The sequence below is a fragment of the Aythya marila genome (assembly GCF_965140915.1).
Source record: "Aythya marila genome assembly, chromosome: 2".
NCBI lineage: Eukaryota > Metazoa > Chordata > Aves > Anseriformes > Anatidae > Aythya > Aythya marila.
Window position 1 is genome coordinate 25,575,808 of NC_139043.1, and position 144,179 is coordinate 25,719,986.

At 40.2% G+C, this 144,179-nt stretch overlaps 4 protein-coding genes across 5 annotated transcripts; 2 read left to right on the plus strand and 2 right to left on the minus strand.

The window, feature by feature from the left end:
- Positions 1 to 5,671: 5,671 nt before the first annotated feature.
- TFPI2 (tissue factor pathway inhibitor 2) lies at positions 5,672 to 11,039 on the minus strand. 2 transcript variants are annotated; one of them, XM_082754846.1, is made up of 5 exons: positions 10,822 to 11,039; positions 10,550 to 10,729; positions 9,956 to 10,135; positions 8,548 to 8,721; positions 5,672 to 6,765 (listed from the first exon to the last, which is right to left on the minus strand). In XM_082754846.1, exons 1-5 carry the CDS (start codon positions 10,901 to 10,903, stop codon positions 6,665 to 6,667), a joined length of 717 nt encoding a protein of 238 aa, XP_082610972.1. In that variant the 5' UTR covers positions 10,904 to 11,039; the 3' UTR covers positions 5,672 to 6,664. The 2 variants fall into 2 exon arrangements, with proteins under 2 accessions (XP_082610972.1, XP_082610973.1); XM_082754847.1 differs by having other exon boundaries at positions 5,672 to 6,768; positions 10,822 to 11,031.
- Positions 11,040 to 14,046: 3,007 nt separating this feature from the next.
- On the plus strand, positions 14,047 to 16,973 carry LOC309874991 (guanine nucleotide-binding protein G(I)/G(S)/G(O) subunit gamma-11). The gene is made up of 3 exons (XM_082753888.1): positions 14,047 to 14,212; positions 14,375 to 14,478; positions 16,730 to 16,973. Exons 2-3 carry the CDS (start codon positions 14,383 to 14,385, stop codon positions 16,853 to 16,855), a joined length of 222 nt encoding a protein of 73 aa, XP_082610014.1. The 5' UTR covers positions 14,047 to 14,212; positions 14,375 to 14,382; the 3' UTR covers positions 16,856 to 16,973.
- Positions 16,974 to 17,188: 215 nt separating this feature from the next.
- On the plus strand, positions 17,189 to 103,768 carry LOC309874989 (putative acyl-CoA dehydrogenase 6). The gene is made up of 9 exons (XM_082753886.1): positions 17,189 to 17,346; positions 33,131 to 33,251; positions 70,161 to 70,290; positions 78,386 to 78,492; positions 83,506 to 83,673; positions 88,759 to 88,932; positions 95,306 to 95,467; positions 95,613 to 95,763; positions 102,772 to 103,768. Exons 1-9 carry the CDS (start codon positions 17,215 to 17,217, stop codon positions 102,860 to 102,862), a joined length of 1,236 nt encoding a protein of 411 aa, XP_082610012.1. The 5' UTR covers positions 17,189 to 17,214; the 3' UTR covers positions 102,863 to 103,768.
- A 1,195-nt stretch (positions 103,769 to 104,963) lies between these two features.
- On the minus strand, positions 104,964 to 111,358 carry BET1 (Bet1 golgi vesicular membrane trafficking protein). Its single transcript, XM_082753887.1, has 4 exons — positions 111,197 to 111,358; positions 108,329 to 108,444; positions 107,312 to 107,368; positions 104,964 to 106,753 (listed from the first exon to the last, which is right to left on the minus strand). Exons 1-4 carry the CDS (start codon positions 111,213 to 111,215, stop codon positions 106,598 to 106,600), a joined length of 348 nt encoding a protein of 115 aa, XP_082610013.1. The 5' UTR covers positions 111,216 to 111,358; the 3' UTR covers positions 104,964 to 106,597.
- Positions 111,359 to 144,179: the final 32,821 nt, after the last annotated feature.

Genomic DNA, 144,179 nt, shown 5'->3' on the forward strand with positions numbered 1-144,179 from the left:
CAAGGATTTCCTAGCAAAGGAACAAGAATCACCACACAGCTTGAAAAAATACCTCTTGTGGCCTCTCGAGCCTGCAGGAGATATGACTTTTATTTTCCAACAATTTACCTTTCCCAAGTGTTGAAAACACGCCTTTCCTATTTTTGGAACCCTCTGAGCTATTTCATGGAAGTTTCTTCACAGGGCCAAGGGTTTCAGTGACACACTCTCCCAGGGTGTTTTCCTGCCCCAGGGTCCAGAGACAACCTCTGCAGTGGCAGCAGGTGAAATGAGAAAGCCTTCAGCATGCTTTGGTGAGGAAAATAGAACAAAAAGAGCTTCTTGAAAGAGAAAACTTCAATCCTAAATGCCATTAAGTGCTTGCTATCACATTCAAAGGTGTAATTCTGTCTGCTGGAGATAGGAGTATTAACTACAGGTGTCTGCTCAAAATCGAGGCAGTAAGAGTTTGATGATTCTCTGTCAGCTCCATTTCAGCAGGTTTGGATAGATCTCTTTTGTTGTATGTCTGGAGATCAAGAGAAGCTTTCCACCAGCATAACTACAAAGTGCAGTCTATAATCTTTTTTCAGTATCAGTTTTAAAAAGAAAATACAAAATTGAAAAAAAAAAAAAAAAAAAAAGTGAGTTTTACTTCACCAATGCACTTACCTTTTTCTGGCTGTTTGCAGCTTTAAACAGTTCTGTGAAAATCAGAATTTATTAAGATTCAAACTGTACAATTTTCTCGTATCACAGCTTAGATTAATTCACAATAAAAGGATGCAAAATGCTGTTAGGAGATCAGCTAAGGAACCCATTTCAATTGCCAGTAGAAGACACTTAACTGAGGAGTCCAATAACATTTAATATATCAGAAGGAAGAACATCCAAGCTATCTAATGACTTTAAACCAAACTAAAGAGATTTAAAAATTCCTCCTTTAATATATATTTACCAGTTTATCTCAATATTACTTTATATTTTAATAGAAGATTGTGTTGAAAATGATGTAAAAGCTACAGTTCTTTTTACAGTTGCAAGGAACAATTCCTGATAAAACCTAATCAAGTAAATGCCTTTAATACTAAGACAGATATTTTCCAATGTTTTTCTATAATAGGCTTCATAGTATTTTTGGTACTGATCCTATATGTAGACGTATCAGTGTAAAGAAATGAATTAGTGGATCATTTCCCAGCTGAGAAGAACCTATTGCTCCACCAGAAAACACCCAGTGGTTGTGTGGACACTCAAATAAAAGTAGGGAATAATTTCACTGAGATTTTTGTTCATTGGCTTGCACCCAGGGATAGGAATTGACAACACAGGAAAGCCAGATATATGTGCTGCTGCAGAAGAACACTGCTCTGTGCAAGACACTTTCCTTTGGTTAGAGGCAGTTGTTGGAGTGTTTGGACTTGCTCCAGGTTTTGTTGAAATCATGGGAGAGTCCCTCTGGCTGGCACAGCGGGAGCTGCACTGACTCCTTGTACTCCAGCGTAGCAGCCCGTGTCCCTGGGAGAGCAGTAAATACCATTTGTCATCACTGTTTTTCTCATCTAACTTCCCTCCCACTTTTACAGAGCAAAAACAGGGGGAAAAAAAAAGTCTTGCTGGCCTTGTGGGAAAAAAAAAAAAAAAAAAAAAAAAAAAAAAAAAAAAAAGGAAAAAAGGAAAGAAAAAGAAAAAGAAATAATGAAAAAGGAAGAAAAAGAAAGGAAAAGAAAGAAAAAGGAAAAAGCCTTGCTAGACTTTCTCCTGGAGGCATTTTTTATAGAATATTCTTTTTTAACATCAATAAAAATCAAGATTTCTCTTTGTTGAAAACTACTGTGATGATGGAATGCTTGATCCTTGCTTGATAATGAGGTGTATTTTTCACACTTTACTCTCTTGACTCTTTAAGTAGCTTTTATTAGTATAATTTATCCATTTTTTTCTGGCTTCCCACACACAGAGAACAATATTCCATAGAGAATATTGTTCATATGCATTTATTAGTTACTGTGAATTCTAGTACTGCATTTCATACTAACCTTCAAAAAAATTCATCTTGCATTGCCCTCTTAGAAAAGATCCTGCACATTTGCTAAGTGAGCATTAACTCACCTCCAAGAAAGTTCACAGAGAAAAAAAGCTGCAATTCAGCCAGCAGATATATAAGAGAATTTAACCTGTAGTTAATATAATAAGGCCTTTGTTGAGGATCTAGCATGAGCAAAAATAAGGCTTAATATTGCTCACCAGCTTGAAGTTGGGCCCCACCAAGGGAGATGATCTGATGTGCTTTGAGTTCAAACTGTCTTTGAAACCCTGCACAAAAAAGTGAACCAGCCATGCCTGGAAGAGTGTCCTGTCACCTGAAATTACAGCCAGTCCTGTTAGTACAAAAGCAATCTTCATTAGAAGGGATGTATTTTGTCCCACACAATAGACACAATGTTTTATATTTCATAAACTGGTCTTTAACTTTTCTGAACCACCCCTCTTTTTTTCAAATATAGTTCAGACTTAACAAGGATGGTGACTTCTCTGGCATCGGAGTGGAAATCACAGCTCATGACCACATCAGTTGCCTAATACCTCAAACAACATGCTTTTGTATTTCTTGTTTACATTGAATTTTTAACATCATTGCTGTTCATTAGTCTTCATAGATTATGATTAATACTCCCTCTCTTCCAAAATTAAGTAATTTACCAGATGATAGACATTACAGGACCACCATACACTGAAAAATTGGGCTTGCTTCAACAGAAGTGAGTATCTCTTTGCTAATTATCAACAGTGATAGTTATGCACAATAATATAAAGCTTTCTAGATAAATAATGAGGTAGATTTTGCTTTCAATAATATCAATGTAAATGCTTATTAATTCTGGCACATCCACATTGCAGTTCTTCCAGGTGTTCACAGCCATAGCTGGAGTAAATTTATGTTGTACAAGATGATGAAGAGTTGCCCTCAGCATATAGCTGACTTTTAGGTCTATCACCTGTGACTGAGACACAAATTCACTGGTTTTTGTGGGTTTTTGTTTTTTTTTTGTTTGTTTGTTTTGTGGTCCATTGTGTCCAATGGGTCGTCGTTCATTAAAACATTACATGTTTTCCACCACCTCATCAGCTGATGAGAACCAATACAGAAATGGAAACATTCCTGGCACTTGGAAGTGAGACTCCAGGAATTCCACCCAAACTGATTGTCATTTTGCTCCTGAAGCATGTAATTGTGAAAAGGTCATTTATTAGGGCTAGTCACTGTTAAAATGAGACTTGGTGAAATCTTCCTTGCCATTATTTAACCTATCATTAAAAGAATTGTGTTTCCACATGGATTATTTTCTTTTCTCTTTTTGACATTTGAAATTCCAGTGAAATACAAAGATGAAGGCACTCTCCTCCTCCTGGAATACTTTGCAAAGCCTTTCCCTGAGTGTTGCAAAAGGGTAAGGATAAAGAATTGGTGCAAATTTTCATTTTTATAGTCTCTGCTATAGTTCTTCACAAGATATCACTAAGAGAAGAACTGGAATCCTGGGTTGCAATGGAAAGTTAAAGATCAGTGACCTTATTTGCCATGGCATTTAGTCAAATCTGCTTATTTCAGCAGCTGCTGCTGAGTGGCAGGTATGATGCAAATCACTAGTCATGAGTTTCAGTGGAAGTTTGCCTATGCAAGACAAGATGAACCCAACTGATTGTAATCACTGCTTCCCTCCTCTGCAGTAGAAATTTGCGTTGTGACACACTGTAGCTGCTGGACACTGGCTACTATAATAAAAGTTAATTTGCAGGATGGTTTGGGCTGCATTAATTTTCAACGTGGCAAAATGTTAACAGTTGACCCAACCTTGGGCTATTGTTGTTTCATCAGGAAGCTGAAAAAGGAAGTAAGTCATGAGTCACATAAAAGGCCATAGATAATAGAGAATTATTTAGGTTAGTCAAAGCAGACTCAGAAGTCTGGCGGGATATCAGAGTAACCTAAGAACATTAAGCAAAGCAGCAAAGTGGCAGCTGAAATTCTCTGTGGCTGGGGAAAAAAAAAAAAAAGAGAGAGAGAGAGAAAGATTAAGGCAGTTATCTCGAAAGAAGATGCAATTTATACAAGGTGCAATAGCATCCCTAAGAGACTGAAAGGAGCTTCCATGGCCTCTGCCCTGGTCTTCTCCCCAAGTCCTCCAGAATGCTCTACAGCCTGCCCATCAGGAAACCCTGCAAGAATAAAACTTTAGGTTTTAGGTTAAATTTCTGTCTGATACTGGTTGGATAAGGGATTCAAACCCAAGCTTCTGATATGTCACTGAGTATCCTAATAGGGCGTTGGACTTTGAATTATGTTTTTATGCAAGAAAACAAAGAGCATGTGCAGCAGCTGCTCTACAGAAGACCGTAGCAGGCTCTGCTGCCATGGGAAAGGAGCCCAGCCTGTCAAGTCAGCTCTTGCTGAGCCCTTTATTTGGCCATGAGCAGAAAAATATCAGCCTCTTGGATCCCTGCCAGGACGAGACACTACCTGGGTGTCACCTTGTCCAGGACATGTTGTATGTGACCAAGCACCGAGATCAAGAAGTAAGGTGAGATGGAGCAGTTCTCAACTTGGGGGCTTCAGTTACCACATTTTCCTCAACAACTTCTTTATATCCCAGGTCCATTTTTGCATCTGACCTTAAGATATTTCCAAGTGATAAAGAGGATTAGTCCATTTCTTAAACACGTATCCCAGAGTCATGCTGTTAAAGGACAATCATCCTCTTCAGCTAAAAAGTTTATAACAGAACTGCAACTCCTGAAAAGGGCTTCTGCTTCTAATCCAGTCCACAACCTGCAATAAATGCAGCCAGTGTCTCCCAAATGACAGTGCCAGGCATCTAAAAATATTCAGAGGGACACTCTGGGTTGCTGCTCTAATCAGCACTGCTGAAATTCACAGCCCAAGGGAAGGAACAGGGGCAGCATCTGCAGGTGGCATGCCTTGTGTTCCCCAGGGAGGTTTAATCAGCACCAAAGCCAAAACAGTCTCCTGGGGCTCAGCAAGCAGCCCTAGCCCTAGTCAAAATCCTGACGGTGTTAGGCCAGCATTCCCCTGGCCTTGCCTCTGCTCAGGGCTGAGTCACAGGACAGGGTTAAGCTGAGGGATTCATTGAAATAAGGTGGGGTTTGCTTCTGAGGTCAAGAACCAGAAACAGAGGGATAGGAGCACTACAGCAAACTGCTTCCATCACAAGTCCAGGGTGGAGAGAAAAATCATCGAGAAAACCAAATCTTGACTAATTTTGCCAGCATGTTCCCTCACTGAAATGGGGATAAACACACAACTGAGACTTTCTAACTGAATGCTGATGTAATTTCAGGCAAATAGCCCACTACCCTCACAAAAGCTGTTCAGGTAGCACAACGCCTTAAAGGACACCCAGCAGCAAATTGTCTCAGCTAGACACGCTTTTGACAGTGACTCCTTATGCAGCCAACCGAGCCATAAAAACTGCTGCGGATCAATGACATCAGTGCAACTTGCAGGCTTCCTTCAGATGAAAACCTCGGCATAAGGAAATGATTTCAGAGACAACTAAACTCTGCCAATCATAATTAGTAATTAGTAGGTTCCATTACACTTATTGGTGTATGCAACTAATTCACAGTAATTAAAAGAATTATGCAACAGAACAAGCTCTTCTTTTTCAAAAAAAAAAAAAAAAAAGATTTTATTAACAATACTTATGTATTCATATTAGAAAAACACTGTAGGTGAAATTAATCAAAATTCAGACATGGCTCAAATATAAAACATACAAGAAGGTGCAATAATATCACCACAGGCATAACCTAACAAAATAAATGCAATAGTGCCTCAAAATAGGGATTGTGTGAGATTTGCAGAAGCTTCTGTTTTTCTGTTTTAACAGCCACCACATAAACACAAATAATAAGACCCTCATAACATAGGCAATGTAGCTCCATTTAAAAAAATCAATATAAATATGCTGATTTATTCCCTAAGAGGATCTGGAGCACAACATAGTTGAAATTTCATATGTCATGAAAAGCAATGGCTACTTTTTCATTTTAATAACCGAGTAGCTTATTCATTGCCTTTGTCAGAATTTTTTTCATAGGATGAACCAGACTTAAAGTTTATACTTCCACCGTTATGAAAGCTCCTGAAAGCTTTGACTACCAAAGTGACTGCAAAGGGTAGTTTACTGAAATGATAGTGCCAAAGTATGTAAAATGGCAGGGCTACGAGCCTCTGAATACTCTTGTGAAAAAATCCTTTTCTTTAGCATGCAGAATATGCCAAAAAAATCCACTACAGAGATTTAGCTTTGCATTCTCCTTAGTTATACTAAGAGACAATCGATTTTTTTCAAATCTTAATTACTTTGTAACTGCTGAAATATTCTCCCAAGGCAGTAGTAACATTCCCCCATAAAAACATGGAAATCTAAATACGTGGCTTTACCAAAGTATTACTGTGAATACAACAGAGTAGAAGAACCAAACCTAGGTTCATTCTGCTTCTATTAAATGCAGTCCTTTATAAAAAGTAAGTTGGAAAAAAATGCAGTTCTGAAAGACAGAACTACATGTCAACATATAAAACTGCATGGAAACTATGTTACAAAAGAGGAAAGTGGAGTCAAGAAAGTGTTTCAAACATTCAAGTGCACATTTAGGTTTAAGACTTCAGGTTACGCATCTGAGGCTTTTTAATCAGTTTTCTCATCATCTTTCTGCGGAATACATCTGTTGGCTTTTTCATGGCTGGTTTCTGACTCCCTGCTAAGAAAATAAAGAAAGTAGTTAGTGAAGCAGTGTGACAAAATTGTTACTACTGTTCATTGTTTTGATATATATATATATATATTTTGTATTGTGCTGTTAAACCTGTTCACCTGATAATAACAGCCATGTCAGAAACTGTGAACTATAGGAGAGGCAGAGAAGTGGATAAAGTTGCCTGAAAGATTTGGTTAATGTTGCTGTACACTCCCAAGCTATAAAAATTAATATGTATAGCTCAGCATTAATTAGTACTAATTATGCCCTCAACTATGACCTTTGGGTGACCACGCCTTCCTCAATTTTGAAATACACAAGTTAGTGAAAAAGCTTATAACCGATCCTCTGGGCTTTGCAATCTGTTGCACCAGGAATGAGGTGGATAGTATTTTTTTAATGTCTTTCCTCCATAAGGAGAGGGAGCGAGGGAGAACCCCCAGAGCAGACCTGGCTGGGTGTGTGCAGGATGCTGAAGAGGCAGTTTCCTGCCTCCTCTCTCTTTGCACGCTTAAGCTGGAGCCTGGCCCTGCCATTCCCCAGGTAGTAATAGGTGCAAATTAGGTAATCGCTGGCATCTCTGATAGACCTAGCACGCTATTAAAGCCTGCCTTGTAACGCCAGAATGGCAGAGACACACTCAGACTTGTCAACCACAGAAATACTACTGCCATGAGTAACTGGCAGGCAGTCTTTTCAGTTCTGAGGACTGTTCTCAGGGTAAAACCCCTGCCCTGCTGGAGCTCCTTGGCCACCAGCTTCAACACCCATGGAGTTCAAAGCCCAAACCAGAGAACATTCTCCTGACTTAAGCCTTCTACACACCTTAAATACGGCAATACTTGGACACTGTAAATATATCATCTTTAAAAAAGAGCTGGGTTTGGTGTTTTATTTTTTTTTTCTAAGGCTAGATATGTGCTAGATACAGCCTTATTTTTTTTCCCCACTTATATAATTTTTTTAATGTTGCACTCTGTCTGCTTCTTGACTGCTCTGGGAAGCAACATATAATTATGCTTTTCTCTCTGTTGTTGATTTACATATCAAATTAATTAAACTAGTGTATTAAGACTTGTAATAGCTGGTATGAACATATTACTGCAGGTAAAAGCACAACTGTTTTGACTTATAAGCACAACCAGTAGCTAATCTGAATAAAACCATTATGAAAAAAAAAAAAAAAAAATCAATCATCTTTCCCAACCCTTCCCCCCACAGCCACAGGAACAGTTGATTCAGCAAAAGCGATGAAGCAGAAATCTTTAGTAATGGGAATGGGAAATGGGAACAGGCAGCAGGGAATCAAGAGAGGATGGGAACTGATGAAAATGCTAAGGAATAAAAAAAAAAAAAAAAGGAAATTGATTTCACATCTCACTTTAATCCTACTTTAAAATATCCAGAAGAAAGTGAGACCTTAATTAGTTTTCTCACTGGTACTGACCAGTTTAAAGACTGGTTCCTTGTGTGCTCTAGTAAATTAATTAGTCTATTTGAGTGCCTTTCTCCATATTTCATTCAACAACGGTGTAACAACCTCACATGACACTTTTCTTGTCAGAATGATTTAGTGTTGCATCCCACTTTTCCCTTCCTTTGAAAATACTCCAAAAAAATATTCCAAAAAGCATAGATTTATTAAAAAAAAAAAAAAAAAAAAAAAAAAAAAAAAAAAAAGTGATTAAAAGAACACTCTGTACACCTATTACTGATATCTGGATTGGTTTATCTGCTTTCATCTGATAAAATACAAAATAATAATAACAACAATAATCTTACCTTTTCCACAGACATTGTAGCAATCTGTTTCAGTAACAAAGTTATTGTTATTTCCACCACAGCCAGTGTATTTGAACTCCTTACATGATTTACTCTTGGTGTCATAGTAATAGCGAGGCACAGAAGAAGAACACAATCCTTCATCCTTGGGGCTATAGCATAGCAAGGGACCAGCTTGAAAAAGGGGAAAAAAAAAATAAATAAAATTATGTATTTTTATGACTGGCATATTCAAATTTACCCTACAATGAATTTGTTGGCTAAACACCTATTACTCCCATTGAAGTGACACAAGCATTACCAATGACTTCAGAGACTTACTGCATCTTATTCCTGTGAGTTGTGAGTTTGAGAAAGCACCAGACAATCCCAGAAAATAGGTTTACTAATCCACAAGTGAAATTCATCAGCTTTCCCCACATGCAGTGCTACACATGGGAGAGTTGTGATGTTCACATAGTCTAGACAGCAGGCTGATTCCACATCTACATACAGGAAAATAACGATTCCAGTGGAATTACCTCTGTAGATGAGATAGGCACTATTTTGTCTACCCTTGCTATGCTTTTGCCAGCAAATCCTGCCCACTTGCTGCAAAAAGTACAAAAACACACCATCTTTCTCACAAGAATTATGTTTCATAACGCCTCAGCAAAGTCTTCCTTCTGTTGCTGGAGTCCTTTTACCAATTTATTATATGCTGAACAGAGAAATTAAAAATAAGTCAGCATTCACCTAAGAAAATGGTGACAATCTGTCACCAGCCAAAAATAACTTTCTCATCAAGCACTAATGAAGCACAGGCAGCAACAGTTTTGATCCGTTCTGGTAGCTCTCTCTTCTTCAAAGATACTGTCAAAGATAGACCAGATGTTAACCTGGTGATTAGGAAAACACTTGCCTATAGTCACCTGCTGCTAATTACAGAGAGACGGTGGTCAGACGAGGCAAAAAACTTCTGGAGCTGGCAAGTGCCAAAAATTGCAAGCCACCTAACAGCATCTCTCAGGCTTGAATATATAAAGGCACTGCTCCCTTACATTGGGATATCAATTCCCGGCCCGTGGCAGCCGCAGTGTCCCAGACACCTGCCCAACACTGATCTCCGACCTTGCTGCCCTTCAGGTTACACAGGCACAGCTCTCTGGAAGGCAAGAGACCCGCTGGGTGTTGCTGTGGGCAAATTTAAGGTCACAAGACTAAACTAACACAGCATTTTTGTTCTCTCAGTAGCAGGCAGCCGAGACCAGTGACACACAAAAGCCTGCAGAAAATTATAAGCATCTGTTTCCCAGAAGTCTTCAAAAATACTGCTGTACGGGTATCCAGAGGAAAATACCAAATAAAGTATCATCTTCGTATCGCTTTCAAAGCATCTAGTTTATTAAAAACTTGGAACAACCATTACTTTTCTCTGGCAGACAGTGGTCCACACATGACTGCAAATCTTTGAAGTTGTTGTCGTTCCCGTAACAGCCACCATAGATGAACTCCTCACACCTCATCGAGCTCAAGTTAAAGGCGTATCTTTTTATATGACCTCTGCAAGGTCCTCCGTCAGCCTCCATCCGGCACCATTTGGGCACTTCTGCAACGAAAACAGTTTCACCTTCAGTGAAAGCCGACCCTTTGCACTCCCCATCCCGAGCAGCCGTGGGTGGAGGTTGACACGAGATGAGACGCTGCTATCCTGGTTGTGGGCAAGTCCCCAAACCTCAGACTTTAATAAAGCGGGACCAGCTTTGTAGGAGGAATCGGCCGCGTTCATCAGTGGCTAGTTATAAAACCAAATTATATTAAAAAATAATAATATGCAAATCCCTCGTGCCTCCTCTGACACAACTCCCTCCAGCCCCTCAGCAGCAGCAGCAGCCCCTCGGCTCGGGAGGGGAGGATGTGTGGGGAGGAAGGCTCCACTCCCTCCGGCCCCCGACCACCCCGGCGCTGCCCCGGAGCCCCCCGCCGCCCCCCGGGGTGCCGTCGGGCCGTCCCCGGGACTCACTCTTGATGGTCCAGCAGCTCTTCTCGCAGTCGTCGAGGGTGAGGAAGTTGTTGGCGTTGCCGTGGCAGCCCCCGTAGGTGAACTCCTGGCAGCTCTGCGTGTGCCTGTCGTAGTACCAGCGCGGCACCAGGGCGCGGCAGGGGCCGTCGTCGGGGGGCAGCAGGCAGGCTCGCTGCTTCTCTGCGGGAGACACGAGCACCCGGGGCTGAGGCCACTTCGGAGGCGACCCCGACCCCTCGGCAGCCGCCCCCGGGGCCCGCTCCTAGCCCTACCTGTGAGGCTGCGAGGCGCCAGGGCGGCGCAGGCCAGCGGCAGCAGCAGCGCGGGCAGCGGGAGGCGGCGGCCGGCGGCCATGTCGCGACAGCGGGCGGCGGAGAGAGACGGACAGACAGACACAGAGAGAGACAGGCGGACGGAGGGACGGACAGACAGAGACAGACAGACACAGGGCGGCGGGGTTCCCCGAGCGGTCGGCACTGCCCGGCCCGACGGCAGCGCTTTATATGCGCCCAGACGGCTTCCCCGGGCCGCCTCCTCCCTCCTTGCGCGTGTGGTGGGAGGGGAAGGGCTGATTCAGCGGGGCAGCGGGGCCCCGATCACCCGGCCGTCACCGGGCGCGGCGGGATGCGCCCCTGCCCCGGCCCCAGCGCCCAGGGACGCCCCCCGACCCGCCGTCGGGGAAGGCTCGGGTGGGGAGCAAGGGGGCAGCGGGGGGGGACCCGTCCCCGGGCTGCTCCAGCCGCCGTCGGGGGGCTGTGGGGAGCTGGCCGGGGTCCACGGCTGTGACCCGATTTCCCCCCCCTGCCCTGCCCCGCACGTTACGGGATGATGCGGGAAGAGGATTTCCTGTTAATCACGGAATCCGGGACGGGGCTCGCAGCCAAAGTCCGGCCGTGGAGGCTCCCGGTGGAGGGCGGCAGGACCCCGGGGGTGCCACCGGACACAGCACCCACGGGTGCCACTCTTTTAACACTGCGTTAACTCGTGGACCCCCAAAAAACGAGGCACTGTCCTGGAAAACCTGCGGTGCTAAGCGGGTGAAACCCCTGGGTAGGTCAGAGAGAGCTGGATTTCAGGAAATATCGCAGCTGGGGTTATCTGAAGATTTTTAACCCCAGCAGGCAACCCAGAGTGATGTGGCAGAGGAAGGGGTGAGCAGCGAGCAGCATGCGTTCCTTCACTAATCTATGAGAGCCATTACATTAATTAGTGCTTACTCCAGATTTAATACAGTATCAGAGATAAGAGTGCCTGCAAATTAGTCACCGTGCTCTCCGTGGATAGCGAGAAGCTAATCTGATCTCCTGTTATTCTCCTCTCCCTGCACAGCCACAGTGCTGGACCTCCAGGCAGGCTCTGCCGTGGCCAAGGTTGCAATATGGGGCCCTCGAAATCTGTGGCCTGCGGGGACAAAGGCACAGTCCTTTGGAGTGTGAGGAGGAGGGCTTCACCACACCTGGCTTATCTCAGGAATTCACTTTCTCTCAGTGTTTTCCTTATATCATGCAGGATTACTGCCTAGTTTTTGGACAAGGTTTTATTTTCCATAAAGGCAAGAAAGAGGAGCAAACTCAACCCCCCAAACCTAAGGGGAAGGTATGAATGGCACCTCTCTCAGTACTCTTTCAGAAACATTCCTTTTCTCAAAAATCTCCAATTGCCAAAGGATAAGTGCTTGTTTTAGCTCAAAAACAAAAAGAAACACAAAGAAGCACAACAAACAAACAAACAAAACTCTAGTGTGCTTGGAGGCATCACCATGGGACACATCTGCCATATTTTATGTATATAGCATACATATATATGTTATAACATGTCCTCTTTTTTTTTTTTTTGTATGTGTGTGTTAAGCTTATTATGCACAGTGACTATAATAAAGCTTAGGTGCCTCCAGTAGGAAATTAAATAAATAAATAATCAAAGTACGTGTTTCCTATTTCCAGAGAAATTCAAAAGGGCATCTTTCTAATATTAGGGAACTCTCAAGTGATTTTAATATGACTAGACTAACGTCCTTTGGCTTTCATCGGATTTTGTTGGAATTTCAAAAGAAGCCATTAAAATACCACTTTAAACAATAGCAGCAAAATGAATGCTGTCATGCTAATACCATTTTCCATTTCCTCAGTGAATGCACACACACAAATCAAAGTTTGAACTAAACCCACCTATCCATCAACACCACAGCACAGTGTAGCATTTACTCAGCTGCTCCTTTGCTGTAGCAGCAATCAGGTTCTTTTAGATTAGGAAAATATTTGTAAAAATATATGAACTAGAGAAACAGTTTATGTAGCGAGTGGCAAAAAAGCCCTTTACTAACTGTAGTTAGCAGTTAGTAGACAGAGCCAGCAGACAGCTCGCTGTAGTCTTTCCACCACAGGGTTATTGATGCCAAGCTGCAACTGTTCCCAGTGACAGCCCCTGTTCCCCTCAGCCCCCCACAGCCCACCACCCTGTACAGCCACCCCACAGCGTGGGCAAAGGCTGTGCTGTGTAAGGCCAGCCTGCTCCTTCCAGCTGTTTTGGCTTGCACGAGGACCAGCAGCTGGTGGGCTTTGGGGATGCAGCTGCCAGTGCAGGTTGTAGGGGTGTGGAAGTTGCATACCAGCAGCTGGAGATAACAGCCAGAGGGATGGATGGGCAGAGGAGCTGATTTAATAGACTGGATAAAATAAAACAGATACAAACCCCAGGAGCACTATAGGAGCAGCAATGGAGGAGGAGGAGGTAAATGTTGCACTGCTGGCAGCTGCTTACCCCTGGTGGGTGGGGAGAGGACAAAGGAGCGTCTCTATGGCTATAGTCAGAGGTGGAAAGAAAGAGGAAGAACTACCTGCAGGGGTCTTGTAGTGCCCCAAACCCAGAAGGATTCATACAGGCCCATTTTAAGGGCTGCATCCAGGCCTGCAGCTTTGTTCAGTGTGAAGGGCTGTGGCTGTGTGGATTCAGCCTCTGCTGGTTTCATAGGAAAGAGGCTGCTAGGATCCGAGATGCCAGGTCCTGTACAAACAGGGTGGAAGGACCAGCCTGTTTGGGGTGTTTTGTGCTTTCTGAACCCATCAGTTCTCACACAGAGCATCCCCAGTCCTCAGCATCCATCACAGCTGCACGACCTGAAATATGCAGTGCAGGCCAGGCATGGCAGCCCTCTCACTGCAGCCCTGCCTTGCAGACAAACCTACCAGCCTGGACACTTGACCCGAGAGCGGTTCCTTCCCTTCTCAGCCTTTTAGTCCCCTCCACTTTCAGTTTTAATGCGCGAATAGTGGGGAATGCACCCGAGCTAAACACCTGCTGCTGCCTCACCTCCCGGACCAGGAGATGCAGGAGCCCAGGGATGCGGGTGGCATCACCCTGCGGGACGGCAGGAGCGGAGGGAAGGCAGCTCAGCGCTGGGACTGGGCATCCAGCCGCATGAGCCCCCGGCCGGGGGGGGACACCCTTCCCGGAGCCCTCCCTGTGCACGCAGCCCCGGTGTGAACGCCCCGGCGCCCCGGGAGCGGGGCCGGGCCGGACGGCTGGCCCTAATCCGGTTATAGGGGGATTAGCCCGGCGGTTTAAAGGCCGGAGCGGCTCGGGGAAGGGGTGCGAGGAGCGGCTCGGGGAGGAAGCGGCGGCCGCGGAGCAGCGGGACGGGCCGGGACAGCCCGGCGGCACCCTGTGAGTGAGCCCGGGGGCGGGCCGGGGGCGGCCGCCCCATAGCCCCGCCGCCCCACAGCCTCGCCGCCCCGCAGCCCGCCCGGGGGCTCCGGCCCCGGCCGGCCTCGCTGCCCAGCGGTAACCTTTTGTCCTCCCTCTTTGCCTCCCTCCGGGCTTCGGCAGCGTAAACCATGCCGGCCATCAACATCGAGGACCTGAGCGAGAAGGACAAACTGAAAATGGAAGTGGAGCAGCTGCGGAAAGAAGTCAAGCTGGAGAGGCAGCCGGTGAGGCAGCGGCCGCGGGGCGCCCCGGGACCGGGGGGACGAGGAGCCCGGCACTCCCCGGGAGCGGTGCCCGGGGCAGGATCGGGCGAAGCCGGGCGGGGCGGAGCGGGACAGCCCGGTCCTGCGAGGGGCAAGGGCGCTGGGGGCCGCTCTGCCCCCGTGTCGCCCTCAGGGACCCCCGGCCGTCGGCAGGCGGCCGCCGCCCCGACGTGAGGCTGGCACCGGGCTCCCGCCGCCCCCAGTCCGCAGGGGGAGGCTGCGGGGAGAGGGGGAGGCCCCGAGGGACCGGCACCCGCCGTTCCCGTGGCCTTGGGTGCGGCACGGCACGGCCCGGCACGGCCCCCAGCTGTGTGGGGGGAGAGGGAGAAGCTGAGCCCGTCCTCGCCCTGCCCGAGCGAGGGGCAGAGGCCAGAGGGGTGCTGCTGCAGGGCCGTGCCCGGCGGAAAACACTGCACTCTTCTCCGTCATCGATGCTTCTTCCCACGGGTGAAGTGGTTTTCCAGTGATCTTGGTGGTTATTGCTGTATTTCTGCACAGTTTCTATAAGTGGAAGAGCAGAACTGATCTCGCTCCATGATAAAACTTTTTTTTTTTTTCTTCTTATTTTGCATTCCAGCAGAAGCAAACTCATCAAAGTAAACACTTCTATTTAGGACTAAAGCGCATTTATGTTAGGGGACCAGTGGAATTATTCATGCGAATTAGCTCTAGGTACTTAGCCCAGAAAACAAGAAAGCCACAAATACATTTTAGGTGCCAGTTAGCTATCAGTGGGTGTACGCGTTAGGTGTGGTATGGGCGCCAGCTCCAGCAGTGCTGCGGGCCACACGTGCAAGTACTACAGACACCTAGATTGTCCCTCAGAGAGTTCCCAAGCAACTGAAATGGATGTATAGATTACGATTTTCATAACAAAAACGTAAAACCCTATCTAAATATTCCAAATAACCCAAAAGACTTTAGGGAAATAGGTATTTTCAAACCATCTGTAGTAAAGGACAGGCGATGTCCTCAATTTTACCAATGCGCTATACAAAGTTTCACTGTGAGAATGCAATTTGTGTTGTAGTTGTCTCTGTCTCCTGGTAGCTCCATTACAGGTGTTACAGGGACATGGAAGTGCAGAACCCACGATTGCCAAAAGTACAGATGTTTACCAAAATTCTTCTTGACCCCTTCCTCTACCTTTACAGCTACGCCATGGCGTAAGGTGCCCCGACTCGAAGGAATGGGTTTGCAAGGCACGGCAGAGCAAGGCACAAGTGTAATGGGATTTGCAGGTCCACATTCTTCTCTGCCCTAAAACAGCTAGAGATAGTTAGGTCTTATTCCATGCACGGTTTGGTGTGGAATTAACCGTGAGTTATTTCTGATGGCTTAGAGCCAGTGATACTGCAAGTAAATTCACTGTTTCTCTTGCCATCATTTTGCCTTTGCAGTAATATACAATTTACAAGGAAGGCGACAAACGGGCCTTAAATTAGAATTTAATGAATTCTAATTAAATTAAGTGCTGACTGACTGCTGTCTGCACAGGGACTGTGGGCAGAAGCAGGGCACAGCTGGGAGCGTGTCCTTAGAAGTGTCCCATATTCAGGCACCTGAGGACAGTTTCTGCTGCCACAGGGAAGGGAAACAACAGGAGCTTGTGGTCAGGGATCCTCTGGAGCTGGTGGGACTTGCTTGCGTGCCCTCAGGCTCCACACCTGCTGTGGCTGCACCTGCCGCATGCACTGCCTTCAGAGAGCAAAAATAAACCCGTTCCTTCTTCACGGGCAGGCGTCTGTGCAGGCCTGCCCCAATGGGTGCTGCCTTGCTGTGAATGGCATGCAAGCTGTCACGTGTGTGACAGTAGTGAGTATTCTCCCTTTCTTAATGCGGTAGGGTATTTTATGAACCGCTGTTTCAATTAACCCCAGGTCACCTGTAAGTACATGCTTTCCTAGTTAGTTCTTGACCATGATTTAAGATGTGTGGTTGCTCCTGTAGAGCTGCAGGGTGGGGGCTTGTGTTGCCACCGAAAAATCTTTGTGGGATGTTTGATTTGGGAAAAGCATGTAAAGTTACGTATGCTTGGAAAACAGATCCCACCACGTTGTGGATCTGAGATTTTGCTGTTCCTGAACACATTGGCTATCAGACAGTTTAGTGGGCAGGTGAACAGGGAAAGATGCAAATTCACCGCGGCGCGGCTGAGATGCGCCCTGCCAGCTCTGGCCGTAGCACTGCCATGTGTTTGTTCCCTCTCCAGGTGTCCAAGTGCTCTGAGGAGATCAAGAACTACATCGAGGAGAGGTCGGGTGAGGACCCGCTGGTGAAGGGCGTCCCGGAGGACAAGAACCCCTTCAAGGAGAAGGGAGGCTGTGTCATCGCCTGAGGCTGCCGGTCCCCAGCTCCGCCGCTCCTTGTCCTACACGCTCAGGAGCAGATCATCTTCTCCTTTATTTTTTTTTTCCTTTTTCGTACAAAAAATAAATAAATCCCAAAGCAGCCTAGCCCGCCTCGCTCCCTCCGCACGGCCGGGTCCCTTCGCTTTCACCACCTGTTTAGGGGGGGCACGCTGGTTGGCACTCAAAAAACCTCCCTGCCCCTCGACGGCCTGCCTCGGCCGGGCAGGGGAACCTGCTGGGAGCCGAGCCGAGCCGTGCCGGGCCCTGCCAAGCCGTGCCGGGGCGGTGCAGGGCCCCCAAAGCAGGCCCCGGCCCCCGGCGGGGCGGAGCGGGGCAGGCGGCGGCCATGGCGCTGCGGGGCTGCGGGCGCTGGGCGCTGCGAGGCTCGGCCCTGAGCGGCGGCGGCTGCGGGCGGCGGCACCGCGGGCACGGCCCCGACAAGCCGCAGCACGGCGCCTTGCGGGCGGCCCTCAGGAAGGTACCGGGGGCGGCGGGGGGACGGCAGGGGCCGAGGCCACCTCCGGACAGAGCTTCCCCCTTCCCCGGGGCGGGCGGAGGCTTCCCCGGCTGAGCGGCCGAGGGCTCGGCTGCCGCCCGCCGGAGGGACGGGGGGAAGGGAGGAGGGAAGGGAGAAGGGACGGGAAGGGAAGGGAAGGGCGACCGGGGCACGGAGCAGCAGCCCGGGACGGGACATGGGGGCTCCGTGCCCCCGCTGCTGTGTTTGGGAATGCCGAGCGCCAGGGCGGTGTTTTTAGAAGGGTGCTAAGGGGAGTGAAAGTTAGTTTTGTTGTGGGACTGAGGCATGGATCGAGGGGACAGGAGGCACATCGGGTAAGGGGGAGTGCGAGTTGAACGCCAAATGCCGCTCTGCAAGTGGTGGTGAAACTGGTGAACTCTGTGCCCAACAGTGAGGTCACTGGCACCTGCAGGAAGGCTGAAGTATAATGAAACATGCCAGTCAAAGTTAGATAATTAGGTGCATTTATTTATTCATTCATTCAGTCAGTTGGTAAAAAGTCCTGCGTTGGGGCACGCTGGGGGCGCCTGCCAGGTGGAAGTCAGATGGCATGGGACGGGATGAGACAGGATGGGATGGGATGAGCTGCATGTATGTGAGAAACCTCCCTGTGGACTATAGTGAGTGAAGTGCTGAAGTTCAGTACCGAGCACAAGGAGTAAGCAGCATTATCCTAACGGCAGCCATACACAAGCAAGCCTGATGTGCACTCAGAGGTGGGCGTGATGAAGTGTAAGGGGTTGTCCCTGATGTCCCTAGAGATAAACTTTCCGCTCCTGCCGGGTCCCGCACCGTAGCTTTTTAAAAACAGGGCACCCTGGATTGCCCGATGTTAGCTCCCTGTGACTTGGGAGCTGTGCTGTTATGCATTTGATGGAAGCTTTTAAAAATGACATGAAGAATCTTACACTCTTAGGATAAATTCATCCTTTTTCAACTTTCTCCTCTTTCCCAGTGCACTGTGGAGAAAAGACAGTGCGGCTACTTCTGATTCATGCAATTCTTAACTTCAGATTTCTCTTTTTTTTTGAACTGACTTTCATACTTCCAGTGTCGAAACAGGATATTGCAAAGGCCATTTAATTCATAAAGCTTTCTATGACTAAAAGTAGGCCTCTTGGCCTTGAACTTTTGCAGTTGTGTGTTCATTTTCTGTATAATACAAAGAAACCTGGTGCACAACCAGTCCGCTTCCTAACAAATTAGTTTCATTAATCTAAATTCCTGGACCTGGTTCAAAGCAGGAATAAGCTGGCAGAGAAAGGATCGGTAAAAATGCTGCAAGTGAATCCTCTTCTCTCACCTGGATGCCAAGTACAGGATTGTGTTGCAAATACTGCAGTGTCAGGCTTGTGCTGAGGCCATCTGTCTGTCTGTCTGTCAGCAGTCACCTGCCTTCCTCTGCCCAGTGTCACTCAGCTGTAGCTCTTCTTTTGCAGCAGTCTTCCTGCACGTGCAGGGAGGACAGCAAATACTGCTCATCGTTGCACTTTGCCTTATCTCAGATCCGTGGCATTCTGAAATAGAATGAGGCCAAGGCTTTAGTGAAGGCAGTCGTATGAATCTGGGGGGTTTGGAAGACCTGTTTTGGCAGGGAAGGATTGCTGCATGCGTGCCCGTGATGAATGTATTGGAAAAAAAATTACACTAAGCACCACAAAACCTGTTTCATCCTTGTCATGTATTTTACAAAGTGGTTATATAACCCTTATTTTAGTTTTTGTCTGATCATATAGGGAAAAAAAAACACACGCTAGTTTATGTCAAATCCAGTCTGATGTTGTTTACCCCAAAGCTTCTAGCAATCGGTGTTTATTTTGGCTTAAGTTAAACCTGTCCCCAGTGAATTTAAGATAAACTGAAAAGTAAAGTCTTTGGGAGAGGATGACCACTCAGGATCTGTAACGCATTTTAAATTTAATGGTTATTTAATTTGGGCCACTCTTTCCACTAGACAAATCCAGATGCAACTACCTGAGAAATTAAAGAAATGAGCAGTGCAATTCCATTAGTGAAAACTGTTATTTTTTTGTCTCAATTTATTTTATTTTATTTTTTAATCTGTTGAATTAATGTATTTTAAATGATCTGTACTTTTCCAATTGTTCTGAGCAGGATGAGGAAGAGACTCCTGTAATTCCAGGGAGCTGTTTTTAGCAAGGGTATTGAAATAACCTTGTGAGTGGTTTCCTTTACTACTTTATAGGTCACCACCCTTCCTCTTGGAAATTGAAAACATAACTTTTCCTTACCTTGTTGAACAATGCTTACAATGCACTGGTATCCTACAGTTTAGTGCAGTAATTATAGTGTAACTGGCTTGAAGTAAAAAGGTTTAAGCTATTTTAGGTGTATGCATAACTGTGCGTATATGTATATGATATGTGCATGCACATATCCATTTTTGTTTTCCTCTGGCATTAGTAGTAAGAAGCTTTGGGAAATAGGTTTGAAAAGGATTGGCATATACTTCAAATGCATCTAATATAAATGAGATTTCATTTTGCATCTGGTGCTGGCTGGGTCTATTTACGCTGTGTTACATCTCTGTAGGATAAGAGGGATTCATGTGAAAGTGAGACTTCACCAAAGGACACCACTGGCCTTATTTGCCACACTTGGATTGTATGTCTGGCCCAAGTTATTAACAGTGTCAAGAGTTTCTCTCCATTACAATAGATATTTTTTCAAGAATTAAAGCCTCTTCATATTAGAGCATGCAAAAGCTGAATTAGATATTGATTTTCACTCTAACTTTCTAGTAAAAATGCTGTAAACTTTGTAATTTTTGTAAAATTATATGTCTATTTCTGACATTCTACAAAATAGTGAAAGGTATTGGATAGAGTTGGCTTGTTCATCTTTTATAGCAAATCGCAAAAATACAGCAACAGAACAGCCAAGTAGTTGACTGCTGGTATTACAAATAAATCACTTAAAATTACTTTCTCACTAAGTTGAGAGAGAGAAAAGGAGAGAGGGAGGACACAAAAGAAGCCGCAAAATACCCGACTGGGACCTCTAATTTTAAAACACTATTTATCATGCATTTGAGGTAGAAGTTTAGGCAAGGAGACAGTTAATAATGTGACATTTGTAAGCCTCACAGCTTTTGCACTGAGTGCCCTTCTATCCAAGGCAAACAACATGGTGACCCCAGTTCTGGGGTATTTGCAGTAGCCTGTGTCATCTTGTGCCTGACAGAAACATGTTGTAAACATTTGGGGGATAGATCCCTTGCTGGTATGAATAAATACAGAAATGCCACTCGCTCCTGCCAAGAATTTCTGGCTGAAATTTAACAGAGAGGAAATTTTCGTAATTGATTTTTGTTGTTATCGGAAAGGGCAGCTGGGATATACCAGTGCGATAAGAGGTACCACCGACACATTCAGGAGTGCCATGCCAAAGAGTTGCTTTTAAATCAGAGTTTGGGAGAATAAGAGAAGGAAAACATGAGCTTCAGCACAGTCGAGCAGATCCTGAAGAAAGCTTTTTCCGATCACCAGAAGAATGTCATTTAATACACAACTACTTTGCTGTGTAGCAAAAATGCAGTAAAGGCAGTATAATAAGCAGCATGTTTACTTGTTGCACAGTGCCAGAGCAGTGCGTGCATGTGAGACTGCAGTTGCATTGCCCCCCTCAACATTATTCATGTGAGAACAAGTTTCCACTGCATATCCTTAGTCCTCAGTGAGTATCTTCTAGCAGGAGAACTGTGCCTGAGGGATATTTTTGTGGTTCAACTCCAGCTGCTATTTTCCTGTGTTGTTGTCATACCAGAATGGAGTAGGCAATGCAGGTATGCACTTCAGACAACTAAAACCCTGCCCAAATAAGCAGTTTATGACTGAGCAAATGTCTGTGTTTTACATAGGTTATGCCATGACGGTTCAGAAAATGTAACCTTGTTTAAATCATTTTGGGTCCCATTTGTATGGAAATGTGTGATTAAATCTCTCCCCCTGGCCAGTGGGCACACTGATGAACATAGCAGCTCCCAGCCAGGTGTCCTAGTGCTCTGATAGCTGTTCTTTCAGCTTGCGTTGTTCTGGACTTTGACTTTCTGGCAGATTTTTTTTTTTCCTGTTAAGGCTGTAAGGGAGCATGAAAACCGACCTCTGGCTCCAGTCCCTGAAGATCAAGTTTGATAGGTGAGCACTGATGGATTATGCAAGGACACTTCCAAGATACTTGGTGTGCTGCTTAAAACTATTTTCTGTCCTACAGCCAGGCTTGTGCATCTAGTCAAGAATTGTTGTATTACCAACCTACTTTAAGAACAAAAGATCCTGGGTCACTTGGTGATGCCATCACCTGAGGTTTGTGTTTCCTCAAATGGGTTTCAATGTTTAATTTCCAACTTCTCATAAAAAAATAGAGCCTTAGTTTCTCTGTAAGAGTAAGTCAGGACAAGCTTAATGATTTTAGGTACTTCCAGAAATACCATTTTATCTGCAGTCTGCCACTTTATGTACTGCAGGCTTCAAAATATGCCCTGTAAACTTGAGGTTGGGCAAACTAGTATGGGTGGCAAGCTGTATTCCTGAAAGTGCCAGAAACATTTGATACGGCAAGGTGCAGACAGTTGTGCTGGGCTTTGAGGAGAAGGGATCAATGGGGAAGCCAAACTGTTCAACTTGAAGCTGTGCTTGTTGGTGTCGGGTCCTGAGAACCTGGGGAGCATGAGCTTAATGAAAGCTAAAGGACTGAAAGGCTGGAGTGTGGGAGGAGAGGTGACTTGATGTGCCTGTGACCACACCTGCTGGTCCTTGGCCTCCGTCACACTCCAGAACCAGCAGGATTTTGTCAGGAGTCCTCTTCCTCCTCTGCCAGCATCTCCAAAACTGGCTGTGGGCAGGAGGCTGGATTGGAGCACTGCTACTGTGTTTGAGAGGGGAGCTTCTCCTCAGGCAGATCTGGTGAGGTCACAAGTGTTGCTGGTAGAAGTTTACAGTGGGATAAGAACGAGGATGTACGTCATGATTGAATTTTCAAAGACAGAAGTGGAAATTAGGAACATCTCCCTTATTCTTGAGAAGAAACCAGACTTTCCAAGGGTAAGCTGTAGATCACCTCATATGGAGAGAAATGTGGAATGTTTTATTTCAATTTAGCTTTATCCTAGCCACAAAGAAAACGATAAATGGAAAGTAGATGGAACAGGCACATGCTGAGTAAAAATGTTTCCCATGATGCTGGAGCAATGTGGTAAGTAGATTCTGTGTAAGCTTCTTGTGGTTGAGACGACAGTCCAAATCTCTTGTTGATGAATCAGTTTTAAGAACTAGCAGTCCTTCAGTGGGGTCAGCTGTTTTAATCTGTGAGGATACCCCAGATCAGCTGATACAGTAACGAACATCGTTTAAGTGCCAGCGCATTTATAAAATGGTGTAAGTTGTGAGTCTCTGGTGGGTTTCCATTATTTCTGTCTGCAATTTGGCATGTGCAGAGCCATGCTTTGAGTAGCTCCACAGAACACTTTTCTTCTTTGATGCAAGATTAAGAAAAGGTAAAGGCAAAAGGGGAGTTAGTATCAGTTCTGAATATATTTTGTTTTATCTAAGGATTCATGATGTGAGTCACCTGGATGCAGTCAGTAAACCTTGTGTTATGCCCAGGACTGTTTCTCTGGGTGCAGGTGTAACAGCACAGATACTCTTGCCTGAACGTGGCCCAGTGATGCGCTAGGAAGTCGTAGAAGGAGATGTTGCTTGCCACTTCTGGTCCTAATTGGTGAAAAAGCACAGTGAACACCTGGAAGGTCTACTAATGGAGGTCTCCTGAAGAAGGAAGTCTGTCAGTCTGGACAAACTGTATAGCCCAGCCAGCACTTCATGTAATGTTGCTCAAAACAACCAATCTCACCAAGAGTTACCCAGTTTTCACATTGCATTTCTACTTAGGTACAGGGTTAAGTGCTGAGCCCTGAGCAGTGTGTGGGTGGCACAGATGGATAAAATCCAGGGGTACATGCCTTTCAGGTTGGAACCCATTGTATATTTTCATGATGTCCTAATGCTTTTCAGCAGAGAGGTGGCCTGATAATATGTTTTGTTCATGTAGGGGTGTAATCCAGAGCCAAATACGAATAATCACGGTTCTTAGGAATAGCATTTGTGGTCACTGTGGCTGAGTCTGAATCTAGTCAAGTGCTGGCTGTTTGGAGGTGGAAAAGGGAGTTTCTTTGATCTAGTTTTTCCCCATAATGATACCACATGTGCACAAAAAGTCCCTCTGACCAAAATAGAGGGAAAGAATATGAGCTTTACGCATTCACATTAATAACTATGTAAGTCACAGGGATAGCACAGCAGTGGGTTTGGAACAAGTAGCTGTATGGATGAAAGTTCTGATATTTTAAGTATTCTTCTCGAATCTTTTTGTTTCATAACCAAGAAACTCTGTTTCTGCTAAGAAGAGTTCCATTTTCAAAACTCAGAGATTTAGAGAAGCCTGACTTGTCTCTGGCTGTAGATGGACATGAGGGAAATACTGTGGCAGCAATGAGGAAAAAGCATTATTCTCTGCCCAGGTAGAAATTATATTTTTATATGCCTCTCCTTGGATGCTATACATGATTATGTTTATACAGGGTATATACATGTATATATACATATATACATATGTATATTATACATATACAATGTATATTATACATTGTATACAATGTATATTATACATATACAATGTACATGTATATTTTCTAGATCCCTGGGAGAATTTATAGTTTTTGCAAAAAGGTCATGGTAAAAGGAACAGAATTTATTGTCCAAGAACACAGAGCTCCTCGTGGCTTAAACCCCATGATGCTGAGAATCAGAGTTAAGAAATGCTCTTTTTGCTGGCATATTACATTGCTCATTCTGGTGTGGTTGAATGGAGGATATGCCAGATGCTACAAATGAGACAGAGGAATAAATAAAATAAAACCTGAATGGGTTCAAAAGAAAAAAGTTGAGAAATTTCCCTGGAACATACAAACATAGTCAATTTCCTGATCTCAGGAGGCTTTGCAGCTGTATTCCTTTCCTGATTTTGCTGGAGGGTAGGATTCAGCATGGTAGTTGCAGTTCTTGGAGTCCAGAAAGGGAGGCAATTTTGAGAACCACCCATTTTCTACCATGTTCCTGAATAGGGTTGTTGAAGGTGTTGTGGTTGGGACTGTGCAAGGGACTGCAGAAACTCCCAGGTGTATGCAGGAGGGGTTTGTCCTTATGTGTATCCCTGTTTAGCACTGCATTCCCTGGAGGACTTGTAGGCTTTTAAGTTTTAGGTAAGCAGTGGCAAAAGCTTTGTGGTTGATTCAGGGTTGATTTCCATTGTTGATTTATTTATTTATTTATTTATTTGCCTCCTGAACTAAAAACTAGCCAGCTGTGTGGAACCAAAAGATCTGCAGTATTCGAATTTTTGAAACAATAATCAGCTTTACTTTATGTATTATGTATGCTGCAGGGAATTGTATCACAGTGAAAGCGAAGAAATGCAATGATTTAAACAGAAGTGTGTCCAATTACAGCCAAATGAATAGAGCAGAAGAAATTGCATTATACTCATAATGTGCATGCTTTTCTTGCTGGAAATAAAATAGATGGGGACAGGTATGTTTTATTATATAATGAGATGTTGCCAAGTCTTACATTATAGGGCTTTTCCCTCTGCTGATTTTTTTCCCTTTGGGAAAGGGAAAATTTAATTTAGTAGCAATTTGTTCCTATATTGGCTGATCTCTGCAGTCTTTAGTACCCAGTGCTGTAGCAGATTGTATGATTCCTTGTTGCCTGTGGCATGGCTTAATTGAAGGTACAAAAAGGAATTACGGTGCTATAATTAATCAAGTTTAAACATGTCTTCCCATTTCTGTCTTATATTTTCGAGCACTCGGGAAATTTTTCTGCTTTCCTTTTCTCTGAGTCTACTGAGTATTGGTTTTGAACCCACTGGGAAGCTGAGCTCTGGCCACAGCTATGTCTAAAGGCAGAGGAGAAAGGAGGACGTGAGCCAGGCCTGTTCACCCTCACTGTGCTGTAACGGACCAAAAATAAAAGTTTCCTAACATACCCAAGGTGCTAGCAATGACTTGTTATATGCCCTTTTCAACCACCTTCACAGCAATGCATTGGAGTGACTTTTTCTCCTTAACTTTTAATGTCTCGTGCTCAAATGCTGCCCATTGGAGAAGGGAAAAGAGGAAAGCTGAATGATCTGAAATGTGTGTACTTATGTTTAAATGAACCCACGTGCACAGGAGGGGGTATATATAATGTGCCTGATGAGCATGATTGATGTGCTGTTTTATTCTGTCAAGCACTTGGTACATTGTCAGGCAGAATACAAACTAAGCCACACAGGCTGCAGACAGCACGATGAGCAGAAGCGCAGGCCCAGTGCAGGGGCTGCGGTGTGGGCCTAACCATGGCTCTGTGCACTGACACCAAGTCGGGTGGTTTCACTAGCAGGGGTCAAACCAGTGAAGTGTTTAAACATCTGTGGAAGGCTTTTTAGATATGGAATTAAATATATATATGCACACAGTCTATATGTCTTGGCTTTCTTTATCCTTCTCGATGGTATCTTCTGGCTGGTTTCAAGTGTCGTTTTCATCCAGCTTTTTTTTTCTCGCCTGGCTGATCACATCTTGTCCTGCAGGGTGGCTGGTTCTGCATATGAAACACGCAGAAGGCTGGGTAGACCAAACTGAACTGAAAGGCCAAGGCATCACAATATGGTCCTTTAGACCCTCCCAGGTCTGGATGTTTTCAGGGGGTGGCTGTTGGCGGACGTCCTGCCTAGTGTATGAATATCTGGCACGTTCTTCAAAGTTCGCGGATAAAGTACAAAGTTTTGAGAGCAACTTTCCTGCCTTCCCTTTCAAAGGAGTCCTTCAGCCACTCATTCCTTGCTCAGAAGTGTTCATTTAGTGTTCAAAAAGCTGCTGATAAGGACAGCCCATCCTGCCGTTTAATAGTTTATTTTTTTAGGGTTTCTGTTTGATTACTTTTTAGTCCATGAATTTCAGTCTATGCATCTCTCCTTTATTGAATGTGCTTGTTGTTATAGCAGTGAGCTTGTTTACAAGGGCTAATTTATTTTTTAAATAAATGATTAAAGCAGTCACATTTCATATTAGACCTGTAAGTCCTCGACTATAATGGGGGAGAAGATGTAACAAAAAGAAATGGAAAATAAAACAATGATAAAACTTGGGGGAATTTCTTAATTTCTTTCCTTTAAACTCAATAAAGGCTTTTTTAAAAGGATTTGGAGATGTTTGGTAATTCCTCATTTATTTTTCGTTTTGACAAGGGGAAAACAAGATTGAAAATTCTAAGTAAAAAATTAAATGTCCTGAAAAAATGTTTTTAGGAATTACAGAGAAAAATACGGAAAGAAATCAAAGCATTCTTTTTTAAACATTTATGTGAATGTTTAAACCACTCCCTCTAGATTCATTGCTAGTGCTTGTAAGGTTTTGAGTTAGATGGATACTTAATTACAGTGTTTTTTCCTGCTCTTTCTCCTATACTCTGTGCTACACTTATGTCATGATTTAATATCTTGATGATGGCTTGGAAGTGTTCTGAAAGACTTTAAAAGTAACTGCCTTCTAAATTATAATTTTAGAACTTGTTGGTTTGAGGTTTGTAAAATGAGTCATGCTGCTTAAAAAAGCTGAAGTCAGAATTGCTTCATTTTTGTTCTTTATTTTAATTATCTAGATATTCTGCTTCTAGGACTTTTTTTTTTTTTTTTTTTTTTTTTTTAATCCAAATGTTTTTCGCAGGGTCATGATACAGATGGAAGCATTTAAATTGAACTTTTCCAGTTCAACCCTGTATCATTGTGGAAAACATTTTCTTGGTTTGTTCCGAGCAAGAGTCTGATGACAACTCCGAGTACAGAAATTTCCATATTGCTGTTGAGGACCTGTCTCAAATCCCATACTGGAATAGGGCAAATTCATCAGTGACAACTCTATAGGCAGTCATTCGCTTGGATGTTAAATTGTACATTTAGCTGAATAGCCCAGTGTGAATACAGAGTGAGATCTGCAAATTGTATTTGAATGCCAGGTCTCCCATGATGTGAGCACAAGGGAGCCTGGCCTTCTTCCACATGCAAGGAGGGGGAAGTATTTTGGCAGCCTCTAGGACAAGTACCACCTTGACAGGACCACTTATATCGTGGTAGGTTACTTTTTAGATAGGTCTCTTAGGTGAGTACTGAGATACACCAAGAAAAAACATGTATATTTTTAAAAGACAGGGAGTGTGGGCCAGAGGCTGAGAGAGAAATCCCATAGTTTTGGGTGGCTAGCCCCATTATTTCAAGTAGTGGTTTAAAAATAAATAAATAAAAATTCCCCAGATAAAGGTCCTGCAAAACTTCCTGGAAATCTTCAGTGAATCAGCCTGTGCTGGTTGTGTATCCCGAAAGAGGAAGCGGTAGGTTGCAGCCTTGCTGTTGAGATTACTTCAGACCTCAGACAGACTCGTAGTATTGGATTTTGTTTGCCAAAAGAAAGTGCGCTAAATAGGTTGGTGTGAGCAGGCAAGGTTCACATCACAGGGAATGATTTCTGCCCGCTGTGCGGTTCAATCATCTGTTGTGTGATGGGGTTATTTGTAATCTCCTGTGGTCTGCTACATCCCATCCTGCCTCTGCTTCTGCATCTGATCTCATCGGAGACCAAGTGATGGCCTCTTCCTTCTGGGCACCGACCGCCACAGACCCAGGCCCATCACGTCCAGGTTGGGTGATCCAGGCCCCCTGGCAGCTCATAGCTCCTGCTGTGTTCAGGAAGAAGACAAACGAGATACTAAGCTGGAAAGCACATTCTGGTGCTGCTGTTGCATCCTGTGGTTGATTTATGTGGGCTTGCCCTGGTAGCACATATGGGCACTGCAGTGGATTTGGCTGCCTCAACTCTTTGAGTTCTTTGTTCTGGGAAGACACTGCCTGTCCTCAGCACCGGTTTCTGTACTGTGCTGCGTTGTCTCGCAGTGCAGTCATTGCTGCCAGAGGTTATGAATAAAATTACCAGGAGAAATGTTGTATCGTGTGCTGTTCATTATTTTCATTAATTATTGCTGGTGTCAAAGGCAAAGGTCTCTCTAGTCTGTTACCTCCTTTCTTTCAAATCAGTGTTTTGCTAATTGTCCTGATATAATCAAGGAAGAAACATCATTAGTGGTTTCTTGTTTATTTGTTTTTTTTTGTTGTTGTTTTTGTTGCTTTAAAGATCCTATTAATAGTGTTATCTTTAGTTGTTATATTAATAGAGCACAGTTCAATTACTATAGCTTGATTTAAAAGGAAAAACCTTAACGTGGTATGATATGGCACCCTTACATCCATTTAATTTTTGTGATAGAAAAGTATTTTTTCTCAAATTTGTGCTTTGCTAGTAAGACAGTCTAATTTCAGCTTAGGTATGAATCACATGAAGCTTTAGTAAAAATTTCTGTCCCTTTGTAAGAATTCAGATAAATGTTTGTTGGTGATTTTTTTTTTTTTTTTTTTTTTCAAGATTAAGGCCATATATCATCCTGTTTACTGTGTGCTGAAATATTGTACTAGCACTGTACAGTATTGTAAGAGACAGATATGAGAAACTATGTATTGAAATATTATAGTCTTTAATTACTAATTTGAATTGCTTGATAGAAGGTAAACTCGCTGGTGAATAATGGAAAGAAATCTTCAGTTGCTGTAAAGGACATCTGTATACACTCTTAGTATCCAAATTAATTAAACTACAGTTTCCACCTTTGTAGAAATAGCATGTTCTAGAACACATTGAGAATTACGTGACAATCGCTAATGTTTCTGCTGGTACAGTATCGGCACAAAATACCGAGTACTACATGAAGGAAAATCCCCAGATGTGTAGTTTTGTTTCGTTTCTCATTTAAATAGGACAGTAACTTCCAGGGGTAAATAATGAAAGCATGCAACTATCTGGCAGTATTCTGGAAAGGTATTTTCATTACTCTGTTTTAAACAGAGCAGAATAATCCAGAACAGAAAATGAGAATTTCTGTTTCTTCCCCCTCAGCTCTCCCAGCTCCATTTCCCTTTTCCTGAGCAGAAAGCTACAGGTGTTGTTTTCACAAAGCTTTGTAAAGGCTACATTAAATAAAAAACACTTTTATTTTTCTTACTGTCATTCAACATGAAATGAACCTGTTGTCTTGATCAGTTTCCAACTGGGCAATTATCCAGTGTTTTTTTTTTTTAATAAGTCATGGTTGATTCCACCCACAGTAGTGATCATAGTAGTGATGTAAACTAAACCAAGTCTGAATTCTTTAGTTTTACGTCTTTATGGGTGGGATGAAGCAGCCTGAAAAAACACCAGTCCTGTACATGAGACTTACCATGTCTTTACTGTCAGGAAAAGAACAAAATTTCTGTTGAGTTTACTCTACTTTATCAGCAGGCTAAAAAAAATACATGGCTCCTAAATAGATGTTAAATCCCAAATGCCACTAAGATTTGGCCAGCTAGATTAAGTAAAAAGATTTCCTTTGTGGTTGGTAATATCTGGTGGATAACATTTAAGGCATACAGTGTTAAGATATTTCTACGGAGAGGAGTTTTAGATCTTACTGTAGTCAGTATCCAAGTGATGCATGTCTGAATGTTACCACCCATGGTTTCCACATTTCTCCTGATAAAGCATATAAAATTAAACAGAACTGCTGCTTGGCTTCTGCTGAAAGTTTGTTTCTATGTATTTGTCAAACATGCCATGTATAACTTATGATTTAGTTCAAGGTGCCTGCAGCAGTTACTGCTTGCTTCTGAAGGCTGTCTGCACTTAAAAAATGTAAGTTAATTCAAAATTAATTGCTTAACATTTAAATCGATTAAAGCCTGAAATATTTCTCTGAGGGCATAGCTATGACATTTTGGCAAAATCCAAAGGAAGGGGCAAGTCAAATGGCTAGGTATGCAGCGTGTTTGACCTGCATCCAAATACAGCCATTTGTAACAATGTTTTTAGCACGTTCTGTGAGTGCATGCGTTCCTCCGGTCATTGCTGACTTGGCCCTTTGAAAACCTCTCTCTGTTTCAGTATATGAAGGGGCACTAATATCCAATAATCAGTACTAAATCATCAACCAGCTGACCGGCACTGCAGTTCTCCAGCGATGTGGCTTATGTTCGTATGTGGTAGCACAACGGGAGAGGTTCCCCAAATCCCATCCACACTGTCTGCCCTCTGATTGCCCAATAGCCTCCTCTTTCCCTCAGATTCAGTGTAAATCATCTGAGGATGTGTGTTTTCTGAAGCCTTATTTTAATAAATAATACTTTTAAAGGAATGAGTTTTCTTGCCTGAAAATAGGTTAGTTTGTTTAAAGTCTTATTTGTGATTGTAAATAGCACGTGTGATTTTTGCAAGCAATTTGTGTCCTAAGTATAAAAGCTTTTGACAGAACCTGATTAACTGCTTTTCAGAAATGCAATTAAAGTGGATGGTCGAATGGCTAAGAAATGACTGTGAATATTGGTATTTGGACTGTGATGTTCATTTTTTCTTGAACTAGGGGACCCAAACCATTTACAATTTGTGCAGCAAGGCTGTCTTCATCTTTGTGTTGTGTCATGCGAGGTAGATCTTGTTTTACTAGATGTGGCAAACTTACCTGGTAATAATTAAACTCTGGCTCTGTCAGACAACTTGAGTTCTGCTCAAAGGCACAGAAGCGAGCAGTTTATAATCTGCAGGAATGATGTAAAAGAACTTCTTTAATGCCTTAGTCATTCTTCTGACTCCATTGAACTTCAAAGGTAGCTTTGTATGCAGGCTGTGAAACGCTTGGCCCAGTACCAGCCATAACAAATACAAAATGATGTTAGTATATTCACTGCAGACTTTTGCCAAGTTCCATCAAAACACGGGGATAACTTTCTGTACAGGCTTCATAACCACTTTCAGGGACTTCCCTGGACGTTATCAAATCAGTGTTACTGGGATGTTATTACAAACAGAGTACAGCCAAAAGCTGCTTCACAGCCTGTGACTCAATGTGAAGGGTCCACACACTAAAATCTGAGCATTTAGGATATGGCAATACAGAAGGCTAAACGTGGGCTGTCCTAGGTAGTGTCCTGCTGAGTATTTTGTTAGTGTTGGTCATGAGGCCTATGTTATTCAATGTAAAAGAGGGAGAGAGAGGTTGTAATTACTGAATGAGTTGTACATTCAGTGTATGTGTTTCTCAGAATTTGGTAAGAAAAGTGAAAAAGTAATTTCATGTTACCAACAGTGAAGTATCCTTATTTCTGCGGCCAACTGGGAAGCAGAAAGCAGCCATATAAGGGCTGAAATTCTCTGAAGAATGTGCAATAAATAGGCAGCTGAGAAGAACACTCCACAGGGTCTCATAAGCACAGCACTTCAACAGGGAGAGGGATCTATTTCCAGCTTAAGGAATAGTTAGCACCACAGGACTTGTTTATTTAGTGTGGGGAAAAGACAAAAAATTCTTAAAATAATAAATTCTCTCTTTGTAAAACAGCATAGCAGTAAAATTGTGTTCATGGACTAGAGACATCGTATTGGGGATTGGTGTTTGTTTGGGTATGGTTTGGTTTGGGGAATAGGGTTGACTGGTTTTGCTTTTGGACACCCTTGTGCATGCTGACCCAGGTGTGTGGAGCACTTGGAGGCCCAGCAGAAGCACGTGCCAACCCCCAGCTTGGCCTTGGCAGAGGTGGGCCCCATGCCTCTAACACTTTTTGAGAATTATTGGAAACACATCTGCCTGGTGACTGGTTGAAGGACAAGGGGAGCCATGCTGTGCCGTAGGGGGCTATGAGGCACAGAGCTCTTTGGAACAGTTCTTCAGGCCTTAGAGCTCAGCTGCAAAAGTGCAGGTTGCACATTTGTCTCCCTTTTCAAGACCATGAAAATCCATGTCTTTATGGGACAAGACATCCAACCCTTGTGCTCTGAAACCTCCAAAGTGAACGTCCTGGCCATGCTCAAGATGTGTTTTGTTGGCAACAGCTGGAAGGAAAGAGCGGCCTGAGTAGAGAAAGCGCAGTCACCCAACAGCTTAGAGTATTGACATATGGAAGGTGTGCAGCAGTAGCCCAGCTGAGAGTTGCTAGTCTTGATGTTGAGAGTTGTCCAATTTCCAGTCTTGAGAATGCCATAAAATTTGGAAGAAGGCCAGATTTTTCCAGTGTATGTGTTGTCAGACACTTTCAGATTGGACACAAGTGCTTTGAAGAACTCCAGTGTCCTTGAGAGTATTTCAGGCAAAGGGAAAGGAGCTGAAGCCCTTTGTACTTGCTTGTCTTGTGTGCCCTGTGTGGCCATCATGAACAGGCTATCAACCCTCTTTGTCAGGGACTCTCTGAGGACAATCAAGGTTTCTATTCCTGTCACATTCTAGAAGCAGTACCGAAAGAGGTAACGAATGTTGAGAGGGAATTGTCATTTTCATAGGGCTTGGATAGGCTTAAACCAGCCCTGATGACTTCCTGTTGTAATAGTTCCAATTGCTAAAAGAACTACTTATATTTACCCCATTGCATCTGTGGTAATTGTTGTGAGTGGGTGGAGAACAAGGGCATCCAACGGAAAGTAAACAAATTGATGTGCTTTCAAAATGTTCTCTGTACATTTTTTTGCTTTTTAAATTATTTAGACAAAAGTAGTCAAAGGTGTCTCAACAGGAATGTTTGTGTTAATAACTTTTAATTTATTTTTCAAATCTAGATCATCGACAGGGAGATCAATCCCTTTGTGGACAAATGGGAAGAAGAAGGACAGTTCCCAGCACACAAAGTGTTTAAAACCCTGGGACAGGCTGGATTCCTTGGTGTGGATAAGCCAACAGGTAGGAGAGTGTACAGCTCCTGAGTATTGATGAAGACAGCGATAGACTCATTACACCATCTCAGATAGCTTTTGCCCCAGAATTTACTTTTATTCCCAAGTCACAGGAATGCTGCTTACCAGCTACGCAGATACAGAAAATGATGTTGCTAAGTGCTCAAGTTGATATTCTCCTAAATATAAGTGTTTAAAAAAATGAGTAATTGTTATTTAAAGCCAGTGAAATAAATGTCACTTCAATTCTCAACGTACAAGCTGTCTAGTGACTTTACTTTCTTCTGGATCAGAATACATGGAATAATCTCAGTCTTCATGAAACAAATCAGTCTGGAAGTGCTGTAAGATTTGGCCTATTACATAAATTTTACTTGTAACATCTAAATCATTGTAATGTATTATGTCTCACCATGAAGATGAGTTTTGTTTGGGTTTTAGACTATTATATCCTAAACTGTCCTTGAAGTGCACTATTCCAGACAGCAGCATGTACAGAACAAGAAGCTGATGATAATCTGTCAAAGAACAAGGTTCACATTGCTGTTCCTATAATTGTGACAAAAAAGTCAAGAAGTCCAGAGGCATAGTAGCTATTTCAACTCCTCAGCTAAAATACATGTTGCAAGGTTGCAAGTTTTTTCATTTGCAAGCAATGCAATATATATTTTTTTCAAGTACTACTGATAAATGTTCCTGTCAGAATTCTCTGTTCCCCCCCCCCCCCCTTTTTTTTTATTCATGGTTTAGAAGTCTAAAACAAAAACAAGTTTGCATCCTGAAGTGGCACTGTTTGAACAGTTAACTGCAAATAATCATAGAATGGCTTGGGTTGGAAGGGTCCTTAAAGACCATCTAGTTCCAACCCCCCTGCAGGGATGTCAACCACTAGATCAGGTTGGCCAAGGCCCCGTCCAACTTGGCCTTGATCTTCTATACAGAGCAGCTCACACAACCTTAGCTATGCCACACCACATCATTATGTTGCTAAGGGACAGGGTTTGAACTGTGGAACATATTATGCCTTTTTACCAGTTACTTTCAGAGGAAATTTTTCTTCTTGAAATGAACTTTCATATTTTTATATGTTCCAACTTGGAAGATTTTTCTCTAGCTGTTCAGCCGCTGGAGCTCACAGAACTGGTTAACTGTGATTGTCTGACAAATCCAATTAGGTCTGAGCTGGTACTTCTTTACAAAAATGCTGACAGTTTGAGATTACATTTAAGATTTATTTAAAGGACAAATAGGATTATTGGAGGAAGGAGAAAAATAACACCTCCACCTTCTGCTATAATTGTTTGATAGGCAGATCTGAAATATATCTCAGTGGGGTCTGCTTCAGACTGCTAATATCCATGTTGATTGCAATAGTGCTGCCTTGCACTGCTGACAGATCATAGCTCTGTCTTTGTTCTTACATGCATCTCAGGACATGCACAGGCCTCCTCTGGGGTAAGGAACCTCAGCTGCCAAGCATGCTGTGCATAAAACATTGTAGAGGTAGGAACTTTGTATAATACTCACAAAATAACTAGAACAAGGAATAAATTGAATAAAATCTAGTGAAGAAAGGGTGTGCAAATGCAAAGATGGGCACAGAAGGCTGACTGCACTGACTACACTTGTTATACTTGTGGTTTGGAATATTTTATCCTTGGTTTTGACAGTAGGTGTTAATTGAATTTGTTGGGTCTCTGCAGCTGCATTTTAACAAAACTTTTGAAAAACCGGATACATTTCTCAGCGACATTTGGTCCATCTCAGTTCATCTTCTGGAGCAAGATACTGTTATGTACAAAAAATGCACCAGCTCCTGCGAGTTGCTGCCTTTGCAGTGTTCAGCTGTGCAACAGGATGACCCCAGATCCAGCTTTGCTCTGTAATAGTACAATAACATTGGGCACATCCTGAAAGTCCTGAAGCTCTTGGGAAGATAAGTGAAACAGTCAGATGGGTAACAACACAGTCTCAGTGTAACTTACTGTGGCAAAGCATGAAATTCTTCATTGTTTTTTGAAGTGCTTACGCTTGCTGTATGACTGGTGTGTACTAGTAGCAGTAATTTAAAAAAGGAAAAAAAAGAAAAAAGTAAGAAAAAGATCTTTTATACCCTTCCCAGCCACTTCTGTCATTTAAGAGATCTTAAGAGATTTGAGGAAGCAAAGCATAGCTGAGAGTTTGGGTGGGATGTCAGGTGAGATCTGGAGAAGGGGGATTAATTGGTTGGAGGAGAGCATTTGAGCCATGTGAGCATTTGAGCCAACCTGCCCTCTTCCCTTTCCAGCACAACCAAAATTACCATTTTCCTGCTGCATCCCTCCAAACCCAGATCATAATGCACTGGTGACGAAGGCTAACTTTTTCAAATGAATAAATTTAGTAGCAGCTGCACTTTTGAAATAACATTTTTTCTGAATTTATTTCCCAAGGTTCTTCTGTCAAGTAAATTTTTTATTTTTATTTTCTGTAGAACGAATTTTGAAGCTTTCTGATTGGGCAGGAACGGTTCACAAACTTGTTTTGCTTAGATAGAAGGAAACATCTGCGGGACTTCCGGATTGCTGAAACTGGACTGGTTCCTGTGTAAACACCATTCCATTCGCAAACAATGAGCTGCTGAGCGGGAGGCAGGTTTTTAAAAGAACATGCCTTACATGTGTCCCTTATCGTTGGAAACTTTCTCTGTGTGGAGAACTGATTTGGGGCACGGTTTGCATTGCAAGGGCTGCATCAGTTCCCACCAGATGCGGTTGTGGGCTACAAACTTGTCAGTGTTTTTCCTGTATGCCTCTTCGCAGTTGTTAATACTTGGAGTAATATTTGCTGTAGTACAATAGTTCAAGATGTTAGTTGCAGGGGTTATGTAAACACCAGGCAAGGCCAAACTGTACATATATAATTGGAGAGCCCTGAGGATGAACAGTGCATTTAACTTTCTGTCTGGTCAGTCCTCTGCCAGAGGAAGATTATTTTATTTGAATCATTTCTCTGCTCCGCTATTATTTACATGACTCAAAAATAGGGCATACAACTTTTCTTTTTCCCTTGGAAAATGTGTGTTATTCTGCTACATTAGGAAATTCTTCCTACTTGTGAAATAAATGGCAAAAAAGTGAATGTTATTTTTAATAAAAAGTGTCTTTTTCATCTGTGCAAAAATCATTTTACAGAATTGCTCAGTTCAGCCTGAAGCATTTAGTTTGAGGGGGAAAAAAAAACACCATCTCCATATACTTTTTACTGTTCATTTATGCTTACTGTGTGTTTCTCCTCAAGTTATAAAGTGTCTGGGCTATCGAGGTACTGACAGTCCCAAAACTCAAGACAGAAAATATTAGGGTAAGGAGCAAAAATATTTTAAACAGTCTTGGTAATTGGCCATTGGTGACTGTGCTAAGGGAAGCGGGCAAGACATATTTTTGGAGTATTTTGTGTGCAGATCAGATGAAATGTTGGAGTAAAAGCTGAAAACATCCACACAGTCCTTTGTAATCTTATGGTTTATGAATCAACGCCTTGGCTGTTACTAAATTTTAGGATGCATTGCCAAAGACAGGCTCAAAATTTGCTGTTATGTGCTTGCATAACTCTACATGTCCATGCAGATGACTGAAAGTGTTTTTTTTTATCAGCTGATGCAAAAGTGCAGGAATCCTCCTGTGAAGGCTCAGTGAAAGCAAAGAGGAAGGAGAAAGGTTTGCAACAGGGCAGTGTCCTTCTGTCCTGCTTCTACATATAGCATCACATTGAGATGTGAGCAATCATGATGCCTGTTGTGGGTATTTCACCAGCAGTCCTGTAGGAATATTGAGTAGAATGTGTTTGTATGCACAAATGGTTATGACAGTATGTCCAAATAGTAGTTTTCATTTATTCCTGTCAAACAATTAGCAGTGCGCTTGCAGAAATGCATGCTTAAACATATCAGGAAAATCAGGAGAGAACGGTGTAAGACTTCACACAGAGGGGAGAGTTTTACACTGTCTCCTCTTCATACTGCTGGGATATATGCCAGATCTGGGACTGGATAAAGTAATAAGCAGTATGTTCTTGTCACCTGAGACAGATAAGAATCTGATGGAACAAACCACATTTCGAATGACTGATAGCTTTGCAGCTGGAAAATGATGCAATATCTTGCTGTACGAAAGCCTGTTTATTGCACGTTTGTGTGTTAAATGGAGGAAATATAGATCTATGCTATCCTCTGAATTTAATTCTGTTCTTTTCTTCACAAGTTTACATTTCTCTTGTAAGAGGAGACCTTACGAGAGTTTGGTAGTGGAAAGTCACCTTCAAAGCACGTGGGGGAGTTCACTCTTTCTTTCTCCTGCCTATAACACTAAGCCTTATTATTATTCGGAATTAGCAAAAGAAGGACCTTGGAGGAACAGTGAATTCTGTCACTGGAAAGGGATTTAGCAGTTCTGATTAAATGGGGTTTTATGATTTCACAGAGAGTAAATGTAAGAAACTTCTGAGGTGTATCGATGGATAGAAGCTAAAAGGGGACAGAGATGCCAGAAGAGAAGTCTTTGCCTGCCCCCCTGCAAGTTATGTTTGTCAGGAGTGGAGCAGCTACAGTGCTTGTGGGTTTCTGCATAGCCGGCTGAACTCACTAATCTTTTTCGTACCTACAAACAAATGCAGCTGGATGTTAATAATAGTCGTGCTGTGGAGGTTTGGGAGCATGAGGGCATTGTGCTACGTGTTAAGATGCCCGTGAACCAGTAAATGAGAGCTCTGAAATACTTATCAGTTACAAGGTACACCTGTTTTGCAATCAGAAAAGAGCCTTGAAATAGCCTTTGAAAAACAATAGTTTAAAATGAGTCACTGCTTTATTTGAATTGAATTGCTGACAAAATTAGTGATGGATGGAAGTGGTGTGGAGACCTTTCAGATAAGTGTAAGAAATCTCAGGTGCTTATCTGGCCTTCCTTATTTTAAGGAAAACATCGTTATATGTATACATACACATTCTACATGGGTGATCCTTTTATTTATTTTCCCTTTCTTGTGAAATGGAAAAGTGTAGGAAAATGGTAGCAGGGAGACAGTTTGTTTGCTGCACATCATGGACCAGCATCTACCTGAGCTCTGTTCCTGGTCAGACAAGGGAATGGGTACCTGAACTCCTTTTTTTTTCTTCTTTTTTTTTTTTTTTTTTCTTTATCTGTTGTTTTTGTGGTGGTTAGAGGTGCTGATTCTCCACATGATTTGGAAGCCTGAGTGCCTCATTCTTTGTGGCTGGTTAGGGAGTACACCAGAACCTCTGGGAATAGCTTGTTCAGCTATTAAGAGCAGTTTTGCAGAAACACCCAGCAGAGAACAGATTTACTGAAGGACAGCAAGTCTTTCTGGAAGAGATAATCTTCCTTTAAATGTGTTGTTGATAGAGAGATCAGATTAGTTCCTGGGCTTCTACTTTTGTACTTGAGATAAAGCAAATCCTCACACTTATGGCTTGAATGCAGGACAAAGCAGTACCTTGTCCAATTCAGGTACGAACGTGCCTTAGGGGCAGACTAGGATTTTTTGAAATCTGGTACATGTACCCAAGGGGTTACAGGCTATGTCAAAATGGTATCGGGGGACACAAAAAATGTCTCTTTCCTGGAAGAAGCCAGAAGTGTCTAACTGTGATCAAATGCTCAGCTATGCCCTTGCAATTAAGTGCTTGAACTCTCAGTGCTCCATTCCCCCATGGCAAGCCAGATTTGCTTCTGAGTCTCACAGGCTTCACACAAGCTGACAGATCCCCGTGGTGTCTGGAAGCTGACTCACAGCACTTAGTCTCCGTTTGTGTGAGAAGCAGCCCTCCCTGTGGGTACGCTTCTCCACCTCCCAGCCGAGAAGGGGCCATCAGCACGCAGCCCCCGCTCTGCATAACATGCCGGGCTGTGCTCCAGGGTGTGCCAGGCTGTACCTGCAGCAGAATCTGTCCTTCTCCCTTCTAATTAACTTTACATTAAGTGTGCACCAGCTCGAGTGCATTGTATGAAAATGAGGCTTGTTAATGAGGTTTCAAGGTTGCACGGAACTATAAATACTAAAATACCAAGTATGTGTATTTGGGGGAGTGTGGTCCAGAAACACAGATTTAAAAGCTAAAGCTGTGACATTGTTGGAAGGTCACAATGAAAAGGAAGTGGGAACCTTGATTTCCAGCATCTATGAAGAATTTATTTCCAGAAGCTGTGGCCTTACTTACTACCTAACAGGTTTTGTCCTTTTTTTACATGCTGATGTTTCAAGCTTCAGCAGAGAGGATTCTTCTCTATCTAATTCTCTACTCCCTAATGCAAAAGTTGTAGCAATAACAGTTTTCTTATTTCAATGAAGAAGTAAGAAGACCTGTGTACTGCTCCATGGTCTAGGTGCTAAATCAGGAACCCAGTCTAACCTGTGGAACATAATTAATTGGTCTAATTGGCACTGAATGGAACCAAAAGCCAGATGGCATTTCTCAGCCTAGCATCATGACAAAACAGTGGAAGAAGCAATTGAGATTCCTGGTAGTAACTTGTGATCGTTTATTTGGAGATGGACCTGTTTCAGAAGCTGTGGGCCAAACACACTCTAAATTATGTTCAGCGCTTCAGTTAAATTTTGTAACTTTTTTTATCTTTGTGAGCTATTTCCTCCTGTTGCTGTGCTTCTCAAGGCCTCTGTATATAACTTTGGTTTGAATTTGTAGAGTTCTGTAGAGAATTGCTGTGCTCGGGTGTTTTTGAGCAGGCAGGCAAATCTGCTAAAAATCTGTTGTTCTTGATTTTATGATTGTGAATAGCAAAAGAGTGTACATCAAGGAGAGAAGCTGAATAGATTAAAGACATATGAAATACTACAAAATCTGAAAAGAATATAAGGATTGAGACAATATCAAGTAAGAGATGCTGTTTGGGAGTTTCCATTAAAATAATTAAGTTTATCCTTGTATTTCTGTGGATCAAATGGTAAGACTGTCAAAGCTTAACAAAGCTTAACAAACAGTGAATGTGCTTACATTAAAATAACCTTCATCTTGGAAGTTTCTTTAATTTACATGTAACTGTCTTTTCCCAGTCTCAGAAGTTTGACACTAGATTCTTGGCATCTGTTCATGTACCGAGATGGAATAACCAGAATGCTTTCTGAAAGGTTTGAATATACCCTTAATGCATCAAGACACATCACTACACTGAGTGGGGAAAATTATCATTGTGAAATGTAGGCTTGATTCACTTTTATCCACTTGCTTTTGCATTATTAACTGCTGGAAGCGAAGGTTGGTTTCTTTCCTGGGACTGAAAGGGGGGAAAATATTGTGAATATTTTGAATGAAGTCATTCGGAGGTTGACATGGAAAATCTCTGAAGAACTGTTGACTTGTCAATGCTTTCAGATCCCATAGGTCAATAAACAGATGACAAACTTTGAATGACAGCTGGCTTGAGAACATTAACAAGACTGTGGAAAGATTGCATTGTTCCGAGGTAGGTGCTTTTTATGCTCAATATTTGAGCAAGATTAGCTGGTGTCCAGCCTGCACAAACCAGAACACGTGTAGCTGAATAGAAGAAAAAATAAGAAAAAAAACAACAACACATACCACCAACAAAAAGCCCAGATATCTCTTTAGTTCTAGTTCTATTCTGATCTAGTTTTTCTAATCCATAGTGACCCGGGTGATGCAAAATCATCATTACATTATTACAGAGGCATCATTAATAATCTAATCCATGGAGATATTGCATAAGCTCTTAGTCACTCCTGACATTGGTAAGGAAGTTTAGAGGTCCCCAAGCCAGTAAACTTTATTTTCCTATAAGTGAAAAACGGGACTTGGCATTATCTTTCTCCCTTTCTGACAGATGGCTAACATTGCATCCACCTTTGTGAATTTTGTCCTTACCCTTGCAAGACAGCTGTTGGGCTTCCCTGCTGTAAACTGGACTGCTGGGGACAGTGCTAATCCTTTTTGACATTCATCCCAGCAAGGAGGATGGACCAAGATGCAGACACAGTCTATCTGAATCTGCGTGTGACTACCAATCTGCATACAGGAGAAGTAATGCACACAGCACTTCATAATGCCATATGCTACACGGTAATCAAAAGATTTCAGAAAAGGATACTGATATAAAGAATTCATTTCCTTTGTGCTTACTACATGGATAAGGTTAAAGCTGTTTGTTTGCAGCTTCCTAATTTGATGGAATGGAACAAGCAAATTTTGAGGTAAAGATGCAGAGAACTGAGACTGCAGTAGTTTGTAATCATGTGATGTTGTGTGGAATAGATATCACCATTTCACAGTGAACCTGGAAGTTAACCATACCTAGTTATGTGACATGGGGCTCATGTTTGTTCTGCTGTGAGGTCTGTTTTGATTTCACTGTTTACCCTCATGTAACACTGTTTGGATTTCATTGTTTGCCCTCACGTAGTACTGACAGGCACATCAGAGGGTGCATGATACCCTCTAGCAAGTGAAGTGGGAAATGAAAAATGTTTGTTTGTTTGTTTTTCTGAAGTACTTCTAAAATCTATTACATTGGCCTGAAAAATATTTGTAACCTATGCCCTGGTGTATTGGCACAACCATGTTGAAGTTCTTTTATAAGCTTAGCCTTAGTAATACACTGATATGTAGATTTGTGGTTGGTCCAAAGAACCAATCCATTTAACTTCATATTCTCAATTGATTTATTACATTATAAAAAATATACGAATTGTTTTTGAAGTGGAGATACATTGGCAACGGGAATGAGTGAAACTTTAAAACCAGTTCTTTTGACTGGACAGTCTGACCAGTGCAAGACAACTGCTTGGTTCATTTATGGAGAGGCAAGCAGGGATTTCATGCCATCGGAACTTGCGTCTCATTATCTCCTGTGTGCTTCTCAATTTGAGGATTGTTTGAGTTGATAAGTAGGGTGGGGAAACAGCAGGAGGCTCAGGCATGTGTGAGTGAATGCTCTGTTTGGCTATAACCTGTACCTGGTACGGAAAAGTAATACTCCATCCTGAATTGTACTTTGTAGTGACAAGCATGATTGTGTATCTGTTATACATTTATATTATTTGTTGCGGTAAAGTTTGTTACATTTTATACATTGATTTTTTATCTAGAGAGAAGAATCTTTTTACCTTTTCTGTTGTTTTAAACCCTCTAAAAACTTCAAAGAAAGAAATATTAATTAAGTCGGTTCAGGCAGTTTGGTTTTATCTGGGACTGTTGCTGTTTCATTCAGGGCTATAAACAAAGTGATCAATGTGGTGTTTTAAGTGCTCAGGAGTGTGTGGGCTTAGTAGTGAGTTCTCACCAGTTCTGGTTGACTTTTCTGCCCTAGATTATTTTTTTTTTAATCATTTTTTATCCTCTCCAGAGGAATTGTGCCACATTATACCTCTGTTGAATGAAGAATGAGATGCAGATGAGCGTTCAAAACCACCCCGGTGTGATTGTTACCCTCACCATCTCCCTGTAGCACCTGAGAGCAGTGTGTAGATGTTGTCTGTGGCTTTGGGACTGCATAGGTACAGCAGATGGGTAGCATGGACTCTGCTTCTCCTGCATCACCCCTGCAAGAAGTGGTGTCCCATTCCCTAGCATTGTGCTGAAATTTGCTGTAAGTGCCAGAATTTAACTCAGTAACATTTCCCAGGAACTGAGGGGTTGGCAGTGCCTCAGGGCTGACCATGTCCTTGGCCTGCCAGCTACTTCTCAAACCTTTGATCGTGCAGCACAAGAGCTATCTTGTTTAAGTACGTGCTTAAATGCATTGTCTGGTCTCACTGCTTGGGTTCCTGAGGGACACGTTTGTGAACTAGTTGCACTTGGTGTAAGGTATTCACACTTTAGCTGTTTTTCCTACTATAATCTATAACGTCCAAGGAAAACAATAACAAATGTTTCCTGCAAACTGTAATCCAATATAAAGAGGACAGTGATAAGATATGATAAGCTGATAGCTATTCTTCTCAGAAGCCTGAATAACGGCAAAAGGAAATGATTTGATTTGTTGTTGAGTTTGTCACATTTTATTTTTGGTGCACATCACAGGACAAAAAACAAATATAAGCAAATGTGCTTTTTTGAAACTTTTTTCTTGTTTCTGTTTGTCTGTTTGATAGTTTAAGTCCTGATTAGGACAGATGCTGTATATATGTTAAGCCAGAAGCTCAGTGTAATAGTATTAGCAGGTTGTGTTTATCTGGTCTCCTACTTATTTTACAAGAGAGTGATCTCTAAATGGAAATGCACACAGCAAACTTTCAGGGCAAACTGGATCAAGTGTCATTGCAACCCCCGCCCCCCCAGGAGACTGGTGCACAATAAAAACTAAAGATGGGAAAATATCATAATCCCAGGACTCGGCGGAACAATATAAATGTTTAAGGGGTGAAAGGAACACTGAGCAGGACTTCTGGGTTATGTGTGCAGGGCAGGACAGAGTTTATTACAGCCTTGCCCCTGCCTCGTGGTGCCTGTGAAATCTGAGTAGCTATTTCAGTTATTTTGCAGCTGACTTCATTGGAGACCTTGGGAGGAGACTCATCAGAAGTTTATTGGGGCAGAGGTTGAGGAGTGGGCAGAGATAAATGGTTGTTAGGACAAAACAAAGGGAAGAGGCCACAAGAGGGTGCGAAGATTTGTTTAACATTTTTTTTTTATTATTTTTATTCTAGGCTCATTTGGTTTTATGTTGCTGTTTCAAAGCCACAGTCATCTGGAGGCAATGCAGCTTCACCCTGTTTGAAAAACAGAAAAGTGTTTATTGATTTAAAAAATGAAAAATAAGGCTGAATTAAAACTTTTATTTTAAATTTTCCAGCTGTCCACTCAAGAAACCCTTGAGATATCTTCATCTTCTTTTTTTTTTTTTTTTTTCTTTTTTTTTTTTCAGTAACATAAAAGAACAGTTTTCAAATGAGTAGAATTGCTAAAAAGTGTCTGCTTAAGTGCTGGAGTTGTTGGCCAACTGGGAAGGACACAGGGACTAGGGAAACGTTCTTATAAACACCGGGATTGTTTCTGCCCTTCCCTGGGGTTAGCTGTTTTGCAGAGGTTATTATCTTGCAATGTTTTCTGCTTTTGTTGCTAATGTCTCTTCTGTGTTGTCTCTCCAGCAGATACATGGGAGCCTAGTTAGGAAAGACAGTACTTCTTGCTGGACAGAAATACTGGCTGGAGGCTGTGCTTGGCTGGTACCTTTCTGCCTTTCTTCCAGCCTGGAAGAGCTGCTTCTGAAGAAGTCTCATTAGAGACTTCTCTTATTAGAGAAGTCTCTAATGAGACTTCTTCAGAGAAGATTGATTAGAGACTTTAGAAGTCTCTAAACAATAACTATTGTTTCCTGTAAGACCATAAAGCTGCTCTGTGGTCTTGTCTGAGCTGGGAAATGTCTCTAGAGCTGGGAAGCAGCAGCCGTGATGATGAAGGAGAAGGACAGGGGTTTTCCCTGGGACGCTGCCGTGAGCACAGCCGTGCACTGCCCGGCACATCTTTTGCATGGCTCTGCTAGGTGGAGGTCAAGTAGAAAACCTTCCTGGTAGGGTGACAGCTGGTAGGGTGGTGGGACAGCAGGGAACTGAAGCAACAAGGTACGAGGGCTTTCTGGTTTCAGTGACTGTTAAAGGGCTTTTTCTCCTTAGTGTTCCTAACCACTACTTCTGTTTGTGTCAGAGCCCGTGTTACACGTTGTCCAATGGAAACAAACCCAGAACTGTAGGAAAACACCTTGGGCAGCATACAAGAAAATTGTTTCAGAGCCTATTGCAGATGTCTTTCAGGTTCCTTCATGGTGGACTAGATGAACTCTGTTGTCAGCTGACAGTGCATCAATATTCATTTCAGTGCCAGTGGTGGAAGACATGTTTTTGGTAGAACTTTTTTGGCATGGGACCTTTGAAACACTATGACCTGTCTATGTGCACTTTCCTTTGGCATGTGAAGCCAGCAGAAAATGTGCACTCCCCCAAAACCTCCGGCTTTTACAAATTCACTTTGCTTGCTTCATCTGAATAGGGAAACAAAGGGCAGAATTAATGGAAAATTTCCTTGAGTGAGTATAACAGGGGCAGATAATTGATTTTTTTTTATAGCATCATTAAATGGTTTAAAAATCTCTGAAGGTGACTTTAGTCAGAATTTTTTCTGCTCCCTAGTCAGAGGAAATGAATGAGCCTGTTACTTTCACCCTCTCTTTATCATTCAAGAGCTGGGGTCCTTTGGTGGAGTGGAAGTTCCGTGAGTAATAAGACTACTGGAAAGAATTAGTGTTTTTTTCTTCTTTTTTTTCCCCCTTTTTATATGATGAATAACCAGTGAAACTCATCCCACAGAATCGCAGAGAGCAAAGTTTAATAGGAATCCAGAAGCTATTACGCACTTTATAGGTGGTGAGACCATCCATGGCTACCTTATTGTATTTCAATTGTATTTCTGATCATCGGCTCCTCACTCAGCTGGTGCCAGCGCTGTTTCATAGCTTCCTACACTCTCTGTCTACTGGGCAGACCAGAGCTTTGGTCCCAGCAGCAATATTGTAGTCTTATGCCAGAGATCTGGACTTTATCTCACGACGTTACTTGGCTGAGATGCAAGGTGCATCCCTGATGCTTTGCTTGGACAGCATGGGTATCGCTGTGTGGCTGGGGAGGAAGGTGCATGGGGGAAGGTGAAGGGCATGTTGGCACCAAGCTGGTCCAGAACCTCTGGGGAGTCAGGTCATCCACCAGATTGTGGTGTGGTCAGGGCTCTTGTGGAAAGAGAAATAGCTTCTGGGGAACTGCTAGAAGGATGAGATCCATTCCAGCCTCAGTTTTGCCAGGAATGAAAAGTTCAGGTACTTAAAGTACTACCAATAATCAGTGGATGTTCCAGCTTCTCAGAATCATCCCTCAGCCCAAGATTAATTTTTGTGCTTCCCTCCTTTTTCTTATATTTGGATTACTATGATCATATTTTTGACAGGTCATTGTCATTCATGTGTTTTCTAAATCCTACCAGCAGTTTTCAGTCATCTCTGTCTATTTGTGTTTTTCCATTGAGTCTCTCCTCTCTTTCTTGCTGTGTTTTCCCCTCTTAAGAGGACTCAGGTGGGTTCACATGTTACTTCTCTAACAATTGCAATTTGCTATTTCTCCTTTTTTAACTTCCTTTGGTAGGAGTAAGGGTAATTTTCTTTTTTGTTCATGATAAACTGATGAATTTCTGGGCATAAGTGGAGGAAAAAAGTTTTTTTTTTTTGTTTTTTTTTTTTTTTATGATCAGATATTCTTGGCATTGCTAAAAATGTTAAGGTCCTGAAGGCTGAGGAAATTGAATCTTTTTTTTGTCGTCTACTTGGTATGGATTTACTCTGCAAAGCCAGTGCCATTTCAGAGAAATTTAGACAGATGGACTTTGCTTCATCAGGAAAGCTTATTAAAGATTAAATTGCATATTTTCTCCTCAAGCTAGTAACGCGCTGTGTTTCTTTTACCTGTTCTTTTGTTTGTTCTTGCTCAGTAACCTTTTCAGAAGTTTTATTTTGGAAGATAAATAGAATATCTTACTCATTCAGCATTCTAATAGCGATTTGCTTTCCAGGTCTCTCTTCTCATAGCCGAGCAGTTCAGGCTAAATCCTGCCATCATGGAAGTCCATGTTTACAACAGAAAACAAAAAGCCTCTGATTCCATTTTATTTGATTCTTGTTTGTTTGTTTTAGGTAGAATACTGACTTTTTTCCCCTTTTATTTTAAAGGAAGGCAGATGAAGGCAGCATGGGAGCAGTTTGCTCTTCTGTGGCGGACAGCAAGAAGCCATTAGCTGAGCTGTTGCCCGTGGCAAGTCAGGAAATTCTTTCCAGTGTGTCCAGATGCTTCCTGCACACAGCGCTAGTGTCATACTTGGCACGTGGTTAAAAATAAATAAAGTCACACTCAGACTGCTTTTTATTTTGTGTATATATAACCCAGTCCTGGCACTGTGGAGGCCTTGCTGGTTGGCCAGTGTTGCTGTGCATGGGGTTGTTTTGAAGAACGGAAAGGAGCTACATAAAATGTGATCATGTCTAGTTGTTGATAGCCTTTTTTTTTTTTTTTAATCTCCTTTTCTGTATGTCTCCTGCATTGCAAAAAAGATAGATAAAGCAGCTGAGGCTTATAGCAGTGCAGCATTCAAGGGGGGGGAGTAAATATTGGTATCTTCACATTCTCAGTTGGATTTGAGCTGACCCTGGTACATCCTCTGAGCACTTTGTGGATTGCATTTTGTAGTTGTATGAACTGGACATCCTGTTTTGTGCTTGTAAAACCTCGTGCTTGTGGACACTTGGACCTGTAAAAGAAACCAGGATGCATTCGCTACATTTCGGCAGGTCTCTCCTGGGCTTCCAGTCACCACGCTGATGAGATGTCAGGATAAACCAGATAAACTCTCAAAAGGAAAAGCAGTTGTCTGTGCCCTTTCCTTATCTTCTTCCAAACACAGTTTTGAGAATCCTGTCCCATGTCTCTGTCCAAGTTGTAGTTGGATATCATCAGGTTGCATAATCCCAGCAGAGGATGTGAAACAAGAAGAATGCAGGATGAAACAAATACCAGGAGGAAAATACCTTTAAGAAGTCATCTCAACAGGAAATGTCCTGTTCCGTCCAGCAAGCTTACTTTGGAACTATACTCATGATGCTAATATCTTTGTTTCTGACTTTATTCCTTGCTACTGAGAATCCAGTTTCTTCTTTCCCAGAATACTGTCAGAGAGGTATATATTTTGGTCTTTGAAAACTTTGTATGCAATTACAAATCGCCTGCATGTTTTGTGTTTTGAGTTCTGCAGGCTGCTTCTTTTAAAACTGAAGAAACCCTCAGTGTTAGAGATGCCCACTGAACATGTCCATGCAAACTGATGTGCAGGAGAACTGACTTGACCCGTAGGCTCGCTGCACTGTGTAACCTCCAAGCAACTCCAGGGATTTCAGAGCGGCACCTGTCTGTGATAAGCCAGAATTTGGGCCTTTGTGTGGTTTGTATGGTGCTGCCCTCTCAATTAGGGAGAGGAGGGAAAATCTTTCAGTTAGAGGAGAGGATGGCACAGAATGGAATGGTGTGAATCAGACTTCCTCCAGGGATAATTTTGAAGCAGGTGTCTGCCGTGTAGTACATATAAATTTATAGAATTCCAGAATCTTTTGTGTCTGATCTTGTGATCTGATCAAGTGACTTGAAAACAATCTAAGATTCCAAAACTAAACCCATGAGATGATTAAACTTGGATATTTTTACCTTTGCAGTGACTACTGCCTAGCTCTATGCTATGTGGTTACTGCACGATGTGGCATCAGAAGACAGCATCCCATCTTTTGTCCTGAATGCAGCTGCCCTGCATGGCTTTAAAATGTCTTGCCTGGATTTGGGGTAGATTTTTGTTGCTTGTTTTAGTATGGATCTTCTTCCACACTTGGATTTATTGAGGAGAAGCTAGATAGAGAGTGGGTATATTGACATAGCTGGTCATTCTGGAGAGCAACCACTGCCCTTTTGCCTGCTACTCCATCAAGCATCCCTGAGGCCAGATGGAGAAAACCAAAGGTGGAAACTTGCTGGGTCCTGGTTTGTAGCTGGAGCAGCACACATGAAGGTGGTCTCTGACACTCTCAAACATCATCCCCTTTGCTGTCTTTTGAATGAAAATGCTAATAGTGCTTAAAGGAGAAAATGAGTTCATATTTAAATAAAATTCCCCCTTCCTTTCAGTATTTTATGGATTCAATGGGTTGTAGTGAGCTATGTTCTGTAAATGCCTCCACATGCTGAATGATCTCATTTTCCATGTGGGAGTACAGAATAAACTTCAGAACACAAAAGATTACAAGGAAAGGTGGCATTAATTATACAAAATTACCATCAGAAGGCAGATTATTATACAGAACATTCTTTTTGACATTGTGAAACAGTTTTTAATTTAATATTAAGTTTAATCTGACAACACTCAAAAATAACCACAAATCTCTGCAGTTTAATTTCTGACAAGGGAATATCCTTAAAGTTAGTTATTAAAGCATACTAATGTTTTTTTTGGGAAAGGATTTAAAGTCTAAGGTCTAGTGAATAATAATAATGAAGGGCTTAATTGAAATCAGTAATTTTTAGTCATAACATAGCTCAGTAAGAAAAGGTGAAATGGAATAATACCTGGATTCTTCTCAGTCCCAAGTATCTACTAGCTGTGAAGTAGTTAATGTTTTGGACATGTGAATGCAAACATAAAAGTTTGAAAAAGACAGGTTGACATTTAGTTGGTACAGTGTTTAAAAAGAAAGAAGAAAAATTAATATAGAAAATAAGAGAAATCAAAACTTAATGTAGATAGCAGACACCAATTTCTCAGAGGCCGTGGTTGCAAAACACATGCAGTAAATCAAGCACTGGTGGGGTAAGGCTCGTGTTTTGCAATTATCACTGACTTTTGAGATGTACAAACCCTTACAGGGTTCCTTTTTTATCACAAATCAATGCCAGGGAAATACTGGCTTATTTTAAAAGGAAATAAATAAATAAATAAAAACAATCCAAGAACTACACTTAGAGAGTTATTAAAGTGGGATGGAAACTTTCATATGGTCATGATTATTTTTGCGTATGTCTGGAGGCTGCCACTAAGAGCACAGCTTGTGGTGCTGGCAGGCAGGAGATTCCCCCCTGCAGCTGGTTGTTGGCCCAAGCCAGCCGTGGGAGGAGGCAGGGAGATGGGGAGCTGAAATGCAGAGGTGGCAAAGGCAGCTGGACCCTGGTATTAGGAGTCTGCGGAGCTGTGATGAATGGAGGGGAGAGAAAAAATTCCTGATCGGGATGGTTTGTGATCAGAACAACTTGGGGGAATTACTGTAGTCCAAGATGTGAAAGATGTCAGCAGACAAACCATGCAGAGAAGTGCTTACCCCCAGTATCCCACTGTGTGCCTCCTCAGCTTCTCCTCTCCCTCCCCATTTTTGTCTGTGGTGCTTTTCAGTCACATTTTGTTGTTGGGAGAGGGGTTGATTTCAGTGAGATGGGGCATGTTCTCAAAACATATTAACAAATGTTCTTACTGCTGAGGCATCAGGCTGTGAAATCACTTGGCAGTGGTGTTTTTATTTCATCTGACCCTGGGGAATCTGAAGGAGACCACAAATGCATTTTTAATGATTAGCTGCAATTTTATTTTTAAGTAATGAATTGTAACTGATCGGAGCTTCATTTGGGGTAGAAAACAACTCAACAATATGAAGTCATTCTGAAGTGCAGGGCTAGATGAAAATATCCATGTTCAACATAGGAAAGCAGAATCAAAGTGTTGAGTTTTCATGGGTGAGACGTGTGTACAACCTGCTCTACAAAGTACACGGACTCGAGGGATTGTTGCTAAGCTTGTTTTCAATACGGTACTCTGGGAAGACCTTATGTCAGCATCATATCTTGTCCTTACAGCAGTGCTTTAAGTGCTCAGGCTGCTGGCTGAGACTCTGATAATGGAAGATAGCTTCCCTATTGCTTGCCTGTACCTTTTTATCTGCTTAGGGGTTAATATCACCTTTGTTTAAATAATCTCTGGGCAAGATAAACTCTCAGAGGCCTACATGCAGGGTATTGTCATTTTCCTGTTAAACATTAATGAGAGTTGGGCATGTATTTTCAATTTTAATTTCTTGAAAATTGACTTTGTGATTGCAAGAAGGAAGCAATGTGATAAACATTGTGCTTCCTCTGTGGTGACTTCCTTAGCACATCTTTCTTTGCTGGTGGCTACCAAAGGCTTCAGCTACTTCAAAAGGCCTTAAAGCAAGTAACTAAATTAGTTGGACTGCCCTAAGTGCTTAGCTGCTGGGGGTCTTTCTCCCTGAACAGTCACACTGGCTGCAATGCAGAGTAAGGGAAGGACAAGACAGGTGGCAAATCCTACTCACTGTGGTTTTAAAGGCAGCATCCTCATTGGCTTCAAGGAGCCCTGGGTTAAAAAGCAGGAAGCATGTCTTGTGTAGCTGAGGGAGCTGTCTCTGCATGTGCCGTCTCTGGAGAAGGTCTTTGGAAGGGTCACCAAAAAATGCTGTTGGGAAGCTGTGATGTGTTTTAGCTTGGTTTCCTAAGAAACGCTCTTATGTTATTAAGTGCTCAGTTTCCTTTAATACTTTTGGATGTTATCAAGCTTAACCAGATTAATTCAAGGTCCTAGGGATAACCATATCCTGAATGTCCGAAGAAGTCCTTAATGATTGAAAGGAGCAAGACAAGAACAAATGCCCCAGTAAGAGAAACATGATGTTGTGAGCTGAAGTTGCCTGCTGCCTTGGCCAGATACCTGTCTTAGCTGCTTCCTCAAGCATATTGGTGTGCATCTGAGTGTATGTGGATGGATACCCACAGGCTGGTGGGAACACAGCACCTGGATCTCTGCATTTTGGACAGGGTTTCCCTTGTCATGATGGCAGGAGATGCTGCAATCTAATTCTTTCTCTTTTGCTGTGTTGCCAGGCATAGTAATAATCATCACCGATGCCATAAATATTTATGGAAAAAATTTTCATCCCCTCTTCCACTTTCAGTGATAGTGTTTATCCTCATTGTTTCACTGCTCACTGTCAAATCACCCGTTTGATTCATTTTTCATCATATATACTCACCACTCTGTGCTTGTGGGCTACTCTAATATTGCATATATTCAGGTTATTGGGAGAGGAATTATTGTGTTATTTTTGGAGGAGTGCTTTTTACTGTATATTGTGCACATTGTTAATACAGTGTTTCTATATTACTTTGGGATGGTATGTTATTATCGTCAAATGTGCTTTTTCTGTGTTGGTTCCACAGCAGCAATGCTTTTTTGATATTTTAGAAAAGGTTTCACTGGTTAGTGTTTTTTTTTGTTTGTTTGTTTTTTCCCCTAAGGAAATCTTTATGAAGATATTTTCAGTAGTTGTGCTTTACATATTATTCATACATTTATACATATTTTATACAGCCCAAATATGTTAAAATAAAATTAAGGGTCAAGCAGGAGCCCTCAGATCTAATTAATGTGTTCCAGTAAGTGCCCTTAAACCCTCTGTGCAGTGGGAACAGGGCACAGAAAACCTCTCCTGATACTTATTTCCACTTATTGCTTCAATATTTAATTATCACGGCTTAGTTGCTGTAATTCTCAGTGAGTTTTTGAAAGCCTTAATTTGAAACTAATTGGACTAATGCACCGACCATTAATTACGCAGGCCTGCAGATGGAGGAACGGTGGGAAGCCAGTCTTTGTGGAGACATTGCAGGTCAGGGCCGAAGCTGAATTGTGGCTGAGTAAAGTCAGGCAAATCTCTCCACCTTCCTATGAACCCCTTTGCTGGCATCTGCAACAGGGGAAGTGGTGGGTGCCATGACAGCCTCGGTGCTGGGCTTGGCGCTTGTCCTGCCTGAGTTAGGCCTCAGTGGTGGTGCTCAGTCATGTTCTCTGTAATGTGAGCCATGGTGGCAAGATGGGTTTATGTATGTGTGTATATATATATATATATATCAATGTTATGTTAAGATACATGTACGTATGTTTTCCAAGCTTTAAATAAGCGTTATTGGACGTTTTTAATTTTAATGTAAATTTGAAATGGGAAGACAATCACGTTGCATGTGGAACATCAGCTTTTTTACCCAGTGCCCTTTCCTGATAGGTTTTACATGTGGGGGTGATCTGTGGGGGAGGCCTTATTTCTTGCAGGAGCAGGGTACTTTTTCTTGGAGTAGTGAAGATACTGCTGGTTGGAGAAGTTTGTCTTCAAGAAGTTAATCAGCTCATGAAATTGCAGTGAAGCATTACAGACTCTTGAATTTTGCATTCTCTCTGCTGGGCAGCTGGACATTATGGTAAATTTTCAATAAATGTGTCATATTGAAAATTGAGAACTTGCCAGCTTGGTTACAGTGAGGAAGTTTACTCGTGCTCCGTCATTCGTGCAGTTTTGTGCAAGCATTTCCTATGCAGTCTCAAAGAGCATTATATTAAGAGCATACACCTGAGTCTCTTTGTGGGCTCAGGAAAAGATGTGAAGGGGAGGCTCAGATCTCTCACTTTTAGAAGAATAAAAAGTAAAATCATGATTTTTTAAAAATGTTTTCCAAAATAATGCTGTGGTTTTTTTTTTTGTTTGTTTGTTTGTTTGTTTTTTTCCCTACATAGTTGTTTCTCACATGTGGTGTTAGTCTGAAGTCTTACTCTTTAGTGAGCAGTCAGAGGTCATTTGTCAATGTGGGATTTGTGGGCATGGGAGGTGCTGCTGCAGCATGGTATGCAACTCCCACCTGGCTCCCCGTTTCCCCCCTCTTCCCTGGGGCATTGCTGGAGAGCAAAACGTTTTCCCCACCTCAAGAAGGAACAGAGGAAGCAGAACTGTCTCCAGAAATAAGTACGAGAGCAAGGGTGGCTATTGTCATTTTTCTTGCAGGAGCTGGAGGCTGAAGGACTTGAGTCTTCAAGAAGAAGAAACAGCAAGATTGTTTATTTGCAGTAAAATCAGTTATTGAATCTTCGTGCATCAGCTGCTCCAATTGCTAAGTAGCAATTGAGGATACTCCTAAGTGAGGTGTCTGGTAGTTTATTATCTGTAGTTAATATAATATAAATTACTGACTAAGAAGGCTGTGTTTCATGTGATTAAGAGCACAGAAACAAAAGAGTGCTTTTCCTGGCACGTGCTACGTTCTAGTGGCAAAAAAAAAAAAAAAAAAAAAAAAAAGAACCTAGGTCTGATTTCAATTTAACTTAGTCAGCTTAATTTCTTATGCTTTAGTTGTTCACAAAAAAAAATAAAATTTTTTTTTACACATTGCCAGAGCCAAGTTCATTTTTCAATACTCTTGTGTACCTTGTGACCTTGATTTCAAACTTTTTTTTGTTTTTATAAACCATCTTTCCATCAGAAAAAGATACATTTTCAAAAGCTGTTCTTCTTTGACCGTTGGGATAACTTTGCTGTGGTGCTGAACTGTTTCTGCCAGCAAAAGACCTCTAAGTTCAATAAGTAGCATCAGCTTTTATGCAAGTGAGAGCAGTATTTCATCCCTTCTTTATTTTCATTTTTCTCTATGCTATAAGGCTGCTGTCTGCAGCTCTTTACTACTCATACTGCAAGAGTCATCACCATAATTAGTAGTGAAAATTCAAAAAAGAGGAAATCGACCTTTCGTGAGTTTCAGAGAATTTTCATCTGCAGCTCTGGACACAAATCCAAAATCAACTGTATTAACTGGATCCTATTTTACCAACACTGAGAGGGATTTGGGATAGCAGCTCTTGTTTGGGCATGTCTTGGCCTGAAAGTTTATGGCAAACTATAATTGAGTTCAGGGAAGAAAGGAAGAAAGATCAAAGGGCTGATTTGTAGGAGCAATTACAGAGCTGAGGTAGGGAGTGATAAGAGGCTTGTGATTACTATGTGTGTGTCAGGCATAAACAGGGGAAGGGGGAGCCATTTAGGACAGAGGAAGAAAAACTGCCAGCAGTGTAAGCTGTGAGATTGTCACTTACTGGCCAAAAATTGTAACTGCTGGTGACATACCAGCTGTATTAAATGGCAGGAGATTAAATAGGCAGTTGGGACTCACTCTTCTAGAGCTTATGGGATTCTTTAATTTCTTAGATTCTTTAATTCAAATTTAGTGGCAACTAGGGAGTTGCTTAAGTGTGTCATCCAACTTCATGTTAATATGGGTAATTAAGTTCCGTGCAGTAATCCAATAATCAAATCCCATACTTGTGAATAAATTAGAGAAGTAGATTTGTCCTGTGACCTTTGGATCTCTGTAGGTCACTTCCAAGATGAATGCAAAAAGTTGGTGAGGACAGGAAATTTTTCTGTATGCTTGGATAGTCATTGGAAAACGTTACATCCCTGAAGGAAGGAGTAAAAAGCAATGGAAGACAGTTGAGATGTAGTATATATTTGCATATGCTTTAGAAGACACCAGATTGGAGTTTATATAGTTAGAATGGTTGGCATGCTATGTGGCAAGATTGTTGTAATGGTTAATTACTCTCACTGAGGAAAATCTGGGTCTTATTTCAAGGTGTAGTTTTTCTGTTTTCAGGATCATGTATTATCTACCTTCTTCAGAATCATTTTTATTGGTCATTGGGTTAGATAGGAATGACCAAGGACTACCGTACTGATACCAGAAAGTAACATACTGATATGCATTTGTTGGCAAGTGTTCAAGGAAGTGACACCACCAGCAAGTATCAGGCCAGTTCAGGTAGGTAGCACCATTCATTTTTGGGGCTGGTCTGGAGCACTAACTTCCCAATGTGTGCTCTGGCTAGGGTGACAGAAATGTGTGTGTTCATGCCTGATACGGGCTGAATTTGTGACTGCGGAGTCCTGGCTTCTGCTAGGACTGCTTGTCCTCAGTAGTGCTACTATCTGCGATGCTTTCTAGATTATGATGCTCTATAATCTTTTATAATTTTTTCTTTCCTTTTGTTTTTTTAGATGACATTTAATTTAATGCTCTACATATTTTTTCCATGAAGCTCAGAAATTACTGTAAAAGTTCTGCCTTTGTTATAACAACGAAATAACAATGCAATGAGTCATTTCAAATACAGTTTTCATAACTTAGTGTAGGAAAGGCAGGGAGAAACTTTAAAAGCAGTCAGTTCTATAGTTAATACTTACATATGAAGTATTAACTATAACTATATTGATATAACTATTGATATATGAAGTATAACTATAAGTATGTAAGTAAAAATTCAATAAATGAATGTTCTTAAATATATACTAACTACTTTTGCATTTAATATATCTGTAGAGTTCCTTGGCTTTATTTGCACATCCTCAACTCTGTTTTTGTTTAATCATCAGCAAAACCATCTTTTTTATTGGTACATACAGATGCAAATAAAATTCTTTTTTCAGTGAACAGTGTCACAGTGTAAGTAATGAAAAGTGAATGTTAGGTTGTTATTAATAACAGACAGTTTACCTTCAGAATCTCCATAAATTTGTTCAGAGAAGGTGTTTATTAAACAATTTCAAATACATATTTAGAAGTCTGTTCTCAATTAGCATGCAGGCAGAAAGTCAATTTATGACTGAATTATTTGTGATAAGTATTTCAATCACATATATAACTTCATATAAGTTTATATAACTTCAGGTGTAAATACTCAGTTAAATCTCTTGTGAATTTCTTTAAAATATTTTTCTCTTTTTCTCTGTCCTCTTTTTTTTCCTCTTTTTTTCTTTCATTTTTTCCTTTTTTCTTTTTTTTCTTTCCTTTTTTTTTTTTTTTTTTTTTTAATTTAATTTGTTCTGTTTCTGTGTAAGAGAAACCCGTCTCTGGGTATTGTTGAAAATAGCGGAAAATATGAAGTCATTTATCACAACATTAGTGAGAAAGTAATCTCAACTGTAAGCAAAAAAACATAAAGAAGGAAACATCAGTCTTCTCGTAACTCCTCTATGACAGCTTGTTCAGACACAATTAAGTTAGACAGTATATGGGATGGGAAGACTTTAAAAGTACTCTTTATGGAACAAACACCAAAAGTTCTAAACATTGGTATGATTTTGCTCATGCCTTTTGCTATTCTCTCATCTAAAAGACCCGAGTAGGGTCATTTGCCACTTTTTAGTAGCAGTTATTTCCTAACTTGTCCAGTTGCATCTGGGGAGTTGTGATTCTGTGAGGGATGTGGAAATAACGGGGGTTAAGTTATGCTTAGGCTGAAGTAGCGGCAGCACTGCTGAAAGCAGAATGGTGTGACAGGCACCATTGCTCCAGGAGCCTGAACCTGTCTGCCTGCTGTCTTCTGCTTGCAGGCTTATACATGCCTTAAGGTTTTATTTACCAAGAAGGATCTCCAGTTAGAGCATATATCAAATCAGCCATGAGGATTCATATTTCCTTCCACCCCTTGCTTCTTTGAATTAGGTTTAAAAATAAAATACAACAAGCAGAACACTTCCTTCTCTGTTGTTTTTTGTGATGGTGAGCATCACTCCACCCATCTGTCTGCTTTCCTTCCACATGCACTTCCCTGAAATGAATCCTCCATTGTTTTCCTTAATTAATGACATTCTTCCCAGGCTCAGGTCAGAGTTTATTTGTTTTTTTTTTTTTAGTTAGTTGTGGTTTTTTTTGAGCATGCGACTTTTTCAATATTGTGGCAAAATGCTGTCATTTTTATACCGAGAGACTTACCTATTACACTCCTGTTGGATTTGCATCATCTACTTTGCCACTGAGACCATAACCTGCACAAAAATTTAAATGGCAGGGAAAAGTACCTTTTTCTAAATTACTTTCTCCTTCCTTGCCATCCACTTCCATGCCTTTTATCAGTTTTGTGGATCATGCTATCATCACTAAGGGCTTTTTTTTGTGTGTTTATTTCCCCCCCCCCCTTTTTTTTTTCCTAAGTAGTAAGATGTTTTAAAAGAAAGTCAATGGTATATTACCTTTCAAAGGCTTTATTGCCTCACGGGCCATTTATTTAAAAGGCACGCAAAATGCTGCTCTTCTTATGCAAGGAGATGAAAAAATGAAGGTAGATGATTGTGTAAATGAGGGAAAAGAGCTATGGGTGTTTGGTCCCTTTTGTTCAAACGTGGTTTTCTCAGCAGGAGTGACCTGATAACAGGTAGCACCCTGCATTTCCAAGGTGGAGCCTGACCGTCAGCAGCAAGGCAGAGTGGGGAGCCAAGGGCTTCTTGCTCAGCAGAGCATGGTGCTGGGCTCTTGTTGGCCTCAGCTGAGAAACTGCTAGAGACAAGATTAAAAGAAAAAATAAATTTAAAAAAAAAAAAAAAAAAGTCAACAGGGAAACATTAGGGATAACAAAATTCCAGTATGATTAGTTTTTATATAACCTTGTTGTTGCACATTCTTCATTGCTGGCAGGATGAAGAGAGGGGGCTCATGATCCAGCTGTAAAATCTGGATGAATTTGTTTGGTGTGGTTTTGTTCCCCCATCTTTTCTGTGTTGATAATCAAAACAATGAGATCAGCAATGTCCATTCATCTTGGTAGGGCATTCAAAAAGCATCCCAAGTGTGATTAAAAATAAAATAAAGAGAAATGTTCACTTGCGTAAGGAACAGGGTTGGTGGTACACAGTGCCCCGAGCTGAGTTTACACTGAGGGGAACCTGTTGACAAGGGAAAAATTAGGGAGAGGTTCCATTCCAGGTCAGTATGGGGAACACAATCCAGAGGCTAGGATTTGTCTGAAGATTGATCCTACCTCTGGAAAGTCAGCGTAGAAGGACACACTGAGAGATGGAAAACAACTGGAAGAAAAATAAAAATTATGTCAAAATGTGATGTTGGATTTATCCATACTTGATCTCTAATATGATTAACCAGCTTCTTAAAGCTCTTAATTCCTATATAATACAGTTTTTAGTGATTATTTACTCTAAGTTATTATGCCTTAAGACTATTTTTTCTGGAAGCTTGAGAGGCTGCACACAGCCTTTCAAGTTGCAGGGCTGGATTAAGCAGGACCCCAACTGTACCAACCACTCCAACACAAAATCAGAGCAAACCAAACCTCGCAGAGTGAATTGCAAATTAAATTACAAATGGGAGACATTTTCTAGGGGTAAAACATTAGACAGGGTACCCTCAGTCTGCAGCAGCAGAGCTCCAAAACATAGGAATTTCCCTAAAATGGTAACAGTTTAGGATTTATTTATTTTATTGGTTTTGTTTTGCTTTGCTAGTTTTTCTCTTTATGGCAATATTCCTAACACATAAGAAGAATCTGCACAATAAGGAAGTGGATCTAATTCTTTTGTGTAAACCTCCCTAAAACACAGAGGATAGTGGCTTTGTTTGGTTTGAAAGTGTAATTGCTAAGGTCTGTGTTTTCGCCTGCTCTTTAGGTAAGTTTGTATTTGGTGCATTTTTCATGTCTTGCTTTAATTACTTCTCGGTTTAGTCCATCCTTTATCAACAGTACGCTGAAATTTAGAGCTACTCTAAAATTAGATACAGACACAATGTGAGAGGGATTTCAAACAAGAAGTAAAAGACTCTTCCCTGATACTTGATGTTGTAAGAAAAGCTGAGCAAATCTGTAGCTTAGTCATTACAGTTACCATGTTTGCATAAACGTGAACAAAATAAATGAGCCACTTTTTTTTTTTTTTTAATCTTGATTTTCTGAAGTAAGAAGATAGGCGTTAATTCTTGTGTGACTTGTTTTATGTCCCCTGTCTTGAAGTGCTGAGGCTGTAGCCTAGGGGTTACTTTGATCTTTTTGAGAAAGGAAAAAAAAAATCTTTTTATTTTATTTTATTTTATTTTATTTTATTTTATTTTATTTTATTTTATTTTATTTTATTATTTTATTTTATTTTATTTTATTTTATTTTTGAATGGAAAGAGAGTTTAGGCTTTACATTTGAGGAATAGTTTGTGTAACTTTTTTATTGTTTCACTGAAGTATAGCATGGTCTCAAACCTAACTGCTAATTTTGAGGCTATTCAGTATTCAAAGAGCAGTGTTTTTGTTCTTTCCTCAACTATTTTAAATGTGGAGTGAGAGCTGAGTGTAAATTGATGGTTTTGGTGTGGGCTTTCTCATTCTTCGTGGTTTGGTGTAACGATGTAGTTGTGAGGAAGGAGGCACAACCACTGCTTCTTTGCTCCCTGTTTAACTTAGAGTTGCTCAATTTGAGAGTACCTAATGCTGAGAAAAGCTGTAAACTGGCTTTTTGTTAAGCATAATGAATTAACAAATAGCTGGAGTCTGTAAAAGGAGAGAAAACACCATACTGGTGCAGTTTGCTCAATATTGTGAAGGTTCATCAGTTCAGCCCAGCACATAACTACAGCATCTCTGAAATATGTGAAAGCTTATCACCAACTTTTTGGAGATCTGGCTTACGAGGAAAATACTTTTTTTTTTTTTTTTTTTAATTTTTTTTTGGACAGAAATAGTGGCTAGGAGGCCATGGGCATGGAAAGCAAAGGCTTCACCAGCAACCTCAGTGGCTACACAGTGAGCTGTGCAACCGTGCTAAAATGTGGCAATAAAAATGGGGTAATAAAATCCCGTTTGGCTCACTCTGTTGCAACCCTGTTCTGCTCAGTGGGGTCTCCAGGCTACAGAAGCCTGTTGTGTTACAGCTGGCTGGCTGGAGACATCTGAAAAATCTGATAAATATTTGTGAGACCATTGGATATGTTTCTAAAATAGCACCTCCAAAAGTTTTGGCATGGAGAGCTTCCAAGATGGAAAGAGATGTACATTAATAAAAGACGTATGTTAATATATTAACATAATTTTATGATTGCATGTTCTGTTTCTGGAGATGCTTACACCTATGTACTGATAAATTGAGTGGAGTTTTTGATTTCAGATATTTCACTGACTCATTTAGAAACAGTGCAAACAACACTGTAATCAATTCTTGGTATCTGATGGATGGTTGCCAAACCTATCATGTTTTTAAAATTGTTTGCAATTAGATGGATCTAATGGAAAGTGCATGGTACAACACAAACTTTAAATAATAATAATAATTTGTAGTCTTGACAAGTGCATTTTCCTTCATGAAAAGCTACCTTTCCCTGCTCCATCCACCCCAGTTTCCATCTGCTTGTGGATGTGTGGGAGAGCTGAGGGATGGCTCTGGAGCATTTGTCTCCTCAGGAGGAGAAGAAGGCTGCAGCCTCAGTGGTAATTGTCTTCTGATGTGAAAGGAAAGCATGTTGTTGCCAAGATCATTGAGCCATGAAGATAACTGAGTTATTTGACATCACTTCTGAGACTGTTTTTCAAATATCTCTTGCAATAATTTCCTAATTTCTGTGAAAAAGGACTTTTTTCATGCTTGTAAACTCTTTGCTGCTTTTATTTTAGAATGTGAATACTTTAAATCTCAGTTTTAGTCATCCTATGAGTATATACAATGAAATATAAGTTTTGATTTTAATATATTTCAGCAGAATCATTCAGCATATGCAATAAAATAAAATTGCAAATTTCTTTGCAAGTTTACCATGTGACCACATATTTAAGGTATTATTTTCCTGAAGAAAACATTTATTGCTTTGCTACTCTACTGTGATATTTTAAGAATGCGGATTTAAGATATGATTTGTTGTGTAGCTACTTCTTAAAAAAGAAAACGATAGAGATGAATAGCCATCCTCTGACATTCTTGGAGCTCCTGAGTGGCAGCTGAGTGCATGAACATCCCTGTTCAAGTTCCTGAGTGATGTGTAAGCTTAAAGATTGTATTGATGATTAGGAGAGGTTTGACTTTCACTGTAAGAGTTTATACATTCAGCAGCATAAATGCACTTTCCTATAGTCTTTAATTACCTCAGGCTAAACCTGTTTTCTATTCGCATTGTAAAAAATAAAAAATAAAAGAAGAGATCAATAATCTGAATAAATGTTATTTTTTGGAGCATAGCACAGAGGACTATGGAATACTCATAGAAATAATAAAATATTTTGAGTAGAAAGTTCTGAAGAAAACAGTCTTGGATGGAGACCTTGATTTCTGGCATGCTCTGCACTATACTGGCAGTCCTTGCACTCATGCCCAGTATCCCATAAAATACACACCCTCCAATTTCAAGGTAAATAATAGGAAATTGTGCTGTAGCATTTTTCATGTTGGAGATTGCAGTTCAGGTTAGAATCCTCTTGTGTTAGCATTTTTACAGAGAGGGATGATCCATGTTATGATATAACATGTCTGACATTGTAAGAGAAAAGATGTACACAAAGTCAGATGCAGAAATGAGAACTAAACTGGGGGGTGGGAATAAGAATGCAACATCATATTATTAAAAAAACAAACAAAAAACAAACAAAAAAAAACCTCTGAACTTTGTTATTTTTCTTTGAGCTTTTTTTTTTTTTTTTGCTTTTTTTTTTTTTTCCAGTTTGAGGTCAAACTCATGATGTTTCCTCATAAAATGAAGACAGGCTTTTTGTCTTAGACAGCAAACCATAGCCTATTGCCCAGAAATAGGGATGGTCTTGTGTTGTTTTGTTTTTGCTAGCTCAAAGCAATTTTAAATGCAATCAGATTTCACAAACTCAACAAAACAGGGAACAGGTTCTCCATTGCTCTCTGCCGCATTTGTGTCGCCCCTGTGGATGCAGATGTTGCCAACTGAAGAGAATTTTGGCTGTTAATACTCGCAAATGAGGAAATTACTTGATGACAGTGAAGCACACTTATACCTGTCGCAATAGTTTGTAGATGGCTCTTTAATAATTTGTTCACAGTGACAGTGCTAGAAGTATGTTGATCTACAATGTGACATGTTTTGGGATGGCAGGGGACTTTTTTTTTTTTTCAGTAATGGGCCGAGCTTCTTGAGGACTTTAGGGGACAGCCACTGGAAAACCACTTGGTGCTGATTGGAGTCCTGTGGCAGTCTCTGCAGTGTACTTCTGTTTTGAGACCTGAGCTTCTGAACTTTTGCTTACTAGTCTGGCTCCAGAGGATGTCTGAACTTCATTGTATTAGCACACACATTTCTAAAGCCTTGTTTTGCTAAAGATTTTTTTTTTTTTTTTAAAAAAAAAAAAAAAAAAAGCATTTATTAAATTTTTCTCCGCCCTCCTTGTAATTCTCAGTTTATAACCCCCTGTGGAGACTGCAAGTTTTGGAACTTGTGATCTAGTAAAATCTTTGGATGTGACATTGTGAGGTAGCTGGCTAAAGTTTTCCAATGCAGCTTTCCAACAAGCTGTTTATCAGCTTGAACTTGAATAAAAGCTTTTGTAGGAAGGAACGTTAAACACAGTTTTCAGCTGCTAAATAGTCAACCTTGGTATTAAGTCTTGGCATAGAAATTTTAATAAGAAGTAAATTTAGTAAATCCATTTAATCCCTGGCTCATATATTATTGCTTTTTATTTTAATTATTTATGTAGAATACAGAATGAGCTCTGGATCTTTAGAATATTGGCTGTGTGTCCTGCTGCCTTGAAGAGGTGAAAGTAAATTAGTCTGCTTTTCTGGTCAGACGTTTGCTATGAAACTGAGTACAATTTCTTCTGATTTCAGATCTTGACAGCTTTTCATCAAGCACCTAAAAACTCCTTACAAACATATGTATTCACTCCTGTCACTCCCCTTGTCTCTCCTTTGGGTTTGAACTGGAGTTCTTTGGGGTCTGTGTGCTGTCTGTTGTTAAATCTGTTCCCATTTCTTTGACCCATTCACCTACAGGATGTTGAATTTCTGTACGTTGCTGTATGTTGCCGAGTCTGAAGGCACATCGCAGTGACTCTGAGGGCTGATTCATGGTGGCGTCAGTCAGCCTGGAGTGGACGCACACCGTGTCAAAGGATGTTGATGCAACATCTGCCTGTTTGTCAGAAGGGTGGCAACCTTCAAGTTGGAGAGGAGCAATATTCCTTGCTGGATGAGCCTGACTCAGAGAATTAAACTTCGCATCCACAAGCACAGCTTAAACTAGGTGAACACACAGCATGTCACAGCAGTGTATGTGCTCAGCATGTGCAAGGAGCTTGGCAGCTCTTGCTGATTGTCTGACCCAAGCAGCAGGTGATATATTCTTGAAACCAAGGCTATGGTTTGTTTATGAGCTTGCCAAAATAGAAACCCAATGAGAAGTAGCATGACTTTGCCATCAAAGCTTAGGAAGTGTGGTATTCAACCGATACCCTCTTGATTTCATTCCTCCATGTATTTATTTCTTATTTTCTTCATGCTATGGTGTTTAGTTGGACTAACATTTTCAAACACATAATAGCTGAGATCTGTACTTTTTAATCTTAAAAAAAAATGTAGGATGGTTTAAATAGGCTTTTGAGAAATTGGTGTTGGGTCGGAGCTGAGAGGGAAAAATAATCAGTTTATAAATCGGCAGAGGAAGACTGCAGAATCTATGAGCAGTGATTGCATCAAGTTTATCTCCGAGTTAGAGTTGGTGCAACAGCTGTTGTTTAGGAAAGTATGCAATCCTGGATTTTCTTTTTTTGTCTCTCTCTGTTGGTGTTCTTGTGTTGCCATGTTTTATATCATCAGTATTTTGCAGCTTAGCCTTCCCTTCCTCGTAATGTTGTTTATATACAATTTGGGGTGGATTTTTGTGATTTCTGGAGAACTCTGGTATCCTTCTGAGTTTAAAGATGCAGGCAGATGTGATTGCTGGCTCACAGAGCAGTTAGTCTTGCTGCATGTCCATTTAGAAAATAAACCAAGCTTATAAATTTGTGAGAGAGATCCTTGTTAGCTAGTGCAGCAGCTGTCAAGTAGTGATTTAAAATCTATTGCTCTGGCTTTCCAAAGCAATGTCCTAGACAGCTTTGTACCCTCTTTAAATGTGTTCACACCCCCCAGCTAGGCACACACCTGCTCAGTGGCTTGTTCTTTGTTTGCTTGTTTATATAAGTGGTTCCTTATCTTTACACTCTGAGAAATTCTTCTACTGTATTTTCCAGTGTAGCTTTGTCTTATCTAAAACAGCAGTAGACAGATATGATCACCTTATCCATCTCAGTAAATTTGGTTTCTAAAGTGGCAGCAAGGATGACTTGCACATTAATGAGTGTTGTGGGAATACACAATTTGCATTGTCAGTGACACAGGGGTTGTTCTGATGCTGCTAACCATGTGTGTTTGAAAAGGAATGAGCAGCCAGTCCATATCTTTTTTTTTTTTCTTTTTTCTTTTTTCTTTTTTTCTTTTTTCTTTTCCAAGCAATACTGGATCATAAGACTAGCATTACCAACTAAAACTTTAGCTCCCAGGTCCTTATCTGCCTTGGATTTTTTGGATAAACTAGTGAGCATCTGTGAAAGGTCAAGTACTCTTTGTGGTAGATCACCAAACAAAATTGTAAACCACCATAATCTGTCTTCCTTTAGGACAATTTTTTGGTCAAACTGAGGGAGTTTGACCCATATGACTAAGCTACTCTGACAAGGGGAACTTTGCCTCTGATACAAGGCTTTTTATTTGTTTCTTTCTCTTTACTTTTTATTTTTTCCCCATGGATTAATCCAGCTGAAATATCCAAAAGATATGTGTGTTGATCTCAACAAAGCTGAAATGCATTCACAGTGTTTCTGTTACATGAAATAGGAGGTTTTATTCACTACACCCAGCAGAAGCAAATAAGGATCAAAAAGTATCTTCCAATTTTATCAGCCTAGACTTTTCAGCACGGGTTGGTGGGAAATTGAACACCACTGAGAGCACACCTTTGGCAATTCTTTAAATTACTTTTATGTAAAGAAGAGGAAGGGAATTACGGTAGGATTTATATACTGACCTGTCTGATTATATTTGCACTTGTGTAACCTCAGGGCTCTTTGTAGTATTCTGGAGCTGAAATTTTTGAATGATATTTGTGACGTGTGAGTAAGGTTTGAACACTTACATTTTTCTTCTGTTGATTCAAAATCATAGGCTATGATGAAAACTGGCAATTAACTCTGTCGCCTTGGTGTCAGATGTAGGATTCTCTCAGACCTGTCTCCAAGATGGGAGGTGATTCACGTTTTGTTTGTCTTTCTAGTCACTAGAAATAAGGGCATATGTTGTGGTTTTTTTGTTGGTGGTGGTTGTTTACACTGAGGTAGGTGGCAATAGTAGAAATAATACTGCATGATCTACTTTGATATAGGTACACCCTGTGTGAACTTTGGAAGCTGTGTAAGCAAGCAAATTATATTGGCTTTGAAGATCCAGCTACTCATATGACTGTATTGTGTTTTCATCCTTGCTTTTTCAGGCTTGTGAACATTCTTAAAACACTCTGAAGATTTCCCCCCCCCCCCCCATTTCCTTGCTTCAACTCACTTATAGATCCTTTTCACCTCAGATAGAATCTAACTGATAGCTACTAGGTAGTGTTCAGAAGCAATTTCTGAATAAAAGCACTAGTAAGCTCTTAAAAATTTGGACTAGAGGCTTCAAGTCTGTTTCATCATTGCATGGAGTCATATATGAACAGGGAGCTTGTAGCTGAACGAGGGACAAGAAACCTTTTGGTCTTCACAAAAATAAAATGATCATGTGGAAGTTCTCAGCATCTCCTTTTCTTTTGTAAGTCCTTTTTCTTAGACACCTTAGACACCTGTCTTCACCTTTTACTATTTTCCCCACTGATTTTCTCATCAGTGTTTCTGTTTTCATGTGGTGCAGCCAAAGATCAGGTACTGCTTTTTTATTTGTAGTTTTGGACATTATCTTTGTTGTCTGCCTACATTCATACATAAAGGTCCTGATAGTCTAAATTATCAGATTTACTGGAAGAATATATATCTATATCATTTAAAAAACAGATTTATTTAAACTCACTATTTTGGGGGCTCCCGCTGTGACACAGTAAGTGTCAAAATCTTCACGGTGTAGAAATAAATTGCTTGATATAAAATAAGGAGCTTTTTTCCTCAGGTTAAAGTAACACGTGGTGATGGTTAGCAGAAGAGCACAAGGTAATAATACACAGAACACTTTGGCCAGCAGCCAGACCCCCACCCAGCCACTGGCTCCTTTTCCCTCCTCAACAGGACAGGGGAGGAAACCCAAAGGAAAGGCTCACGTGTTGACAGAAGGACAGGGAGATCGCTCGCCACTTGCCATCATGGGTGAAGCAGACCTGGCTTGGGGAAGATTAATCCAATTAATTGCTGACTAACAAAGATTTTGTCTCATGAGGAAAAAGAACACCTTCCCCCTGCCCCCCATCACTCCCTTTTTCCCTAGCTCAGCTTCACTCCTTCATCCCAGCTCCTCTATGTCCTCTCCAGTCCCAGTCTGCTGCTCCTTCCTCACTATACTTCTCCCCTGCTCCAATGCGGCTCCCTCCCACGGGCTGCAGTGCAGAATTTTTATTTATTTGTGTGTTCACATGCATTGGGTTTTATAATTCAATTTCTTTGCATTAGAACCTGAAATCAACAATGGACAAGATAGCAGATGAATCCGTTCAATAGCTGGAAGTTGCACTATTGTCAGCAGAACAGCAACAATTTGAATGTAGCAGAGATGCCTTTTTCTACCTGTTTTGAATTATAAATATGTCAGTGCCATTAGACTTTGTGCTTGGTTTTGCTTTGCTTTGTTCTTTCAATATTTCTCACAAAATAAAAATGGAAATGTAACCAAACAATTCGCTCAATGTCAATCATCTCAATTTAAAGCTAAATAAAATATTTACCATAGAAATATTTTACCTGTGAATATTTGCATATAACAAAAACAATCACATCTGAAATTGGCTTGGTTCCTTTAATTGTTTTTTCACCAAAAATTATGTTGGGCATGCTGTTTGCTTTTCCGAATGAAAGTTAGATCAGCCTAGTAGCATTACACCATTGGGCAGGTATTTGCAGGAGGTGTTGTTTTGTTGATGGAAGTGGCGAACACAACCTTCATGCCCACCAACAGTACAAATTATGCTTACAGAATGAAGCACTCTTTCTGTGATATGTTCACTGGCATTGCTTCAGGAGGTGGAAATGAGAACCGTCTGTTGGTTTTGTCTTGGTGAATTTGTGCTGGAGGAAGCTGGGTGCTGCTGGGCATCTCAGGGCTGGTGATTATGGCACGGTTATGATATATGCCAGTGCTCAGGGAATAACCTTCCTTCCATGGCACCTTCAAAAGTAGGGTTCCCCATAATCATCCATCAAACCACTTGCATTTCTCCATGAAACCTTTTTCTGCTTGGCTTCTGGAGCAGAACTGATGCAAAGTTCGGTGTTGCCTCCTGCACAGGGTTCCTACAGTTTGCTTCTGCTTTCCTGCCTGTCTGCAGCTGTGGTTGTCTCTTATGTTATCTATCCCCAGGTTAAAAAGTATTTGGAGCATACACCATCTCTTTGCTAGGGCTTCCCCCTTCAGCTTCTCAGCATCTGAGGCTTTGTTCTGTTTCTTCTCTCTGGTAGGAAATTTCCTTGGATATCGTGACTTTGAGAACTGCTTTTTTACAGCATTTTGTTTTGAAAACATACCATTTAGTAACTGCTCTTAAATGAGAACAATGTCAGTCTATTATATCATTATTTATAATGAATTATGGTACAAACAAGGAATGTATGTAGGGTGCACATTTGCACAAAATGGTCCTCCTTAGGGTCGGTCGTGTGTGTAACACAGGTGAAGCTGTTCTGGGTAAACCATGAAACTAAAGTTTTGGTTTGTGAATGTAACTAACAGACAGGAATGCAAATGTTTGGTAGGCAAAACAAAAGACAAAATTAATAACAGCTGCAGTTTGGCAATAAAGAGATAGACAAGTGGAAAGCATTTATGCAGTAACAAAACCAAGGTTATCTGTTATTACTCTGATGCTTTTCCTGTTTGCTGAATGTTTTCATATCTAAAATGTACTTTATAACACCAAGTTTTCCAGTCCACCCCTCATTTCCCGGTGCTGAGGGTTATGCACAGCTACAAATTTTCATGTAGTTTCAGGAGGAAACTATATTGGGATTATATATTTTGCTAAGGATGTTCCCAGATTACTGTCGTTTCACTGTACTGCTTCAGCTCCCAGTACAAATTTAGATGTTGTCTATGTCTCTAAGTAACGTGTTTTATTTTCAAGTAAAATTGTTGAAAAGTAGCCATTTTGTAATTCTGACAATCCAGACCATTTGGACAGACCTAAGGAGAAATGTTACTTAAAAACTAGATTTCATGCTTAGTCTATTCTAATTGTGCTTTCCCTTCTCTCTGTAGAAAAAAAAAAAAAAAAAAAAAAAAAGCACAAAGACAGTATCTGTGAGTTTAGGAAAAAGATGATGGAATACAAAACCCTGTTTTTATGCACTGTGGTGTTTTGATTTATAATTAATGGTGTTTTTGGAAAATGTCAAAGGTCACCAGAGGGGTGAGCTCAGATAGTGCTTGATGTCAGAAAGCGAGGACGGAAGATGGTCATCTTCCCCGTATTGGGTGTGGGGGTAGAGAGATTATATCTATTTATTTGACATTTTCTTAGCTGGTCTTCAAATGAGTAAAAAGATGAAAACGCTTCCTTATCTAACGTTATCTAATCACAACTACTCAGCCAACTAACGATGTCAAGCAGGAGGCTATTTCTTACCATATTTCCTCTGGAATAAAAACTATTTAATAGAGTTAGAAATTACCTCATCCATCATAGAAACACAGCGCTTTTCTGTGTTTCACTGTGTGGGGGTTTATCAGTGCTGGGCTTAGGAAGGAGGTGAAGAATAATATCCTCTTTAATTGAATTTGTGGAATGGAATGTAGGGAGGAAGAACGCCCAGGGCCCTGGGCCATCAACTTTGTGTTAATGAAAAATGCGTTAATGACTGCGACGACCAGGTGCCAGGATATGAAGTATGCATATTTGGTATTGTGCTTCTGCCTAACGTTGATTTTTGAGCTACAGGGGCAACTTCACATATGGACACCATGTGCATGCGGTCTTGTTTGGCACTGCTCAGTGTGAGAAAGATGAGTTCCACTTGAGTGCAGTGAAGGATGGGAACACACAGAGAGGGGTTATCATGGAGAAACAGAAGCACATCGTACTTTGTGATTTGTTCATGTGTCCTTGCTGTTAGAAAGAGTGACGTTTCCTACTGATGCCATTTTGAGCAGCACTTTGCTTTTCTTGCTGTTTCTGGTAAAAGTAATGATGCTGCTTAACGTATCCAGGGGTGACCTGATGTGCACATGGGTAATTAGAGCAAATGTAATTTTAAATTCAGGTTTTGTAAAGAGTAGCATGACATCACTTTTCTGAAATGAAAGCTGATAAAATCAAATATTTAAAAGTTAGCAGTAAAATTGCAATTGGCAAATCCTTGCAGTAGCAATCCTTTTTTTTTTTTTTTCTTCTCATTTATACCAGCTTATAACATTAGTGTGCTCATGTGTTTTATCCACTGAATATATAATATCCAAGTGATAGACGTGTTTTTTTCCAGAATATGGCGGCATGGGCTTGGACTTCTCGTATAACATTGCAGTGGCAGAAGAGCTGGGAAGTATCCGCTGTGGAGGTATTCCTATGGCTATCGGTGTGCAAGCTGGCATGGCTACTCCTGCTCTAACAAGGTAATTTCCAGATTGTTTAGTTTAGCCTAAAACCCACACTGTGTGTGTCTAAGTCTAAAACTTGTCCTGCCACGTGTTTTAGAGTAGGAAAAATGTTACTAGACAGATTTACATTCTAGTTGCTAATCAGTAGTGCTTGAGAAAGAGATGTACTATCTACCAGTTTCAAACAGCTTGATTTAAGGGAGAGAATGCACATTTTTAATATTAGAACATTATGTAATAAAAAAAAAAGCCGTGCTTAATATTAAGTCATTTCCAAACATAGAACTGCAATGCCAGAACCAATTAAAAAACAATCTTAATTCCAGAATCCCACTGTTCATGTTTTTTTTTTTTTTTTTTTTCTAAGACAGATATCCCAGTGCAGTCATCCTCTAAGGCTGCATTTAGTTGTAATAATTAGGATGAGTCTAATTCTGTTTTGTAATTTATTGGCTTTTTTGCAGCTTCTCAAGGTGCTCCTTGCTGACTCTGCCTTTTCAGAAATAATGATCAGGATTGGTGTAAGACCTGCTAAAATTTTGTCACATGTATCATGCTGCTTAAGTGCTCACATTCCAAGCAATTACTCATCTTTCTTTTTCTCATTTGCTTGCGTCAGTGTTCACCTTTTATGACTTGCTATCACTCAGGCTCCTACACCTTTTGAAGCTGATTTTTCTTTTTTTTTTTTTTTTTTTCCATTTTTTTCTTCCTTCCCTCAATAAAAGTGGCAGTTAACAGCTTCTCCGTCTTCATCTAGTAGCTTCACAGACGTTCTGCATCAGAACAGCAGCTTGCAAAACTAGAGGGAGGTGACACACTAGTCCAGCAGTTTGTCCCTGGGACATGGGTATGCCTAAAATCTCTGGAAGGTTGTGATGGGGATTAAATTCAGATCACGGAGATTAAGTCAGAATTTTTTATGCACAAAACAGGTATACAAGAGGGGAGTATTTACACAGAAGAGCATTTTGGTGTTTGTTGGTTTTGTTTGTTTGTTATCATTCTGAATGAAAATGTTTGTAAATCCAACTGTAGAACCTGGAATTTGGACTCCATCACCATTACATCCATCCGTCCATCCATTCTTGTTCTGGCTATGTGTGACTTTGGAGGTCTCAGCCATGGGAAATCTTTCTAATAGTTTTATTTTCCTTTGTGTAATGCACTAAAATCTCACTGAAAGCATGGAGATAGTTTTGTCTGTTGCAACAGTAGCTTATTTATAGTCCAACAGAGAATAAAACTAGTATTTTTAAGGACCTCTGAGAATACTATCTTGCCCCCATGATAGCCTTTTATTCCCAGGGTTTTAAAAAAATCTGTGGGTAAACAAAGACAGAATTTTGTTCCATTGCAGGATTTTTTGGCTTTATGTTGCTCTGTTCTGCTTCAGTAAAGCAATGACCCTACATACAGTTGTGCTAGTGAAATACTAAAGAGGATGCTCTCAGAAAGTGAATGTGAAAATGTCATTAATGTGATGAAATTTGTAATTGAATTGCCATCTGTAGTAGCGAACTCACCATTTCCTCCACTGTTAAGTCCCACTGTAAGATGTAAAACTGAAACTTGGTATTAAAAAGAGAATGCTGGCTGCTACAGGAAGTTTTGCACTGGTGCAGCTTCACTTCAGGCAGTACAGGGAGAGGGCTAACTGCTTTCCCTGGGTGATGCATTCAAATTGCATTCATTGCCTGGATGGTTTCTTTAAAGTTATCTCTGTACTTTGGTGGTGCCAAACAAGTTTGAAGAGTTAATCCAAATTTTGCATCTTAACTAAGCATTGTGATACCTGATGCATCAATGATGCATCAAGTAAACAGTAATACAGGAATCAAACGTCATCCCCTACAAAGCTTTCAAACGAAGTCTGAAGCCCTTTGGTGGCTTTCCTAAATTTGGGTTTTATTCAGCTTTCATCAAGTATGTATGAGTGCACGTGGGAGCTGACTCAGTGAATGTGATGTGTCAGGAAGATACACTGCTGACATAAATTACAGGTGTTTCCTCAATTAGATATACAGACAGTGCAGTAGTTTCAATGGATGGATGGATGCTCATATGCATATGCACTCACACATACAGCTCTTTACATTTTCAAACTTCAGAAAAATAAAGTCTTAACATATAAAAAGTCAGGATGCTTCCTGATGCTGTTTCTTCTACTTCCAGGGGTTTCTTGCTCCAATGAGAGGCTGTTGCAAAGCTTAGATTGCAAAGATCTTTGAGATATTCAGTTAAATGAGAAGTACATTATAGTAACAGTTTTAATTATATAAACTACAAAGAACATAGTTGTTTAGAAAATGTTGCCCATGTCTGCCTGTTCGTGGTCATGCCCCCTTTCACTTCATTCTTCATGTGTTTTTTTTTCTGACAACCTTCAGAAAGTTAAATGCATGGTCATACTTGGAAGCAACCCTGAAGATTTTGATTTATATGCACTTCTATTGTGCAGACAAATACAGTAGAAAATAGTCGTGCTTTGCTGAGAGATGCCCAGACTGCTCCATTTTTTTTCCAGATTCCCCAAAGTGAAGCAGTAGCACTTGTAAATTTGAGAACAAAATGCAAAATGTTCTGTCAACAGTGACCTGACCTATGTTGTGTCTGCTTCTGAGCATAACTCTCTGTCAGATCTTTGAAATGCATTCCAGATATAATACCTTGCTTGCTGTCATGCTTACAAGTAGAGTGGAAAAAGCAGCTCTCAGCTCAGGCAGTGAATGAAATACATTTTCCTGTGCTTTTAAACAGACCTGTAGTGATACCAGATCAGCATAAAGACCTTTTATCTCACCAGTTGGCATTACACTTTGCTTGATTTTTCTTTCTTTATATTTATAGGAAGACACTAAGAATAGCGATTGTACTTTGAAGGAGTGCTTTTCTATTTCGTCGGCTTATTCATTGGAGATTCTTTCTCCATGCTGAACAGTGTCATATCTGAGAATTTTCATATATATTTATATATATTTTACTGCCTCTTTTCCTGTTTGCTGTAAGGGAGACAAGTTACAGCTGGTGATCAGACCAGCAGCTTTGAAAAGCAGGATCATCCACTTAATCAGCTGGGAAAATAGTGAAAATCAGAAGAGGTAATTTAAGAGCCATCAACATAGCGTAAAGGAAACTTGGTTTTGTGCTCCTTCAGAAATGGTGTCACCTGTCTCTGATTTGGTACTTGATCTGTCAGCATGCCACTTCTTGCCCTGAGCTATAATGAAGACTGTTTCAGGTGAATTGAGTAGAAACAAATAAAGGTGTGGTTAGCTGAGGAGTCTGAAAGAGTAGATCTGAATTATTTGTACCACCCATGCTTGCTGTCCTCTGTTTTTCCAGGTCTTTTTTTTTTCCAGATAAGTGTCCTTCTGGGTGCAGCACTGTAAGCAAATTCCTTCCGCCTGTGGAGCTGGCACAGGCCAGAAGCTGCGTGCCCACAGTCATGCCTGTGCTGATAAGCCTGGTGGAAAATCAGAGGTTGTCCACACTTGGGCACAAATGTGGTGAAAGAGCTTCGGGGTCTAGCCTGGCCAGATCAATAAGGGTACAGTGGGGCAGTATCAAGCAGCTGCTTCTGAACTAATTGTTCTCAAAACAGCTTCATGCTGGTACTGTACCTCTGAGGGTTCTCCAGCTCCTGGTGACGGCCTGGCTGTGCTGTCTGGTGGGCAGCCTTCAGGTCTTCAGAGCTGGTGTGAAGGCATCACGTGGTAGCCCTTAAAAACAGTATTGTCTGAAAAGGATAATCTTTAATTTGACTCCCATTTTACAGTACCTGCAGCTCAGTGCAAAATGCATTCCAAAATAAATAGAAGATTGACGTAATTGTTCTTAACCAGAACCCTTCAGGTAGTCAAGAGGGACTTCTCATCTGTATTCTTTGCAGAATGTTGTTGTGCTTCAAACTGAGCAATTTATTTCATGAAATCTTCAAATAACTGAAGTTTAAAAGGCTTAATAAAAACGGGGAGCCAGAACACTTTTCTTATTGCCTTTTTTTTTCTTCTCATGTCTTTCACAAAAAGTAAATAAGTTTTTTAAACGTGGTATTTTAAAACTTGTGTGTCTTCTTATCTTGACGGAAGTAGGGACTCACAGAGAGAAAGCTGATTGCAGTGTGGATTCTTTTAAAGCTAGGTTATGCAAATTAGTCATCGTAAGGAAGCGTCCATGCTACCCAAGGGTGCTTGCTGCTGTTCATGATGCGTTTTTTGCCATGCCTGTAAGAAGAATTTCTTCCCTTTTGTTTTCTCTCTTTATTTATTTTTTTCATGTACACTGAGGATCCAGAGTGCTGCTAAGCTGGGACTAGACCTCAAATGGTAGGATGCCCGTGCAGGATTACCCTGAAGCAAAAGCATTCCACATGGTTCATGTCTACTGCATTATTAATAGTGTGAATCTGGGGGCAGAATAGAAGGGGAACTGGGAAAAATTCACCTCTTGCTAGTATGTAAGAAGGAAAGAGATGGTAGGCAAGAGTGAACCTCTTCTTTGGGTAAAGGAAATCATCTTTATATTCCTGGGAAGTCCATGAGCAAATTGCTGTGTTGTCTTTGACATACTGTAGAACGTTGCATAGATCATCTGAAAACTGTTTTGTTTGTTTTGCTCTAAAGTTGCTGCACTGTTAAGGTCTGGCTTCAGCCCTTTTGCACTGATGCGCATCAGGATCAGTGTTTTCTCTCACAGCCGTTCTTGAAATGACCACTTAGAAAACCTCTAGGCTTTAGGGATAGTATTATATTCCCTTTTAAGTGGTCCAGAGGCCCAGATGAGATTTAGGAGTAGTAGGCTGTATTTCTTGAAGCTGTTAGCTCCAGTGCAAGAAAGCCTGAGTTGATCAAATGTCAAGAGCCATATTAGAACTGCCTGCAGTTGTTCATATGCAAAATTTCAATTATCACTTAATAGTGTATCATATAAAGTCAGTTCCACTCAGACCCTCCCTTACCAATTTAATTAATTCACTTCAGCTCAGCATTTTTCTCCCAGAAGCATGGGAAACAAAAGTGAGTAAGATCTGTAGTTCTAACAAGATGATTATCAGCCCAATTATGTCAGAACAGTGATGTGCAGTAGACATATTTTCATTCAATGTAGCAATATAACCTGTCAGAAACCATATTTTTGTATGGATTTGAGACTAATAGAACTGACTGCCATTTTCTAATTGACAGAGCACATAAACAAAACTATGTGGATCAAGGAAATGTTCTTGCATCTGTATTTCATTATAATTCTTTAACCTTTTACCCACAATTTCTAAGGTTGTATATTGTTGTCATTTTTTGTCTGTATTCATGATATTCCACCAATATTATTTACCAAGTGTGGAGCAAGAAAAGATGGACCACTCCCATGCAGCTCTTAATGTGTTAGAATTTCACATGTGGGACTTCTTTTACCCAATGTCTGCAAGGAGCTCTAGTTTATTGACTGTAGACTCTGACTATAGATTCTGTGTGTGCTTATCTATGGGCATGCACATTCATGAACGTGTATTTTAGAGGGATGCTAAGGCTGCAGAGTTAATGACATGGGAAACTATGCTTTGGGGTATGGCCCCAGAACATAAAGCAGACATCATCTGGTCTGTCTTCAGCCACAGCAAGGTCTCATTGCAAACAGCTGGAGCTATTAAACTGGAAAGAAGTTAGAATTGCATTTATGCAAACCTGATATCTTTCTGGGATGTTTTTTAAGATGGGTAGAATTGTACAGAAACAACATACATGTATTCCTAATGCAAAAGCTAGCCATTTGCTGGGCTGCACATCCTTCATGAAAAGCGTGAGCTTCTGAAAATAGCATTGCCAGATTATTATTTTTTTTTAATTGAAAAATAAGTTCTCCAGCCTCATTTTTGGGAAGAGCTGGACTGTTTTCTGGAACTTAAAACAAGCAAACAAAGATATCAAACGCAAAACATTATTCTGAGGAAAGTTCTTGTCATGAAAATCCTCTGTTGAAATGCCTAAAACTTTGCCAAGCTTTAGTTATCTGTAAGCATTGCCAGAAATCCCTAATAGGCAATGCTGCTGGCTCCTCTCAGAATCTAAGTTTTTTTATTGTTGTGCTTTTTTTTTTTTTAATGTGTGTGGTCTAAAGAGCGTTCAGCTGGCTGTACTTGATCATGTCCTAAGGAAAAAAAAAATACACTGCGTAACAGACCAGGGCACTTTTTCCAGTATGCTTGGAGGAGTAAACACTCCAATCTCACTTATTATATTTATTTGGGATTGCAGCTCTGATTGTTATCAGCAGGGACAGGACGAGGAGCTGGGTTCCTCATGTGCACAAAGTGAACGTGTTTGACAGTTCCCATGCCGAGCTCTGGCCTTCTCATGTTCTTTGGCTGTTTTGTGGCAGAGAGAAAGGGTCAGCCTTAGGTAAAGTGTCATTGCTCCTTTGGAAGTAGGGTGACAATATTTTAGCAAGAGAGCCCAGCTAACTGCAGCCTGCTCAGGCAGCTGGTGAGCCTAAGGAGATTAGTGGAAATGCTGACCTGAGAAGCTTCTTAGAGGGGACTGAGGAGAAACATTACTTTAATGGATTTCTGCTCGTAGAAAAGAGGTCTCCTGACCCAAGGACTTCTTGCTGGGACAGGAGAGGTTCAAGAACAAGACCATGAACTCACCATTCAAGCTGCAAGACCAAACCGGTAGAAGTTGATTAAGAAACAAAAACAACCACGAAACAAGATGGAGCACACTTTGAATGGGCACAGGCAGCTAAACTTTAGGAAAAAAATCTTGTTTGTGGGAGGAATCACTGTTGCTGGGAGCCTTTTTAATAGATAAAGACCTGTTACACAGTAGCCCTTGAGCTCCTTTGCTGGCATGCCTCTGTGGAGGAGAGACATCCCTGGGGGAGAGCAGGCTGATCCTAAGCAGTCTTTTCTACCTTGTGGAGGGGAAAGGACAAAGGGGAGACAGGCATTGCTTCCCTAGTGGTGTGATACAACTGTCTTTTAGCAGACAGTTTACCCTTGCTCTTCCTCCCTGTCTGAGGGTGCCTCCTCCTTCCTCCCAGGGAATGGGACTCAGCAGCTCCTTCCCGTCCCCAGGGGAGCTTTTGGTGCCCTTGGCATCTCATCAAAGAAATAGCAGTCCTCTTGCCAAGTGCTGCTTTTCTGAGGCCCGTGGCATGTTGAAGAGATGTTTAGTCCTCCTTGTCTGGGGACTGCCGTGGCCTGCATGTGCCTGGCAATCAGCTGGTTGCCCTCAGCTTTGGCTTTAGGTGTTTTAAAAGCGGGTGTTCATTAGTGATAATTAGATTAGGTTCCTGTGCGTAAAGGTTTTATCAAATACACCTAGCATTTCTTTTCCATCTGCTGACAGATTTGGCTAGTAAAGGCCGCTGCTTTGAGAAGAAACACTGTAGTTTAGAATTTCTCACTCCCTTTGAAACTGACTGGAATCATAGCCTAAATAAAATGTGCATAGCACATATTAATTAATAATATGTACAAGTGTCTTCTTTTGGTGTTAAAGTGTCATCAACAGATTGCTGTTTCCCTTTGTATTTTGGTGGGGACTACAAGAATGGCTGTGAAGAAGCAATAATGCATTTGACTGTATTATTTAAATGCAGATGTGGGATGTAAATATATAGTATGTACAGATATTTGCAGAGGGTAGCTATTATGTGTCAGAACTTTTCAGCCACCACTAAAACCAATGAAAAAGATGGTGTAAAAGTCAGAAGATATGCAGAGAGGAGATCCTCCATCCTGGCTGGCTGCAGGCCAGCACGGGAGCATTGTGGTTCCTGTAGGGCCTATGTTTGTTTAGATTTGATAGCTCATTAAGCAGCAGTCGTAAAAATCTAATTGAGGACATCTGAACCACACATTTCTCTGGAAGTAAGATGCTGGACTACTTGGAAATACTGTTTAAAATGACTGTGGCTGCACTTCCAGTGACGACTGTGATTCCTGGCTTTAGACAAAGTCTCTTCTGTCTTTGGTTTCAGGGTAGATTTCACCTAGTCATGGACAAATTGATCACTGTCTGGGTAGAACAAAACTCATAAGTATCTTGTAAGTAAAATTTATCTTCAAAAGCTTTTAATATTCTATCTTTTCATTATATTGCTGCAGGTTTGGTTCTGATGAGTTGAGAAAACAGTTCCTCGCACCAACTATAGCTGGAGATTTTGTGGCTTGCTTGGGAATCAGTGAAGCTGGAGCTGGGTCAGATGTTGCAAGTAAGTTAACCTAGCAAATTGCCAATTTTACACACTCTGATATTTTAATGGAAAGAATCTGGTTTCACTGACCCTTCCCCTTGCCACTAGTGCACATAAGAAATACAAAGGGCAGTCTGGCATCATGAAGGCAAAGAAGTAATATTTCAGGAGCAATAACACATACATCTGATGCCTCCAAAAGCAATCAAATTGAATGTGTTTTTCAGTGAATACACAGACATAATGTCAGTGAGTAAATAGATAAGGGCTGAGCACAGCAGATTAATGTGCAGCTGTCAAGCTGACCCTAGATTTCTCCTAATGTTTTCATCATTCTGCTTTTGTTACCTCCCCTGTTCTGACTGAGCTCACCACCTGGCAGGGCACACTCCTGCACCTCCTGTAGTTGCACAGCCACCATCAGTTGTGCAAACCTGTAAACGTATGTGGTATGGTGTGTGGCCTGTTCAAATGTACAGAACTTGCACTTCCTTAAAACAGATGTCAATGAACGTAGACAAATTGCAGAGCAAGTCCCTTCTGAAAATGATGGCATCACACTTTTGCAATAAGTTCCTCCTGCTCATTCTTACCTCACCTCAGCCCCTTCAGTCATTTCTGTGCAGTGAAAATGTCTCTGAATTGGCAATTATTTTATTTAGAGCTAATGAAGAATTTGCCACGTCAAATGTATGAGTTTAGTTATTTAGATACTTTGCATGAAATTATTTTTCTTGTTTCAGTACAAGAATGTTTAAAAACATGAGCAAAAGAAACTACCATTCTGAAGTGCCTGAGGCAGTAGTTAATTTGAACAGCTGAATTACAACAGATTTTGTAGTAGAAGATGTCTCATCTATCTGTGGACTGTGGGTGCTGAGGTAAAATGACATGAAACCATTTTAGAGATTTTGTTGTTTGGAAGCAGGATGGCTAAGCTGAACACACCATGTGCTTACAAATTGTAGACACGTCTTTTTCCTGCAGACAAAATCACTGAGTGATCAACAAAACTGATTCCTATGTCCATTTCCTCGATCAAATTCATGTTTCTTTCTCAAGACAAATAGATAATTATTCAGTATTATTCACCAAAGGTGCAGCAAGCACTTTTCAAGGGAGTTAACAGGGATAATGAAATACAGGGACTAAATCTTCTTGCACAATTCAGTATCGTTCTTCTTTCTAGTTAACTGATTTTGTTCATAAGAAAATTCCCTCATTTTTATAGACTTGTTTTCAATTAAAGTAATCTGAAGTTTGAGGTTTTCTGATGTAGGAAACACAACATCATTTATTTGAGCTAATGTCTCTCTAGTTTAATTACCTGATTATCAAAACTTTCCAAATATGATTGTAATGTTTGGATGTAGTGTTCCAGATAATAAGTAACATAAATATTATTTCAGTTGCATGTTGCTTATCATCTAGCTTAATTGGCTTGAAACACTTGGATTAATACAGTTAAAGAAAAATTTGGAATGGACTAGGATTTATATGATGAACCCAGACTTTCAGTGCCACAGTGATACAGACAGCAGGATGAAAATATGATGCTTTTTAGCTGTCATAGAACATCTGATCATTGGTATAAATCCAGAAACCAGCATGCAGTGCTTCTAAAGTGCCACTAAAGGGGCCATTTAGGTCTGAGGAGCACTAGCTTATCTTCTCACTAGCACTGCTTTGCATGTCTCAAGGATCATCATCTCCAGGTAGCCTAGCTTTAAACTAGACTTTAGACTAGAGATATTTTAAGATGCAGCAGTAATTCTTAGTACTTGTGCCTAAGTGCTTGTACTTGCCATGTTGCCTTTGAAAACTCATAATCGTTCCTTTCTTTCTGCCTGATACCTCAGTTTATGTGTTGGTGAAGTCTCCCAGGTTTGTGATACCAACAAATTTTGTTGGTATATTCCTGCTATTCTTCTAAAGATCATTAAAGGAATATGTAATAGGTTTCATCCAAAGGCTGATATCCAAGGTCCAGTAATGCCCTCCCTGCACGTCAGCACTTCCTCCTTTAATGCAACCTGATGTAATTTCCCCTTTGCCTATTTCCTTACCTACATTTCCACTTTTGTCCTAATTTTCAGCTTTACATAAAATGTAACTCATAGTTGCCTAATAACATAATATTTTAGTTTGCTTGGGTCCAACAGGACCTATTTTCTTTTCAAATTTTCTCTAGAAAATCCACTTTCATAATAATTGTATCAGGTAGGTTTGAAATAAGGTATCACCTGTAAATTGAATTCTGTTTTGTTTCCAAATGTATTCTGAGACTGTGAAGATTACTATGACCAACAACATCTGTTTTCACTAATTTTAATTTTGTACAGTCCTTCCTGTAGATGTCTTCCTTTGTCAGCTATCTTTTTGTAATTGCATGCGAAATATTTCTTTAGTTTTGAGGCATCCTAACATGCCTCATGCTACTTCTCATTCTCTTTTTCTTTCTGTAGCTGAAACTTCTTTGTTTACTGCCTTAATCTTTTTGGATTTTGTTGTTTTTCATCTGCAAGATTTATCACAGTTTGACCTATGGCAGTTCTTACCTTCTGACCTCCAAACTGTAGCTTACTTTGATGATTAATCTCCTTACTTCCCTGTTTTTTGAAGCAATTATTCATTCAGTTAGACTTGAAGCTATTTCGTGCATTTTTTTCCCTTTTTTTTTTTTCTGTGTTGATGATGTAAATTCCAGATATATGTTTTAATTTTTGACATAAAGGATACGTGTTGCCTATCTGTGATCACAAGTTTGACCTTCAGAGTTGAAGCCAACTTTGTCTTTTGTCAAATATATTTAGATACATGGCTAGAGTCAACAGCACACTGGAGAAGAAAACTTGATTCTCAAATATGGTATGATTTGAATGGTGAAAAACCAGCTCTGGTTGCCTATTTGGCACTAGCTGCTTCAGATGCCTTTCAGTGATGTCAAGTACCTCGTTGTCTTTCCTAGAAGGGACCCCCACAGTATACTTTGTAAGCTGTTGAGATATAGACACCACAAGACCACTATGTGGGCCTGCCAAAAATGAGTTACAAAGCACCCACTCTGGGAAATGTAGCCTCTTTCTGGGGCCATTCTCTATCAGGGAGAATAATTATAGTCAAATATGACAAAGGATCTTAACAGCCGTATCACTGAGACTGAGTCCACTTGACTTTAGTAAATAGTTAAATAAGTTTTCAAAGCCTGTCATATTTTATATTTAAAACTTACTTATTGACTTGGTCATCTTTCCTTAATTAAGGTTGAAGATACTAACTTCTTCATAAGTTGATTTTAAATAGCCATTTTTCAAGTACTTGAAGCAAACTGTCAACCATCACACTTGAGAATACTTGAACATTCCCATTAGTAAGGCATTTGTTCTTTAATCTGTATTTGGGAAGTTAGTCTCTTGTGACGCCATGCTTGCAAATACTGTTTATATTTGTGATTGCATTGTAGTACTCAGCGTTCTTCTGCAGACCTTCCAGGCGACCTCAATTTAATCTTTTTAGTAGCTGTACCATAACAAAGGGATGTGTGATGTAAATCATTATGTGTGCTACCATCCTTTTACGCTAGTCGTACCATGTTTCTTATTCCTGCTCTTTTGTGTCCTTCGCATATTGTTTAGTCTCCATGTATATGACTGTCCAGAGTCTGTGTCATGTATTAACTGCATCAGTACTTTGGATTCCTTCACTTTATTGACCTTCATTATCATTCAGATTCCACGTCAAGTCCTTTGGACAGATTTGGCATAGTCCTTTCATTAAATGAATAGCAAGATTTCTGCTGGTTTTATTCACGTTGGTACTATCTCTTGCTGTTCATCATTACACTCTTGTAAGTTCATTTATCTATAGCTATATCTGCAAATTCCTTCTCTTACACTATCACACAATTTTCTCCCACCATGTTTCCCATTTCTTCACTAACAAATCTTTCAGCCATGCAGACCTCATCCACAGGTAGCCATTAGGTTTATCCTGCAAATGAAGGTGGGTTCAGAGGGGCATGGTTTTGATTTGTTTTGAGTTTACAGCCTTTGGGAAGAAAGTTCATATGCAGATTGAGGTGGGTGTGTATGAAGGTGACTTAATTTTGGTTGCCCACTCCACTTTGTGTCTGACTTCTACCCTTCAAGTCTGCTGCCTCCCTCAGTAGGTGGGCTGTTATGCACTTTATAGTCTCATTAGATTTGTAAGTGCTATTGGGGGTGTGCTTGGGTTCTTTCATACCATCACCAACTTAAAGCTAGATATCTGTTGGAGTGTCTTCTTAGCTGGGTTTTCAGTGGAAGAAATTCAATTTCAGGGGAGAGAAGCCAGCTCTTTGGAAATTCTGCTGGAGTGTAAGTACTAACTAATGATTCACTCCTGCTGTCTGTTGCATCCAGGGCTGCTTGCAGTGATGTGAACGCTTATGAATGAAAATAGCATTGTTTTTTTTTATGCCGTGGAGTAGAAGTAGCAGGTGTTTAGAACTCCATGTACAGACAACCTTAAGATTTAAACTTTGCCTTCTAAAAGCTTACTATCTTTGAATTTATTACGCCATTCTGACCTACAGCATGCAGGAAGTGCATGTATATATATCCTTATGCATACACAGATATTGAGGCTTGTGTTTGTTTAAGTTGGGTCTCTGAAATTAATGGCCTTCTCAGTGACTAACGTACACAGTGACAGAAATGCGTAATAGATCACCTCAGACTGAAATATTTCTGGCCTGAGTTTTTGGCGACCAGATTTACTTAGAGAGCTTTCTGCTTTCATCCACTGGGATGAAGACTCCACCTAAAGGAGGGTGAGAGAAGCGATCTGCTTTCCTTGGCTTGTCTTCAAAGAGAGTTGTCCAGGTGAGTCTGCCTTTTCCAGCCTGGAAGGCTTAGAGGGCTTGGAGGGCACGAAGTGAAGGGTGTGTTGACCGTCTGTCTGAGAGTAAGGGAGTGACTCAGCCAGTCATGCAGGGACCAGCTTATCCTTCCTTCACAAGAATAACCCTTCATTTCCTATGTTTTGAAATAGATATCAAGACAACAGCTGTGAAGAAAGGCGATGAATATGTCATAAATGGTGGTAAGATGTGGACGACATCTGGGTGCCAAGCGGACTGGATGTGCCTGCTGGCAAACACGAGTGAAGGACCTCCTCATCGAAATAAATCTCTCATATGTCTGCCAATGAATCTACATGGTAATAACAAAGAACATTTTTTTCTTCTAATTCAGTTTTGTTGGTGTTTTTGTGTGTGCATGATACAAGAAGGTAAGGTGTTTAAAATAAAGGACTACACCCATAGATGCTCTTCTGAATTAAATGTTTCATTGTCATACAGAGTTGATTCTGAAATGCATTGTACAAACTTCCATGAAAAAAAAAGTTGGGGAAAAAATCAAATGAGAAGGAAATCAAACATTTCAGACTTGACAATCGCCAGACTTTTCAATTTTCTGCTATTGAAATTTAATTTTGAATAGCTTTAACACCTTTTAAAGATTTTAAACCTTTTTGGTTTCCAACATTCTTGAAAGACACAAAATAAATGAGGGTATCCCTATCTGCATTAATTAAGTGAGTTTTTTAATTTCTAGCAAATAATCTTCTCTTTTAAAAAGATCTATCAATTCTAAGGAAGTTCTAATATTTAAAGTGGCATGATAACTATGATGATGGGTGACAAGAAAATATTAAAACCTATGGCATTTTTGTTCATTCAATTTGGGGTATATTTTGCATGAAATACATGTTGTTATCAGCATTTAATATGTAGGGAAGTCACCATGGCAGTCAAGTGAATGTCTATATTCTTTACTTCAGGGATCAGACTGAGAACAAAATCTCAGGTCTCCAGTGTTGCAAAAGAGTGATGAGAGCACCTTAGAATTTCTTACAAATGAATTTGAATGTGGAGTAAGTCAAGGAAGGAAGCAAGTTGCTTTGGGAATAAAGCTAGTGGGTTGTGAGGTTCTAAACAACTGCTCATGCAAAACCGGCTTTGAATGGAAGCTCACAGAAGACTGTGAGCTGATTCACCTGTTGACTTTGGCCAATAAGTGATGAATGAATGTGGTAACTTAGAGCCAGAATCTCCCAGAATTTCCAGATGATCTTACTTATCAGTCATCTGCATAAAGTTTTCCGTGTGTTTTTTTCATGAAAAGGTCAGAGTGCAAATGCAATACTGCTTCTCTGAAGCCAGTTTTCCAGAAATACCAAAGCAGCCAACCCACTATTACAGGTGGATCAAATATTCACAAGTTGACTCAGAGGTTTTACAGGTACTTTGCTAATTCCAGAAAGACATGTGAATCATTGTAGCTTTGTGGGGGGTTATCGTTAGGCCACACAACCTATACAAAAGCCTGCTTTACCTGTGGTAGACATATTTTGAGGAGAAAAATTCCCTGAGTCACCTGAAATTGATGTACAGAGATAAAGAAGTCTTCATAGAAATATAAATTGCAGTCTTCCAAGTGTACATGCTTTGATTCTTCTGTGTGATCAGTACAGATATGGACCTGCGGGAGGGTCATTGTACCCCGACTGGTGGCCTTCTGAAGTATTGAGATGGCTGATTGTGCTCAGTGGGTGGAATTTCACATCAGAAATGAAATTTTTCAGGAAAACAAAGAGGAAAAATATGACAAAGGCTGCCATTTTACACAGATGTGAGCAGGAAGCTCCAGCTGCTGAGTTATATCCTAAGGATGTGTACCTGCCAAAGATCACGCTCCTTACAGGGCAGCAGACTAGGGCTGTACAGGAAGTGTCGAGAGGACATCACAGAAGGATGCACTATCAAGCATCGATAGGTGTAGGTATGTCAAAACTCAAGAACAAGTGCAGTGGAGAAGGCATGTGTTATGTCTGACTAACTGCTGCAGTTGCCAGGCTGTGTGGCAGGGCATGGAAGAGATCCGCAGCGCAACACTAGCTCATTCCTTGCTAGCAGCTGGGAGGAGTTGGGAGTCCAGCGTTTTTCACAAAAACCTAATTGTTTCATACACGCATAAGGTGAGGTAAGGAAAAAAATGACAAGTATGAAACAAATTATTAGCTTCAACAACCAGTAATTATTAGAGATATAAAGTGGGATTTGCTTCTTCTAATTTTAGGTTTGTGCAGTGTCTATTCTTGGTTGAAGAAAATCATGGCCTTGATTTGACAAATGTTTCTGAATACCTCTCTCATAAGGGGAGTTTTGATAACTGTGGCTAGGTAGGTGTAGATTCCTTGTACTAATGATGTCTTAAAAAAAAGAAAAGTCAATTTCTCATGTGATGAAAGAGAATCTGGCAGAGTATAAAGTGTCTGTGTGTAAGATATATAGACAAATGGCCTGCAGCCCCAATCTGGGACATAGTTGTGCACTGTTTTGTCCTGTGAGTCATGAGATAGCACTTGGATAAATTGCAAAGAGGAGATAATAAAGAGGAGAGCATCCAGGGAAGGGGAAAGAGCATGTTTCTCTAGTTGCAATTTAAAATGTGTCTCTTTCCACTTGTAATGGCACTAAATGGTGGCAGGAGAGAGCGACTCCCTTTCTCACAAGATAGAATAAAGGAACTAAAAAGAGATTGTCAGAAGTTCTGGAGGAGTGGGAGAAAATGAAAAATCAAAGACACCTGGGAAGAACTGCCCAGGAAGAGATAGAGCAATCCATCTCAATAGTATTGGCACAAGTAGCACAAATGGCTCTGCTAGAGTGATTTTAGTAAGACAGGCACTTGGCCTTGCTAGATTGAGATATGTGTGTTATTAGATAGCTTGTCATTTATTTAATACAGACAAACTCTGGGAATTATTTGGGCAAATGATTTCTACTGCTGCTGATAATTTTCAGTATATAGTGCACCTTCTGAAGAGAATTAAAATAATTAAATGAAGCAAAGGAAGATTTTGATGTCTGTATCTTAGAGATGCGATTATGTATCAGTGTCTTTAAAAGAGAACGAAAAGCATAGCATGTGCTAGCAACAGACACTACGTGAGACTGATGGAGATTGGCCTCTTTCTGAATGAGAAAAAAGAATTAATCTCAGAGCAAGTGAAACTGGTAAGGCTCAACAAAGGAGGAATGCTGCTAGATTCAGGAAACTTGAACACACCACCCAATCTGTAAGAAGTATGGATGGAAGTCTTTAACACGTTTAGCAACTCTAACCAGACCTCTAAGAGCTTCTTCAGCAGTTGTTACCTTATGTGATTCTGGGGAAGCACTCAGTAGGACTGATCTGGCAATACAAAGAACTGCAGCAGTTGGACTTTGTCTAGCAGAGTCCTTAGTTAACATCCCAATAACAAAAGCAGAAAGTGCATCTTCACATGGGCAAGGAGCAATGATTACATAAAAGGCAGCTGGAAGCAGACCAAAGACATGATCTCTGAAACTCTCAAAGAAACCAAGCAGTGATATTCCAACAGGAAAAGATGTTCCAGAAATCATTTGGGCCTGTAGGTAGTTTCAATGTGTGTTTGTTTAGCTCTGATTTTAATACAGAAACAAACCACAAATGCTTTTTTGGCATGACTGGGTGCAAATTGCTGGATAGTTTTCAATCCAAGAGTCAAGGATTTTTATACAGATGTTCCAGTTTTCTTCCTCTATTGAACAACTATCAAAGGAAATATTCATAACACATTATCTGTTTATAGATTGGCCGATGGAGTAGTTTTGAGTGGAAGGTCTGGAAGTTGATGTGGATATTCTTCTGAGAGCAGACTTGGCATTTGGAAATAGTGTCAGTATTTCATCTCTGCTTTGCTGAGAAATGAAATTTTCCATAATCTTATTCAGTGCTGCCAAAGAGGATGAATTTGAAGGAAATGACTGCAAACTCCTTATGCCTGCAAAACCAAAGTAATTTTCACATGGCTGAAGGCCTCCTGTCACTAGGAGCTTGAGAGGCCTGTTTTAATTCAGAAAGAGGTGTGGAAGCCAAGGAAGTACAGAGAGGGACCACAACATTTTGTGCAGTGACCAAGTCTTATTAAGCTGTGTTACAGACTAGTATAGGATAGTAAAAAATAGAATGAAGAGGAAAAAAAATACCAGAATCTCACTGTATCACAAAATTGGTTAGTATACCATGTCTGTGGATAGCAAAATGTTTGCTTTTCTGTCCAACCCATAGAAACTGATTTGGAGGACGCTTCATGTTGACTTGGCAGATGTAATTGGCATGTTTTGCACAAATCCTCATATCTACCTGTTGGCCTCAGTTTACCTCTGAAGCATTCTTGATTTCCATGCAGAATTTTCATGTGTTAAACCCAGAAAAACAAGGAGATAAAGGCTGAAGACTTAAAGGGAAATAACACAAAAATCACTGATGTCTGTCTAATTTGTATGGCACAGCGGTAAGCCATGCTAGCATCTAAACAATGGCAAGGAAGAACTTGTGGGGAAAAAAAAAAAATTGCTGGGAAAAAAAAACAGGAAGGATTCCTTCCTGGAGTGATTACATAGCTGAAGTGGCCAAACCTGAAACAATTTTGAGATCTGGATAGAGATTGCAACAGGATTTTCCTACAGGAATCAGGTTCATCTCCAACAGACAGCTGCACATTGGGTCAGAGTCTATGCTGTATAGGGAAGTCAGTGAGGAAGCATACCCTCTTCATAAGGATGTCAACATAAAAACTGCAAGGAATGAATCACAATCCTTATAAAGCCTTCTGCGACTGTTTAAATGCACTAAATAGTACTCATAGGCCATCATAAAATACATAGCTTTAACAAAATTTTGAGTTGATACAGAATTGTTGGATACTTGTATTTGTAAATTTGAGTGTAACCTTTTTATTGCTAGGAGAGAGTGATATGATTTGATTATAAAATGTTTCTTCTACAGGTACCAGGAGAGATCAGAATGGGATAGAAAGGGAAGGATAAATGTGGAAGAAAGAGAATTTCCATGAGTAGAAATTCTCTAGTTGCAGCTTAACATAAAATTCTGTTTTCTGCCATTATTAAACATTTCTTTACTGTTTCACTGTAGTGCAGACACTCAGCAAATACTGCTAAATTGAATTCCAACACTTTATTATAGTGCACTAAAAACCAAACATAAGCAAATAAATATGTGGTTTCCAGATGTACATGAAGTAAGATTATTACTACTAGTTAACAATTATTATTTAGGAACATAATGAAAATTAAGACCTTTAGAATTGCAATTTCTGATTTTCTAGTCAAATAAAGCAGAGAAAAATCTTAAAAATGGGATGTACCAACTTTATTCTTAAATTCCAGATTAATATAATGTTTTTCTTTAGGTATTCACATTGCTAAAAAGATAGACAAACTGGGCATGAGGTCATCGGACACAGCTCAGATCTTTTTTGAAGACGTAAGAGTCCCTTGCAAAAACCTCATCGGTGAGGAAGGAATGGGTTTTACATACCAGATGTTGCAATTCCAAGAAGAGCGACTGTGGGGAGTAGCCACTGGTAAGTCATCGTTCGTGCTGCTGGGGCCTGGCAGGAACACAGGGGTCACCCTTACTGCATGACTAATAGCACTTTCCTTTCACTGTAAATTATGACCTCTTACAATCTGTTTTTGAAATCTCTCATAGCCTGGATACAGACAACCTTCCCTTTTAGTAGGAAAGCTTGAAACAGAAAGAAAATATTTTGTGAGGTATCACAGAGGCTGTTTTTGATTTTCTTCTTTTTCTCAGTCTGTTCTGCTGATAAGAAAAAACAGCATCATGTTATGCTGGCTACAGATGTAGTAAAAGGGTATAAAAATACTGTCATGAAATAGAAGAATGGTGACTTTTCCTATAGTGCAGTAACCTGTGATGTTTATCTTTATCTTAGATTTTAGAAAAGTAATTTAGTGGCTGTGTAAATACAGGATTTAATAGCTTTGTTTTTACAGATCTGTTTTATCTCAATACACATTGGACGTACATGATACAACACCAAATTCCTTTCCCTGAAGATCTGCTGCTATAGAGTTTGTTTTACTCTCAACTCAGGCCATACCCAAGTCCACATGTTTGAGATAGACAGATTCTGGATATTCCAGATAACCAGATCCAAGTCTGGACTGTCCATCTTCAGCCTTCCAACCTTCCCCTTGCACCATACCATTTGATTCTTTAACTTAGATGTAATGTGGTTCACTATAAGAAGATTGAAGATTGGTCCTCTTTAAATTTCTGGTTTGTGTAAATAGTCTCCTCATACATGTACTTCTGTTCGTACACTGTCTGTTAACTCTCTTTGCGTGGCTGGAGAATCGGGAACTGTACAAAGTGATTTTCTGATTCAGTGACCAAATTTTTAAAAAAATCACTCCCTGTTATGGTTTGATCCCACAGCAAATATTTTGGAGTTCAAATGCTTAAAACACCTTTGGTTTGAGCCAGTGTTTTTAGTTCAGTCTGAGATAAATGGTAAACGTGAGGGCTGTTGTAGCAAAGAGTGGGAGGCCAGGCTTGCACAGGATGACGCTGCAGACTCTGGCAAGGATCAGATGCCCTGTACTGCTCCTGCTTTTGCACAGAGTTCACAACATTCATGGGATGGAGATGAAATGAGTTCAGATCATTCCACATGAAGTCTCTAAGCCTAATACTAAAAGCACGAACTGGGAATTGCCATAGCAAGGACAGTGCTGTAACCAGGGGCTCCAGGTTTTGAGAGCAGTTGTCCTCTCTACTCTCCTTGTTTTTAAAAGCTGAGAAGTCCCATGAGCCTGTGCCTGGCCTCCTCATCTACACAAAGGCCCCAAGCACCAGGCAGTTTGGGTGTAATTGCCTGCGAGCTGCCATTGCAGGTGCACAGAGCAGCTCTCTGGTGCCTCCCCGCGATGGCCTCCACAGGCCGGGTGGCCTCAGGTCTGCCGGCAGCACTATGCTGGAGGCCTGGAGCCTGTGCTGGAGAGCTGCTTGCACAAAGCCATCACTATTCAAGCCACGGATGCTGGCGTACACTGCAGGCACAGTGCATGTTCAGGTGGCAGTCATGGAGAGCCACATGATGCCAGTCTGAAGGGGTCTCTGGAGGTCCCCGCACCATGCCTCCTGGTGAAAGCAGGGTGATTTCAAAGCTTGATCACTTTGTTCATGGTCTCGAACAAACAAGTTTTGAAAATCCTGAGGAAAAGAATATTCCTGCCTAGGCAGAAATGTGACAGATCCAGCGAAGAGAATAGTTTAAAGCAGTTTTCTATCCTTGAGGGTAGATAGTACAGCAGTAGCCTTGGTGTAGAGCTGTGTTTATACCTCAAAGGTGACTCCCCTGTATTTCTGGTGCCCACCATTAGAAGTCCCTCAAGTACCTGACCTCAGATTTCTTTGCTTATCACAAACATGTATGTTCCAAAGCTTGGGATTAATCTAAAGGAGTCAGAAAATCAAGCAGTTTGGCAGGAGGCTGTTTTCCTGCAGATATATTTTACCATCTCATTTTTCTATGAGCTTCATCAACATAAAAAGAAGTCTTTTGCTAATTACTGACGGTGCTATCAAACAGTTACCGTGTCACCTTAGGAGAGCTTATGAACAGAACAGAAGAATTTGCCCCACTGAAATCTTTGCGGGATTTGTTTTAATTTATGTAAATCTACTGTGCCTCATGCTAATTACCTTTAGGGCAGAGCTGTATTTCACCTCTCCTCATATGCGTGGCTGGTCACCACGAGCCCTGCTGCAGCAAACGAGTGAGAGTCCCCTCCTCCTCAAAGCAAAAAGGCATTTCTGAAACTTAACCAAAGTTTACGCAGACCGTAAGGGCTCAATTAAGCATTCTTATGCTCAGTTTTGAGTCTCTGTTAAACAAAACGACCATAAACGCCAGGTTGCAGTGACATTCCCCAGGCAGCAGAGTCGTGTTAGTCATGCCCTGGGTGAGAGTGATGCGTGGTGACAGCATCAAAACACAAAGCCCAGCAGGTGAGATCACTTGTATTCAAAACCACTGGCGGCTTGGTGCTCTCCAGCTTTGCACAACACCCTGGCAGCCCATGCACTCGTTCAGGAAGCGGGACACCAGGTTTCAATTTGCCTTGTTGCCAGAAAGACAATGAGCAATCTGGGAAGGACATCTTTGGCCCCTGCTGCCACCAAGGGAGATGCAGCTCTGTCCTACAGCGTCTTCGCTAGAAAGGAACCATGCTGTGCCCTCTGGGTCATTTTTGCTTTTAGCCACTGACAATCTGATGTAAGATGTATGAAGAGCACTGGAAGCAGGAACAAGGCTTAGGTCTTGTGTCACATTACAAAGTTCACAAGTTACCAGTTGTAGTAAATGAGAGAGTTTGTCAGAGTAACTGATGTTCAGCAGAGAGCTGTTTGCCTGATGGATGTGGTTTGTTACACCACAATGTTACAGGCACTGCTCGCTTCCAGTCCTACAAATAGTTTTGCTTTCAGTAGTTTCATGATTAGGTCTGCATATGTTCATCCTAGTCCTTGTTTCTGGCCCTCAGAAGGACATTCCTGTGCCTTCCCAATTCATGACCATTCATGTGACACTGAAAATCATGTTTGTTTTTTTCTGAACACTTCAAGGACTGCTCTTAGCTTGCTTGCTTCAACTGCTTCCTAAAACTTGACAGAGGCAGTTCACTGCCACTGCAATTCTTTTTGGGCAGTGATGGTTTTTTTTTTTTCGTTTTTTCTTTTTATATTTTTTTTTAGTATGAAATATAATATGGTTCAGCCTTCTCTTTGTTTACTGGTTATCTTCATTGTGACCAAGTATTAGAACGTGTGTGGGGAGTTTTCTTCCTTTTCTTTCTTTCTTTCTTTCTTTCTTTCTTTCTTTCTTTCTTTCTTTCTTTCTTTCTTTCTTTCTTTCTTTCTTTCTTTCTTTCTTTCTTTCTTTCTTTCTCCCTCTCTCTCTCTCTCTCTCTCTCTCTCTCTCTCTCTCTCCTCTCTCTTTTTTTTTTTTTTCTTTCTTATTTCCTTTTAAAATATGTTTTTCAGTGAAAGGACAGATGGAAAATGAATTACCTGGAAGGCTTTTTATTTTTAGCAAGCCTATGTTTTTCAAGAATTTTACTTTGCAAAATTTGGTCACAGGTGTGCTCTTTTCTTCCAAGTGGCATGTTACCAAAGCTGTTGGTAGAAGTCATTGCCTTTCCTGCTTCATTAAAGGGGAAGAGCTGCCACAAACCTTTCCCATGTTGTGACACTCAGCAAACACCATCACTTTGAGGACCTGTTACCCCGACCACAGGAAGGGAATGTTACTATGGCAAAAAGCAAACAGTTTTCCTGTGAATTGCTTCACTTGGAGGCCAAGAGGGAGTTCAGCATGTGTGTGAGAGAGCAGAATGGCACTTCTCTAATGACTTCTATCTGTTCCTGTAGCCTCAGTTTTATGAGCACCATTGAGTCACGGCAGGATGACAGATCCTTTAGCATGGGCAACCCACGTCTGTAAGACAGATTGTTTAGCTCAGAGCTTGCTGTACATCTCAGTAGAGAGGGATCAGTGACCGCTTCAGAAAAATGTTTTAGTTTCCTTTTGTGTTGGGTGGAGAAATAGCAAGGCAAAGTGTGTTTACAGTGAGCAGAAGTTTCAAGTGGGAAAACATAAGTTGGATGGAAGTATGAAGAAAAGATTGTTCTGCATCTGAAAACTGCAAGTGCTTTCACAATGCTCTGCTATCTGGTAGACGGCATGGTCCCTATCCTGCCCCCAGTGACATTTCCTGCGTGTGCTGTCAGTCAGACAGTCTGAGGCCAAGTTTGCCTGAGGATGGGAAGAACATTGTATAACAAATGAGGAAACAAACACACCAGTACAGTAAAAAGATGAAAGTTTAGAGAGAAAATGAATTTCACTGGTGATAATGTCATTTCCCTATATTTATCATACAACTGGCAAGGTGTTGTGTGCTGTTGTTGTAAAGGGCTGCTGGCAGTCGTGGTATTCAGACATGCTGTGTTTCATTGCTGTTTGCTTCACAGTCGAGCTTTGTCATTTCAGAGCTATGCTTCTAGCTCTAAATACCTGTCCTGAGAAAATCTCCTCTCTATTTTTGTGTTCCTGGAATAAGCAGAAGGGCAGTGATGACAGCCAAGGAAACAAGGGAGGATGGGGTAGCTGAGACGTGGGGCAGGAAGGAGGCAGGGAAGCAGGGAAGTAAGCACGGTGAGAACAAACCTCCTGTGCTCCCTGCTCCTAGACCTGATGCATGGTGACAGCCTGAGCAAAGACGGACCAAAACCCCATAGTGATCTTCAGCCCTTTTGCAGCCAGGGCTGACACAAGTGCCGTTCTGCTCCTTCCCACCAAGTCCTACCATTTCCCATCTGGATATTAGCAACCAAATGGGCCATGCTGGAGCACCTTGCCCTGACAGACCTATTCAAGCCTAATCCCATGCCATTATCCCTCCCACCTCTCTTCTGCTGTCCTAGCACTGGCACATACTGTTTGGTTTCCCTCCCAGCAGCACAGACTCAGCTCCATGCTTCCCAGTTTGGGGTACGGAGCAAGAGGTGCCTAGGCACTTCTTCTTTTTTCTGTAGCATCTCTCCAAGCTGGAGACCATAGGTGTACAAGCCAAAAAGCTGTTAGCATCATACATCTTACAGCATTGTGTTACATGGTCTTTTGGGAAAACAGGGATGTTCCTTTTGTAAAAGAAATGTAGCTGGAGAGAGCAATTTATTTTCCTGTCCAGAAAACCAACATTAGAGTGGCAGCACAGAATTTACACAGAAGAAAACAAGACTTTACTATATATGTTTTTTTGTTTGTTAGTTTGTTTTTCAAAATAGGCAATGTGGATAGTTGTTTGAGAAGGGGGGGGAAGTATTAAGGGAATGAGAAAAGCCAAACCTTACAGGATATGGTGGGGACAGGATGCAAACAGCAGTGCTCTGTGGAAGAGCTAGTACATGATCATGGTGGGAAGCAAAGTCTGCATATGAGAACAGTATATGGATGTATATGAGGATATATGAGAGCAGTATAGGGATGAAATTTAAGTAGAGGTGGTCTCAATATCGATGCAAAAAAGAAGAATGGAAGCACACCAGGCTCCTGTGAGGATTTTGCATGTGTCTTGGCAAGAAAATACTCTTCTTTTTCTTGTTTGAAACAGGGTTGCTCTGAGGTTGCTCAGAAAAGAAAAAATGCAGCAAAGTAGTTCACTTAATTCAAAGCAGTCTCTCCCATCTCTCTCACCTGTTTTCCAGCTGTGTCTTATTTTGATTGTGTTTCCATTAGAAGCACAGTTCAGGAGTGGCTGTGAAGCTTCATATTTTCTCCTTCCTTTCTTTATTGGGATTGGATCATGGAATGTAATCAGTCTGCTCACTTCCCTTGATCTCTGAATACATTTCTGCCTTCTTCCCTGAAAGCTTCCTTGAATTTGCATTTCTACAGCATTGCTCAGTGTGCACACTGCCTGCCTTAAGATTTTATTTTGGGATTATTTCTGCTGTTCAGGACACAGGTAGCTTGGAAACCAGCAGTTCCACAAGCTTGTGATAGAGCCCCAAATGGTGTATTAAGGGTAAGGGTCACATGCTTGTTATTGTGTACTGCTCTCGGTGACTTTGCTGCATTCCTCCCACTCCCCTTCATTATCCTCTGAGTTTGGCAATTTGGGACTCAGGTGGAATGAGGATAAGGGATTTGTTTTCAAAGGTACAAGGGAATGCCAGACTTTTTTAGGAGTTGAAATTCTGCACTTCAAACTGTGAGCATATGGAATAATTTACTTTAGGAAACCTAATGTATTGTTTGTAAAAACGTATTGTTTGTATTGGGAAAAAAATGTTTTCAATAAGAAGGAAAAAAAAGAGATCTGGGTAAAGCTATGTCTTGTTCTGTGCTTTGCTTCGTGAAGTCCTGACACCGCTGGAAACTATCATACAAGAAACCATTGAGTACACTCGCCAGCGAAAGGTGTTTGACCAGTCCGTGCTGCACAACCAAGTCGTGCATTTCCGCCTGGCGGAGCTGGCCACTGAGCTGGAGCTGCTGCGCTCGCTGCTGTACCGCACTGTTGGTGAGTGCCCACATCTGCCCTCCCAGATGTGTTTTTTTTAATGCAAAGAGCATTGTCAGGCTGAGGGAATATGGGGAGGTGGTTGCCAGGCTGTGGTCAGTAAGTGTCTGTGTGTAACCGTGCTTTTTTTCATCATTTTTTTTAGCTCTCTATGTGGAAGGCAATGATGTGACCAAGTTTGCTTCCATGGCTAAGCTAAAGGCAGGTCGTCTGGCCCGTGAAGTGACTGACAGCTGTCTGCAGTTTTGGGGAGGAATGGGATTCACCAGTGAGGTGCTGGTGAGCAGGTTTTACAGGTAAGCAAGTGAGTGGTGAACGTAGGAGGTTTGTTTACTGCAATTTTCCCTCTTAAATGCCCTGCTGAAAGATCACACGCTGGAAAGGCCACCAGCTCCTGGCTGATGTGAAAGATACCATCCCACTGAACAGCCTGTCACTGATTTAGGTTAGAGCTCGCACTGCAGTCCTTGACCATGCCATGAAATGGTCTCCCCTGTCCCACTGACGTGGGGTGACTGGTGTCGGGAAGTAGGCTGGCTCTTCCTTTGCCAACAGTGGGCCAAACTACAACTATGGGGTTTGAACTACCCACAGGTTAGCCTGAATTTCAGGTAAAGAAAGCAAACTCTGTATTTTTCCTGATGGTCTTCGGAAATGTGCTAGGCAGTATGACAATGAAAAGAGGTGAGGTCTACCAACAAGTGATTTTTTTCCTTTGCTTTCTGCTTATAATCTTGATTACAGGATCAGAACTAAAACAAAGCAGTAGCTTTTCTCCTGACTCTGAGGGACCATTGAAAATCAAGCTTCATCTTTTTTTTTCCATATTTCCACCCCAAACGTGTCTGAAATTGGAGTTCAACACTGGGCTCCTGTGGTGAGCTCCTACTTCACTGCAGACAGAGGCACTGGTCCTGCCCACGGACCTGCAGCAGTCTCTGATAGCAGTCTCCATGCGATTAGTCATACTAGGTACCTTGTGAAACATCTGAGAGAAGTAGCTGCTTCCTGCAAGTTTTTAGATCATTAAAACAGCCTTTTTTGCAAATTCAATAAGCCCCATGCCAGGGCCTTGAAATTTTGCAGTGTATCTACTTCTACAGTGAAATTCCTTCTAAGCAAACAGTTTTCCTGGCAGCTGTGCTGGCCTCATGTCTTATAATGTGTTGGAAGATCAAGATGGAACTTATATTTTCTCCTAACAGCAGATTTCATTTCAGCCCTCATAATACAATACCTAATTAATGGTTGGAAAAAGTAGTGGTTCAGTTAGTTCAAAGCTTTAGTAAATGTATCTGGGTAAAGTGAGAACAGAAGACATTGAAAAAAAACTTATTTCTTTATAATAGGTTGATTTGTTTGGAGTAATGAGAGTTTCTCCCCAAAAAAAAAGTAGAAACAGAGTGTTAAAGAGTGGAATGTAAACCTATCGGTGATTTCATGGCAGGTCTCTTCTGTACTTCTCTATCCAGTACAGCAGAGGAAGAGAGAGAGATACCTTCTGATGTTTGACTCCTGTCCTTTACTGGTCAATGGGATAGGGGTGGGGGAGATGTACATCAAACGCCCAAGTCAGGCCTTGGTGCCCAACCCATATAATATAGTTTATAGGGTGTAACACTATAGGTAACACAGACACTTTTCCTTCCAGCAAATGGAGTAACTCAGCTCTCTGTCTCATGGCATTTTATGAGCAAGATTGCCATTGTGGTAAATCAGAGAGATTGTTAACCTTTTCTGACTTGTGGATACCCAAAAAGTAAGGACTGCTGTGTGGTGGTGGTTTTAAGCCAGCTGTCAATAGGATGTTTTTTCTTAGTTACCTTTTTCACCACCTGTTTATTAGCAGTTAATGGTCCTCAGTGATGGAGGTGCTGAAAGCTATTGCAGTAGGCACTTTGGATAAAATGAATACTTGTCTTGAAGCATTTGCTATCAATGTAGAAATGTGTAGACATTAGGCCATGTACATGTATGTACATGTATATTATTGCTAATTGTGGACAGGGTTTTTCTGCGTGAATTCCAGAACAGTTTCTAAGCACATCAGTACAGTCACATTTTCCCTGAGAAGAACTCCAGAGTATTTCCTATTGGTATCAACTGTGTCTGCTGTCTGAAGAAACATATCTTTCTGCCTCTAAAACAAACAGTTTTAAATAAGGCTAAAAGTGGTGCGATATATATAGTCTAAATTTTTCTGTGAATCAGTAAAATTCCCTCATTGAGTAACCATAAGCACCAGGAAGGGAGAAGTAGAGTATTACCTAAATAAACAATTACAGGTTCGATTTAGAATCCTGTTAATCTGGAACAGTAAGCAAAGCAGCGACTTTCCTAAACCTGTTCTTTTTTTTTGTACGGCAGTCTGAGTAACCATTCACGTCACTCTGGTGTTTGTAGAGTAGCATGCTGGACTTATAATAACTGCACAGCATGATATCCAGTCACAATGTACAAAGATTTTTGCAGCATAATACTTACCCAGATTCCAAGGAAATGTTAGTCTGTGACACGTCAGGCTGTTTCTATTCAGAGTACACGGCGTAATGCATGGTTAGTGCATTAAGTCTTCGACTTTCAGTTACTGGTGTTAGTGGGGAGATACTAAACAGACCCAGCTCAACGCTGTCTGCCAAAAAACTTTATTCTTATGATTTTTTCTGATTTTGTGATGCTGTGATTTATTCACATCTGTCCATTTTAATCATTAGCCTTTTAAACCTTGTAGAACAACTTTTTATAACATATAATGCTCTCTAGAATGTGTCGTTGAAGATAACTGTTTCTTCATGTAGGTACCTATACTGGACTGATTTTATATACTTATATGTTTTATTTTTAGTTGTAGGGATTCTGAAGAGAATGGGTTTGAAAAAAGTTTTGAGCTGAAATATCAAAGAGTTTAACAGAAACATGTACACCAGTAAGAGTGGACTTTCCACACTTCAGCCTACTAGCTTGGTTCTGCAGGAGAGAACCAGACTAGAGCTGCACTTGTTTTTCCCTTCCCTACATCAAATGCCTCAAAGACATCATGACTTGGGAAAAATCGGTTATTGAACAAACCTACCATCTATATGAAAGCCCCAGGTAGTGAGAGACCAGTGGGAGAAAAACTTCCAGAAACAAGTATATTGCATTTTTTTCAGGCTTCATAACATGACTTTTTTTTTTTTTTTTTTAAATTTCAGCCAGTAATCTATATATTTGAATAATAATTTTATACACTTCTATTGAGATAGGAGGAGTGTGGTGACTGGAGATCTTAAAAAAAGTGTGTGTGGGGGGGTTGTTTGTTTGTTCAATTTAAGATCTTTTTAAAGTACTAAACACTGTGTCTATCTGCTGCCAGTGCTTACAGGCTTTACTCTTGCGGGGGGGGAGGGGGGGGTGATGGGGAAAATACTGTGCTTTCTTTCCTTGGTGCATCGTGAAAGACTGAAGAAAGTAATAATAAAAAAATCTCGATTGACTGTTCATGTGAAATAGATGTAGTACACATAGCTGCAGAAGAAAACTGATTTTTTTTTCCCCCAACTGCCACCTAAGCACTGCAATATGAAGTTTTATTTGTAATTAAGAATAGTTGAAAATCAAACTTCTGTTGTAGTTTTTAAGTGGAGTATCTTTTGAATAAGGAATGTATTTCCTTATAAATCATTTTTTATATTCCTCAGGTGTTTAAAAAAACAATTGAAATATCTTAATTGGTTTCATTTTGTATAGTCTTTCATTCTTTATAAAGCATGTCTAAACTAGAATGAGTTTAGACCACTGGGTTTTTTAATCAGTCTCTGTCATTATCACAATTTATGGTTGCACCAAAAAAAAAACACAAAAAAAAACCATCAAGGTCTACTGACAGAAATCTGCTTTGGAATTAGTAGCTAACTGTTGGGACAAGACTTAATGACTTTCTCAATGATCTGTGAAAACAAATAGTTTCAGCCTTTTTCTGCAGCAGTCTTGTAAGAGATCTAGCTGTCTCTGGAGATGGAAGAGATCACACAATATTACATATGAAGATATATCAGTAAATTTTGAGGAGAAAAGTCTTGCTAGTAACACGATTGTAACACAGTGATTGGGGGGGGGGAAGTGTTAACCTTCTGTAATCAAGTGGAATTTGTGCTGAAAGGAGGCAGCATTCAAATAGCCTTCCTGGGAGCAGTGATGCTTTGAAGCACATAGATGTGGAGAATGATTTGGCAAGGATTTAGCAAAGTGCAGTACCAATGGTCTCCTTGCCAAGAAAGCAGGGAGCAGCATCCCCGAAGACCTGCTGCCATGAAGTCAGGCTGATAGTGAAAAACAGAACTGGAGTAACCAAAACCCCCGTTCCCACAGGTGCTCACTTTCTTCCCCATGTCAAAACAGCACCAGCAACTCCAAGATGCCCACCAGAAAAGGGGAAGAAAAGAAGATTTCATTTTTGCAGAGCTTTAAAATTCTGTGAAGACATCTGCACTGAAGATAGTGCAACAGCTTCCTCTCAGGGTGTTTGCAAACAGAAAGGGCTTTTTATATCCTACTGTCATATGGCTTTTGAGAGGAGAATGTAACTCGGAGTGGCTTCCTGGGCAGGCAGAGCTTCTTGGTTGTAGGCAGCAAATGGTGGTAGGATGCACAACTACAAAACACTCTACAGCTTTACTGGCTTGGGGCTAGAGACAGACTTAGTGTGTGGTGTTAGCTGTGATCATAGCACCTGCGTAGCATATTACTACCTTAGAAGCAGTATTTGTGGTCACTGAGATCGGTACTTGTCTCTACTTCGTTTTAGTATCCTGAAAACCAGCCCTGAATTCCAAGATTACTGGCACCAAAAGGTTTATAAACAAGGTGATGGGCACAGCTTGGCTAGTGCAAAACCACAGCTGAATCTGTGTCTGCAGAATAAACACTAGCCAAAAGAGGGAAGTTAAAACTGAACAACTATTGTAAGACTTTTGCTACTGAGATTGGACTGAGACACACAACTCAGCCACGCGTTCAGGCTGTAAGTCAGAGGGTTCCCTTACGGATGCATTCCTGAAGGAGGTTCTGTGTTAGGTAACTACGGAGACAGGAAACTTCATTTGACAATGTGGACAGCCCTTTTTGTCCCCTTTGCTACCTAACTAGAAATTACTGGTAACATGGACTGAGGCTGGTGTGTGGGAAGGGCTCCTCACCCTCCCTCTTAGGTACAGGTTTTTTTAGTTAGCATTGAGGTAATTATTATTTTTTTCCCATGGCTGATGTCTCAGGTGTGGGAGATTTCTTGACTGAGAGGAATCTCCTTACTGGGAGTGTTGTTTTTTTGTTTGTTTTGAGGGGATACATTGAGGGGCACGGAATGCAATGGCTATCTTTTCCTCAGGCAAACTGCTTTGGGCTTTCTGACCCTCCACTCCTGCTCTCCAAGGAAAACAGCATTCAACAGCATACCTCAAAATTACACCTTTTGTAACTGCTGAGTATGTTTTGAGCTGGTTCCCTATCACCCTTGATAAGAGGTGAAGTCAGTGCTCACCTCTGCAGAGTTGGAGGTAGTTCAGGGCATGCAGTTCTGCCATGGGGGCAATGACAGGGCAGCAGAGGACTCAGAAAGCAGTGCAGCAGTTCCAGAACAAAAGCATTAGAGGGGAAGGCTGCCTGAAACAATGCAGTTCTAATATTTATATATATTGAAATATTTATATGCTGTATTAATAGTGTATTACTCATATAATATTAGCAATCAAAACATTTACTTACAATAAATAGCTTACATACAAGCTTACTTTACCAAGTCACTTTCCCCAGCTTCCTCATCGGGTTCCTGGCAGAATAATTAGTGCTCTGGTTTTGTTTTCTTACACTGAGAATGTGTCTTTTTTCCCAGAAGAGGGCTGCTAGATTAACATAATTTGAATCTTTTGTCATCTCAGTCCTCTTAAACTAGGTAAAACCTTCTGTCCTGTCTCCATGGGGGAAGAGGTTCTGGAGGAAATATTCCTCATCTCACCCACAGAGACAAAAGTGTAATTACTAGCAATTTCGTAAAGACAGACATAAACACACACACACAATTATGTGAAAGGTTCCTTTTTAAAGTACGTTTATATAATAACTATCTGATAATAAGAAATATCTGTTGCACAACACCAAAGCCAGATCTTGCCACTGCCTGTTTATAACTTCATATAAGCAAGCCACATGTGTCCAAGATACCTGCTGCAAATGGAGGATTTTTATCTGCATCACAGAGGTTTGAGTATTACTTGCTTACTGTTGCAACAATGCCGTGAAGATGCAAAGCACTGGCAGAGGCTTTCTACAGCTTGAAAAACCAGATAGCACCACAGCACAAAGAACAACTAACCTGCTGTTTTTCCAGCTCTGTTGTCTTTACCAAAACCCATAGGAAGGTGGGGAATTTTCAGGATATTGAACTAATAAGTAGAGGTAGTTTAACAAAATTTTGTTTGTTATGCTTTGTTTTCTTCTCCCTAAAGAGGAACAGAAATTTGTGAAGACAATTGCTTGAAGTGCAGTAATTTGCATTCTGGCTAGCCAAGGGAGCTTAAGCAATACTGTCAGGGATGACTTGGCAATGTAAATGGTGGTTTTTAAATGAGTCCAGTTAGAAATATCAAATCAAAAGTAAATAAGCTTAGAGCAGCTATTCATTTTTTAAACAGAGAAGCATCATACTAACAAAGATTTTAAACTAAAGGTGTGCTGGCTCTCACATAGCCATTAGGGAGACCAGAGTGGTTTCTTTTGGTGCAGAACCTTCTGTATAAAAAGGTACCATCTTCATACAATTCTACAATACCTTAGGGATGCTTCTTTTACCTCAGAGTTGAGCAAAGTTAAGTTCTGCAATGTGTTTCGCTTTCCCTGCAAAAAGAAAAACCCTCCCATACTAAAATTCAGTTGAAGGTTTGGCAAAGGACCAGCAGGGATGTTGCAGGATGTATCACAGACCAGCTTACCAGGAGGAGGCAGTGGATGAGGTGTTCTGCAAACAACTGGCAGAACTACGTAGTATGTACCTAACTGGGAAGAGCCTGTGCTGGTTTACATGCCAGTCCAAAGTGATGGCACCTTCTGCACGGATTTTGAACTGGCAACATCCTTATGCACAGAAGGGATTTATGGTGCTGACACACATTTGTCCACACCATGTATGTACTTCTATAAACAAGGGGTTTTGACGTAATAAAAACAACTTTGTAATAAATGCAGAGGAATACCTGGGCATGTACAATTCTGCACCTGTTCCATCAGTATAGGATGCAAATGTTTTAATCTTTTTCTTTATATTTCTACAGGGACTTGAGATTAATGTCAATAGGAGGTGGTACTGATGAAACCATGCTTTCTATTATATGCAAATTCATGGAAACTCTTCCAAAAAAGTAACACGTCTTCACTCTACCTCAAAAAATTAAAGAAAGAGCATGGATTTTACTGCATACTGAAGGCAACGCTTTTCAAGGGTGAAATAAATAATAATAAAAAAAAGAACAGTACTTTTTCCAGCAAAATACTTCTATGTATCAATATCACGATACCTGTTCTCCAATATAACATTTATGCTGATGAATAACATCTGAAAGCATGCAGCCTACTGTAAGATTTTTTTCTGGTTTTAGTGAATTGCAGCTTTGAAGCCTCTCGTGATCCACACTAAGCGCCCAGAAATCTTCTCAGAATAATAGGATCTTGTCTTCTTTAATCGAGGTATAGCTACATTTGAGCATCTAAGCCACCAATTAAAAAACATAACCTCCATATGGATACAGCTATAATTTCAGGAGTAGCGTAATCTAATTACACGGTAACTTTGCTTTAAAGATCAATTAAGTCAAAAATTATTCCTAATCATATTCAAGTACTGGAACAATGATTTTGTTCTCAATTACTACTGCCTTCCATATATTTAAGTTTTAGCACATAAATATCAAAATGAGTTCCTTCAGCAAGAGCAAGTCAGAAATCACAAGCCTCCTGATGCAACGTTGGCACAAAATTTGTCTTCATTACCTTCACACTGACTTGTACTACTCCCTGGCATACACATTTAGTGGTGGGAGTAGGGGTTGATTTTTAGTTTTAGAATTCTATAAACAACTGTTTAATTGTATCAGAAACTTCTGAGACCTGTTTTGTGTGCAGTTATGAATGAAAAAATATTAAAAATAAACACAATGTGAAAAATGTGTACTTATTTAAATAAGATTGTAAAATTTATATGCCATAATCTGAAGTGTAATGAATATAACACTATTAAAGTAACTATTTTCAAAATTTGTGTGATTTGTTACACAAAAATCTCACTGAAATACACATCTACGATGATGAGCATCAGTTCTTCATGTGATCTTTAGAACTCATTCTTTACATTTGATTGCTTATCAGCCATACCTTCAAAAACATCAGTAATTCTCCTAAAACACCCATTTAAGTTAGAAGAGACATCATGTCTCACTAAGGAAAAAAAAAAAAATGCTTCAGTGGAATTGTCCTTGTAACCAAGTGGGCGTGCTTAAGCCTTTTCTAGGGAATCTCCAAGGCGCTGTAAGATTAATAGATAGATAGTCAGAAGATTGTGTTGTATTTCCTTCTACCTGGAAATAATCCATATAGCTGCTAGGTAAAATCCAAGTTCCATTAAATTGAGAAACAATGTGTATTATGTAAGAATTCATATAAAGAGTCTCAAAAACAGTAAATATAATTGCAGTATTCTCATTCAAACATTAGTAACTACAACAAGCATAGTCAACACTACTATTTTTCTATTGTATACACTGTATATTTCATTCTATATGACTGTGCCATAGCATCCTGAAATTTTGTCAACTATTGTTAATTCCAAAGACTTTCAGCGTAATACTCTTGTACCAGAAAATGCAACTCCAGAGGAAAATTCTAAGGCTGCCATTGGTTCCCAACTGCCATTCCTCTTCTCTTCATGAAGTACTCTCAAAGCAGGATTTCAGTTCAGATTTAACTGAAAACTGACCTTATCTGGAAGAGAAGGGAAGAACACTACAAGATGAACTTGCTCCCAAAGTAAAATAATGTAACAATGTAAGTGTCAGAGTCTTTAAATGAATAAACAAAGGAAGACATAGGTTTACAATTTTTCCTATTCCTCCTTCAGCCCCACCCCACCAGTGAAGAAAGAAATAAGGGAGGAAGGAAAGGAGGAAGAGATTCCATTTTATATGAATTTCATTTTTATCTGGTTTGACTTTTAAAACAAAAATCCTGTTGGTTTTATACATGAACTGAAAGACAGATAAGAGTTTTTTTGTTTTGTTTTAAACCAGTGTGCTCTGTCAAGGGAAATCATAGCATAGACTTCAGAACAAACACAGGACATCTATCAGCTGTGTAACTACTTGCATCCACCTATTTTCTACTGTATACTAGGTAGATAAAAACTAAATTTATTGGTAAGACAGATTGATTAGTAAGAAAAATAAAGTCTAGAAAGAAACGAAGGAAAAAAAGCTGATGTGAGACAATGCTTAAATGTATTTCCAAAAGATGACCAACTATCACAGGCATGCAGTTGTCAAACGGTTATGTCAATAGTTATTACTCATTAGATACCTTACACTCCACTCTTTCATTAGAACTATACAAGTGCTTCAGGCTTTGATGGCATACTGTATCCTATTGACTGTCTTGGGGAATACTATATTTGTTTAGCAAGCCTAGCAATTCTCATATAAAGATGCATTGTAAGGGCATCAATATTTCATTGCTCTTAGCAGTTTTGTAGACCTTTTAACAGTCAAAGATTAAATAGGCTAGGAACAGTTTCATTTTAGTTACTTTTATATAAATATGATTCTTTATGTGTAATTTAGATGTAATACTTCTGTTCAATATGAAAATTAACATAAAAAAACATAGCATACACATTATTTTAATGGCACACAATACACAGGTCTGGCCCCTTAAATGCAGCACCATCTCCAAAAAACACTGGTATTCTATAGCAGAAAAGTATGTATACAAACAACAGTAATGAGAATATTCCAGGACATTTTATTTGTTAGAACATAATTAAGTTATTAATGGCAACGTTATACAGTATTTCTATAAAAGTCATTCAAAAAAATTAGATACAGTTTTAATATCTAGAAAACAAATTTTTTTGAACTTTGAAGTCAGCAGTGTAATAGCTTCAACTATTAGAAACCACGTGGTGAACTAAAGCTAAGTGTTAAAAGCAAAAAAAAACAAATAATATGACAGCACCTCCAACAGGTGCATCATAATATACTTCAATACAAAATTAAAAATACTCAACCTCATATTTCAGTCATCATGCAGGGTAGATTTGGGACTCATCACTGACTGAAAAGAAACTAATGGTAAGAGTTCTAGTGATTCAATGGAATCGTTACATTTTGGATACTTTAAATATAAAAGGAAGCACTTGTACTGTGTCCATATCTTCTTAAAAGAACAGATGTGTAAGCATTATTGGTCACATTTAAATGAAAAATCCAGTTTTAAGTAAGTTCTCTGCAAAATGAAAAGTTTAAGCTACTTAAACATGTAGACTATTAGACCTATCCATCTGGGCATTGCAAAAATAATTTGAGTAGTGTATCACTATTATTTCTGTTATCTCAGGCCAACCTTTAAAAAAAAAAAAAAAACACAGATGAAAACAATTCAGAGAGATGCAAGTATCATTCATGCTTTTGAAACCTAAAAATTACTATACGCCTGAAACTGGAGCTCTAATTTAGAGCATGGTCCAGAATTAAAAACAAAATGTAAGAAAGCATAGTAATTCTGCAAATACTTCACTTCTGAACAGTCCTTGTTTGGGGGGGTTCTTTGATTTTTTTGTTTTTAAATCAATTCTAAAAATTTCTTTCTTAAAAAAGCAACACAGAATGCTATCAGTTTCTGCGTGTTCACAAATAATTCCCCAAAAACAGGGGATAGTGAGAGAAATTCTGATACATTAAGAAAACATATATATAACATTGCATTAAGTATTAATGCAGTTTACAACAATTTCATTGTGTTTTATCAACAGAGTGTGCCACTTCAGATCAATGTCTTCATCAATTAAGACTTTTATGGTTGAAATTACACAATTTAAACTGAAGATAACATGCATCACCTCAGTTTAATAATCCAGTATATTACAAAGAAAACAAATAATGAAAAGAGCATCATGTAGCATAAGAGTTTTGTCTGGCTCCCTCTGGAGAGTGTTCTCAGTCTGCCCATAGTTGCACCCAGCAGCCCACCTGTAGAGTCAAAATCATTATCCTACATTTAAACAACAAAAAAAGAGGGGAAAGAAAAAAAAAAATTGTTACTCTGAGAAAGCAGATTGACCACAAAGCTTAAGTATATATATAATTTTTTTCTTCTCTCAAATCTTTCAAAACTGAATTTCATAGGCATTTTCTGAAAATTAACCAGGAAAAAAAACTTCTGCTGGTTAATTTATCCAGAGATACATATATTTTTGTTAAAGATTGGTTTTACATGTGGAAAAAACAAAGCATTTCTAACTTATTTTTTGCTTCCTTTTTCTAAAACACAATTAAACACAGAACTACCTTTTTGATAATGCTGCACGTTTGCTGATCAAAACAAATAGCTGTATCTGAAGAATGAAAACCTTGGATGTTCTTTGGAAATAATGCACTCGTGCAACTGTATGAACAACAATATCGCTGCTGAATTGGTCATGTTTTTACAGCCAGCAATAAGCTGTCAACATTTTCATACAAATGTTCATATCACACAAAAGAACATTCTATGTTACTAACTTCTCAATCCCACCCCATTTTTAAAGAAAGTTAGTAACTAAACACTTACCATTTCTGATAACATTTTGTTTTGGTTTTTAACTTCTGTTCCAATTTCAATAGAAAGCTATTAAAAAAAAAAGGGGGGGGTTAAACATGAGCAATGAGTTATACATAAATTAGAGAAGCTACTCTAAAATAGGTGACATCACTAATGTTTTCCCAGGTAAAATGTGAAAGAAATACACAGTGTTTTTGAAAAACAAACAAGTTATAAAAATAACAAGTACAGCAATCTGTCAACAATCCTCAGGAAAGTAAATATTTATCATTTGACTACTTGTGTTTAGAGAGTCACAGGAAGTACTCAGTGTATCTCCTCCCCTTTTCTCCTTTACCAGGGAATTCCTTATCAGAACTACTGTATGGAATTGCAAGAACTCAAGATCCAGTCAAGTGAGTAGCAATTATCCACATCCTGGAACAACTGTTACAACTCTTGGCACAGAGGACCAAGAGCACTCTCTTCAACAGTGTTTCTGGAGTTGACACCTGTAACTTGCTGATGCATCTCTTTTGATAAGCTGCTATACTGTAATTGCAGTTTTATTCCATGGAAATGTCTATTCCTTTTCCATTTGTGCCATGAAGCAATGATGGCACAGCAGCACAAGGAGGCAACAAGTCAGTCTGTCCACAGAGTGTAACCAGGGTCAGCAAAGTCTGGTGATCACCCAGCAAGTTTCCAACAGTGACGCAGGCCTAAGGTCAAGCCAGGAAGTCTGCAGGTCAGGGTCAGAATCAGGGAGGTACAGGACCAGGCACAGACAGAACTGCAGCACAACTGTTGCTGTAGCAAAGATGGGGGCCAGCCAGCAGAACTGCAGTTCGCAGCAGCTCCCCAGGGAAACAGGAGTAAACCCTCCCCAGGCCCTAATGCCTTGGATTTGCCAAAACCCACGTGTTTTTGTGGCACAACTTCAATCCCATGATTTCTTACTGCCACTTTTCACTGCCACCTATAATCAAGTCACCAGTCCACCTAATTTAATTCAGCGTGACAATATCACTGTAATTAAATACTTACTGATTTAATGGCACTGACTTTATTACGCAGACTTTCCGTTAACCTTTCATTTTCTTCTTCGTACACGCTGTATCCACTGTTGGTATAGCCGTAATTACCCGACGGTGCTCCATCACCTACAAACACAACCGTCAGGAGTTACAGACAGAAAACACCACTGCAGCAAGTGCTCTTCACATGTGAAAAAGCACTCTTGGCATTTAATAATGCATTTCCTTAATCAAAATGAAGCAATTCGGAAGAGGCGCTGCATGCTCCTGAGAAATAGATTCAACTTTTTTCAAGCACAGAAGTCATCTTTCCAATATGCAAATCAAACTAGGGAAGCCTGGGGAACTGCTGCACTTTAGTACCATCATTTTTTTCCTGAGAAAATGTTTTCAGATGGCTTTTATGGAAATCAATCTAGGTATTACATGGAGATGTGAAAAGCAGTATTGAGGTCACTACATAGAGCAGTAAGCCTAATTCACAATTAGAAAGTTGAGATCATTCCCTAACAAAGAATAACAAAGACAAATAACATTTGATCACACCTGCCACTGAAGGACAGAGCATACTCTGAACCTTACACGTGTTTCTCTACAAACAAGACCTTAGACCAAAGGCCAAGCCTCTAAGCAGAGGAGCACACTGCCATTTCTGCCAGCAGTCTACAGTTCTCTCACTCCTGCCTTTGCTTTCTGGAGCTTCAGGACTGTTATCCAGACAACAGACTCTGCAGAGAAAGCAGAGCAGAATGGAACTGAGATCCACATACTCCCTTCCTCCAGCCTCTCCAGGAGGTCTGTGACAGGCAGCAGCTGGACAGCAGCAAAAAGGCTGCATCCAGGCCAGACAAAAATCAGCCCAAATCTAAGAACTGAAACCACAGAACAGACAGGCAAACAAAAAAGAACTACTAAAAGCTTTATCATAAAGATCCTACTAGATTAATTCCACTAGCAGTCCAGTTATAACTAACTGGTATTTACACACAAAGCCACAGTAAGTGTCTGAAAACCCATGGCTAATTCCTCTTCGATGCACCTTAAGGACTTTTTGTACTTGGACATTGATTTTCTTTTAGAGAAAAATGGGAGAGAAGAGACACATCAACGACATTCACAGATAAAGCTATGTCTCAATTGGTTTCACTGCGTGCTTTGCGTACATGATATTAAAATTTGTAAAAGAAAGAATTATTGATAATAGATATAATTTTATATCAAGCCATAAAGCTGCTCCTAAGTAATTAGATTTTTTTTAGTTCGCACTTGTAAAGAGTTTTTTAAGTTTTATTCTGTAAGTTAGGCTAATGATAAATGTACAGTAAGACTGGGTGAAACGTGTGTTTACATGTCATCAATCACAGTAAGAGCTGAGGGCTTTTGCCCCCTAAGTACTGATGCCAATTACAGGAATTTGGCTAAAATTACATAAATTAAAAATGAAAAATTAATAATAAGATTAATAAGGCCAGGATTGTTCCCACTGTTTTGTTTTACAACTGCATCTAACTACAATACTTCCAAGTGGTAAGCAATTCTGAATACATCTGTAAGTTAACATACCACGTAGCTTCAGGCCAAAATACTGTAATTGTATGGTTCTGATATAGATGGCAACATAAGCAGATGTGAACAACTTGTCCAAAGCATTCAAATAGTAACAACTACTTCTGTATACGGAATACAAAACACTGTGTAGAGGGCTGGCGATTACTGCTTAAAGGAAAGACAGAAACTTCAACATGGCAGCCCTATGGGCTGTCCTGCAGTACCACACATTGATAGTTCATGCACTGTAGTATAATCTCAGGCTCTCAGGCTGAAAAAGAAGTAGCAGGTAGCTGGAGACAAAGGCAGAAGTACTTGTACCCAACTTCTACTTCCAGCTCGTTAACAAAAATAAAAGGTAATTGCAGACTGACAGCTGAAGTGTTAGGGCAAAGCAGCAAATCTCACTGCACAGACATTTTAGTCTTCTGCTTGACCTTACAACAGATTTTTGAAGAAATACTTTTGGGATGTCCCTTAAGGCACTGATTGCCAGAGACCTGCTACAAGAAGGTGTGTTCTTTCCCCCAAGCTCTTTCCAAAACCTTTCATCGCTTCCCTCTTTCAGAAACACCCTCGCAAGCTGGATGGCCTTCAGCCCCAGTTCACGCCTGGGAGTGAGCTGTTAGTCTAACCACAGCAAGATCTGAAGGCCCGAGTGTTAGCAAACACCCACCTTTTTGTGATAAACACCCGAACACTCTCCTGACCTGTTAAGAAGCGTATCTAACACTTGCTTTACGTAAAAAAAATACTATCACACAACGCAAACAGGAAACAGAAAGCAAATCTAGAGTAGCATTATAGACACACCTCCTTTAGCCACATGCCATGTATCAGCCCCTAAATACCCACTGGGGGCACAGCTTCCTAGGGCCAGGCCTCAGCTTCACCCTGCGGGCCCAGCACCTGCAGGGCCCTCAAGGAGCCCAACGAGGCCTCCTCCAGCCACCGGCACAGCTGCCGGCCGGTCAACGAGGCCTGAGCTCCCACCAACAGACCCCCGCCTTCCCACCTGGCTGGGTTTTGGGGTAAATTCACCTCATTTTTTCGGTTGTTTGTTTTTTTTTGACCCAAACATAGAAAAAAAACACAGAGAAGTACTAAAACTAAGTAAGAGAACTGCGTTAGGAGCAATAAACCCGGCCCAACAACACCCCAGACACCGCCACCGGGCCCGCTGCCCCATCCCCCGAGCCGTGCCCCCCGCGACAGACCGGGGCGAGCGGCGTGCCGTGCCATATCGCGGTATGTCGCGACGTGTCGGGGGGTATCGCGGCCCGCGGGGGGCTCGGCCGCCGCCCCCCCCGCCCGGAACGGCCGCTCTTACCCAGCCCCGCGCGCCTCATGGCTGCGCCTGGAGCTGCCGGGGGAGGATGAGGAAGATGAAGATGAGGAGGAGGAGGACGAGGAGCAGCCGGGTCGCGGCTCCGTGGCCGCCGCCCGCCTCATTCACCCGGGCAGCGCCACGACAGCGGCCGGCGCCGCGCGGCCCGCTGGGCGCTGCGGGGACCGCTGGGAAATGGAGTCCGCGCCGCGCCGCTGAGGCACAGCCCGCAGAGCCCGGGCTCCCTCACGGTATTAAGAGAGCGAAACGTGTTAAATGCAGCCTGCCGTGAACGTGCTCGGGGCCTCAGCTGTCAAAACATGCTTTGGTGTTGAAGGGAAAAAACGAACGTGCAAGCACGTAGCCTGCTGTGGATGTATTCACCTGCGAATAGCAGGCGTTGGGACTCGAAGCAAAAAACAAACACGTGTGGGGCCTTTGCCTGCTACAACGCTGTCGTGATCTTCAATAAAATGATAACGTACTGGTGGCCTTGTGAAACAGTCACAAAAATAGAATTCAGTGCTGAGCGGAGTTTTATTTATTTGTTAATTTTGTTTACCACGCAGGCATGCTGCTGCAGTGTACAGCCACCCAGCAGCTCAACCTGGGAAACTGCAGATCCTGTTATTACTGAATTACAGTGCCAATTACAACAGCCTACCACACCATCGGCTTACACATTTATTTATGCTGTTTGTGTTCTCCTAGGACTTGGGAAGTCCAGTATCGGACCAAGACCTGCTTGCATTGTACGAGCTGTCTAAACTCAGCCCAAAGCTCCTGCCTCAATGAGATTGCAATGTAACAGGGGTCTGTAGGCGAGCAGAGCTGCAGAAGGAAGGATAAAATAACATGTGCCATATGAAAGCCCTATGCCTTTCTGCTGATGCCTTTGTAATTGCTGTAAGACAGCCCATGCATCCTTTTGCAGAGCACAGAAACAGAGCTAATTACACTGTTTCTTTTCTCACCACTTGTCAATGTGAATTAAGATGTTAGTCTTGTATCAGCCCAACTTTAAAATAATTGTTGAGAAGCTGTTGTTCATTTATTTGCTCTTTAGGCACATTTGGATGCCCACATCTCAAACAGCACTGTAAAGAGTAAAATGAGTGTTAATACTTGTTAATCTAAATAGTTTATCAAAAACTTCAACTAAGGCATTAGTTGCTTGTATAAAGTTGAAGAAAAGGCAAAGGAGAAGTAACAAACTGCAAATCTGTCCTTCATGTTCCACAGCATGAAGCAAGTATCTATTGATTTTTGTCTGGAGTTCAGCAGTTCTTACTGGAGTTTGCAAACTGCTGTCACTGATGACTTGAGACTCGGTTTACATCAGCTCATGCAAATACATCAGTTGTCTGAAGAAAGGGAAAAGTACTGTCACTAAAGATGCTATTCATGATAAAACCACCTAAAGTTCACAAATGGGCTCATTTCCTAACTTTGCCAGGACAAAGAGATCTCTTGGAAAATTAAATGTTTAAAACAGCAAAATTGAGATGTTGTAAAATTTATGGAAAGTGAGCAAATTCTGATAAGAGTTTCTTCATTAATGCTACAAATTTGAACCAGGGCTCTCCTAAGAACAATATCCTCTTCAAACACAATTATTGATTTATTGTTATGGTGACATTGTTTGCAGTAATCATTCAGAACCAGAGGGTTACCCCAAACTGCGTGGGGTGTCCCACATGTCCTATCAACTGGAACCTTTTCTTAGTGCTCCCATTTGTTGGTTCTCTTTACTCTCTCTCATTAAACCAGATGCACATATTTACATAGCAAATAGCCCATATGATTTATTAGTAGATTACTCCATGACTCTATCACAAAAGCAATTAAAAAAAAAAAAAAAAAAAAAAAAAAAAGAAGGAAGCGATCTGAAAGATCTTGTATAGTCAAACTTCCAATACACAGAAGAAAGGCTGGGAATCTTATTAACATGATAATAATAATGACAATGTTATCATTGAATTATTAAATAAGTAACCAAAATGTCAGTGTTCTTACATGTTTGATAAACAGGTTTGCACAGTCATCATGATTAACACTACTTTCAACAGTTACAGGCTGTGAAAACAACCTAACAAGTCACAGTCATCATTAGAGAGTTGAAAAGCTGATATTGCACTATATTATGTTAGTATCAAATATTTCAATCACTGTTTTCTTAAGTTGTAAGCTGCAATTATTTTTTAAAAATCTGCTAGTTAGAGCTTGATCCGTTGTGCAATTAAGTAATAGGTGATGAGACATTTCTGAATAAAACTATTGTATTAACCATGTATAAACAAAACTAGATATAAAAATAATTAGGATTTGGTGTCTTCAGAAAGCAGTAAAGAGCATCTTTCATCAGTATCCTTTTTCACGTAATATCCTGATTTATTCTAACTGAGTTTAGGAATTGAGAGCCCTCAAAATGCCTCTGTTAAAACAAACTTTGTTCAATCAGTCAGATGTCTCCTCCCGTAAAACCAACATTGAACTTGGGATATCATCAGCTGTATTCTTCCTGGTTGTATTCTCCAAATACTGCCAGCATGAAAAAAGAAGATGCCGGGTGAAGCCACACCTTTCTTAAGACCTTAAATGTTTGCAGGAGGCTGATCAGAACTGTTGCTGTTGCTGCCTAGAATGTCAAGCAAGGAATTATTCATGTAAATCACAAGTAGAATAGTACGTTCAATTGTTATTGAAGTTCTTTAATGATGAGTACATGAGAAAATCACTGCATATACAGACAAACCTCTCAGTTTCACCCATCACAATGATTCAAAACTTTATTAAATGCTGTCAAAGAAAACGATGTCTGTTTCTGGTCTTAATGAGCTTCCATCAAAGGCAGCAACTTCTTTCTGGGTTAAGCTCTGGAGTCATCTTTTCTCATTGTGTTTTCAAACTGTGTTCTAGGATCTTTACATGACAACCTTTACCAAGTGTCTGCCAAAATAGCCTTTTATTGCTTTTACAAGATATTAAAAGGACAAGATTTAGCCTTGGGGAACTCCTGTTGTCTTCGATGAAACTGCATTGCTGGGAATCAGGGGAGCTTCTTGAACATACGGAACTGAAGTCATCCATGCCTGGGCCTTTCCATACAAAGGTTCAAAAGACTATTAAGAATTTGTACCTTTAAAGAACTTCTATCTTATGGTACTTTCTGTCTATATATACATATTTATCATTACATGTTGACAAGCCATCTAAACTCATGATAAGACTTTACAACTCTCTAAACATGCTTAGAACAAAATCTACAATGTGTATTTATATATATTCGTGGCTGTAATGTGTATCACATTATTTTTTTGTTCATGATTTCGGTATTGTCTCATTTTTTCCACTCATAGTTATCCTCAGGGAAGCCTCAGGCTGGCCAGGCACAGCTCAGCAGCAAAGCACCAGCTGAGGGAAGGAGAAGCAATATCCATCTTCCTGGGCAGCATCAGCAGAAAATATCTGTGATTGAGGAAAATATTTAAAGGAAGAAAATGTAGACTTTTTCTTCTTTACGACCTTTTTTTTTTTTTTTTTTTTTTTTTTTTGACTAACAGTGAGGGCTTCTTTCTCCTCATTTTGATATATGTTATGTTTGGGAAGTATTGAGCTTTATCTTTGCTCATGGACAATAACATTTAAATATGATCATTTACTTAATTGTTGCTAAATACTGTGATTCTGTTTATTCTTTCCTTTAGTTAATTCTTAGTAGCATAAGCTGCTCGATCTCTTCTTTGATTCAGCAGGGAACACACCCACATATCTCTGCTGCATTTTTATAGATTTCTTGTCAGTGCTGTTCAATTGCATCAGAACAGAGAAGGAAGGCATGGACCCAACTGCTGGTCTCCCTCCTGAATTTCATTAGTGAGGGCAAGAATCAAAATTTACTGAGGTCATAGAGAATTTTTATATTGACTTTGGATCGGGCTATAAATTTTTATTAAAATAACAACTCCACTGATTCTTTGTCTTCCAAGTAGCATATGCTGTGTAATCTATGAATAATTCTAGTCATGATTTTTTTCTTTCATATTAAGGTACCATTTCTGATGTCAGCTTTGACTGGGTAATAATATCAGCTGAATGAGTGATAAGAATTCAGAGCCATTGCAGTAGTCTGAACATTAATAACTGTAATGTCTAAAGAGGAGGACTAATACATTTAAAATAAAAAGTGGAAGTCAAAGTAATTTTTCATTTCAGTAAAACAAATGTATGGGATGACTGGAGCATACAGTACCAATGCTTCATAAGATGCAATTAAACAGTAATTTGATGATTAGAGTTCTGTTTGTTTTGACCTTTCAGACATGTGGGAAAGGCTTTCACCAGTCAAAATAGAGAATTCAATAAAAACAGAGAGTTTAAGCACAATAAATTTTGGGGAGGGGAGAGCTATTTTGCAGACCTGTATCTAGACAGGGCATTTTCCTACAGCACACTTCTGAAGAAATATGAGGTAGGCATCATAGTTGTTTCCTTGTCCAGAAAGGCAAAAATAAGAATGTGAATCAAGATTCATGGATTCTGAGCTAGCTTTGTGCTTGCTTTGTGTTTGGCCACTAGAGAGATAGTTGAAAAAAATAAAAACATTGTGTACTCCCTCAATTCTCTTTAGTTTCCCCATAGGTCAAAAAATCATGCACAAAACAATTTGTTTGGTGACTAATTAGAGGAATTAATGCCTGAACATAAATCTGCAAAAGCTCTTGTAAATCCCTTGTTTTCCAGAAAGACTGTCACAAAGAAATTAGCCATTCAAATCCCATTCTTAATGGTCATTTTCTTAGATTGTTGCATGGATCACAATAGCAGGGCTGCTTACATGTACTGGAGCATGGTGCTAACGGGACTGTGTGGCTTCCTGTACTGTGGTGGCTCTTTCAGGGTTTCCTTGTGTATTTCTGCATAGCATTATCTAATGCCACAAGAACATATGCTGAATTATTTCTATATTTCAATTATTTTTCAGATACAGTGTAGCAACTGGGAAGAAAGTCTAACATAGTAATCCATAAAGAAGCATCTATCCACTTCTAAGAAAAAGCTCTTCTAATTTATAGAAAATTTGAGGGCATGATCTAGCTCTTAATGAAGTCAGCAAAAAAAAAAAAATCTTCAATTTTTATGGCATGGGATCAAAGACTGCAGTGCAGGAAGGAACATTAATTACAGGGTAGAATGGATCATTATATTTCAGAATTAAAAGCTATAGGTTCTTTTCATGGCTTCTTGTAAATATAGTTGAAAGCAAACTTAGACTATATTTTATGGTACACTGTGAAGAAAGATTTCAGCTCCCACAGCACATTCACCAACAGAAGAAATCTTATTTGCTTGAAAATGATAAGAAAAATCATTAGTTCACTTATACAAGAAAAAAAAAAAAAAAAAGTCACATACAAGTTAGAATTAAATGTCCCAAATGAGGGGAAAGGCTAAGGTTGATGGTTTCTACAGAGTAACTTTCCCCAGAATGGTTTGGGAAAGATGGAACATGATACACAAGTTAACTCTCCCCAGAATGATGCTCTTGAGTTGACTTCATATGCTATATGATAATTCAAATTAATTATACTTTACTTGGAAACTCAAAGTTAAGATGTTTTAACTCAAAGTTAAAGTTAGTTTATTACAGGAACACTAAGTGTCCATATACCCCACCAGTATAAAATGAAATGTAGGCACTTTGCATGTCTGAATTTCATGTTCATGAATCTTCTTTTACAAGGAACAGTTTCTTTGAATAAGATTATTAGGCTAATCTCATTTATTAAAAATAAGAGCTGTTGTTCAATAAGGTTGTCATTAAAGTGATGCATTACGTATATATTTAAAGGCTATGCTTTAGTAATCATGTTATGTCTTCATGATCCTCTGCTGACATTTATTATATTTCCCTAGAGCACTCTGTTTTAGCATCTGTCAAAGAGATAATTTCACGCCAGAATTTAAATAGTATATTCCAGTATAGACAAATGTTGTTACTGTTTTTTACTGCTTAGTTTGACTACCTTAATGTCCTCTCATGGCAAAATATGTTTCGGGATGGGTGACATTCCCTGGAGGAAGATATTCTAAGAAGATCAGAATATCCTGCGTTTGGTTATGGAAACTCAGGAAATGTCTGCATAAAATAATAGCATGTAATCTCAGAAGTTGTATGTACACTTTCATTTTGGGGTTCTCCAGAGGCTTTCTCGATTAGGATGCTGCAGCCTGGAGTACTTTGTATGCATTTACACTGCGGGTTCTTTAAATGGTCAAACCAAGGATATATCCAACAACCTCTGCCTCTCTCTTTTACTGCCTCATGCCAGTTCCATAACTCAACTTGCTGCATCACTAAGAGCATCATGTGCATTAGACCTCTCAGCTGCTGTGGTTACATGCATATTCTGTCATTTCTAAGCACTGACAGGGAGCAGGCTTTCTCTGCAAGCCAGGAAGGTGGGGAAAGAGGGGTCCTCTACATGTGCTGGGTCTTCCAGGCATCTCTGTCCAGATCCGTAGTGATGAAGCAGATTCAGGTGCTTGGGTGAGTATATACACCTGTATGTCTACTAGCTTTATAGAAAAATGACTTGAAGTAGCGGGCTTGCTGGCAGGCTTTCTGGCTCTGCATCGGTGGCATGAGCAGAGTCCCAGGTAAGACAGGGAGTACTTTTTTCCCTAAGGTGTTTCTTCTGATAAGGCATGCAGGTGCATGCACAAAGCCAGCATTACGTGGAAATATTACAGGCTTGGTGGGGTAAGTGCTATTGAGTAGTGGTCTTCCAGGAAAGGACACCATAGAATACAGGTCAGTACGCCTATGGCCAGGTGTACTCAGGGTTTTCCTCCTCCATATAAATGAGGTATTCTCCTAATGCTTCAGAGAGCATGGCCATTTCTTAACAGGATACACAGTCACGGATCTAATTTCAAGAGTTCCTCTGATAGCTCCCTGCTGAAAAGTGGAGACCACTGTCTATAATGTGGACCAGTCAGTGATATAAACTTCAGACCATATTCCTCCTTCATGGATCATCACTGACAACAGTAAGGGCAAGGATGATTCTGGACACAATTCTGTTTCAGGAAATGAAATTCCCTGTGTCTGGACAACTCATGACCAGTGTGAATGACTGCATATTGCTTCAGTGTTTTTCTAGACATTCTAGTTCATAAGAAGTTAATGATAGAAAAAAGTCTGGAAAGGACAGCAAGAACAGACAGCAATCAAGGCAGATCTGAAGCACCTGGCGCTAGTGCCTGGGATGTGCTTGGCACCTGCAGATCGGCTCTTCCTGTGCCAAAGCTCCAACTGGAGAGGCACGGGACATACTGTAGGTGTGCAGGTGATCTGGTAGAAGTCTAAGGTGTCTGGCATGTGCTGTGTGTGTTCAGGTTCAACATACCCATGCACTTGACAGACTGGATCTACCACTGTCAGATCTGAGTCATTATCTTTATGAGACAAGGGAAACCTGAAAAACAGGAAGATGTTTGTTATATGGTTTGGTACAGCCTAACTTCAAGATTCTTCAATGAACTGTTTTATATAAAACTGCACAGGTTTTCAGGAGTATCATGCAAACTTTGATAACATTAAGTTCTAGCCAAGTTTCTAAACATGGCATAACAGTTCATCTTCTGTCTTTTAAGAACTTAGTTTTCATAGAAATCTGGAGAATACAAACCTAGAGTAAAAAAACAAACAAACAAAAAAAAAAAGTTTACATGTACTGTGAACAGTCAACAAAACAATTGAAACTTACTGGGAGACTGTAGCACACCAGTGGATACAGTTTTATTTCATGGAATACAAATGAGGATTGTAAATGACATTTAAGAAGGGAATATGAAAAGACTGTTTTCTTCCCAGAGCTGAATTATTAGTAGGTTTGTACTGAGTTGCAGGATATCATTATTATTTTTACATCAGTAATGCCTTTCTAACCTCAATTAGCAAGGGACCAGAAGCCACGCTATGAATCTTTCACTGTAATGCAGTTGTCAGCTATGTAAATGACTTTATAAATGTGTCCTGAAAATGGAATTGGTTTATGCAAATTAACCTGAGCCACAGTTTGCAAGATGAGAAGTATAAGAAATGATGGAGTAGACTCAGTGGTGTTAGGAAGCGTCATTGGATTCCACCTGAAGGGAAGAGCATCACTTGGAGAATCAGCTCTAAGTTCCACCAGAGGGAGGAAAGGAGCCATAGCTAACATTTTCAGAAGTAACACAATGGGTGGAGGTCATCTATCCAGCTAGCCCCTCTCATTTGCAAAAGTCACTTTTCCTTCTTAGATTGTTTCCTTTCGTGTAAAAAGAACCATGATTTAAATATATGCTGACCACCTGGAAAAGCTCTACTAAAAGTGGAAATAGACTTAAAATAAAGATTGGCATTTTGTACCCTGGATTGGTAGGTGGCTCTTAAAAGGGCTTGGAAAAAAAGATAGATGTATCACTGAAACCATTCAGTTTGAATTATTTTAATGCTGGCAGCCTGACAAAAAGAAACAGAAATCTCATGCTTTCGCAAGTCCCTATTATTTGCTAATATATTTGGTATTTTGCCCATTATATTGAAGACTCATCATGAGCTCCTGCTCTGACTTTGCTTTAGTCATTGATTAATGGTGTCTCACATATTGTCATGTGGGAGATTATTGATCAATGTCTTTAGTAGGCTTAATTCAGTAGAATCTGCAAATGCTGATCCTTAGTCTTTATTTTATCTGTGTTTATACAACTCGTGTGGAATTCCTGACCCAAGAGATATTAGCCAATTAGCCAAGAGATATTAGCCAAGTGCCAATATTTACCTTAAACAAGGCAGAATCTCGATTCTGAAATCAGAATGAAAAGCTGAGAGAGGATCAGAAAGCCCAGAAAGCTATCTAATATGAAATGGACTCAGGTGTTAAGTTTTGGCTTGTGCATATATATTAGTATAGGTTAAAATCATAGAATCATTAATGTTGGAAAAGACCTTCAAGATCACCTGGTCCAACCATCCCCCTACCACCAATGTCACCCACTAAACCATGTCCCCAAGCACCACATTCAACCTTTCCTTGAACACCCCCGGGGAGGGTGACTCTACAACCTCCGTGGGCAACCCGTTCCAATGCCTGACTGAAATATACACCTATATAACTAAAATATACACCTTCCTCAATTCTAATAGCCATCATTTTCTTCCTTAAAAAACAGATACTGTCCTAACTGCTTTCTTGAGCGTACTACTGATTCTTTTAAATCAATTGATTCAAATATATTGGGGGAGGGGCGGTTGTTTGTTTATTTTTGTAATTGTTTTATGTCAAGATAAAATAGCAAACCATTGTGATTCTAGAAGTTGACAATTACAGTAGCTTCCCCAAAAATGTAAGGCCAATGCCAGTTAAGCTATTATTATTATTTGTACGAATATGTTTATTTTATGACTTCATTCTTTGTATTTTCATTAATTTGCTAGTGCACTGTTAAAAAGGTAGGTCATGTTGAGGTATCCTTTATCTTCAGCCTTGAAAGTTCTCAGATAAACTAAGATAGTACACCAATTGCCCAAATTTACTTTTAGTTTTAAATTTTCTGTAATTATCAAAATTCTTTATTAACAATTGATTTAAAATCTTCCATTTGAAAGACATAAAGGCTAATCCGTGCGACTGAAATGCAGATAACTTTCTGATAAAGTAAAATGTAAGACTGATAGTGTCACAGAAGAAATCATCTTCATAGTTACCTTGTAGATTAAGGCTTGTGTAGGTGATGTGGTTTGATATGCCCTACTCTGTGATTTGAATCTTGACTTCTAACAGCTGTGCGAAGCAGAATAGTTATGGTCTGCAACAGGGGTACACATACTGTGATAAGCATGGAGATATTCTTTTCTTTAATCTTCATCTTGTTGCCTCATCTCTCAATTAAAAAAAAAAAAAAAACAAAAAAAACACACAGAAGAAAACAGAGTGAGGAACCAAGAAATCAGTTGTGCTAGAATATTGGTGAGTATTTATACCTGAAGATCTGCCAAAGCATACCTCAATAATAACAATCAATAAAAGCTACTGAGACAGCTGTTTTCCGTATCCAGGGCTAGTCTTAACTCAAGGTACTGTTTCAGATGGTGCCTACAAAGTCCCATATCCTCACAGTCTCCATATGCCATGCACAGGTAGCCTGCACAGGAGCCTGGTGCAAAGTGCTAACACACTGCATGGTGTATAGGTATGAGGAAAGTTGGCTTTTTTTTTTTTCCTTGTGACTTGTTGGCTGTGTTGGTTGATGAGAAGCTCAACATGAGCCAGCAGTATGCACTTGCAGCCCAGAAAGCCAACCATATCCTGGGCAGCATCAAAAGAATTGTGACCAGCAGGCTGAGGAAGGTGATTCTCCCCTCTCCACTCCACTCTCATAAGACCCCACCTGGAGTACTGCATTCAGCTCTGGGGACAGAGCATTCAGCTCTTTGTCATTCTAATGAATTGTTGGAGTGAGTATAAACAAGGGTTATAAGGATGATCAGATGGCTGGAGCACCTCTCCTATGAGAAGCTGAGGGAGTTGGAGTTGTTCGGCCTGGAGAAGAGAAAGCTCCAACAACACCTCAAAGCAGCCTTACAGTATCCCCAAGGATGAAGACTGTGTATCAATCACCTCATGTCTCTTACTGTTTCTTGAAAAGATCCTAAAGCAGGCTAATCATTTTTGAGAAGCCTACAAGACAATTTTGATTACTTTGGAGCTGTGAAATATACAGTAATTATTACACTGCTATACATAGAGGATTTACCTGAGAGTCTGGGTTGAGATTAGTATTTTCCTGAACACACTGGAATGGTCCAGTTATGTCTTAAGTTTAATATTTGCCTCCTATTGTGTTTCATTTGTGTCACTGGGAGAAATCTGTTGGGGACAGTTTCATAAGCAGTTATAGCTTTTTTATGAGTTTTCAAATTATATTTCCCATCTAGCCTCTTTATCAAACACGACAGTTTGCTGACAGCATTCACTGCTTCAGTTCAAACATTCCACTTATCACCTGGTTTCTGCTGGATGCTTTCCCTGTCTTACAAAAAAGTTTAATCTGAGATACCAAGCAACTTTCTTAGTACTGAGTATATATTAATAAATCAATATGGTGACAAATAACAAGCTTGCACACAACTATTACACCAGACAAATCTGTAAACTGAAAATGTATTCAGCAGCAAATTCTTATAACATCATGAAACAACACTGGTTTTAAGACAGATTTCTTTGCAGTGAGTAAATGAATAATACTTAACATAAAGTGCTAACAAATATAGGCAATTCTAATGTATGGGTTTATTAAACTATATCTGCTGTGTTTATCACTGAATACAGGCATGTTATTAGAGCAAATCAGAGTGTAACGCTGTTCATTTGTCATATAGCACAAAATTAGAGCACCTTTTCTTTCAGTTGACAAATCTGGACTTTTTATACAACAGATACAGTATCCTCATAGGGATGTGCCTTTTTATACCTCACGTAAACAATTGTTCAATTCCCATTTGCTAACTACAAATATCTATGTAGTCAGTGGAGGTGTTAATGAAAAACATGCTGAAAACTAACAATCAATTTTTTTCATGTGTCTCCTGTTAAAGAAACTGGCAGCTCTGATGCATATCCCCACACCAAGGATCAAGGGATGAACTAAAGTATCCTGCAGCTGTGTTGGCACTGAGCATTTAATCACACTTGGTAAGGAATACTTATCATAGAAGAGATAGAAGAGATCAATAACTTATCATAGAATATCCTGAGTTGGAAGGGACCCTTAAGGATCATCAAGTCCAACTCTCGACACCGCACGGGTCTACCCAAAAGTTCAGACCATGTGCCTAAGTTCACAGTCCAATCTCTTCTTAAATTCAGACAGGCTCGGTGCAGTGACCACTTCCCTGGGGAGCCTGTTCCAGTGTGCAACCACCCTCTCTGTGAAGAACCCCCTCCTGACGTCCAGCCTAAATTTCCCCTGCCTCAGCTTAACCCCGTTCCCGCGGGTCCTGTCACTAGTGTTAATGGAGAAAAGGTCTCCTGCCTCTTGACAACCCCTTACGAGGAAGTTGTAGACTGCGATGAGGTCTCCCCTCAGCCTCCTCTTCTCCAGGCTGAACAGGCCCAGTGACCTCAGCCGTTCCTCGTACGTCTTCCCCTCAAGGCCTTTCACCATCTTCGTAGCCCTCCTCTGGACACTTTCCAACAGTTTCATGTCCTTTTTATACTGTGGTGCCCAGAACTGCACACAGTACTCGAGGTGAGGCCGCACCAGCGCAGAGTAGAGCGGGACAATCACCTCCCTTGACCTACTAGCGATGCCGTGCTTGATGCACCCCAGGATACGATTGGCCCTCCTGGCTGCCAGGGCACACTGCTGGCTCATATTCAACTTGCTGTCTATCACGACCCCCAGATCCCTCTCTTCTAGGCTGCTCTCCAGCGTCTCATCGCCCAGTCTGTACATGCAGCCAGGGTTTCCCCGTCCCAGGTGCAGGACCCGGCACTTGCTCTTATTGAACTTCATGCGGTTGGTGATCACCCAGCTCTCCAACCTGTCCAGATCCCTCTGCAAGGCCTTTACGCCCTCATTTGAGTCCACAACTCCTCCAAGTTTGGTGTCATCAGCAAACTTGCTCAAAATACCCTCTATTCCTACATCCAGATCATTTATAAAAATATTGAAAAGTACCGGTCCTAAAATGGAGCCTTGAGGGACCCCACTGGTGACCGCCCGCCAGCCTGACGCAGCTCCATTTACCATAACCCTTTGGGCCCTGCCCGTTAGCCAATTGCTCACCCATCATATGATGTTTTTATTTAGCTGTATGGTGGACATTTTGTCCAGTAGGATCCTATGGGAAACCGTGTCAAAAGCCTTGCTGAAGTCCAAAAAAATCACATCAGCTGGTTTCCCTTGGTCCACCATACGGGTGATCTTATCATAAAAGGAAATCAGGTTAGTTAGGCAGGACCTACCCTTCACAAACCCATGCTGGCTGGGACCAATGACTGCTTTGTCCCCCAGGTGCGCCTCAATGAGTCCGAGAACCAACTTCTCCATGATTTTACCAGGCACTGACGTGAGACTGACAGGCCTGTAATTGCTAGGGTCTTCTTTCTGACCCTTCTTGAAAATTGGCACAACATTTGCCAGCTTCCAGTCTACAGGGACCTCTCCAAATTCCCAGGATCGTTGAAAAATAATTGATAGAGGTTCCGCGATGACATCCGCCAGCTCTTTCAGCACCCGGGGATGAATCCCATCCGGACCCATGGACTTGTAGGGATCCAGGTGGAGTAGCAAATCCCGCACACGTTCAGGGTCAGTTGGGAGTTTGTCATCCCCACCGTCCCGGTCCTCCAGCTCAGGGCACCCTGGGTCCCGAAGCCCATCATCGGCATTGAAGACAGAGGCAAAGAAGGCGTTAAGCGTCTCTGCTTTGAGATACATTCACAGTGAGCTACGTGTATGCAGGTCTTTGAATTTGCACAAGTGTAATGCTGTATTCCCTTTTACCATCACCCACAATTAGGAATTATTAGCTAAGCACTACAGTCTGACATATAGAAGTTCAACATAGCAGTGCTGGACCCATCATCATCAATGGGAGTGCAACAACAAGGCTCTGGGAGTAATTCCTGTGCACAGCACATTTCATAATAAGACTGGTTATATGTACCTGTGCCCTACACATTCAGCAATATGTAAGCTGGCATACACATGGCTGTATGTCCAGCAATTTGAAAGTATTTCTGATATTGTTGGGTCACTCACAAACTAATGGATGTAATTTAGTTCTCCAATTCAATTTAAAGAGAGTAGAAAAATTAAACTGGCAGTTCCATACGTGATTAGGTTCTGTTGTTCATATTCTGCTCTGGTTTTATAAATTGGGAGAATTAACAAAAACCATAAAAAATCTTTTTGAGAGCAGTATTGCATAAGAGCAAGGCAATAATAATTATGTTTATGAAGATGAGCACCTTGAAGAATGTACATTTGCCTATGGAGACAAATCCAAAGTAGACAGTTAAGAAGGGGTAGAACTACAAAGTGCTGCAAACCTACAGACAAGCAAGTAGAAACCTAAGCAAGTAGAAACCTAGATGGAAGAAGTAGCTTAGACAGGCAAAAGTAAAAGCTAATCTTTCTGTATTTGCTGAACACAGACTTTTTTACTGCTACTTGCTCAAAAAGCAAAGATTTTGTTTGTGAACATTTAATATATTGTACATATCAGAGATATGAACAGATGCATTATTAAAGTCAGCTATATTGGTTTTCTGTGTTCATTTCCTTTGTCTGGCTTTTAAATGTCCATTCAGTGTCTCTCCAATAGATTCAAAACACGTAGCTTGTCGCTTGTTTCTGCGTAAAGGTCCAAGTTGCAAGTCTCTCTCCTGTAGAGACCAGAACCACTGCATTATGCTTCTTAGTGTCAGTCTTCCAATTCAAGGGCAATTCATTTGTCTGGAGACACACAGGATTGCTTATTTATCACACATTAAGTGAGTGTCCAAATCTTCAGACACTTGTAAGGTTGGAGCTGCTATGGGGTGAATCAGTTCCTCTAAGTGCTTGCAGAGGCCCTGTTGCACTGTGTCTGAATCATCTTGCAGTCCTTCACATTCTCATACACAGTGAGGAAGTCAAACAAATGACATTGATATCTCTATTTTGCAGCTGGAAAACTTAATAATTGATTAGCAGAATTTCAGGATTTTTTATTTTTTTTTTTTAAAAAAAGTGTATCTCAGAAAGAGGACTTTAGGCAGCATTAAGTCTTCAAATCCCAAACTGCAACTCTAAGAATGTCTCCTTTAGCTGCTGTCTCATACACCCAAACCAGAGAAAGGGAAGTCTGTTGGTATAGCTAATAGCTTACCAAAATAGCAGAGTTGGGACAAAGTTAGGGTGAGTAAGGGCAGGGTTACTTTCTCCAGCATCATTCCTTTAGGTGTACTCCTAACCAGTAGCCATGGCTCAGCTGACAGTCAGTAAACTGCAGTGTCCCAGTTATTTGCAAATATCTATCTTGTCATGAGGTTTCCAATTGGGTATGAAAAATAAAATAAGATAGAAAACCCTCATATATAGACCTCATTACAATTTGGGGTATGTACCAATAACTTTCTATCCTGACACCTAGACAGATGTTTATGACCAAAGATTGGGTTTTCTGTCTTGGATGTCTAAAGGCTTGAGAGCTCAGGTTTTGTTAAAATATATGCTCTGCATTGTATGTATAATGATACCAAGAAAGCTAGCTATATAGAATTACTAGGTATACTATCAAATCTCAAAGTTTTAATTAAAATATTTTCCCAGTAAAGATCAAGGAAAAGATATCTTCTTACAAAATCAGAAGTATTATACTCAGCAAAAACACATATTTCTGTCATACACTGTAGGACAGTAATATTTCACAAATTTGGCCAAATCCACCCATTTTGTAGTTCTTCCCACTTCCTTCTAACCAAATAATTTGTTTCAAATTTGACAGCTTTTATATTATGATTTTGTCAAAAACTTGTTGGCAGTTGATGAATTTTAAGTCAAGTCTGACTCTGACATTTTTTTCCTATGATAAATGGTTATATTTCTGGGTAAGACAAGCTCTGAAGCTATAATATTTATGAAGGACAAGAAAGAAAAATAGCTACAAAAAATCATTCCTCGTGGCTATTTGCAGTAGCTATACATTAAAAATATCTGCTGACTAGGCTACCATATGGATATATGGTATATATTCACTTTCAGATCAAGTGTCTTTAAGTTTCAGACACAGAATAAAAGGTATCGGAAAACTGTTTAGGCAGTACTTTTGTTTTCTGTCAGATGACTGTATCTAAATGGATGATACTAGTATAGAAACATCCTCCTGTAGATTTAACTGCTGTAGAAACACTATCTGGAAAAAGGAACTGATTTTTATCCTTAAAGGACAAAAACATACTTTCATGTAATTCAAGTGAAGAGCCATTAAACTATAGCCTGGAACAGAGGAGGCTGAGGGGAGACTTCATTGCAGTCTACAGCTTCCTCACGAGGAGGAGTAGAGATGCAGGCACTGACCTATTCTCCTTAATCACCAGTGATAGGACCTGCGGGAATGGTGTCAAGCTGAGGCAGGGGAGGTTTAGGCTAGACATCAGGAAGAGGTTCTTCACTGAGAGGGTGGTCACACACTAGAACAGGCTCCCCAGGGAAGCAGTCACTGCACCAAGCCTGTCAGAGTTTAAGAAGCATTTGGACTGTGCACTTAGTCACGTGGTCTGAATTTTTGGGTAGACCTATGTGGTGCCAGGAGTTGTACTGGATGATCCTTACAGGACCATTCCAACTCCGGCTATTCTATGATTCTATATTCTAGCTGTTGGGAGCTTGGAGTGGGGTGGGTGAGTATGTGTTTTATGAACCTATAAAGTAGCCAGTGCTTTTCCTTTGAGTATTATAACCCATGTTTATTATTACTGAGTTTATTTACTTCCTGATCATTGTGCTAATCACTTCCAAGATGGAGGCTATTAGCAAGTCGTTATGAGCAGCAGCAAATAAATTAAATAGATGTAAAGAGCCACATGTTCTCTTGTTAGCTTGGAATAGGATTTCTGCAGGGGAAAATTGTAAGGCTTGAAGAAGCACTGGTAATATGTCACTTTGTGTAATGCTGGAAGTACGGAGTTTGCTATATTGCCAAACTTCTAGTTGGGTTTCCTCAACAGCTCTGAATGGTGATGTATCATAGGTAGCTATGCTGTGATTATCTGATGACTATACTGTGATTGTGTTCCTTTTGCAACACAGATGTATGCAAAGTTAAGTGATTAGTCTGCAGAGTTTTTTCTTAGTGTCTAGCACTGATACAGCTGTTTTTAAATGGGGATTTTCAGGGCTGAGGAGGAAACCAAATACAGATTTTTATTTTTATTTTTTTTCTTCCTGGATGTACAGCTTCCATTAATACTAGCAGAAAACAATATGGGTCCAATGAGTTATTGCCAAATTTTATAATGTATTTTGGACTGTATTCAGTTGACTACAATTTCCTCTCAGTTTTGGCTTTAGAGACCACTGTAACCAAAGATACGAAATCTGTACCCACATTTTTAGTATTCACAAAGTTATATTTTTCCCTGAAGTGAGGGTTTGGTTTATGGCTTTATAACATGCTGAAGGTTTATTGCATGTCTGAGTAGTGTGTTAGTGGAATAGTACTGGCATTATCTAGTATTTGTTCTATGGTTACGGTAAATGAAGGTACGTAATGCTTGAATTTCTTGTTCAGACCCATTTAAAATGTCATAGGGAAAAATAGAATCCAACCCAGAAATACTAAGTCCAATTATTTATCAAATAAAGTGAATTGTCCATATTAAGGAAAGAAATTTGGGAAACTCTCAAAACAAATGTTTTTCCAAATTTCTTGAGCATTATTTGATTTAAACAAAAGATCTCAGCAAAAATAGTAAAGGTGAAGTAGTTCAATTGAGAGTTTGCTAATATGGCTTAACTTGGAGTATTCTGGTACCTGTTTTTTCCTAAAGTCTTACTAAATGTTGTTTGTTTGTTTTGTTTTGCTTTATTTTGTTTTGTTTTTAACTACTTAGCTCAGAGCCTTCCTTTAATGTTCTTGAGTAAATATTAACAAAAAATAAGATATCCTAGAAATATACACAGCATTAAATTTCAAGTATGCAGAGGTGTCCTGTGGTCAGACATCTCTTCAGCAAGCAAGTTAAAGCGAACAAATTTTCTTTGCTCTGATCAACACTACTTGTGAATCCCCTGTGGTTTGGGGCACAATAGGGGGGTTGTTAATGTCTTCATGTGTTGAGGAAAGTTAGTAAGAGAAAATTCTGTTGTTGATTTATTTATTTTTTTTAAAAGCATGACTCATCCTCAAGATCAGCAGTGGGACCAAGACTGACTCAGCTTTATGTAATATCGATAAACCCATTAGCAAAGCAAGAAGCTGATGAATTATTCTGGAGTACTCAAGAGGAAAGTGATTTCCTCTGTCACCAGCTGAGATACAGCAATAAGCATGGTCTTACAACACTGGTTTGCTGTTCCTGGCAGAGTGTGATTTTTCTTTGACCTTTCTCCTCATCTTCAACTTCTCCTCTGTGCTAACCCTGACAGTCAGCTGTGAGATAGCAAATGCATAGATTCTGACTCAGTACCAAGAGCTTCCACTCTCTTGTTCAAGCAGGGAGCAATTATAATGAACAGGTAATTTTGTTATGCAAAAGGAACCAAGTCAAAGGTAACAAAGCTAGCGGAAGCCCAACATGTGTGGCAAATCTTACGTTGACTGGAATCCAGGTTTGAGGAAGGGGTGTTCTAGAGGAGAAGAACCACTGACTGACATGTTCATAAGAAGTCCTTGAATACAGATCTGTATAGGGTAAATATTCCCATAGCAATGTTCAAGAAAGCAGAGAAGACTTGATCATGAAGAGGAACAATTTTATGACTGCCTTTTTCATTTGGGGAGCAGAGTTGCTTCAGGCTTTTCAGAACAGAGAGACAGGAAACAGAGGAAAAGAATGCGTTGGGCTCAAACAACTGTTATGTACGTGTTGTAACACTTGACCTTTCTAGCTTGTTTTGACATAGACATTAGCTGTAATTATAACATTACTTATAATCAAATGACTGTTTGGAAAAGAGCTTGATTTTTGGTTTTGGAAATGTCAAAGTTCATGTATCTGATCTCAAAAACTTTTATTCAATGTATGTTACTGGAATCAATTTTTTTCTGCAAAATATATCAGCTTTGATGGGTACATTTTCCATTAGAAAAATAATAACTTAAAATTAGAAATAAATTGGGATTTTTTAAAGGTCTCTAAGCATGTCAGAGTATGTTCCATGTATGAAGGACCATGTGTCTTTTTACTATAGAAGTAACAACAAAGATGTTATTTTTAAATCAAGTTGTGATATACAGATGCTAATGCTCAGATCATACTCCTTGAAGGCAGAATGTGTTTAGATCAGCTGACTTGCCTATTTTGCTGAGAACTAACTGTGTTTTAGCATCCTCAACATATTTTTGTACTTACAAAGATGATATGTGTGTCAGTGTTGGACAGTATGGTCATGCAGAGTCGATAACTGGAATGGCTTATTTTACGGAATAATGGTATATATGAACCTACTGTGCTCATATTAAGGCAATTTTTTGAGTCTCCACAGTCAGTCTTTACTAGTATTTCTCTTAATTGTAAATGCAAAAGACTTTGTTTCTTCTGTTGTAATTTCTTCTTGCAAGTAGTGAACTGAAAATTATAATATAAGACTTCCTACTGCAAGGTGTTAATTTTCATAATATTTTGGGTTCTGTGGAAATGGAAAAGTCTCACCATGAAGACTTTTACTATTAAGATGGTTATCTTTGTAATTTACAATTCAGTCCAGCCAGAATCAGATAAATAATATCTTTAGTTATCAAATTTCAGTGGTATACTGATGCATATACAGCCTGCTCAGTATAATGGAATGTTTTCCTTGCACTAGAAACAATCTGAAGAGGAACATCTTTATCTTTGAGGGAAAAGAGGATTTTTCACTGTGAGGTTCTGAAAGCTATATGTAATTGTAGGATGCACAACCCTTTCAGGGTGAGCACTAATGTGCTCACAAGCAAAGCTCTCCCATAGCTTCCCTGCCAGGGACTGGTCTGGTGACCTGGGCTGGTGTTGTTTCTGGAACATGCTTCAGCAATATATGTGTTAAGTTTATGACTTTTTTTTGAACTTGATCCCATCTCTGAGAAAGTGAACCCATTTGCATTTAATATCTGTAAGCAACGGAGAATCCTCTTGTCTGTAAGATATTTTCATGTGGTTTTGATACTGTTCGTCATGCATTATTTCCAGTCTAATCTTGTTTAAAATTGGTGTCCAGTCTCTCTAGTATTTCTGCATCTCTGTTAAAGATCCATTTACTTCTCTAAATTTGTCCAGTCTGCCTTTATTTAAATGAAATGGCCTTCTCAGCATAGCTTTATGACTTAAACTATCATTACTGTTTCTGCCCTCTTGCTGTTTCAAAGCAGTCATGACTGCTATCAGCTTGTTGTTTTTTTTAGTGCTAATATATACTTTCATGTTGACTGTGCGATGAACAAAGCAGACAAATGGATCTAAGTTAAAGGTGTCGTTTTTTCATACTAGCTATTATCTTTTAACCAACTTGCATAACAGTACATCTTACTGAAAACTTGTGCTGGGCCAGAAATGACTGCTCAGTAACTGGCAGAAGAACTTCTTTCAGATGCCCTACCAGCTCAAAGCAGTGGGGAAATAACAGCACTGCTCTGCTGTCTGAAGGCATGTTTTTCAGGCACAAACGATAGTGTCTTTCTGAATATAAATTGGACAGATCAAGAAACAAGCAATAAATCCTAATTCAGGTGTTCCAATAGGTCCATGTTAGAGCTAGAGCTTCATCTGTTCTTGTCTACTCCTTATTACCTCCAACGGACATAACTCCCAGCTTGGGAAAGTGACTTCTTTGCTTGTCATCATGGGTTGTCATGTGACATGTTTTTTTCCTACACTTCCCCTTCAGTTCTGAAGCATGGATAGTTGCAAGTCATCTGGATCGTCTAGCTTTCTAAAGATGCATTGCTCACAATTTAGATGAAGGATTTTTTTTTCCATTTCTTCTTACTATTTTTTAATACATGCAATCCTTGATCAGAAGCATTGGGTTGATTGTGTTTTCAACACAGCTATTTCATATGAACTGTACTTTCCCAGAGATTACTCTCAAGTTGATTCTAGCAGCTGTGAAATAAAGAAAATTTGAACCAATGAAGCAGCTCAGATGTCAAAACATATTTCTGAAATGCAATTAAACCTGATTATTTCCAGAGTTCAAAATCACACTATGGCCAGCAGTGTAAAAAAGCTACTGAGGTTAATAGTTTCCTCCATACCTTCCAGATAAGCAATTTGAAAGTCTCTGGGAAATAGTCCTTTGTGGTTGTCTGTTTTAATGAGGTTTTGAAACAAGTCTCCAAGTCTCTTTTTCAGACCCCTGAAAGTCTTCAACTTTACTGTCAATTGAAGAAAATCCAGTAACGTCATGTTAAAATATTCTTGAGATTCTTTGTTGACAAAGTTGTTATTGTCTTTTTAGAGTTAACACCTGGGCTGATTCCATCCTCCCCTCCCCCTGCCCGCCCCCCTTCAAAGCACTGCAAATATAGCTTTAAAAAAATGGCTGCTCAGAATCTTGGCAAGTCAAGGCCATCAAAACTGTATAGACATTAATGTTTACTTTGAGTCACCAAACACCACTCCATAGTCAAACTACTTTTTCAGTAACCATTAAATAGATATGAATATGTTATACTGTGGTTGCGAAGTATGGGACATGAGGAGAAGGTCTCGGTAGTCACACAACTTGAATCTTCAAAAAGGTTTGAAAAACTCACAGAATCACAGAATCACAGAATTTCCTAGGTTGGAAGAGACCTCAAGGTCATCGAGTCCAACCTCCAACCTAACGCTAACAGCCCTCCACTAAACCATATCCCTAAGCTCTACATCTAAACGTCTTTTGAAGACTTCCAGGGATGGTGACTCCACCACTTCCCTGGGCAGCCTGTTCCAGTGCCTCACAACCCTTTCAGTGAAGAAGTTCTTCCTAACATCTAACCTAAAACTCCCCTGGCTCAACTTAAACCCATTCCCCCTCGTCCTGTCACCAGGCACGTGGGAGAACAGGCCAACCCCCACCTCGCTACAGCCTCCCTTGAGGTACCTAAAAAGAGCGATAAGGTCACCCCTGAGCCTCCTCTTCTCCAGGCTGAACAAGCCCAGCTCCCTCAGCCGCTCCTCGTAGGACTTGTTCTCCAGGCCCCTCACCAGCTTCGTCGCCCTTCTCTGCACCCGCTCAAGCACCTCGATGTCCTTCTTGTAGCGAGGGGCCCAAAACTGAACACAGTACTCGAGGTGCGGCCTCACCAGAGCTGAGTACAGGGGGACGATCACCTCCCTAGCCCTGCTGGTCACGCTGTTCCTAATACAAGCCAGGATGCCGTTGGCCTTCTTGGCCACCTGAGCACACTGCTGGCTCATATTCAGCCGACTGTCAACCATCACTCCCAGGTCCTTCTCTGCCTGGCAGCTTTCCAACCATTCCTCTCCCAGTCTGTAGCTCTGCTTGGGGATGAAAAGTGGTTGGGCAATTGGGAAGATCAGTGCAGTCACACAGAAATAAGAGGACTTATGCTGCAGATCTCTGTGTATAAAAAGTCCTCAGTTTCCTCACTGAAATATTTAACTGTACGTATTCACCACCCAAGAAAGTCTTACTATAATGGTTCTGTAATTGTACATTACAACATTTCTGTCTAAATCTACAGACTGCCTTATATGGAAGTTAGGAAGGTAAGTTAGGCTAGTAGAGGCCATTTTAAAAGAGCATTTTTTTCAAATGTTGAAATTTGTTTGACATAATACATATCATGCATCTTGTATGCCTAAGTGTTTCTTGTGTAGGAAGACATTTGTGTAATCTCTGCCTAGGGCCTTTTTCTCCACCTTCTTTCAGCTCATGGGAGAAAGTTAATTCAGCTCATTTCTTTGGGTGCTGTGTGCCCCTCTGCAGCTTTTGCGCACTTGGTTGAATTTGCCTATTCTTTAAAGACTAGATTTTTCAATAGCATTTTATGAATCAGATAATGAAGCTTCCATTTTTAATACTTTCTGTAGTAGCTTTTTAAAAGAGGTTAATTTCCAATTTTATTAGGCATTGGCAAAAATGGAGAAGGCAGAATCACAGGAACAGGTTCTACAAAGCACTGAGGAGTTTGGTCTGTCTGTAAGGACCACTTGTCTGCACTCAGAACTGCATTACCCTCCCAGGCATACTTTATTAAATACCCTTCACCAGCCTACTGGAGCTTGTTTTTTCTGGGTAATGAAAGCTTCAACATACATTTTGCTTGAAGAGTTCTAGCATTATAATACAAATGAATTCAGTTTCTCTGAAAACTAGTAGTCCACACAGCATATCTCTTGCAGAAAATAAAATGCAGGCCATTAGTCTTGTAAACTTCATGAGAAAACTCTGAATCAAGCGTGTCTTCTGGTCACATATCACTGTGTTATCACAGTGCTTCCTGTGGTTCAGCATAATCACTAGGAAGACATTATCAGAAAGCATGTATGTGAGATCTTTTAGGTAGAATTGATACTGGAGTATTAATGTTTCCACACTTACCTCAGTGTTTCTGTAGAAGCTGAACTAAAGGAAATGAGTCTGTGTAAAAGGGATTCTTCATTCTCGCAGAGAAATTCTCTGTAACTTGAATGCTGACTGTGGCTTGTTGCCAGTGCATCAAGCTGTGTTGCAAAGCAATGAAGTATAAAAAATGGCCTTAGCTGTATGAAATTGCTCTGGCTTCTTCTTCCCACTGGATTGTTTGAAGAAAGGTGAAAGTGAAGACAAACTAATTAGTACAACGAAATCTTGGAGGCTGGCTCTCTACTCCCTTAGAGTATTTCAAGACATGCTTCTTCATGTAGGGGAAGGCTGCTCCCACTACAGGAACTATTTCCTTCCAGCAGCCATTTGAAGAGAAAGGTAACCAAGGTCCACTCACCTGGTTCTGTCACAATGTTTTATCTGCACAGGTGTTTCATAGCATCAGCATTGTATGGGGGACAAGAGAAGCACTCTGAAAGGGCTCCTTTTTGCTCTGAAGCAAAATAACTTGAAGATAACTGCCTTCCATGGGACAGATCCTTCTTTTGCCTGATTTGCTAAATGATTCTAAAACACTGGGATTTCTGAAATGCAATTTTTGTCCATTTGCAATGATAATAAAACTACCATATGATCTTAGTAGCAGTTATTTGTGTAAGGACTAATTCTATGTGAAAGGTGTTTTTTGTGCTTGAGATACTACTTCTGATGGCTTACAATAAATTCAGAGAAATGAATGCTTATGCTCCCACAGAGGTATCAAACAATTCAATCTTAGGAAGCATGAGTGTGTAATTTTGAACTATATTGCTTCTGCTGTACCCAGCCAGATTCTGTGCAACACTAGGGAGTACAAAAATGCTGGCCTTTCTGCAATGCCAAGAATGTCTTGGTTGTAAAACTAAGAAACTAGGAAGATGGAATAACATGGATTTAATGGAGAAAAATATGTGAGTTGAACTTACCTTTATTTTAGACACTGTACTTGATTTTTAGCGTGATTTATTTTAAACATGTTTCCTGGGTGTTGTCTGTATTGCCAGTGAAATCTATTCTGCCTAAAATGAAGTTAATAGCACAAAAAATTGTAATGATATATTTTTTAAAACTTTTATGTTAATGTTTCATTGCTGTCAGGTGAAAGTCACCTTCCACTGGAAAGCATTTGTTTATAACAATTGAAGATCAAATCCTAAATCATTAGAGCAAGCCTAAAATCAGTGCACAGCTGGAATGTGAACATTTCTTCCATATACTTAAACATATGGAGGAAGAATAAGGAGCCAGGGAAGCTGTTGCCTGCTGCTCAACAGCCCACTTTCCATCCAGTGTGACCCAGGCACACTGGAAACCTTGGTTTTGCAGTCTGAATTACTTGCTTGCAAATTGATGGGTACCTGAGACAGAGTAATGGAAAACTGAAATCCCTCTCTCTCTTTCAAATACTTGGCTTTAATGCATCATATTAATACTACTAAAATACTGAAGATTAGTGCTTTCCTTGTGTGTGTGTTTTTTTTTGTTTGTGTTGTGCTTTTTTTTTTTCTTTTTTTTTTTTTGTGTGTGTGTGTGTCATAGTATTCCTGTGCTTGATTTGGGTATTTCATTTTCCTGACTTCTACCAGTAAGCAGTGCAATAAAAAGTAGACATTGCTTACAACATAGGGGAAAAAAAAGGGTTTTATGTATGCAGAGATAACCTTAAAAGTAGCTGCTGTTGCCACTGTTTTGATGGAAAACAAAAACAAAACAAAACAAAAAAGTTTTGATATATTACACCAACACCTTTCAAAAAACTCAGTTTTATAGTTCAAGAAAAATTTCCAAATACTGCCTTAAAATAAGTTTGTTATAATAATAGTGAAATAGTGGCTTGAATATTAGACTCCTACTTTATTTGCCTGGGTTTGGGTTGAATTGAAACATGCCAGACAAACAACTAACAACTGGTGAAAGGGACTAAAATATGATGTAAACTACTCCATGTACCTCTTGCTATTGACTTTGCCCTGCTGGAAGAATGACTTTCACCCATCCATGTTTCAAGTAAATCAGTCCTGTGCATTTCTGTGTGGCTGGGCCTACTCTTGCCTGTTAGGAGCAGATAATGTGTATGAATTTGTCTGATTATAATATTGTGCCTGTACAGCTGCTGATTTTGGCCAGGGGTACATCTGCTACTCAAAACTGTAACTTGAACACAATTGAATTTAGCAATTTGCCTATACCTGATTTAGATTATTTGGTTTCCTCAACATCTAAACTTGTGCTACTTGATGAAATAAACAAGGAAGTGTTATGCTTGTTTTCCAATATTTTTAATTGTCTTTTCTCCTCCAGAAAAATGAAATTGAGTACTCCTTTTTTTCTTTTTTTTTTTTTAATTGAAAATCTGATACTGATAACGTTGACTGCAAGCAAAACCTCCCACTTAGACCTTTGGAAAGTGTGACTTGTTTCATCAGCATTTATTTAAAGTTTAACTGAACAGAACAATTTACTTCCTAGTGAAAATTGAAGGTGGTGTCTGATTTTTCCTTTCTGTTAATAGCACCACAAGCTGTGTTAGTCTAGTCTTTATCTAGTAAAGTTTTGACTTTTCCAGTAGCTGGCAGAGGATGCTTTAAGTTCAAATCATCTGTTTAATCTCAGAACTCTTTTAGACTAGGCAAATGACATAGAAAAAATTTTTCTGCAATGAAAATTAGAATACTAGCTGCTACAATAGCTATTTGTTATCTAATTCTTATTAAATGCCAATTTGCTGTGGTGAAACCTGAGCAAGACTCCAGTTTTTGTTAGATGTGATGCAAGGTTGTGCTCAGTGATTACCCACTACTCATTTTTTTATTTTTTATTTTTACCAGCTGGGGCACAGCTTGGAATGGAAGTTTTGCTTTTTGTTCTCCAGCAAGACAGTCAGCATCTCACCATCATCCTGGCTTTCTCTGATCTTACAGGCACTTAGGTGTTGGAAGAGTTTTGCCTGCTATTGTCAGTCTGAGTAAGAGAAAGCAATTTCTTATTGTAACTGACACAGGAGATTGTGACTCGAAATGAATAAATAGCTGGACTTAATTCAGCCTTGAACCAGGTCATGCAAAATGAATTAGATTGTCTCTTACTTTGCTTAGAAAATCCATGTTTTCAGACTAACTTCTGGGGTATACTTGCAAAATATGAATTTGTGGTTAATTAAGACCCTATGTCAGTCTAATCAGCCAGACGAAGAGTGGAACCCACCAGACGGGTCTCACAGGGAATTAAATGCTCCACCCCCAAACAATAGCACCCCTCCAACACTGGGGAAAAAAAAAAAAAAAACAAAAAAAACATGGTTGCAAATCATTGAACCACAGAATGGTTTGCATTGGAAGGGACCTTAAGGATCACCCAGTTCCAAGCCTCCTACCATGGGCAGGGACACCTCCCACTACACCACGCTGCCCAAAGCCCCATCCAGCCTGGCCTTGAACACTTCCAGGGATGGGGCATCCACAGCTTCTCTGGGGAACCTGTTCCACTGCCTCAACACCCTCACAGTAAAGAATTTCTTCCACATACCTAATCTAAATGTGTTCAGGCTGCCTGCAAAAGCTAACCCTTGGATCTTGGCCTACTGTGTCAAATATTACCATGTGTTTTTATTGAAAATATGTATGTCACATATGGAGTTAACAAAGACAATTCAGTACATACCATGGCCTCTCAGGTGGTAAGTTTGGATGTAATGTGACTATATGGTGGGTTTGCCTTGAACCTTATTACATCTAATATTGGTGCTACATTCCCTTCACCATGATGCAGTCTTCCCTTTCAAGTTTAAAATGTAATAATCAGATTATGAATATTGTTTCCAACCTTAATTAGTTTAATTAGTTTATCATAGTTCTGGATCAGGACCTTCCTGCAGTACTTTCTCTGCTATGTTTCATTTAATTATGTTTAATGCAATCTCTGTGTTTCTCCAGAGGCTACATAAGCCTTCAGCCAAAGAATCAAAATCAATACAGAGGGCTATTCTGAGTCCTGTGTTTTAAGGTAGGTCTGGAAGAACCTGGTTTAAAACAAGCATTACATCTGTTGCTTTGTTCCCCATCTCTCCATAGTACTGCATGACCCCCTAACCTGGCAGCAAGAACCGAACACAAGTTAAAATGGAGAAAATTTTCTTTCCCTCCATACAGCTAATATTCTGGTCTGGTTGCTGGTTTTCCTGTTTTGACTACCAATTCACTGTTTCTTCCTGCCTGTCTTTCTCTACTGCATTCAGATGTTTATTTTAATTGAAATCCTTAATATTATTTTAAAAGTCTTCGGGAGGCATGCATGGTAATAAGCACCTCCGCAGAACATGTAGGTGTTGTCATTTCCACATTTGTGCTGTAAGTGTTAGTTTCCAAGCAATACTTTCTAGAAACGTCCAATTTATCACTTTTCTTTCCACTCTTCAGCATAAGCTGAGTTCTACCATTACCAATTACTGTGTCTACTACCGTTGCTGTGGATTTGATCATTCTAGGCTACCCTCCTCCTCTCCTCTCATATACAGAGGGATGGAAGCATCACCAATGTCTTTAACTTTTCCAAAATCTCATGGGAAACATAGGATATAGCCAGCAACAAAAACTATCAGCTGATACTAATTTCTGTTGTGATGAGAACACAACCCATGACAGTTTCTTTTTTAAAAGGCCACCTCCCTTCCATGATGTGCTTAGAAAACTTCTTTTAGTAAATGGATAAGATTAGTCAGTAATGATTCTTGAACTGAATTGTCTTTGGACTAACAAATGACTTACTCTTTCCCACTGGGCTTTGTGGTAGGACAGGGGATTTTTAATTTGTTAATAAGTGACTAAAAACCCAACTTTTTATAACTCCAGAGTCCAAGAGTATAGAATCATGAGGTGCTCAAGTATAAAGAATCTTCTCCAAAGAGACACTATAATCCTAGCTTTCTTTGGCCTCAATAGTCACTCATGACCTTATGTCAACTCTAACATATTCTTTCTTCTTTTTGACTTCAGAATGTATTGTGCTACTCTGCTGTAACTAATAGCATTAATAGAAATAGCAACTTGTAAACCCGTTAATTTCTACTAGAAGCAAAGAACATTCATTCATTTGAAAACCGCTGTGCTTGGACATGCATTAACTATGCTCTATATTCATGTTTTTCAACATCAGAATCTCACTTAAGTTTAAAAATACTAATCATTGTATTTTTATGTAAGACTGAGAGCAAGCCAAAGCTATAGCTGACTATTTGCAGGTATCTGGGAGGAGCTCCAATAATTGTAAGGAACTAGAGCAATAAGTTCTATTTATAGACATCAATTCTAAATAAATGCAGAATAATAAAGAATTATGACTTTGAGAATTTATGCTTTTAACATTAGCTATGGAAGCATAATTTGCTGCTGAAATAATAAGATAGATTCATGATTATATTGTGCCATGTATGGCTGAGCTGAAGTTAATATTTGGAAATATATATTTTTTTAATGCTACTTCTGTAAAGAGAAGATGCCCAAACAATCTTTAAAACAGACAACATACTTTTGTTGTTGTTGTCATTGTTGTTGTACTTGTATCTTAGGAACCAAAATAATTGTGACTGAATCCTTTTTCTCATATTTTCTTTAAAGGCTTTTATGCCATCATAAGAAAATTTCTTCAGCCTTGCATCTGAGAAAAGATTCACCAAAAAGAAAAAAAAAATTACAAATGTGGGAATTACGATACAGAAGTATAGAGGTAATAGTAAAACTCATCCGAACGTAGCAATCATTCTTAAATATATGCTGAATTTTAAGCAGTTACATTAACTGGATCAGGATATGGTACATGGAGTGAGCTTGGAATGAACAAAGGAATTTTTAACCTCTTCATAATGTTTGTACTGTAAAAGAAGTCATAATACATTATGACTACATTAACCAGGTATGGAAAAGAAAACAGTGGCAGAACTTTCCCCTCTGAGCTTTATCTGGCACAGAACATTTAAAGTCCTCCACCATGAGGGATAAAGAACATACATTTTTTTCACGTTTCCACAAAACTCTGAAAACTGTTCAAGAACTCAGAAGTGCAAAGCATGCTTAATAGTATAAATCATTTTAAAAATGTGGTGAAGTATATCATCATGCAGTCTTGTGTCCACTGATCCAAGAAGTAGCCTAATTACCTTTCACAATGAATGTTCAGTGAACAGGTTTTTTAATTAAAATATACTTTGCAGTAATGACTGCAGCATTGCTACTGTAATATATTAGGATTAGAATGATAAGTTAAAGGTGAAATGAACTTAAAAAATGATTAGCTGTTAAATAGCAATATACATAAGAGGAATGAGTAGTAAATTGCTAGAATGACATTCTCAGTCATTTTAAATGGAAGTTTATGCAAAGAGACACTTATACAATATAACAAAGTAAATTGCAGTTTATTCACTGACAAATGTTCAGGAGGGAATTTTCTGGATATCAGTATATTCAGCTTAGATGTCTGGAAGATATTATTTTATCAAGTTGTAGAATCTTTAATAATTTATTCTATAGGTGTAACATCATTCTATAATGTGCAGAATTGTAAATTCATGCTTTCTTACACCAAAAGTACTTCCTTGTCTATTCTGTTTCTAACACATATCTGAGCTGCTAGATCCATTCTTTTTTTTTTTTTTTTTCAGTTGGTTGGTTGTTTTTGATGTTGTTTTGTTTTGTATTTTTTCTTTCCTGCTGCTTGAACTGCTAAGAACATAATTTCCACCCTGTATTTTGTTTGATTTTTTTTTTTTTTATCACGAAAGGTAGCCAGAGTGGTTTGGGTGCCTCTCAGAAAGTTAGTTTACAGGGTATGAGAGCTCAGACAGAGCTGAAGAGCTCCTTTCAGTAAATCATGCTAACTGCACACAATTATAGAGAAGGGAAAGGCATGTGGGATTGAACAAACAGTATGATCTATTATCAGGCTACTTGAGCTCTGAAAATAGCAGTTGTATTTGTCTGCTTAACTTTAGATATAGTGCTTGAACACTGAACCAGTTGGTTTAAACTCAATTTATAGTCAGGAGAGTCAGGCATAGCAGCCATGTTGCAACACAATTCTTCTGGCTTCCACTGTGAAATGGGAGTAGTTGAGCTTTCCACTCAAGTGAGGAGGTTGCACTCTGCACTCTTTTTCCTGATGTCTTTTGGCTATTCAGGTCATTCACGTGCAAACAGATGATTCACAGCCTCAGTGTCACCAAGAACAGGTAGACCTGTCCTCATGTCCATGTTTAAGCTCTAATTAATAAGTCATTAAAATAGCTGATCTGCTTGTATCAGTCTGATGAGAAGTCCTAGAAGAATATGGAGGACACCCATGGAAAGTGATCTGGGGGTTTTGGTTGACAAGTTGAATATGAGTGCCCTGGCAGCCAAAAGGGCTAACCATATTCTGGGGTACATCAAGCATGGCATTATGAGCTTTGACATGCTTTGATTATTAATTCAGCTTTATTTTACTGTACTGTGTGTTAAACTGTATTTTTATGACTCCATTGTCATTATCTTCTTCTGCTAAGGACTTCTATTGCACCTACTTTTTCTTTAGGAGGACAGTTTTTACTGGTTTTAAATATTCATTGCATTCAGCATTTGTTGAGACAGTGAAGAAAACTTGGAATATAACATGGTGAGATATATGATGGGTTAAATATGTTCAGCAATCTTGGTATGTCACTTTGATAGTTTGTTATATTGTAAGATGATGGCAGAACACTACAATTTTATGTATAACCTCACCTGTAGAACTTAATCAGGATTAACTCCTCACTATACTAGCATATCTTCTGGAAAAACGTCTAACAGAATTGATCTGATTTAATATTGAATGTTGTTCCCAGACATCTTGGGACCACTGCAGGCTTTTCATTCCCTTCTCTATCAAAATAAGAAAACATGAATAATTAACTGAGAAGAAAAAAGAAAAATGAATGCTTGTCCCTTTGAAGAGATAATGAAAAGGCAAATATTTGATACAGGCTGATTTAAGGACATAAGTGCCACAGTACTAAAATACTGATACGAGTGCAGCATAAGAATGTATATGGATTGTAGAAGAAATAATAGTTTTGATTACCATGGCGATAAATATTGTTGCTTGAAGAAGAAAACCCTTGTAAGGATTAAGGAAGGATGGGAAGACAATGCCATTCTGGTTACTTTATGTCAAAAAAATTAGAGGATGTGCAGATGCCACATGTTTAAAAATTTGTTTCAAAAGACTTTTTGGGGATAAGCTAAGAGAAAGATGTGCCATATTTAACTGTTAGATTGACTGTCAGAACCCAGCTCCTCATCTTCGAAGAATACAGTTGCTGGGTTATCAATAACAGTGAGTTTAAAGTATGCTGTAATCAAAAGCAGAACATATTTTAAGAATTTAAATTACATGTGTCAGTGCTTGCTGGGTAGGGAAACTGTGTGCAGGTTTACTGCAAAGGTTTGAATTGTAAGACAAAGTAAACAGTGAAGCATATGTTATGTCTCTTCAGATCACCACCCATTCACTCTCTGGTTGCTGGAGAGAAGCACACCTTTAGTTCTATAAACTCTACTTTGAAGGCAAAAGTTTTACGTGGTTAACTTTGAAGTTTAATCAAGGAGTTTAAACTCATGAAGGACCTTAGCAGTCTGGAGGTAAACTTGTTTGACTGCAGTGACAAATGCCTCTTGGTTTCTATTGTGTCGTATTAAAAGTAGTTTGATTTCTCTTTGGTAATTCCCACAGCACATCATTTGTATTCATTCATCACTGTCAATACTGATTATATTGCTGTCCAAGACAAGTATACTTTCCATCTTGGAGATCTAATTCCTCTCCTCATAAACAGTTCTGATAATTGGAGTTGCCTTGGGAAGTACAGTCTGTTTTCTCTTCCATTTCTTTGCATCTCTGCGAGCCCTGATGTTAGTCTCCTTCTTATTATTCTTCTATTCCTCTAGAGGAAAAAAAAAGTCTAATGTATTCCACCTTGAATAGCACACTTCTCTCAAATATAAGCCCATATTCATTGATGGTCTTTGCAATTTTCCTCTTGCTAATGTGTTGACTAGTCTTTTCCCTTGTGTTTCCTTTCCTGGTGGTTTAATCTTCTGATGTGAATTTTTAAATAGCTTATCACTAGTGTTTTCTTGATTGCCTGTGGTTTGGATTTGTATCCTGGGTGACTTGAAAATAGCCTCATATTCTAGAGTTGATGCTATATAAGAACTCTAAAAGGGCAATTTGCCAGCAATAGCAGATCTGTGTTTTCCTGAATGCTGCTCCACCTGTTCACTGTTTATTATAGAAAAAAAATAATAATTTCTTGCACCTTTTAAATAATTAAATCTTATGCTGAAAATGCTGCAATTTCTCCATCAAACTGCTATCTTTATGATGGAGCACAAGAGGTGAGAAATAGTGACATAACACATTACTCTTCACACTGACTGCATCACTTGAATGTGTGAAGTGTCTCTTGTAGGCAGCTCAACTTTAACAATTTTGTAGTAAAGCTGTTAATGACAAACCGGATCTCCTCTTACAGCTTTCTAGGAAGTCTTTCCATTCTGAAGTTGTACCTCCTTGCTTTATTTTTTTCTGATATCTGATTTAAAGCTGAATGCCCCTTTGTACTCTGGCTGTGACTGAAGCTCTATAGCTGTCTGCATCTCATTCC

Excerpts from the sequence above, each read along its gene's own strand:
- TFPI2 (XM_082754847.1), bottom strand. The coding sequence starts at position 10,903 with ATGGCCGCCGGCCGCCGCCTCCCGCTGCCCGCGCTGCTGCTGCCGCTG. Across the intron at positions 10,730-10,821 it reads GGCGCCTCGCAGCCTCACAG|AGAAGCAGCGAGCCTGCCTG; the intron begins GTAGGGCTAGGA and ends TGTCTCCCGCAG. Across the intron at positions 10,136-10,549 it reads GAGCTGCTGGACCATCAAGA|AAGTGCCCAAATGGTGCCGG; the intron begins GTGAGTCCCGGG and ends TTTTCGTTGCAG.
- LOC309874991 (XM_082753888.1), top strand. The coding sequence starts at position 14,383 with ATGCCGGCCATCAACATCGAGGACCTGAGCGAGAAGGACAAACTGAAA. Across the intron at positions 14,479-16,729 it reads TCAAGCTGGAGAGGCAGCCG|GTGTCCAAGTGCTCTGAGGA; the intron begins GTGAGGCAGCGG and ends TTCCCTCTCCAG.
- LOC309874989 (XM_082753886.1), top strand. The coding sequence starts at position 17,215 with ATGGCGCTGCGGGGCTGCGGGCGCTGGGCGCTGCGAGGCTCGGCCCTG. Across the intron at positions 70,291-78,385 it reads GCTACTCCTGCTCTAACAAG|GTTTGGTTCTGATGAGTTGA; the intron begins GTAATTTCCAGA and ends ATATTGCTGCAG. Across the intron at positions 88,933-95,305 it reads ACTGTGGGGAGTAGCCACTG|TCCTGACACCGCTGGAAACT; the intron begins GTAAGTCATCGT and ends TGCTTCGTGAAG.
- BET1 (XM_082753887.1), bottom strand. Across the intron at positions 107,369-108,328 it reads AAGTCAGTGCCATTAAATCA|CTTTCTATTGAAATTGGAAC; the intron begins GTAAGTATTTAA and ends TTTTTTTAATAG. Across the intron at positions 106,754-107,311 it reads ACAAAATGTTATCAGAAATG|GATAATGATTTTGACTCTAC; the intron begins GTAAGTGTTTAG and ends GTTTAAATGTAG.